Genomic DNA, 141,103 nt, shown 5'->3' with positions numbered 1-141,103 from the left:
TTGCAATATCAAGACAGACGAAGACGATAAAAGATGTTTTTAATCTATTAAAGACTAAACTTGGCATTGTCGAAATTCTCCACTCCAAGTTATTTAGATAAAGCAGATAAAATAAAGTCCGTCAATGTGTTATACTGTATGCACCATTGCTTATTGCTAACAATAATACGTTGTTGTTCTAACAATACAGTTATCTTGTGGACATGCATATCTAAGAAAAATGACAAGATCTGTTTGAACAAAACCATGTAAGTGAAATCACTCGTGGAAGATATAAAATCATTTCATTTGAACAATAACAGTTGTTCAGGTGTCCTTTGTCTTTACTAGCAAATGATTTTGTTTGTCTCGCTTTGTGCAACATGCTGTTCTAAAAAGCTAGAAAGCTTCACAATACTTTAAAGTGGCACAAATAACACATATTCTGCATCCTAAATAACATTATTTTTTATAAGTCACAATATTGTATTACACGTTAATTACACTAAAATTCAGGTATTTAGGATGGATCAAGTTTGCTGTTTTGTCTGATATTTTTTTAGGTTTTTCATTTTCTGATTTTAGGTTTTATTTTCAAGAAGTATGTGTAACAATCTTTGGGCGAGGACCTTGGAGAGTCTGCGAAGTCAATGACATTAGATATTATACGGTGTTTTGATAATGAATCGTACGGGCTATATTTATTACATCTTTAATTACTATAAGCAATTTGACAGCAATTATACATAAAAGCTATTTGGCGGGATCTTACCAATCCCGATGAATTTTGTTAATTACAATGTCCTTTAAGTTTCTTATTACCCCAATACTAAGCCTGAAACACACCAGTCAGTTTTTGTTTGGTCAATGAATCAGTTCTTTTTTGGTTAGACCGAGAAAAGCAATTCCAACCTTTTTTGCCATACACTAGTCTCATGCTTACTTAATATAAGAATGCAAGAAATGCAAGGCGAAATACTTTAAGAAAGAACTGTTACACATGTTTCCTTTTTTGTCTTGTTGCTATTCTGTTTTCAACATTTTCTACAGCCAAATGCTAAAACTCTCTTCAAGTATAAAACAGATTTGAGCAATTAATATGTTTTCATTTCAATCAACAGGCAAACATGTTCACACACAACTTTAAGTGAATATTCCCACAAGAAAACGCAATTACTTATCGATTTGTTGTCTAATCTGCTAATTACTTTGACCATTACTGAGTCCGGGTTTGTTGATTATCGGAAGTGTTACATTGAGAGGCATTTTGTCTCCAATTACTTTTTGAATTACTAGAAAATGAAAGTCTTATTTTTGGATCATGTACCCAGAACATATCTAGACATTATCAAAGAGTAAATAATGTTATTTTAAGTTTGCAGAAATACCAGTTGTTCATAAATCACACTTAATGTTAACTTTTGTTAAACTGTATCTAGACAGCTTCCCTTTAGAATTCTAACAGAGACTGAAAGAAGATCTTAAGTTTGACCTAATTTTGCATACTATAAACATTCACTTTTATAATAATGAAAATGTCGCATATTATAGTAAATGGCCAGCCACCCCTACACAACATTTTGAATTAACAATGTTTATCGCACTTTCAATAACGACCCTGCATACTTCACTAAATATCGAAACAAATTGTTGTTGTCAAGGGTGGTTCAAAAGCAATTAGACACACTATCCCCACCTCAAACTCCACAGAATTAAAAAAAAAAAACATGATTAAGATTCAAACATAACTTTAATAGTCCGTATCGAAAAAACAAAAATAGAGTACTGACAATACCCATTACTCGATTCCGCAAATGTAACTATAGCAAACGTCTTTCATAATTTTATAAATAGTTCACTTACGTTAAATGGTTCTCAGCTTGCCAATAACTTGCACAGATAGCAAGGTAAGCTGATGTACTAAATACATAACAAAAGCTCCACACGTTTTGTTATTATATTTTTTACAAAGAACTTTGTTTTTCTTTTTTTACTTTATAAGTAGTTTATTTCATACACATTAGAGAGAAACCACGAATAACATAATTATCAATGCTTTTATTGATATTAAGATATTTCTCAAATGTTGGTTCATATTTGCCAATTGCCATAATTCTACTATTTGCCTGAATTGTTTTATTCCTTACCGTAGTGTTACTTGTAAACAGACACCTCTTCTTCATTTCATTTGTCCTTCAAGTAGACAGAATTTTTACCAATTAAAACATGCTCATAACTGGTTTGTTACCATTAACGCTAAGTTTTTTTAATATTGCCTAAAAATAATTCATCTTTCTATTTAACGAAAACAGAATCTTTAAATAACGGATCGGCCGTTGCGCAACAGCTTGCGTAATATCTGCTGGAAATATCCTTATCCTTGAATATTACTCAAATATGATGTAATAAATTTACCTACTTGTTTGGCTAGGCAGTCAGTAATAGGAGAAATATGGTAGTGAATGCTATCTGGAAAAAATCATCCCATGGCTTTTGTGAATTATTTACTATTTTTATTTTTATTTATTACATAGGTTATTTTTGTATATCTAAACATACGTGTTGTTTCACGTCATTTAACACCGACGTATGTGAGCAGAGCATAACTGAAATGTCTGGAATTTTGCTTTGAAAATTTGGCAACCGTGATGTCAATTCTGCTCATTTTGACAGCAAAAATAGCGTACCGACGTAATTACAGCAGCATGCTAGACTTGCTAGACTTCGTTAACCGTTCTTTGCAGTTCCTATTTAACAGATTGAAGACTTTTGCAGACGAAAAAATTCAATTTGCTTTACATTACAAGATGTTCAATTGAGCCGAGTGACTGATTGCTTTGTCTGAGCAAAACGTCCCTGGAGATTAATTTGTTCTTCTTTGTTATTCTATATTGCTACGAGTCAGGCGTAACAAGAAAGAAACAAAACAAGAAAGTAAACTCATTACTATGACAGAATTTATTCAAAGAAATATTTCAAAATGTAATATCAAAGTGAAATAAAAACCTGAAACAAAGGTAATAAACTATTTCATATTTAATCTTCTTTGACCCTGGTCATGTAACTTCAATAAAGTTCTACACAGTTTAAGCTACATAACCCACTTGGAATAAGCACTTACGTAATACCAAGGAGCACTGTTGTATTAATTCCAAATCAAATCCTCACTGAACAAATCTTACTTAAATCCAATATAAAATTGTAGATTTAAGCTCAAAAAATGATTTCTATTCAAAATATTTCTGGGCCAGGAAAGATCGTACCCTTGTATATAAATCTAAAACATCTTCAGTCTTTTATAGCAACTTTCATAGACATCCACACTATATATGTGCTGGACATTCCCGTTTGTTTCTTAAAGAGCTATGCATAGGTCGGAATATTCTATTGTATTTAGAAAATAATTATATTTTATATATGGGCCGTTGCATGAGAAACATGTATTAGTTGCAAAAACAATAACGAAATAATCATGAGGAACATTCTTTTACCTTTCAAATCTGAATATTTAAAGTAATTATCTTCACTATTTCAAGAGTTACAATAATTCCAAGCAAATCACCGAAGGCATTTTGAGACGTGACGTTTAGAATGTCATGAAAGACGTAGCCTTTATATAGAATATATTAAATGGGTGTCTTTTCATATTGAATTTATCAAACGAGCTGAATAAAATAATAAAATGCGAGGCTCTACCGAGCATGTTATCAATTTTATTCAAGTCGTTTAATAAAGTCAGTGTGGAAGCTATAAATGTAATATTCTTTTTATCACATGTTAGCATTTCCTGTCGAAACATAAAAAATCTACATTCTTTTACTATATAAATAAGTCAGTTTGACCAACGTATACTATACTATTAACGACGTCGACGTCAAAGCTTAATTACACAAGTGTATTATCATTTTTATTTAACGGCTTCATAACACTCCCGCGACGTCAAACATGTGATAAAAGTCATTTTTATCACATGTTAACTTTTCCTGTCAAAACATAAAAAGCTACTTTCTTTTACTAGTATTAACAAGTAAGTTTGACCAACGTCGATGTCAAAGCTTTATTCTAACATACTTGTCTCTGTTAAAACACTCTTACGCTAGAATGACGTCACGTTAACGTGCGGTGACGTCAACGTTTTTGTTGCGACAAAGAAAGAGCGTTTCTATATTTTATCTACTGTTTTAGATTAAGGGAATATTAGAATCGAAGTAATTTATAGCAAAGCCGTGTTTTAACACTTTTTATACACTCGGGTGGTAACCCGCCGAACAAAAAATTGCACGTGAAATTATTACGCCCGACGTACAAATATTGGTTTAAACTTATGAATAGCTTTAACACCAATTGTATTTTATATGCTGTATATAATAATATGCTTTATAGGTGTGAAAACAATAAAACTTCCTGATTAACAAACGTTAAATTGCTACTACAAGAGACTGGTTTTAATGACATTTGGATATATCATGATTCTGTCATAAATGTTAAAATGTTTTTATCAGTATTTAAGGTACGTCTAAAGGACATTTATATTTCACAATGGAAAGAAAGTGTTCGAGTTTCTAGCTCGCTATCGTTGTTTCGTGAGATCCAACCAAACTTTGAATTATCGGACTACTTAAGTGTTTTAGACAATAGTAAACATAGATACGCCTTATCAAAACTACGTTTGTCGTCGCATAGACTTAATATTGAACTTGGAAGGCACCGAAACATACCACGTGAACAACGGAAATGTGAACTTTGTCAAAAGAACGACATAGAAGACGAATTCCACTTTGTTCTTATATGTGAATCTTATAAAGACGTGAGAAAACAATATATACCTACATATTATACACGAAGACCTAGTATGATTAAATTTATAGAACTATTAAGCAGCAAAAATAGAAAGTTATTGTACCGTTTAGCAAATTACACCATCAAGGCATTACAACTTCGGAACAGTATGATCAATGTTATATCGTGATAAGACTTCTTGGTATTGACGTGAGCTATTGACGTTTCTTTGTATATATATATATATTAGGGTATAAAGACTACCCTCTCAGATATCACCTTTTATTAATATGCAATTCCTGCCATTTGCATGCTTGTGTAATATTGTAATATGTATGTATTATTGATGATAAGCTGTACATGCTTAAATCAAAATAAACCTATGTTCTGTTCTGTAACAGCCCATCGTGCATAAATAGTATTAAAACACTCTTTTGCTATTTTTTTTCTTAATTACACTAGTGTATTATCAAATGTATGTAATGGCTTTATTTCACGCCAGCGACGTCCAACATTTGATAAAAATCTATATTTTTGTGATGCATGGGCTCTTTGGAATTTCAGCCGCCATGACATTTGTAAAATATGGTTGAATTTGATTTCCCTTAATAACTGTATAACAATATACTTGTTTCGAGTTTCTACATGAACATAAGGAAACCAATGATTTTCCCCTTGTCATGCAAAAATTATATCATATCACTATTTCATGTCTTCTCATGGAACGACTCATATATTTAGCTAAATGAAAACTACCCGTAGAGTAGAGAAAACCATTCCACTTTTTCTTAAATATTTAATGAAAGTTGTGTAAGAACAATATACAATTGTATAATTTAAGTCACAAATATAAAATTATATACTTATTGTCCTAGGCATACAGACTTACTTTGTCGAATAATCGCCGTTTTATCAATATACGAGTGTTGCCTTTTGACAAAAAGTATATTTGTGACTTCAAGGGTAGCATTTCGCGACGATAAAATTACAAATATATCCTACATTATTTTGTTAAGTTTCCGGTGAATCCAAACAAGAGCTAAGAAGCAAGTCTTGAAGAAACATGTTCATACCTGAAAGAAGCGCCTTATGTAATTATATCTAATTAGGTTTTTACATAAAATTTTTGTACGCAGCTTTTGGAAAATGACTCTTTTTAATATTGGATCTACGGCCTTAAGTTTGTCGTTGTTTGATCAAACGAAACGTTTTCTCTTTCAAGTTTTATTATATTTCAGTAAGTTGTATTTAGATCTCCTTACTGAAATAATATATAGAGAATTTCTTTTTGTTTTGAGTGAATATGGAATATATCTCACTGAGAAGTGAGAAAATATAAACATTTTCTCGCTTTGAGGTGAGATATTCTACATTCACGAAAAAACAAACAAATGTTATTTTTATTTTATGCTTAATTACGTTGAGATATGCATTTTGCAACAATTTTTAATCTCAGCGCGGGAAACCGACGCGCATAAACGAACATGACGTCAGACGTATTGATACGTTAGACAGACGCACACGACATAAAGCTTTTAAAAAATTCTAATCTCAGCGCGGGAAACAGACGCGCGTTAATCGAGAAATATACTATAAAGGACAAAGCTGTTTTAAGCAAATTATTTCAAATTTATACACAATGTACAAGTAGATCGGCAAAGCTGTATCATTTATAGTGAGTGATATGCAGTGAGTGATATGGATTATATCTCACTGATAAAACACAGTTTTTCATCAGTTACAATAAAATAAAAATTCTGCACAGATTCAAAGTCTATAAATTTAATTTAAAAAAGTCATAGAAACTTTACATGCCACTCAACTCGATAATATGAAAATATTGCAGACTCGGTGTGCTTGAGCCCGTTTATGGACGGTAGTGGAAAGGCATGCTACCGTCCAGGCCTGAGGAAAAATCAACATTTGTAGATGTTAAAAGTTAAAAAAAAAACAAAACCATACACATTCAGTATAAGTTAAAAGTTAAAATATATAATGTAATAATGTCTGGTAAATATTTTAAAAAACAGCAATAAGACTCCTTCAGAACCCTGTTATGAATGGGGGCCTCCGTGGTCGAGTGGTGAAGGTTGCTGTCTTCAAATCACTTGCCCCTCACCGATGTTGGTTCGAGCCTCAATCGGGGCGTTGAATTGTTCATGTGAGGGAGTCATCCAGCTGGCTTACGGAAGGTCGGTGGTTCTACCCACTGAAATAGCACACATATATGTGTCGGGGGAAAGGGGAGGGAAGTCACACCGACACAATGATAGGTCATATTGCGGCTTTCTAGTTCTTCATGATGGAGCGAAACCCTATGTGTTCCTGTGCGCATTATTTCAATACTGGCGGGCACCTGAATAAGGCCACCGACATGTTAGCCAGCTGGATGGCTTCCTCGCAAGAAATATTCTACACCCTAGGTGGCGCTCGAAACCACATCGATAAAAGGCAATTGATTTGAAGTCAGTGACCTTAATCACTCCACCACGGAGGACCTTGAAATGTATCATATTAGGCATACACATTTTAAATTTTTGAACAGACGTCCTCGTTCTCCCTATCATAAGTTAATATGTTTTATTTCTACATGTATATATGTGAGTAAGAGAATGACTACACAGACTCGATTGGTAGACAATTGTTATTTTCTTGCGTCTTCAGTCACGTCTCTTGCAACTGTACACTGTCTTAATGTGTGACGTCCATCTTAGATATGTCTCTGTCGTGAAAGGATTAATCTGGCGTATACCAATTTGTAATGAAAAGAGTGACATAATTATTAATATTTTACTGTTAAGTGCTTACCGCATTTTCAAAAATGACTTTCATGTTCTAAGAGAAAAAAAATACCGCTTATAAGCCAAATAACATTACGAGCAACACACAAACTGTTTTTGCTTTTTCTATCTCATTATTAGCGTATTATTTGAATATGGCTTCTCTTTTCACAGATTTTACAGATTTTATTCTAATTGTACATCATATTGGCAAATCTGATGTTGTCGTTATTAACCCTTAGCTTGCTATATTTCAAAAATGGAATGGTCCAACATTCTGTTTGGACAGTACATTTTATTATTCGAAGGGGTGTTCAATGAAAATTTACTGACTGAATAGCAAACAGTGCAGACTATGATTGCAGACTGCACGGATGTCCAGGCTGATCTTGGTCTGCACTGGTCGCAAAGGCAGAATCAGTTGTCGCCAGCAGGCTAAAGGTTAATCAAGATTGTTATAAGATGTTGGTGTAAGCAAGGCTAAATCAATAGATTGTGTGCTACTATGCAACACAGATTATTTATATTTTTAGTGATGATACATCTCTTAGAATACTAAAGGCTATAACATCTCTTCATGGCAAATACATTTATGTTTTTCTTGCAAACTGTATGCTAGTGTTTGGATTAATCACGTGCGATTATACATTAAATGCATGGATATGCGTTGGTTCTTTATTCCCTGTTATAAACCTATACTTTAATTGAGGTACACATTTAGCTCGCCTTACTATTCATGCGACAAACGAAGTACATGACATTTCTAATGTGAACTGAATATTCAATATATGTAAAGAAAAGTAAAAAAATTCAAATTCTATAATATATAGTTGATCTATCATCCCTTAGACTGAAAATCAAAAGTGTACACATGATCGACGTCTTATAACTATATCCTTCTTGATTCATATCATTTATAAACACGTTGAAATGTTTACAGATACCTTATAATGTTCTGTAATACTAAACTATCAGGTTTTTTATTTTCTATTTTTGACGAAATTAAACTCACTATCAATCTATATGTTCGTGAACAGTTTTATGACCATTGTCAACAAGTAACATAATACCATAGAAAACACAAGTTTTGGGGGAGAAAACGTAAAACAAATCATATATAGGCTAGATGAAACTTGTGAAAGATAAAAATGATAAAGTTAACCGTGTAAATATTCATATCAAATCGGTTATTACCTGATCATCATCAAACATGTTCATAATTGTATCTATTTGTTTGTAAAGAGTATGAAATCTTATAAATTAGTGTTGCATGCTAACAGAAATGTAAACGGTGAAGATGGAAACAAAAACAGAACAAAACAAAGACACTACTGCAACACAAAATATTTACACAAAGTTTCCTCAATACTGACATTTATCCATATACTATGTTTTATGAAAACATGTCTTGTACTCCAAACTTTATCACTGGATTCAATTTAGTGTTTGTGACAGGCTGATGGTTTGTATCAACTTAAAGTAAGTATGTTGTGCATCTTAAAGAAGAAACTGTATCGCGAAAATAGAAGTACCAGGAAACAATGGCATTTGTTAAATTGCCCACATCGCCGGAAACTAAATTGTTACCTGTTATGGTAAAAAATACGTCAATGTTATATTATACTAGATTATTTGGCAAACAAACATGTCGAAAATAAATAGAATGTCATGAAATTGAAATAATGTTCACATCTGATTGAAATGTGACAGTGAAAATAATTAAATGGAAAATACATGTTTCTGTAGAGTATATGAATTGTTTCATTTTGATTTTTTGGAAATCAGCATGATCTGCATCTAACTAATAAATTAAGCTCCCGGTACTTCCGTAAGCAAATGAAAAATATAGTTTAGTGTTGCGCCGTCGGCATATTTATTAATACAACGTCGGGGAAGGAACTTCTAGTCCATAATTCGTATTATTAAAGCCACATGAATGTCATTACTTTGTCTCCAATATAAATCAGAATTTTCAAAATTAAGTTTTAATGCACTGTTCCATTTTCATATTCCTTTTGATCAGAGAAAATTTTATTGAACAAAAGCTATATTTATTCCCTTTTAAAACAGATATGTGGTTTTGCATATTCTAATCTCTTTATCCGATTTAAACAGAGTCAGCAATCGGGACGTGTCATTACCTCTTCATAAGACAGAAATGAAGTGAGCAAACAACTTGAGAAATGCAACAAAACTTTTAAGGTGCAGTCTTTTTAAAGATGTTTTTATTGCATAAACACTGCATGATCGTGGTTTTTTTATATTTATAAATCACACTTTGGTTCAAGCAAAAATTGCAGAAAACATACCGTTGTTTACAATTTGTTTTATAACATCTCATATCTAAGTAATTTCAATGTTTTGAAACATTTGAAGTAAATATAGGTGAAGCCATTTAATTTTTGTCAGCAAAACAGCTTAAAGGTTGCAAAAAACGTTTAAAGAAATTGTGGTGAGTATCTTTTATATATTATTGTATCTAAACATATACATTTTAAAAAGGTCTTCAAAATCGCTAAACACATCCTGAAAATATACCATATGAACAGGATATAGGATTTTACCGATCATCAATTTTTGAATCAGGCTGAATCCGGGGTAGCTCTTTTTACACAAAGTTTTATGATTCTTCAGATAAACCATGATACAGATTTTTGACATTTTTTAACTTCATGATAATTTTCTGTGGAAAAGGGTGTATATCACTCTAAAACTGCAAAAATAATACATAAAATTAATTTGGAGACATATGTCGAGATTCTATGAAACGGTTACATCCACCATAAAATGGAGTATAGTTTTTTAATACACCGTTGTTAATAGAAAAACATATCAAATGGTGAATAACGCAAGCAAACCACAGATCAGCTGATTCGGATTGACTGAGTCTGTTCGTGAGAGGTAATGAAATATGCAACACCCCTTATACCCACTAGCCATGTTCAAAAATAGATGATTAACAATACATTTTATTCCCCCCCCCCCCTCCACCCCACACCCCCACCGAGTGACATGTTTTTTTTGCACTTTCTCTGTTCAATTTTGTTTATCTGTTAAGACGTTTAGAGGACCACTTGAAAACTGCATAGGCTTATCTACTGTCTTCATATTACAAAACTTAAAAACATTCGGAGGATTTAGCAAATGAAATGTAAAAAGTCTGAAAAGAAATACTGACTTTTTCAAGGTATTAGATATATGCCTGTTAAAAAGCCGATGCTGCAAACATCTTCAGAAGTAAACACTTTTGGCATGCAGTTATACAGTATATCTGTATTGTCATAAAATGTGTTCCTTAAGGTTATGGTGTTGGTTTGAAAAATCTACGATCTGTTGGAAATTTTAAATATACTTGAAACGACAAAGACACACGAGACAAATCTTTCTGAATATTATCAAGCATTGAAAATCGTGCACAAACATTACGTGTATTTTAAACATGTGCACTGTATTTGTAAAACAACTAAAACATTGATACCGATTGTTTTCTTATATAAAACTAAGTTTTACATCACCTGTTTTGTTGTGTAGGTACATTTCCGGGTCAGTATTACTTAGATAAACACTACAACGATTTCTGTTCAAACTTGCTTAATTTATCGATTATAAAGAAGAGATGAAACAGAATACAGACATAATATTTATATAAGTTAGCCGCATCAGAACAAATTTGATTTGTAGCTTTGAGTTCAGATGAAGATGCAATCAACGGAAGTACCTATAATAGTATAAACGATAGAATGGCATGCGGCAAGACCAGTTTTGCTTTAATTTATAATAGCCAAATCAGCTTCTATGTCACATTAATTGTACCATTACTCCTCTTACATATAGTAATGTACTTGTAATGACAATCGTCGATTTAAGGGGAGCGGTGGTCTACTGGATAAGGTGTTGGCCGCTCAATCCACCTTTTTCCAGGACGCGGACTCGAGAGTGGTTCCAATAAGCTTGAAGCTTTCATCACAACCGAGCTAAAACAAATTATCAATTTCCGTATGATTATTCGGACGTGAATTTAACTGAATGTGCACACGACTTTCCGTATAAGGCGGAAACTACCGAAATAGTCTATGGAGAATACGTGCGTTGCAGATTATCATCATGGGTCCGCCTACGTTACAATAAAGCATGCAGTAATTCTAAACGTATCTAATTTAATTTTATTTTGATAACATTTTCTTGATATATAATATTCTTCAGTTATTGCAGCTGATTAAATCGTTCAGGTTAAACTGTCTTTACTTGTTTCCGTAATGTTTGCATTGATGAGAAATAGTCTAGAAATGGTCTAGAATTTCTTTTACCCTTCTGTGTATGCCAACTAAATTAAATAGAAATAAAAACCGAAAGTTCTACATACACATTTTCCTTTCTTTAAGCTTCAAACTAATGTTTATGTTTGAAAACTGTCCTATTTGGACTGCTTTTTCTTTTTTGTTAATAAAGAACGATCGATTCGGACAAAAGTTAGTTTGAATTCAGAAACACGTTAAAGTGAATTGTCATTTGTACATGTAATATCATTTACAGATATATAAATACAATGTACATTCGTATAGAAAATGGTTTTCAAAGCAACGCAGACATCTTAATATACTGTATTTGTTTTATTGAACGATAACTCGCTCAACCAAATGACACGAAAAGGTTACTCCGAGCTTGAAGCAAACAAATACAGGGATGACAAATGCCGCTAAAAATCCTTTCCAATAGAACCGAATATTCCAAAAGAGACAGGAATGAGCGTTTGATAACAGTAATTACGGACAACGTCAATATGCGCACTGGACTGGGAAATTAGATCTTGAATAACAAATCAGATCTGACAGTATCAAGTTATTTTTGCCGATTTAAACACACAGAAATGTCATCAACAAGGCTATCGGCGATAACCAAATGCAATAGTCATGTAACTGGATAATAATAACAATTAGAGTTGCTTAAAATGTTTGTTCATCTCAGCGTATTTATTTAAAAACTATAAACGAAATATTTGTTCAAAGGTTTATTTCTGTTGTACGGTGCCCCTAAAGTGACATGTTACACACTTTTTTTCCAATTAGGTAATGTGAGACTTTTTTATTTCGTTTAAACGAAATGATTTCGTTTAAACGAAATGATTTCGTTTAAACGAAATGATTTCGTTTAAACGAAATAAGTTATTTCGTTTAAACGAAATGATTGCGTTTAAACGAAATAGTTATTTCGTTTAAATGAAATAACTTATTTCGTTTAAACGAAATCATTTCGTTTAAACGAAATAATCATTTCGTTTAAACGAAATAAGTTATTTCGTTTAAACGAAATCATTTATAACTTATTTCGTTTAAACGAAATCATTTCGTTTAAACGAAATACAAAAAAAGTCTCACATTACCTAATTGGAAAAAATGTGTGTAACATGTCACTTTAGGGGCACCGTACTGTTGCTATGTAGAGTACTGGTTGCTTTTGTTGCTTAAAAAGCAAATTTGTACGATTTACCACAGTTCAAGGATGCATGTAGTCACTGTGTTTACCATAACTATTTTACAGCTAAAGTATATAACAAGACGCATATATATACCAGACATGTGGGATTGTCTACAGTAACAGTTTCCTTCCATATAGAGTGATTCAGACTAACAATTAAACTAAAACGTCAGAAAATAGTCCAGCCGACCGGGACAGATCGACTGGTAAGCAGGAGTTACCTTCACTAGTCTAAATAGCCGGGGATTTCAAAATCAGAATCGGAAGGCTAATGTACCAGTAGTCATAAATCTACTTGTCTTTCATTTGAAAATCAGTCCCAGATTAAAATATATAAACAGTTTTGTGAACAGTATAGAAAAGTTGCCGTTTCAAACGTTACTTTCAAGTTTGAATTCAAAGTCAACAAATGAGCTCAAATACGATGAGGAAAACATATTAAAAAGGAAAAGAAATTCTGTGCAAAATGTCCATAGTGTATGCACTGACTTCGTTTGTCTTCTTAAATGGAAATTTTTGTATGTATATAAAATGATTGGTAATGTTGTCAATGATGTTAGAGTAAGCAGTAATTTTTCTTTGTAGTAAAACTGACATAAGCAAATATTTGATGTAAACAGCCTTCGTTTAAGGTCAGGAAGGCGTAATCGCGGCAGCGTCATCTAGCGGAACGTCAAACATTACACTTGACGACGCCACGATATTGCGTTCTTAGCGTTGACGGTAAACAGCTTGTACGCTGTTAATACTATGCAAAAGTAAATCACATGACACATTCAAAAAATAGCAGCAGATGATAGTTTTTAATTTTTTGTAAAAGGGTTTAACATTTCAACATTTATATTTTCAAGGCTGTTTAATTAAACGTAATTGTTAGTACAGGCTGTATGGGTAGGTTAATGTGTAGTATTTCTTTTTTCAAATAATTTGTGATAGCACCATTAACCAGGGGGTTTGAACAACTATATGCAGCCCGTCTGGGCGTACCATGTAAGGCTTTTAGCACTGGTATTCGCAACAGAGGTAAAATGACCTCAAGTGAGAGGGTGCGGTCATGGCATTTTGTTTAAATAAGGCTGTTATGATTGTTATTATTATCATTGTCGTTCTTATTGCTGTTATTATTATTATCATTATTATTATTATTATTATTATTAATATGTACAACGCCATTGAACATGTCATTGTATAGAAATAGGCGTTTAATCAAATTGTTCAGTTTCAGTTTCAGTGTTTACGCTAAAGATTTCTTTTCGCATTCAGTTTTTCGTCATATTTAAACAATAAAATATCTACTTGTTGTTCATAAAAGAAGTGGATATAACTATTGCCTACTTTAAATATATTTTCCTATATATTCTTTTCCATCAATGCTAGAATAAACGCCTTGAAGCAAAACAAAAATATTAATTTATGATTAGAGCAAAAACATGGCTAAGATTTTGTCAGCATTTGACCGTATTCATATCTAACACTCAGATAAAAACTTCCACCGTTTATGTTTTTTCAGAATGTGTATTTTTTTTTATCAAATTTGAATGAAGTGAATATTATAGCTGGATATAGCAGCTAAATCTCTGTCATTTTCAACCAACTTTAGCTTGCAACAAAAACGGGTGATATGAAAGAACTAAAGTATAAAGTCCGTTTCCAAACTTTTACGCAAAATGTTAGAACCCGGGTCCCCCGAAACATGACCGCTCAGATTCTGTTTTAAAACGACACGGCGGTTTGCTCAAACAACCTGTCTTTACCCAGCAAAAAATGACTAAATACAAATGTTTAATATATATTTTATTTAATTAAAGATTGGCACAAAATTGTCTTGACTGGATTAAGATTACTAGTAAATATATAGCTTAATAAATGCAGTTGAGTAAAAACTTGAATTGAAATTATTCAATATGAATCGACGTTGTTTCTTGTCCCGTCCACGATCGCAAGAGTTTTATGATATTAAAAACGCTGAAACACAACTTTGTCCCGACACCGGCGACAAATGTTTAAAACAGTCTTTTTGTATTTGTGCTTTGTTCGTCATTAGGATTCAAAGCATCTGGTTGTAAACCCAAATGTTTCAGCTCTCTCCAGTCACGACGATGGGTGATATCCTGCAAATATAAAACAAACACGAGAAAAACGGGCAGGGTTGGGAGGGAAGTTTTTAAACTAAAATTTTTGTTTAAAGTATCAATGACTCTACCTCGTTCAGTGGACTCAGAATCAAAAAGACTGGAATCTGGCGAGACGGGCGTTTATATACCTGACCCAAATCGTACTGAATATACCTGCGTACCTTTGGTCATATCACTGAACGGTTAATTTTAGATGAGTTATGGTGTTAACAAAAGGGAAAAAATGTCAATTTTTGTTTCTCCGCACGTAAGGTTTAGTTTAAACCAAATAAGCGCGAAAAATATCATAAAACGCCTTCAAAAAGTCATGACAATTTTATGCAACATACGTATACTACTGATTGAAAGTTATCGAAAAATAATAATAATAAAAAAAATAAAAATAAAATAAAATAAATAAATAAAAATAACAACCACAACGACAACAACTTAAAAGAAGTTTGGATATTTCCAGTTTCCGGTTAAAAACATTGCAGTCCACGTTAATGTAGCCTTTTTATTAATCAGTAAACAATTATAAATTCCGTGGACAGGGTTAAGCCGTATCATGTCTCATCTGTGTTGGGAAAATTTGTTCACTATTCCGTTGGAACATATAAACATCACCCGAGATAGCGTCAGCCATAATGTCATATCCCAGGAAAAAAATGTCAATCGTCTGATGAAAAATATACAAAATTTTGATTCATATTAACTTTTGCTCGTATTTTGTTTGCTGCAGCATAGTGCGGAATATAACGCAAAGACTTCTCGGTAGAATCTTAGACCAAACAAACAATCCCTAACCACTGAAATAGCATATTTTTAATCATCCATGTTAATTCTGGCGTTGTAATTTTTGGACCTAAGGTCATTTCCCTCACAGTGAATATTCAAAACTTCTAATGTCGGAATAAAAGACGGTATCATATAAGCAACAAATATCCATCGCTTTGACGCTTAACGAAATTTTCTAGACCCATATTTGGTTTGCAGCGCAAAGGGAGGCAAATCATTAATGCTTATTACATCGTGGACAGTTAATTCGAGTGCAAAACTTAAGAGGAAACTATTCTGTTAATCAAAATGAACATGTAAGGATGTTTCAAGGCTATTTAACCTGACAACAGAGTTAAAAAGCATGTATACTATTCTAGGGGACCGACGTATTTAAAAGCCAAAAGGTGTTGCCGGCATTCACCTTACAGCATATGGCAACTGATAACATCACTTTATAATTTTGAAAGTGACGCCCCTTTTTTAATAAACACGGACTGCCTGCCTCCACTTTAAGCTCAGCAGCCCTTTAGCCAAAATTGTATATATCACTTTATTTTTTGTTTATTTGGATTTGAATTTAATTAAATGCAGTTTTGGGCTTTTGGGTGGCTGGATATATATAAATTAGTAAGATAGCCCAAAAATATTTTGTTTATTTATTATATTGATAATCACATTATAAGACAACTTATACATGGCATAACCTTCAAAGCTCAGTTAGCCGTATTATAAAACATAAAACTTTTTTCTATATGGCATAACCTTCAGTAAAGCTCAGTTAGCCGTATTATAAAACATATAACTTTTTTTTCTACATGGCATAACCTTTAGTAAAGCTCAGTTAGCCGTATTATAAAACATATAACTTTTTTTTCTATTATATGGCATAACCTTCAGTAAAGCTCAGTTAGCCGTGTTATAAAACATATAACTTTTTTTTTCTATATGGCATAACCTTCAGTAAAGCTCAGTTAGCCGTATTATAAAACATAATTCAAATGGCATATCCTTCAGTAAAGCTCGGATAGCACACATGTAGGCCTACATTTCAGCTTTGTATGAATAGTGCGAAAATGCGGGAAAATGTTTCATGAACCGGCAAACTAGTAGTAATCTATAGATGGCTCGATTATCTGAGGAATGTGATGTAGGCATTTGACGATAATTGATTTCTGAAACGGGGAATTCAGATTTACACGGAACTGAATTGAACTTCCATAAAAAAGAAATTGACAGAAAGGTGGGACGGATGCTTTATTTCTGTAGTCCAAGTTTGTGGTTCTATGATCATTATATTGGGTATTTTGGGGATAGATTTTAATTGAATACCGCAGCCCCTTTTGCCTGTTTTCGATAATAGGAAATTAAGTCTACGCATTTTGCTTCCCATAACAATATCTTGATGACGTAGGACATATTTTTTGGAGTTTAATTTGGTAATGCGAACTCACAAATACGAAGCAGAGCTGAAAGGGAGAAACATGTTGTAACAACATAACCTTGTATTATGATATGAATGCATACGTCCTAAGGATGTAAATGAGCTTGCTGAGGATTGAGCCTGTCTACAAACCCAGTTCTTGCGCGTCTTATGCAAACCAACCAACAAATCTTTGATTACGACATGTTTTGTGTATTCTGGCAATCCATCGATTTTGTTAACGTAAATTAAATTAATAGTCGAGTGAGAGTACTGATTCAAGGACAGGTAGACCATGCTATGACGTAAAGTTTTAGGTGGAAAATGATGTTCGAGACCCAAGATGTTCGCAAATGCAGTAGAGTTATCTAATTAATGGCTGTAGTTCTTTTTTGTATAATCCGACAAAGATGTTGCTATTAGGGTATCAATTTTGGATTGGAGATCTTCGCGCAAGGATTTTGGCATGGTTCGAGAACGCAGAGATCTCAACATATATAATCAAAAATTCGAAATTAAATGAAGGCATTTATGCACAGGCGATTTTAATTCATTTATTATTTATTTATTTCTAACTTATTTTATTTTATTTTATCATTTGTAAAAACCAGTAACCTCCGTCGGGTTTGATACTCAGTTCAAATTCACCCGACCAACCCTGCTTTAGGCCAAAACCTAGTCTGTGGACCATATTTACTGTATTATGAATATGAGAATAATGGACATTGTTATGTTCTGGACATAGTGAATTCGTACACACCGCTATCAAATAGGACGTGAAAAACTTGTAACAAGTCTTTTCACCGCCAGAATGTTTTGTACAAGCCTACTGGATTTATACGTAAATCTGAGATGGGGGTGGGGTGGGGGGGGGGGGGGGTGGGGAGGAAATGTCCTATAAGTCTATCTAGACATTTTCCCTCAAACAACTTGACTGAAACTACAGATATACAGATTTATGTTGTGGCGCAGAAAACGAATTTTCAGTCATTACTGGTATTCGGCCGCAACAGTGGAGTTTAAATCCTGAACAAAACCCGTCAACAAAAATTTGCATCGTCCCCTTCCGGTGGTAAAAGTGTATTCTTTCTTTTAACTCGAGTGCTTTATTGGGTGTTCTGGCCAAGTTCTAAAGTTCTATGGCCTTGATAACTAGCAAATGAATTTTGGTTGTTTCTTAGACTTTTATGAAAGTAAAGCGGACAGTAGATCTATAAAGCAGTGATCAGTATTCAAGCTCGCGACATAATTAACACTTACAATTCATTTCAGTCTGATATTAAGTCCAAATCAGCCACGTCCGAACACAGGAGAAATCATTAGTGATTAAAATATGAACATAAATAAAAAGCTACACGGTATCAAGAACAAATTAAATATTTTAACTTGCTGTAGATTAAACATTTATCTCGTGAACAGAAACGTGATTTGACATGTTCTGCAGAAAAAAAAAAAACTATAGAAAAACAGTTATCAAATAGATCTATTATGCATGAACGTGTTAGGCCTACAATAATTCAGCAAAGTGTGAAGCCGTACTAAATCTAGCTCATGATTTGATCATCAAATTTTATTCCGATTGTTCTTGAAGAAAAAAGCACGTGAGAATATATATGAATAGATCTCTCCCAATAAACTGCTTTGTTTTCAAATTTTGCTATTTAACTTTAAATCGAAGTAAATATACGAAATAATATTTCACTAAAACATTAAGAATTTACCCGAGACGTTGTGCTCATCCACTACCCATACCTGACTATGAAAATGAATGCACCAATAGTGACGTAATAAAGCTGTGACGTCACCAAATATGAAAAACAAATCGATAATATAGGTCAGTGGGTGACTTTCTTCAAGTACGGAGTGCACACGATATATGTCGTGTTTTTAACAAGACAAAAACAATTCAGAATTATTTTTCTTTCTGCCATTAATTCATCATAAGGCTTGCAATCATGTCTGAAAGACTGGGCCTCGATTACGATGATTTTAGATATTCGTTACTTGTAACTCTGTGGACGGACCGTCAGAGGAGGTAGATCTAACTAGAGTTACGGATTAGGGCTAGGCGATCACAAAGACTCCTTAAACATTTATGGGCCGCGGTACCTGCATAGTCTTTCGTTACAAAACACTTTGTTAAAAAGGAAACGACTGTGTTAAGGCTTTGAATAGTTTGTACGTACAACATCACGATCAACAGACCGAGTTCAATCGTCTCCCATTTTAAGCAAATCCAGTCCAAATTTCCAGACATAAGTTGCCCAGCCAATGTGTTTCTGGATATAAATGCAAATGAAAATAAAGAAAGCGTATGTCTTTCCAGCAATATTTTGGTAAAGCTATTATCAGATGGAAAAGTGATCAATTCGCCGATCAAAACATGGATTCACTTAAAACACCAAAGTCCAACCTGATACTTTTTAAACAAGATTTGCAATTCTACAATTCTTTAGACTAGTTGGTCCATTATTTATTTATTCATTTATTTATTTATTTCTGGACGTGTGTGACAAGCATACAGCCAGAATTACTAAAAATGTTTTCACCTAGTGAATACATGTAGCTCTAACTGTAAAATCGGTTGGCGTCTCATCTTGTTCTGGACCCTTTCATCTCGCGGCGGCACCAACTTGTGTCTCTGAATTGAAAGCTGTGCTTTCGCTCACACTATTATGAAAAAAAAGAAATGTAGATGAGTAGTGCTGGATGACTTAGATTCTTCAAGTTTTGAGTGAACCAGAATATGTGTGGTTTTTTAATATCAAACAAAAACATTGATTTTTTATTTCGCATAAGTTGAGCATTCATACAGGCGTTCAAACGGTGTCTGAATACGACTGGGCCTCGATCGATATTTTAGCAATTTTACTTGTAACACTCTTTGACACTGCACCGTCAGAGTAAGCAATTAATCTAGATTAGATTTATAGATCACAAAGATGTAAACATTATGCCATAAGATATTTATAATAATGAAACACTTTTTTTAATAATTGATCACGATGTATAAGGTCTTAAAGTTTGTAGACAACATCTTATTACAACAGTCACTGGTCACATGTGCTTCCCATTTTTAAAGCAAATCCATCTAAATTTAAAAGAATAAATTTGCCCAGCAACATTGTTATCTATTTTTATGGAAATGAAATATAAGTAAGAAGGTTGTTTTCAAAATAAAGTTTTTGGTTTAAAGTACAATATTATCGATGGAAAATTGGAGACGCTATTCACCGACCAAAACCTGGTCACTTAAATCTACAAAGTCCACCCGTGATACTTTTTTAAACGAATAATTTGCCAGATTCCCTACAAATTACTTCCACTCCGGGTCCATAGTAGTTAATTATTCATTGGAATTGTATTCATTTTATAACAGCTGAAATGGACAAACAATACGCCAAATTACTAAATAATGCAACATAGTGAATACAAGTTGATAACCTAACGTAAATACGGTTGCGCGGTCTATCTTGTTAACTGGTAAAACCCTTTCATCACCGTCATGGAAATAGTGACGTAGTCTAAGCTTTAGTATCCAATTATAAAAATCAAATCGATATTAAGACTTTCGATTCAAGTATGGAGGAGAGATACAGTCTGTTTTAAAAGAAAAACATTTAGAATTATTTTTTTTTGATTTATTCATCATAAGGTTGTCATGTCGTATAGACTGGATATCATGATTTAGATATCTATACTTTAACTTGTGGCACCTGTCTAGTAGGATGTGTATGATTAACTAATGTATGTTTGTTATGGTAGGTGATCACAAAGACTCCTTAAACATTTATGGGCCGCGGTACCTGCATAGTCTTTCGTTACAAAACACTTTGTTAAAAAGGAAACGACTTTATTAAGGCTTTGAATAGTTTGTACGTACAACATCACGATCAACAGACCGAGTTCAATCGTCTCCCATTTTAAGCAAATCCAGTCTAAATTTCCAGACATAAGTTGCCCAGCCAATGTGTTTCTGGATATAAATGCAAATGAAAATAAAGAAAGCGTATGTCTTTCCAGCAATATTTTGGTAAAGCTATTATCAGATGGAAAAGTGATCAATTCGCCGATCAAAACATGGATTCACTTAAAACACCAAAGTCCAACCCTGATACTTTTTTAAACAAGATTTGCAATTCTACAATTACTTTAGACTAGTTGGTCCATTATTTATTTATTCATTTATTTATTCATTTCTGGACGTGTGTGACAAGCATACAGCCAGAATTACTAAAAATGTTTTCACCTAGTGAATACAATGTAGCTCTAACTGTAAAATCGGTTGGCGTCTCATCTTGTTCCTGGACCCTTTCATCTCCGCCAGGCGGCTTGACCAGACCTCTGCTGTCTCTGAACTTGTAGGACTAGTTGCTTGCGCTCAATCATCTTCGGATTTTATCTCAAGCATAAAATAAAAGAAAGTTGTGAGATGAGAGTGTTTCTCGTAAAATGATTAAGAATGAATGCGAAATTAATTATATAAGTTAAATGCCATTGAATATATGTTGCGTTATTTTAAAGGCGTTTACTCAAATAAAGCAGTTTCAGCTTTATTCAGCTTTAAGTTTGAGAACATTCACACAGGCAGAGTTCGAAACCCGGTTGCTCTGACATTTACACGGCCCATCAATTTGTTTACAAATTTATAAGCTTGTAAACACGCTTTACAACTGCACGCGGTCATGACGTCAACAAATTAAATTCTATTATTTATTTATAGATCAAGATCTAGATGTATACATGCATGCAATAAGATATTTATAAATAATTGATAACATTTTTTTTAATCTCAATTAAACCTAGATCTATAAGTGATCGTCTAAAGTTTGACAGACAAGGTTATTAATTTACAATAGTTCACATGTGCTCACCATGTGCTTCCATGTGGTCGTATATAAAACCTGTTTTAAACTCATTTTAGATCTGTAAAAAAATTGCAAATTTGTAACAGCAACATCTAAAATTAATCTATTATTGTTTGGAAAGAGAATATAAGTCCTAAGAAGTTTTTAAACTAAAATTTTTGTTTAAAGTATCAATGACTCTACCTCGTTAAACCATACAGACAATGTGAACTTGGTTGAAAAAACGCGGGAAAATGACGTAACGTTTTAACTGTGCTTAAACTTCCCAATTTTCATAGCACTGTAGCATGAAAATGAGTCCGGTAGTCTAGGACTTTAATAATCCTACTTTTTAAATTATTCAAAATCATTTAAAGAACATTTTCAGAAAAATAAAAAAGTCTATGGAGGAGAGAACGAGCAGTAAAATGTATATATATTTTATATATATATTATTTTTAATTTTTTTTATCTAAGTGTTGTATTCGTATAGCATCTGTGATATTCATGATTAGTCTCTTATAACTCATTAATGAGTGGCATCTGTGTACTATGTTATGTAATGTGTATGTAAATATATACATGTATGTTTTTGTTTTATGTAATGATGTACATGATGATGAGACTGAAATAAATTATCTTCTTCTTCTTCTGTATAATAAGAAGTATCTTTTTTCTTCATTACGTCATGCATTCAGGTGTACAAGTGTGACAAATAACGGAAAATGGCTTATAAAAATTTGAATACGCTTAAAATGAAATTTATGTTGATGTTAACTATTTTTTGATTAACTTCTTTTTCTCTAAAATACAAACAGTCTTTCTGAAATTTTGATGCACAAAATCTGCGCGTGAAAAGATTGGTAGGGAAGTATTTAATACAACACAGCGAAAACGAAGTCGGAGACTCCCGTATTTTTTTTTTAATAAATTTATATGATAATTTTAGGATTTGTTTGTATTTTTTTAATCTATGGGACATTTTAACACACTACTTAGTCATTCCGCTCGTAAACAATAATTACGTAGAACAATTTTGGCATGATTTTAGCATACAGTAAGCATAGTTGGAATATATATTTGAAAATTTCATCACCGTATAGCTTTCAACGGTCCTGTTATATTACATGAAAAATAATTTCTTTTTGAATTGAATGGAGTCCCGAAACTAAATCAAACGGTGTAAAAACGGCTATGTCACAACTATTTAAGGCTGGGCTAAAACGAGATTTTTCGACGCTATTTGAGTAAAAAGTGTGCATTGGACCTTTTTAATAATTGTATATTGGGTGAAAATCAGCTTTTGCTATTATTTAGATGCAACTTGTTTTTGAAAATCACGCTCATTACGCCTTCTTTATCTTAATTGTGCAAAATGTCGAACAAATAGCATAAGAAAATTAAAGTATGAAATATGCTTTATTGTTTCGTTCAGAAAGTTACTTGACGAATCGCTCATACTTAACCGCCTCAATTAGTATTGTGAAAAATACAGTTCACGTGTTTGTACGGGTTAGCATCATAATAAATCCTAATAGTTTTATACTATTATTTCAATATTATGTAATCGATTTCATGCACAAAAGATATTGATCGAACAAGAATTTTTGTACTGTCCAATTGTCTGTCTTATGTATCGTCTAACTTATGAAACATATGGTAATGTTTATCTGATCATAATGTCTCACTTTACTGACCAACGTTGGTTTCATTAGATAAAATGGAAACTATTTGACTATAGTCTAAAAAGTTTTAAGCAAACACATTAATATTGTTGGAAGAAAATATGTCTGAATTTTGAAACTAAGGAAATATTCAAACTCACCTCTCAGTTTGTAATAATTGGCGAGACGCATTTATGTAATGAATTCCTGTCAGAAGTATGGTTTAAGGGTGTCATTTTGATTAAAGTTACCGCCTAACTAACTGAATATAAGTAATCGCAGATTCCGAAATTACAAGATTCCGGAGCGATAGTAGTGTCAATCCCCGGGAGGGGAAATTTTCGTACTATTTATAAAACATGGTCTAGAAATTGGACTCATAACAATAGAGAATTATAGTTAATTGCGAAAGTAAAATAAGTCTGCACATAATCCAACAGACAATGTGAACTGGTTGATAAAATACGCGGGAAAAAACGCGGCTTAAACCCAATAACACTACAAAAAACCAATCTGATTTACTTAACCTTTTTTAATTATTCTCAAATATTTCTTCTGAATAGTATGAGAGAGAACGAGCAGTTGTTTATTCTTTATTGATATTTTATTTTTTAAAGTGTGTATCATGCATGTACATAGAATGCACGAAACTCAAATGAGTGCTGTGTGCTATGTATGTATGTATGTAAAATAGGGTTTAACATATACATGAATAACAAATAATACCATCCTCTTCTCATTACCGAATGAAGTTTTTTTCTCATTTGTACATTGTGACAGTTGACAAATTTACATGGCCTAATAACAATTCGTAATTCGCTTAAATGAAATTTATAGTTTTGGAATTTTTTGAAATTTTTCTCAAATCATAAATTTGCTAAACCATTTGATCACAAAGTGCTGCGGATGATAAAGATTTGGTGGGACAGATTTAATACAGCAACAGGTAACCAAGACCAGATTTGTTTTTAAATCAATATTTGATAATTGTAGGATTGGTAATTATTTAATTTATTAATTAATTACAATTACATTAGTAAAATGTCCCTTAAACAATAATTACATGAAATTTTGGCATGAATTAATTACATACATAAGCATTGGAAATTGAATTGAATAATTTCAATTACATTCAACGGGTGCTTTTAATCACATGAAAATGATCTTTTAATTGTGTGAACTAACAAACGTGTAAAACCTATGTAAACTATTTAAGTGTCTAACATTTTCAATTGATTTAAAAAGTGTCAAGACTTTAATAATTGTGTTTGGGTGAAAATCAGTTTGCTATATTATCACTGTTTGTCACATACTTTATATTTGTGCAAAGAGTCGACAAGTCAGCACTAATTAATAGTTGAATATCATGTTCGTAGCAGAATCGTTACTAACAGATACGATTGTGTAAAATCAGTATTCTTGAGGTCTGGAATATTTCCTGAAGTTTAATTTATATGTTTCAATATATTTCAAATTTAACGTAGTCGAAGATTCTAGTATTTATCAATTTTACTCTATGTTAAACTATGAATTTAAGTTTATCCTGACACTAAAGTTATCCAAAGGACCACAATTGAAAATAATAGTAAATACAATTCATAGTCAAGCCTAAATCACTATGTACATGAAAATTGTAGATACTCATAATGTCTAAATAATAATTAAACTATTTTTATTTTGGTTAGAAAACTTGAAACTGTGTTTGTTATATCATTATACACACTAATATTAGAACAGATTAAATAATGATGTAACTGAATTCATCGAAGGCTATATTCCAATTTTGATTAAAAATTGTCTAGAATATTCGTATCCACATAACATATTAAAACATTAGTATGATCATTTCAAAAACAGAAAGTGACAAACCCAACACATAGATTACAATTGGTTCAATGAAACAAATATCAAACAAAGACTATTCCAAGGGGTTTAACATCCATATATTCTATTGTTGGGTTTTAAGACTATTGACAATGATATTTTCATGTAAGGTGAATATTTGCATGAACACGAAATAATGCTCTGTATGTTCATCAAAGACAGGAATTACTGCATGGCCATCTTAATTGAGAAGTAATTGTACATTTAATTGATGTAATTACTCCACATAGAATTCGTATTCGTAATAATTATATACAATTTGGAATTTTGAAATGCCAAACAATTACATAATATCTACATTCGAAGTAGCTGTAGGAAATGTAATCTAATTTGCAAGTTACATACAAGTTACTTTTTTAAATCCCAGTACTGTGTACTGGCATAGGTGTGGAGGCCGGTCCTAGTCTTCTGACCCTACTAACTTTAATTTCGATAATAACCATGTATTATGCGTGCGTCGGTAACAAAAAGTAAATAAAGAAATAAACAAATAATAGGTGAACAAAGAAACAATACTGACTGAAAGTAAGTTTTAATGAATTTTTGACGATAACTGATGTATAGACTGAAATCCTATCAAAAATATTCAAAGTGTTAGTTACTAGTATATTTTAAGGTAGTGTGAGTAACTTCATACACTGAAGAATACATTTTTAGCGGCTTTGTTTAAACTAGTATAAATATAATTATATAAATATATATCTTCAGAAATATATGTACATTTGCATGCAATACAACCCTTTAAACATGTTTTGGAAAAAGAATAAGGTACTGACTCCAGAAGGCGTATCTGACAGGCATTACAGACAAACTGTTTCAAATGTACACACTAATCTTACTCCCCATTTAGTAATGTTCTTACATAGAAATGTGATAAAGGCTAAGAATTATCAAAGTGAATTATGTCTACTTTCAAAACAAAATATTATTGACAGTTAAAAGACTCATCTGATATCTGGTATTTTCTTTTTGGCCAAAATTTGTTTCGGAAAATGTCGTAATGCTTTATAACAGAACAAACCTTTGAATATACATGTATATCAATCAGGCGAAGTAGCTAGGTCGAATACCTATATCTTTGTGTGTGTGTATTTTCCCTTTTTTGCAAATGGATTTAGCTAAAATTCTTACTAAAAGAAGTTTTTCCCTCCAACTATCATTCGTTCATACATTTTAAAACATTCCAATGTTCTGAATTTATTTTGAACCTGTTCTATTCGTTTCTTTAAAGATTTTTTTGTGTTGTTGTTTTCTTTGTTGGGGTGGGGGGGGGGGTGGGGGGGGGGGGGGGGAGGACACTTAGAGTTGATCCGTCCGAATGTGCATATCTCAAACAGTATATGACGCAGTGATCAAACCTTACATGATTGTTATTCAGCATGTGAAGTTGGGCACCTTGTGTTTTAATTGAGGTCTCACAGAGCCAGACCGGAGTTATGGCCCTTGAGTTAGACAAAAATATGCTTTAAAATGGGCATACTGTTTGTACCGCATGTATTTTAAAAGGTATTTGACGTGGGATTTTATTAGAGATTGATTCAGCAAGAAAAGAGATATGGTTCTTGACTCAAATGTATGCATGAAACGGCATACAAGGTTGAGTCGAACGTATCTTAAACCGGTCTTGAAACATAATACGAATATTATCCACAAACTCTTAAGCACTTTATGTGTATTTTTCACTAAGTCAAGGGCCATAAGTATGGTATAGCTGAGTAAATCCCAAACAGAACACCACGAGTACAATGTCACATGTGAAGTTGTGTAAAAGGGGTTTCATTTGGGATTTCTTTCGGATAGACCCTTGATTAAGTCAAACAAATGCATAAAGTTTATGCAAGTTTGTGTCATATGTATCAAAAAGTATTTGATTTAGAGTCATTAAACATTAGAGGATTGTTATATAGCATGTGACATTGTGCACGTGATGTTCTGTTTTGGATTTACTCAGCTATAACATACCTATGTCCCTTGACATAAAGTGCTTAAAAGTTTCTGTTGCATATATCTAAATATAGTTCACCTTGAGTCATGGAACCATGTAGGATTATAATCCAGCATATGTAGATGTGCATCTTGAGTTTAGTTTTTCAGGGCATAAATGTTTGTGCCCCATCTATTTCAAAATGTACTATAATTATATTCCGTTTGCTCCAATGGTCAGTAATCACTTTTACCCTTACTGTTGCAACAAGATTCATATTTGAGAATATGAATAATAACTTAGTATCTATGTATATCGTAAAAATAAAACTGAAATATTTGTGTGTACAAATAGTACTATACAGTATGTTACGTTTTAAAACAGAACACACCTGATACATGTACAGCTAAATACAGTATAGATGTGTACTACCACTGAATAACTGGAAGATTTTTTAATTCTGCAAAACTGCTGCATATACGGGCTATTTAGAAACTACATCGTATGACCAACTAACTAATACGTACGAGTTTGTAAGTCAAAAGTATAAGATACTAAGTTACTAAACCGTTAGTAAGTTATACGTACTAGTTACTTACTTATTTGTACGACTTACTCATACATACGACATTCTAACTCATACGTATTAGTTAATTAATTACACGCATGACTTATTCGCAATGGAACGATGGATGGACGTATCTTAACACTGGTTTAACCATGGAAATGGTATTACAGCCAAACAAAACACTGCTTTTAACAAAAATCGTCATAAATAACGTAAATACAAAACAGCAAAGAAACAGAATACAATTTCTGTATCTTCTCCTCATTAAACAATGCATCAATATTTCTGCTACAAGTAATGTAATTATTCCGGTGTTGATTTTCTGGAGTATTTATTACTCTGTACAAGCGGATAAATACGCGACCAATAATCACACTTTTATTTGTGTCAATAATTACTTCGACTTCATACCACTGAAGAATTTTGGATGAGATACTGAGTTTCTCTGTATAACACGCAGTAAGAAACTAACTTAAATTGATACAATCCCTTAATCCAGTATTAACAGTTTGTGAGTTTATGGCCATGGTACGCTTTTGGTAATTGAACTTATTGAGAATATATATTTCCGCTGAAAGGATTTTGATAAAGCTGTAACTGCATATTTTTCCAGAAAATTGTAGCAAAATATCACAAAGAAAAATATCACTTTGACAATAATATTTGACAGCATACACCGTTTACTGTGTTAACGATTATATTTGCAGCCTTTCAAAATGAACTTCGTCGAATGCGATAGCCGGATGATTATGTTCTCAGATTGTGTGACACACAAAAAGAAACTCGGCGTTTCTAGCTTAATATGGACTATTTGTCTGGACTGGTCGACGACTAAGCTGTTATGATTTGTTTTTATATGGCAATATTGGAGATCTGACAGTCATAGTTCCACAGAAGAAATTGACTGATTCGAAACCTCAAGGATACCTGAAAGCAGAAGGGAGTGAGAATTGTACCCGTTGTCATACGTTGTGGTTTGATAAACTTCAACTTGTAAATGCGCACTGGACTTGAAAATAAGCTGATATGTTGCAGATCAGAGCAATTTTACCAAATATAGACACGTTAGCAGCTTCTCGGCGAATGCTTTAGAATTGTTGAAAAAGTAATGTTTATTAGATATAACAAGGATGAAAGGGAATACAGATAATGTATTCTACCTCAATTTGACCAAGGCTTCTCCATCCCCTTTGACATTCCAAAATAATTCCAAATTTTAATTAAGCTCTAGTAAATGTATAAAGGTTACTTTTTCTGCTCTTTCAATAACAATATATATATATCTGGTCCAAGTGTATTTAATTCCACTTTATGAAATGAAACATTTATTAATAGTATTTCGGATTCTGTACTATTTTATGGTATGCTTGTCTTTTAATACAATGCCGATAATGATGAAGATGATTTTATCGTTGTTAACGATGATGATAGAAAAAGAATAAGAAAACGTTGTGTGATTATTAGTACTTCATTATTCCAGGTTTTAATGATTACATAATTAACTGAGTTGAACTAACTTGCAAATATTTAAAGTTTAAATTTTTGCAACCCAGTAAAATTATTATTGATCTTACAGCGGGATCGAAGTGTTCGAATATTGGTCAAGATACTTATTCAGCGCAGTAAATTCGTTGAAGACGACTTAAAGTAGATTTAAAACGTTTTTTAGGTCATATTTAAGAACATACTAATCTCCCGGGAAACTTTGCTCAAAATCAAAGAAATCACTCACTCAGCTCAATTGGAGAGTTGGTAATGTTGGCTAAATTGAATTCTGACAAATCTATTTAACGAAATCTGCAGAGAATTGGAAACAAAAACCTGCCTATTGTGATAATTATATTAGGTTTCTAAAAACAGACGCTGTCGGATAAATCACAATTTATATCAACTGACAAAATATTTCTAAGATTTGGATTTTATACATGCACTTACACGTTGCTGCTTTTGTGTGAAGTTTTTTATGGTGTGCAGTTAAATATAGGGTACTTAAATGTGTAACCTTTATTGTCCTTGTTAAACCATAAATAAAACTTCACTAAGCTTAGATCTATACTGGGCGAAAAATGGATTCCAGTCCACGAAAATGATCAATTTACCACTGCCCGGGTAGTCGGATGGGTAATGAAGAGTCGACATACTTATCTGTTGGTATGGCAAACCTCTACAATGTTTTACATTTCCTGCTGACCTATTACAACATCCATTTGAAGCACGTACCAACAATGCAAATTCTATTCTAGAATCTACATTCAATATCAATTGATATAATTTATAACTTTAAAAAGTATTGTAAGACGTGCTTTAATAATTTCGTCTAAAATGAATCATATTAATTTAAGAATGTTTTTTTCCGTTTCGTTTAGTGTATACCACAATGAACAACCGCGGAATAGTCTGCACGTTCCCAGACACATTGCTTCCTTCTTTATCATTCGGAAGTAAAATAAGACTTGGCTTAATAACTTGGACTAGAATGATTAGTATAGCTTTATACGTGAGTCTCCGTTCATGTAAATATCAATGGTCAACCATCTAATGTTATTTATACTTCACGACTCGTTGTCAACTTCTGTAACATTAGATTGTACCATGATACGGAGTCTAATAAGTTAGGCCATATTGACTGGTAATTCTCCTTACCCTAAACACCAGCAATAAATCAACGTAATCTCTCCCTTGTCTCCGCTAAAGCCTAATGTAGAAATGCTTTAGGGCAATTATCTCCACAAATCTTGTTTCCCAGTAAGAATTAGGTAGCTTTAAATCAATATTTCACAGGAAAAATCTCGTAGTACTTTTCAAAACATTACTTTATTCATCAGTGGGAAATGATTGTCTTGTATTTAATTTAAAAGTTAAATCTGATGAAAGAAAAAAATATCTCATAGATACTGCTTGAAGAACACAAAGGACCTCCAAGATTATATATTCTATCTCATTCATCCCAAATATTTTTTTAAATCTTGTGTTTTCCCATCTCTTCCTGACGACATAACATAACTAGTTTATTTTTTAACGTGGCAAGTTTTCCCTATTTTTTGGTAAATAGTTTTCACAAATCCTTTGCATTTGGCTTTATGTTCGGTTTTGTCTATATCATATGGAAATTTGTATCGTTATTTGAAATTCTTGACAAAAAATAAGAACAAATTTTCGTCTTCTTAAAGGTTTGCAGTTTTTGCAAAGAGCATAGAAAGTCAAATGAATTTAATGCATGTTTATAAATTCAAAATTCAAGAAAAGACGACCAAACTATTCTTATTTCAAGTCTTGAGTAATGGGAAATATTCAGTATTTTTAATTATTTGTCTCAGATGTCATCAATTTATTGAATCCAAGATATTAGTAAAATTATATATTAAATTGCACGTCTATGTTTAACAGCACTAAACACGTTTAAGAGAAACGTAATGAACATGTAATATGTATTAATTATCGTGCATTTAACATGTACGATGCATCATCAACATTCCGTCATAATATTAAATTACTGGTAAATCTATTACTACTGCAACTGTTTATGTGTTTATTTCTTGTTTCGATGTCATCGCTTTCTACGATCTATTTTTAAGTTGCAGTATATAATATGCAGCGGTCTTTAAAATTCAGAAGCTCAAATATTATTTAATCCAAATGGATTAGTTTATTTTTAACATCGATCTTTATTGCTGCGAACACCAGTAAACCACGACAATCAACGTTCCTTATCCCATTATATCCTTTCGCCAATCAAAATACATGTATACCATTAACTACGCCATTCTCGTCTTCTCCTGAGAATTTGATATATTTAGATCAAGATTTCAGGCTTAAAGCTATATTACATTTTCTAAATGTTCTAGATCTTACTAATCTCATTTATAATAATTATTTGACCATTCTCCAGCGTGTGTCTTTTCCTAAACGTCCATGCATAGAACTTGAGACGCCTAATGCATTTCAGGTTTAAGTTCTAGGAAATAAAAGTCAGTCGTTGGGAAACGTACCATACATTGTATTAAGGTATTAGCAAGAAAAAGACATAAGGCAGGACGTAGGGAAATAAAGTCTGTGTCTCTAATCATTATCAGAATTGCTTTATGGCTCAGCTGCGTCAATCCAAACAAATATTTCAGTGTCCTCTGACAGTACGGTATTCCCGACTTTGATTAAAGTCAATTCTGACAACCAGCTGCTATCTATACAAGGTATATCCGAATGCGCATATAAACAAAGACACAAACATATAAACAAAATATCCTATATACATTTTATGCCAAAGACCGAAGCGCAAAACTTGATGTTCCACATAGCCATCTATATCAATTTCATAATGTTTCCTGTGACGACAATTTCGCTTGAATTTCTCACCATGTCCGCGACTTGGCAGAGTTATGACATCATTAAAATGGCGTACATTGCAAGATATTTATTGTACCTACTATCTGTAACATGTTTATTGTGTATTTGCAAGTATGAAGGATATTTTAGGTATAACATAGCTTAATATATAGGAAGATAAAGTGATAAACAGTTGTAGCAGTTGTAAACATTTATTTTGTACAAAAAACGTATATAACAAGTAAGATAATTATCAGTTTTATAAAGAATAATACGGGTATATATAGAAATTGCATCTTTGGTATATTTAAACAATGTTAATCATTAAATGTAAGATATTAAACACACATTTTATCGAACACAATCTTCCATATAGATGTCTTTCAACATCATTATGTCAAGTCGGGTAATTTCAGTTAATGGTCTTACCAACGAGTTCATATTATCTTACATTTTGTGTCGATTCACCTTAAAACCCAACTCACTCACTCATATTATCTTAATAATTTGTTATACAGTTCAAAAGAAAATGATGTGACAATCACTCGGGTGTCGCACATAACAACCGTCGAGTTGCTAAATTCCCGAAAATATAACAAGATTATTATAAGGTTTTCCATAATATTCTATTCCTTTTCATTTTTATTGGTTTAAACTCGTTTATAATTTCGAAGATTATTTATGATCCGTTATCATTTTAGATTATAGACATTATCCATTCCGTGCATATACGTCTTATATTTTCAGAAAATTCCTTAGAAGTACCTACAAGCGATTTTCAGAATACTTCTTGTAAATTTATCAGGACTACGAACTAACTATATCGAAGGCATGCTGGATTAGTTATTCTTATTTTGTCATATTGTAATATTTCACAGTCTTTTAATGCGGTCATTCTTCACATGCTAATTTTACTGTTTGCTTTCCAATTTTGGGAACGTCTAGACCTTTATTTTATAACCCAGTATGGATACAAAATTAGAGAATCGTCGGACAGGCGAACTTACTCGCCGCTGTTCCAAAGCATGGGAGTAAGGAATCCTCTTAAAGGATATGGCATTTTTCTGATGTCGCACGTCCCCCTCCAAGGACGGACGGAGTAGGGTTGCGTGCCCCGCTTTCTGCGGTCCGACTTTGGTTTCCTAAAATCTTTTGGTTCTAACGATAATGACAGTTAAAGAGTAGCGAGTATAATTATTTTATGAAAAGAAATTACTAATAGGTTAATTCAAGGTTTGGTTCAAAGATCAAACTAATTTCATTCAGGTGTTTTATAGTATATGAATATGATAAATGCTTTGTTTAGAAATTAACGCGTTTACACAACATGGTTAATCGACGATTTTGACGTTGTGTTCAAAAGCATATTAACATATTAATTTGTCAAGTACTGGGTTTTTATGTCCATCTGTAAATTGCGGAAAGTCTACGGCGTTGTGTTTCATTTATCAATTTATTGTGTTATTTCTCTTAGACTGAACCTTGGATAAGAATTTGATCATTTTGTCTGGGATGGTCAATTATATCATTTACAAAAGAACACAAAGTCTGTCCAAAAAATATCTTCGCAAAATTATGTTAACTTACGGCTAGAGCTTACATTAGATTCAAAGTAGATCCTGTTTTAAAGAAAATGACATTTTCTTCCTTTGAATGGTTGCGATTAATTATGTACTCGTAAAAATACTTGTGATAAACCAATATCAGTGCTGTCAATCGTAAAAAATGTACGTGATGCGAACATTCTTTTGAATTATCTTGACATATATTTACAAATTTACTACATGTAAAGTGTTGTAGAAGTCGGATGCGAACATTCTTTTGAATTATCTTGACATATATGTACAAATTTACTACATGTAAAGTGTTGAAGAAGGCGATGAACGTGTACGCGTCTTCCAATATGGCATTGTAATGAATATATATGTTAATCATCTATAGATATAATCATGCTGTATAGCTCTCGACATATAGTGTTCACATTTGATACAATGATAAAGATTCCTTCTAAAATGGAATGGAATAGAGTCCTGAGAAGGCAGTTGTTTCAAGCTAGTTAGTGTCAGGTGCTTGAAAATGTAGTATATTTACACGATATCCTAAAAATACAATTTGTGTAACCTATTTGCTCCAGCTGTATACTGGGGACCAAGCAAAACACACTGTGCTTTAGTCAGACCTAATTTTTCAGTGAAAACCCAAATATAATGCCTTGATGAAAGCAAACCATCCACTGGACTGCAAAGGTAGCGTTAACAAATCGATACCATTTTCCTCCTTGGATGGATTTTGTTTCTATTACACTCAACTACATTCGGGAATGCAAAATAACCGAAAACAATATATAGCTCCATGTCAAAATGTTATTTTTTTTATAGTTTATGACTATCTGAATTATCAAATAGCTTTGCAATTTCGACACATTTGTATCTGGTGCTATATGAGGATTTATATCAGACATTCCTAAATAAGAATATTTAAAAAATAGTAAGTATTTCCATGCAAGTATAACTATAATACAAAGAAAGATTATCATATTTTTGCAAGTTAAACCATATGTGAGATAGCCTGTAAAGTCCACATATCATTCTATGTCTGAAAGATTTCGTATAGGTTAATAAATGGGAGAGTGTTGCCTTAGAGTGATAATGGCCCTGATAAGGTGATAATAGCCCGAGGAATATTATCTTCTTCCAGGGCCATTATCACTCAAAGGCACCGCTCTTCCATGTGCTTACCTGTTTATTACATGTTTACCTATAATATAGTGAGAAAAGTTTAGTGTGCCATTATTAATGCTAGTAGCAACCAACTAATGGCACAATAATTTTAAGCTTTTTCTGTTATATTTCTATTACATACAATTGTATAAAAATCAAATGTGTTTACTGTTGTACTGTGCTGCTTATAATATAGTCTGGGATTGCAATTAAGTCATTTCGCGAAAAATACGACGTTACTCTTCAGATAAAAAAGGAAAACTGAACTATTAGCTGCTTTTGCCTCTATCAAAGGTTATGACGTCATTTCTGTTTACGGACGTTACTTTCCTGCGCTAACGTCAGGGCCATTATCGATAATGGCCCCGGGGTCAGTTTTGATAATGTGATAATGCATGAAGCAATACGATAACAGGAGGTTTTTTTTGCACAAAATTAATACTATTTACAGGTACCCTTGTAATAATGCATATTTACGTACAATCCCTTTGCTTTGAAAAAATATAAGCACTATTGCTTCGTCTAATGATTGAAAATGTGTAAATGATGAGAGAATATACCCCAGAAATAAAACAAAAACAGTAAGAACGAATCACTGCACTTGTTTTTACAAGAGCGATCAATGCAACAGATAACCCATGAGTGAAAGTTGGTAAATTTGATTTTATCAACGATTCTATTTTTACATACGTTGATTCAGTTTCAGACTGCGTCTGCAAAAATATGTTTCCCTATTAAGGCAAAAATTATTTTTTACAAATGGTTAGTCAGATGAAGTAATGCATTTGTATTAAACTTTGATAACTGATCATTTACAGTTACTTATACTCAGTGTGTACTTAATTGATGTTCGATTTTCACTGGAGGTAGTTTAAAATATTGACTTTCGTATTCTAGTTATGTTTAGCCGAAGTAAATTACACATTTGTAAAATAAATATTACCTCCCTTTACCTATCCTGTTAAATGACATGAATTGATAACTAAGCTTAACTTGCCTTTTGGTTCAGATTATTACATTATCCTGATGTATGTGAAATGGAAATTGATTTATAATCGAAAGAAATACTCCCTTTGTAAATGTGTCCATATTAAAGAGAGGAAATTACAAAATTCGATTGTTAATATACATTTCTATTAGGAATTAAACCATAATGGTCTTTTTGTCCCTTAAATAAATCACTAATAAGATATGCGAAAAGTGAGAAATGTCATAAAATGTTGCTTAAGTGTGATTTGACCAACTTTGAATATACCCTGAATTTACTGAATAACATTGTATGTTCAGTGTACTGTGAAATCATTTATTTTCAAAAGGCGTGAAATTTCCTGATTTTTGCCAGAATGACTTAATAGACACCCAGCTGGATTACGGAAGGTCAACGGTTCTACCCAGGTGTCCGCACGTGATGAAATAATGCACGGAGGGGCATCTGGGGCCAACAAAAACTGGAAAGCCGCCATATGACTTATAATTGTGTCGGTGTGGCATTAAACACAACAAAAAACAAATAAACAAAATACAAGATAAATAAATAAACGAAAAATAGAATAAAATGAGTTCATTACTAAACTGACTACAAAGACAGCAAGCCATCTAGATACTAAAATCAATGGAACCAGTAATATACAGCGCATTTTAATTAAAAATTCAAAATACTATTCTCAAGATTTAGGTATTCCAAGGCACAAACAATCGAACGCAATAAAGACTGCTGTAATTACTACACTGCAAAAAAAAACAAAACAAGGATAAATATCCAACAAGGAAAGCCACGTTTCAAAAACGCAGCCTCCCCAAACGTTAACCCAGCACGCGGATGCCCAAATGACCAACACACACACTCCCACACAAAACAAACATACCAACACACACTCACACAAAGCCAACACACTAGGACAAAACGAACACAGTGGAGCACAGCCGGCAACGCCACAACTAGGGAGCTTAAACCATTTTATGGGGCACCTAACCTCACTCTTACCCCCACAAACGTCCAAGGGAAACATAGCTACAGTATTGATGTTAAATACTTGATAATCTCATTTCCAAAACAAAATTGTGAACTACGTGTATTATTTTAGAGTTAGCTGATATATGCACTGAAACAGTTTAACTATTTTGTGAGACAGAATTCAGACATTTTATAAATAAGGACATTTTAGAATTGTTAAAGAGACTTATGAATTATAGAAGTATCTACAAATGATTTAAGAGGTTTTTTATCATTTTAACTTTGATCTACGAATTGTGACTGGCAACTATATCTTAAAAGCATCACGATCAATAGACATGTATGCCTGTTCAGTTCAGTTTGAAAGGGAAACATTGTTATTAAAATCGAGACTGGTTCCTAGACTGATAAGAATAACGGAAATTCAAAATCAAACAGACAAACACGTCTTCTTTAAATCGGTTGCTCTCCTTTGTGATCATTTTGCATCTAGATTGCATCATTTCGGCTTTTTGTGTAATGAAACAATTTCTTGTTGCATGAGAGAGACTGAATCATCATATTACCAGTATTGTTTAGCTGTACTCCAGTTTTCCTTAGTATGCACAGTGAATACATTTTGATATTAGAATACGCCAACTTCAATATAATGCCATATATGCTACGTATAAATTATTCTTATTTTGTAGGTTAGCTTTTCTATTTTTAAGAAATAAAGTATGAACACGCGCATATGGAATTGTTTTAATTACAGTTATTGCAATTTTGTATCAAAGCGGTTTTACATGTTTAATTAGAAGTGTCGACACCTCGGTGCTTTGTATATTTCTAAGTTTCGTCTAAGATACCTTTGCTTGAACCTTACTGTTTGATAAGCGGATTTATAAAGTTTCTGGTAATTTCAGCAACTGGACAATTATAGCGTTTTATGACATGAATACCTATAAATAGTTACACATTTGTGCTGAAAATTCTCCTGTTATCGCACTGCGTCATGCATTATCACATTATCATATTAAGCCCCGGGGCCATTATCAATAATTGCCCTGACGTTAGCGCGGGAAATTAACATCCGTAAACAGAAATGACGTCATCACGTTTCATGGAGGTAAAACAGCGAATGTTTCAGTTTTAGTTTTATTATCTTGAGCGTAACGTCGTATATTCTTCGTGACATAACTTATTTTCAACCCTAAATTATGCTAATTGCTACATAGTACAACTATCAAGGCAATTGCTTTTATACAGTATATAGTGTCTTATACATATAAATACAGAAACTGAAAAGCTGTAAATTAGTATGCCAGTAGATGGCAGTACCCATAAAAATGACACACTAAACGTTTCTTACTATATTATAGGTAAACATATAAGAAATAGGTAAATACATGGGAAAGCGGTGCCTTTGAGTGATAATGGCCCTGGAAGAAGATAATAGCCACCTTGCCAGGGCTATATCACTCAAAGGCACCGCTCTCCCATATATTAACCTATACGTAATACATTCAGCTTGCCATTAATGTAATATTCATGTACATAAAATAATGCTATTTCTTTTTAATGATTCGTCGACTGAATAACATGTATAATTTGTAATTCTGAACATTATTTAGCATGTCAGTGTCTCTGTTTTCTGAAAATAAGCCAGTTAACATTTGATTTTGTTCTTATTGTATCCTGAGATCTAAGAATATAAGATACTTAAGGTAAACATTTCCAGAAAACTACATTTTTACAAATCAGATAAGTGTGTTGTGAAATATATGGCTTGAAATGCTAAGTATGATTTTCTTAATTGATTTTATGTAACTTTCGCCTCAAAGGAGAGGTTTTTAAGACTGGTTCTATGTCTAATAAGATACGTGGTATATACATCTCTTCTTTGGGAATATATTGAAATAGGAATACATAAATTTCTCCATATTATGAGATGATGCATTTTCTCGTGGGAGCTGAAAACGTATAACGCATCTTAATATGCGTGTTTTTAAAGTAATTTGTAGTTCTCATGCCACATGTATGTACTAGTTATGTCTTTAAGCATAGATGAATCCTCCCGGTTAGTTTAGGGATGGTGAATATCTACAATCGCGGGATCGTGAGTCCATTCCCCAGGAGAGGCGTATGTTCTTCGTGACGATTGATAAAAGACAGTATGTCAATTTACCTCTGCTTTATGCGGGGAAGTTGACAGTTACTTGCAGGTTGGTACTGGTACAGAATCCAGAATAACTGGTGACGTTACAAAACGGAAATACTGGTAAAAAAAAGGCTATTAAACCCAAAGCTAAATGCAATGAAGAAAATGCTTAATTTTGCTATATTTATTTCCTTTTACAAAGCTGACGAGGCGGCACATTAATTTTATAGATCACTTATCTTCAAACATGAAGAAAATTCAGAAATCTAAACGCAGCATCTTGAGCGGATATATATTTACATTTATACAATGTTTTGTTGTTAATGTGCGTACGTGCGTGCATGCGTTTAGAGTCGTATTGACACACGTCTAGCATTTTATAATGCAGGAAGTCCATATGTGCACCTCAGACATGGGCGTGCACCTGGTTACAACAAGGGAACTTCTTCAGCAAGTCAGCTGTATGCATGTTCACATGGAAGAGAGGTTTCGAATCTGCATCAATTAGAGGCAAGTGTTTTGAAGACAGTTACCACTCAGCCGCGTAAGGAATATATTGAATCCAGGTACATACTTTGGCTTTTCATGCAATAGGAGTTGTCCTCTGTGGATAAGAGAGTCTCGTATGTAACAATGTTTAAAATGTATTGACTAAATGCTCATTAAAGAAGAAAATTCTTAGTGTTGTAACCTAAATTTCTATTTTGTATTTTCCACGTTCTGACAATAAGCATGGTAAGGTTGATAAAATTGCAAACTGAGGCATTTTGACTGGTGAAATTAACAGCTCTAATCGGGTTTCAACACATATCATGTATCCCATGTCAAAAAATGAATTTGTTGCTAGAATAACAAAAGCTGGTATGAATAATTTTATAAGAAAATGGAAAAATATTGTTAATTCACCTACCGGAGTTAGTAAACGATGAGGCAATAAATTACGGACCTATAAATAGTTTAAAGCAGAATATGAACCAGAAAATTATTGTAAAACTATACTGTCCCGATTACATAGATCTGCTTTAGCTAAATTTAGGTGTGGTGTGGCACCGTTACGTATTGAGACAGGAAGGTATGAAAGATTACCGGTTAATGAAAGATTATGTCCCTTCTGTAAGGATCAAATAGAAAATGAAAAACATGTTATTATGAAATGCGAGTTATATAGTGACATTCGAGATAATTTGTATAGAAAAGCTAAAGATATAAATGAGAATTTTTTGGATATGTCAGAAAATGATCAGTTCATATTTATTTTTACCAGTAGAGAAATGACATATTTTACGGCCAAAACCTGCTTTTTTATTCTGAGAAGAAGGAATGAATTTATATATAAATAATGACTTGTGTATTTTATGTAATGTAACATTTTTTAAAGGTTAGAAAATATCTTAGGTAAATGCATAAAAACAATGATAATCAGATCTTCTCATATCTGATATGAGATGATAAGTGTTTTAAGCCATATATTTAATAATTATAACAGCCTTTGCTTAGATTTTCATGATCCGGTCTTACACTCCTTGTTTTAACTAGTTTTTAACAGACAGTATTTGCTGTTTTCTTCAGAATATGTAACAATTACTCTCTGTAAGATTAACATTGTTATTATGTTCTTAAGTGTTAGTATGTAAATACTTAACAAAAGTAATTATAATGTACTAGAAAGGAATGACACAATGACCTTTTATTGTATCTTAAGAACGTATATGCACAATGCTATATTCTGTTAGAAGTTATTTGCATAGAGGATACTATAGAAATTAATAAATATAAAATATAATCACGCGGTCACTTACTCAACATTTATACAGGTATTATATACTTACTCGGTCAGTTACTCTACATTGGTACACTCGTGTACTCGCTTGGTCACTTAACATCCGTACACTCGTGTACTCTTTTAGTCACTTAAAATTGTTGAAAAAGACTTTTAACCCGAATACACACACACATACAAACTCTTACTCAACATTCGTACATATATTTATGTACCCACTTCGGCACTCATTCAGCATCTGTACATTCATGTACTTACTTGGTCAGGTACTCAACATTAGTGCATTCACGTACTCACTCAACATCCACACACTCGTGTAGTCATTCGGTCACCTACTCAACATCTGTACATGTACTCATATACCCACTCGGTCACCTACCTTAACATCCGTATATTTATGTACTCACTTGGTCAGTTACTCAGCATATGTGCATTCATGTACTCGCGCAACATCTGTACTTTCATGTACTCACTTGATCAGTTACTCAGCATTTGTGCATTCATGTACTCACTCAACCTCCTTACACTCATGTACTCATTTGGTCATCTATTCATCATCTTCACATGTATTTATGTACCCACTCGGCTACTTACCTCAACATCCGTACATTCATGTACTCACTCGGTCAGTTACTCAACATTCATGCACTCGTGTACTCATACAACATCCATAGATGTATTCATGTAGTCACCTGGTCATTGTCAACATTTATTCAGTGTCATACCAGAGGAATTTTATTCATAAATGATATTGAATATAGTACACATGATTTTATATTTTAATTCTTAATTAAGTTAATATGAATTTGTAAGTTATATGGTATGTTTTTAAATGTGAGTATGTATATTGTCTCTTATAGTTCTATTTAGAACGGTCATTTACAATTGTTTTAGTCTGTATGTAATTTTATGTGTTTGTAAATGAATGAGACATAAATAAAATAAAATATCAAATATTATTATCCCAGCTAGAATTTTTATGTAAAATAATTAAGACCTGGAAATACATATTTGTGTGAAGTAACAAAAAGATGTTTTCATGATATTTCAACTGATATTAAACAACTTCATTTTTTTTTAATAACAAGTAAATTTATGTTCTCTTATTATATAATTAAAATACTTTTAATTTTGGTGGGTATTGTCTTGCTTAACATAACGCCTCGCTGCTTATCCACATCTGTATTTGTATTTATAACCGTATCACTTTAAATAGACATTTGCGAATTAATCCGCTGCCGAATCCGAATCTGACATCGGGTATATTTTAGGGACTTTCTCAAAACATTTAGTGGTTCAAATGATAAAAATGGTTGTTGGCTGACATTTTTACGTTGAGCTGTTTTTTGTCGATTTTGCTAAACTGACTACAATACTTACCAAGTAGTCTTCCGAATAAATGCGAACTTTATTCTTTTTAAGTTTATCGTTCCGTAGCTCACAAATATGATATCTATACATTTTATATAGGTATACATCTATTCTTAAAGTGTTGTTCAATGCATATGGAACTCAAGCTGTCAGAATATTTATTTCAAAATACATGGTAAACACACTTTAGTTGCCATGATAACAAACATGTTGCTGATTTTGGTTAGACCCATCTACCATTATATAAATAGAAAAATTCCATTGCAATGAAAACTATGGACTTTAATACGAATTCCATTGGTAATTTTGCTGTCTTTGTAGGTTTAGTTTGACGTGATGAATTCATTCATACCAAACTATTCATTTTTGAAGTAATTGATTGAAAAGAACAGATATCGTCCAATATAGTTAGCAATATTCTGACGAAAGAATGGTTGCGATCTGTTAAATGTTTTCAGTGTGATCTGCCGAGCTCATAACTTATAATGGCTGCTTACTGTACTAACATGTTTTCTTAGTATGGCTGAATCATTTTCCCATATCGCATATATGTTCTCTTCATTTCTTATCTTGTACGGTACCTAGAAGGAAATGTATGACAAGATTTAGTACTCTTTTTCATACTTTTGTTTCTTAAAATTATATATTAAATAATAATTTATAAAATAAAATGCCTTCTGAATTCTTTCGAACTTAACGTACTTGTATAAAAATATATACTCATGAAAATCGCCAAAACTCCACATTTTCCATAGCCCAAACAAGTAAAAAATTTGGAAGAGACATATTTCTGCCAAACAACTTTGAAAACTGGACAGTAGACGCAGAGTAGAAGATTTATGCCGTTCTGCTTATGACAAAGAAGACCTCAAAATTTTACGCTCTCGCTTATGAGGAAACCTTGCTTCGCTCCCTGGCAGTCACATTCTTTAGTGTGCCAAATGATCTGAATGAATCTGGCAGGGGCTCACCAAAGAAACATTTCCGTGTAATCATATTTAAATCAGCTTAGCAGTCTTGAAAAAGGCGATTCTCAAAAGTTCCGTTATAGTTATAGACTATATGGAAACCTTCTTTGCCCCTCGAGGCCATGTTTAACATAGCGAATGATCTGACGGCCACCCAATAAAAATTTATGCACAACAGCCTAAGAAAATCTGAAAGATTCGACCATTCTATACAAGTAACATGCGGTCAGGACTTAATGATATTTTGTTGAAGGTAAGATTTCTGTGAAATAGTGTTGAAAAAGGAGTCAGTAAGGAGAAAAATTCTTAATTTCGTTTGCTACCGCAACCGGAACTCTGCATGGATGACCCCATATTTTCATTATCGAAAAGAGCATCTACAAGAAATGTTCCTGTTATGTTTGGACAAAAAAGATGCTCATTACAATAAGTACGGGGGCTGATAACGGACGTTCGACGGACATCTCATGATCATAGATACACCACGAGTACGGCATGATAGGTGAACTTAATATGCTCAGAATTATCTCTGAAAGAAATTAGAAAATTAACTATAACATGTTTTCGTGTCTTGCAAAATTCTTCACTGAACCTTTTAAGAAAATTAAATCTTAATTATTTAATGACGTAAAAATCCGTAAGAATTACAAAAGAAACATCTCTTATTTGCCCCAGAAAACAACTAAGGTATTAGGATAATATGCAGCCCTTTGTTCAAGCTTTACAAGGAACTAACTGGATAACGTACGACATGATGCCAGAAATAGGAAGGAAGATGTCTACTGTCCGCCCTTTGTGTTTCCTCAGATAATAGGTCATAGCGTCTGAGACAGAATCTCTGTCTTGTGTGGCATTTCTTAACACTTAACAGAATAGTGTTAACTAAATTCCATTGTTGTATAAAACAGTAATGACCAAACATTATGAGGCAAAGAAAAATTGTGTTCCCGCTATCCCGACCTACCCTAAATTTTTGGCCCGACTCTAAATGTTTCATGGCCTTGGAGAATTTTTTTCAACTTTTTCTGTTTAACAAAAAGTTGCAAAACTGCACTTTTTATGCTTTAAACATGGTCAGTAATGTTAGAAATCAACTTACTGATGCTCTAAAGGCATAACGCACTTATTTGTATTCATGTTTTTGACACAAAAATAATTTCCGAAAGGTCCCAACTCAATAAAAAAAATCTAAAACATAAAAAATTATCGACCTACCTACCCTTTTTTTTAGCATGTTACCGGAAAACAAACAATTGTTTGTTAGGCCTGATGTAGTTATTGAATTAAATAGACCAATACTTTGCGGATATTTCCGATGCACATAAATGTTTTGAGATTATCCCTTAAAATACAGTATGAACATCGGATTACAATCTCGGATTCGGTATCGGATTAATTCGCAAATGTCTAATACTAGTCTGACAAGTTTTAATTCCACGGGTTTTTCATGGGCGAAATTAGTGCAGTGACAAGTACATTCTTTATCTGAAATCCGTAGAGGACAGATCGTTTACAAAAATTTATAGGAGAAGAATACGGCGGAAAACTGCAGTGCTACTGGTTTGAGATGAGTATACATTATATATTTTCTTTAGATGCTGCGCTTATAATTTTGATTGATGAACCTTCTGTTTATACGGCATTTGAATATGTCCTCTGGAAAGTAATGGAGACACGTGTTTTGTCGTACAATCAGCAAGATATTAGTTATTTGGTTTTATTCAATCACTGACTGAATCAGTTTGAAGTGAATTTTAGTTAAAAAAAAAATAAAATAAACAAGCATAGTGAGCTGACAAACACTCACAGGTAAAACATAGGTGTGGTCGAGTGTTTTTTGTTTGCATGTACATGCGCAAAAATGCAATACGTTAGTTCCTATACGTTATTCTCGGTCATTATTATTTATGGACTTAAATCATATGTACAATATGCAAATACTGGTTTCACCCGAGGTGTATTGAGGTTTATGCATTTCTAACGTACATTGTTTAGAATACTCGTGTTGCGGAAATATTTTGTAACATGATTTAGTAACGTTGGGATGAATCAAAGAATTTTGCTTTGTAGCCTAATATAATTTAAACAAGAAATATCTTTAAAAATGATGGTCGGCGAATTGTAATAAGGAAAGAAGTTTATGAATTTTTCATCTAACATTCATCTTTCATCTAACTTTTTGCAAAACTAAACACCGCACTTTAACAATTTAAATGGCTCTCTTTTAATTTTTCGCAAAGGTTTCGTAGGGTTGCAATTTTGTTTCGTTTATCCTTAGACGAATAATTACAGCAGTAGTTTGATGAAGATTCATGAAGCGGTTCATGAGAAGTGGTCATTAAACGTGTTTATATTTCTAGCTAAATTGGTCCCAATCCCCATTTGTAACAAAATAGCAAGAGACCTTACGATATTGTTACAGATCGAGTTTGATAAAAATCCATTACATTTTAGTGGCTAATGCGAAGAAAGGAATATCTACTTTTAGCTATAGTGGTCCCTAATAGGGCCCAAGTTCCTATATAAATAAATTTGGAAGAGGATTTTATAATGATGCTCCAGACCAAGTATGACAAAGATCCACCAAGCTGTTCATGAGACGCTGTATAAAGGTATTTCTAGTTTTAGCTCTAGCAGCCCCTAAAAGGGGTTAAATGCCCCAGCTGAACAAAGTTGGCTGCGGGCCTAATAAAGATGCTACAAATCAAGTTTGATTAGAATACATGAGAAAAAATCAATTAAAGGATTTTTTTATTTATTATTTTTATCTATTTCTAAAATAGGCCAACTGATCCCGCTTTAAAATGCATATTCGCTATTCATGAATGTTTGGACAATGACGTCACACCTATAAAAAGTGAAGGTCAAGCAAAACATACAATTGTAATTATTTCAATATTTCTGTTTCATAAGCAAAGTTTGACTGTAGTCATATCACATAGATAAACTGTATGCAGCGTACCTTCATTTCAGTGTAATGAGATTCAGTCATTATATAGCATATATATAATAAAACAGATTTCAACTGAGTTCAATATTTGCATACCATACTAAAGAAAGATATTCATATATAATAAATCAGTTAAATCATTTATAACAAATATATCAAAGCAAACAAGTACTCATTTTAATATGCAATCTGAATAAGTCACAAAAGCAAGAAACCTTTTCATATACAGACGACAATTATAACAAGGAAAATCTTTTAAAAAGCATTCTCTACATAAAAGTCTCTTATCACACCCTTATTCATGTGATACGCAGACCGTATTCAGCTCTTTCTTTAATTTGATATATGTTGGTATTTGAACAAGTTTTTATCATATTTATTAAACTTACTTATCATTTTGAGATATATCAATATTCTTGCTAAATATACTGAGCAAAAGTTAGCTTTAAAACTGTGAACAGCGTCGTTTAGGATAAACGCTTTGTCTACATTTCACTCAGCGTAGCACAGTCAACAGAGTAAAAGAAATTGACACTCTCGTCCAATCAGGCAGGGTGTTGCATACATCATCTATTTTGATAAATTATCTATAATGCGTTATCAAGTAGTTTGATTTGCTAACTGAAGTCACGTGGCATAGGTAACGAAAACGAATTTAGACGGCGTCGCCGAAAAATTTACAAACTATTACGTCATTAAATCGAATAGAAATATACATGTGGTTGTTTCTTGCCAATTGTCAAAATTATACTTTAAATATCTTGCTTCAGATGATAAAAAGAATGCTGCATATTCTAGTTACATATTAGAATTAATTACAATTAATTGGTTCTATGCCGTTTTCAACAGTATTTCAGTTATGCAATGGCGGTCAGATGGTTGAAGTGTTTGTAGAGACTGCTGATAGGAAAATTGGTATGTAATAAGCTATAGTAAGCTTACGCCTTTTACGTGTCCAGGAACGAGATTGGCTATATTAACTTGATTAGCTATATTAGCAAGAGAGCGATCCAGTTGGGTTCGTACCATGGCATGAAACATTAACAGCTGACAAGAAAGATACGTGTATATTGGATGTTTTCATAATGTAACATCTTGGTTAGCTGCTGTTTGTTAGATTCCGAAAGAAATGGAAGATATATTTTCATTTCATACATCAGCAGTGTAACCTAGATCTCAACTGTTGTAATGTATAACAGTAAATGATAAGTGATGCTTATGAAAATTAATAACATACTGTCACAATTCTAAGTCGTAGAAATATTTCTTAAAGCACGAAAGCGTCGTATTTAAATCAAATAATTCACGGATTTATACATATATTATTAATTCATTGTAATGAAATTACAAAGCTCTTTCAGAAATGTAAAAAATATAATGCGGACATGTTCGAAGTAAGGTAAGATGTGCTTTTCATACTTAAGTCTGGTTACTGTTTCTGAGAGTATTTTACATATTAAGAATAAAATCCAGCAAAACAACGAAACTTATGGAGAACGGTGCTATAGAAATACAAGAGGGCCATGATGGCCCTATATCGCTCACCTGTTATCATTGCACTTAAGGACAAGTCTTCAAGGTCAAAAGATCATAATAGAAATCAATCAAAAGAATTATGAGAAAATATAGTTGAAATTTTCTTTAAGTAACTTTAAAAACAAGATTTGAAAACTTTTTGTAGAGGTCCACTAGGCAATGCTACATGTCAAATATCTAAGCTCTTCTGGTTTATTTTTAGAAATTTGAAGATTTTTCTATGTACAATCAAGTAACCCATGGGGCAGGGTCAATTTGACCCCAGGGGTCATGATTTGAATAAACTTTGTAAAAGTCTAATAGGCAATGCTACATGTCAAATATCTAAGATCTAGGCCTTCTGGTTTATTTTTAGAATTTTTTTTTAAGATTTTCCTATGTAAAATCAAGTGACCCTAGGGCGGAGTCAATTTTGACCCCGGGGGACAAGGTTTGAACAAATTTTGTAGAGGTCCACTAGGCAATGCTACATGTCAAATATCTAGTCTCTACGCCTTCTAGTTTATTTTTAGAAAATTTTGAAGATTTTCCTATGTAAAATCAAGTGACCTCTGGGGCGGGGTCAATTTTGACCCAGGGGGTCATGATATGAACAAATTTTGTAGAGGTCCACTAGGTAATGCTACATGTGAAATATCTAAGCTCTAGGCCTTCTGGTTTGTTTTTAGAAAACTTTTGAAGATTTTCCGTTGTAAAGTCAAGTGACCCTAGGGCGGGGTCAATTTTGACCCCGGGTCATAATTTGAACAACTTTAGTAGAGGTCAACTAGGCAATGCTACATGTCAAATATCTAAGCTCTAGGGCTTCTGGTTTTTGAGAAGAAGATTTTTTAAATATTTTCTTATGTAAAATCAAGTGACCCCTGGGGCGGGGTCAATTTTGACCCCGGGGGCCATGATTTGAACAAATTTTGTAGAGGTCCACTAGGCAATGCTACATGTGAAATATCTAAGCTTTAGGCCTTCTGGTTTATTTTTAGAAATTTTTTGAAGATTTTCCTATGTAAAATCAAGTGCCCCCTGGGGCAGAGTCAATTTTGACCCGGGGTCATGATTTGAACAATTTTAGTAGAGGTCCACTAGGCAATGCTACATGTCAATATCTAAGCTCTAAGGCTTCTGGTTTTTGAGAAGAAGATTTTTTAAGATTTTCTTATGTAAAATCAAGTGACCCTGGGGCGGGGTCAATTTTGACCCCGGGGTCATGATTTGAACAAACTTGGTAGAGGTCCACTAGGCAATGCTTCACACCAAATATCTAAGCTCTAGGTCTTCTGGTTTTTGAGAAGAAGATTTTTAAAGTTTTTCCTTTCGGTTGCCATGGCAACCAGTGTTCTGCATAGAATTCAATTCTTTGAACAATTTTGAAAGGGGGCCATCCAAGGAACATCCCTGTGAAGTTTCATCAAAATTGGCCTGTTGGTTTAGGAGGAGATGTTGTTTAAAGGAAAGTGTGGACGGACGACGGACGGACGGACGGACGGACGCCGGACGGTGAGCGATCACAATACCTCACCCTGAGCACTTTGTGCTCAGGTGAGCTAAAAAACACAAACATTCTGAGCTAAATGGAATAAGCCCAACTACTTGGGGATGTGACGAGTGATTTCCCATGAACCAAGTTAATCGAACCGAATCTGCTAATACTTTGCATGGTTGCGTTCTGCAAAAGATTATCATATACAAGGGCTGATATAAATTAATACAGATTATTGTTATAATGTTATAATATTAAACTATATTCAGCTATAAATGTATTTCTTAATGACTAAAATATGGATTTGGGTTATCAATTTGTTACACGCTAATGAAACGCATACACATTAATTTTAGATGCAGTTCTAGCCTGTACGCTTTGATGTGGATAATCCATTACGTCAACAACTGCAACACCAGCATTAACACCACAACAGCGATCAATCTCTTTTATAAGAGGCTGCAGAAAACTAATGTCGTCAACCGCGGCTATTCTCCTAATGACTTCAAACAGTTTAGCTATAAAAGAGGCGTGACATGGCTGGGATCGGCAGCTACTGCGGCACCTTGTGTTGAAAGGTAACTGCTGGCATGTAAAAGAATAAGTTATAAAATGCATTGATATAGAAAACGAAATATCATGAAATATCGGAAAATAGGTGTAAAACAGATTTAAATCAATTATGAGAATAATGATAATAATAATCATTATAATAACAATAATGATATGAATAATTTCGATAATATGAATACAAAGACGTTACAGGAAATTGTTTAAACATATTCTGTTTATGACGTAACAAGTCAGTGGCAGTAAGACTCTTCTAGTTGAAAGTCTTTAGGCTATTGGTATTCTATTCGTCCGTCCGTCCGTCTGATGTTCGTTCAAAATAAATAGATAATACATTTTAACTGAAACCTCTGAAGGTATGTTAACAAAACTCTGAAGGTATGTTAACAAAACTTGGCATGTTAATATGGAACTTAAAGAAATTATGGATGCCGTTCCATAACTACGTCAAAACGTTACTGTGCAGTCGTTCCTTTGGTAATTTAAACTGATTTCATTTCATAAAACTTGGTACATCGATGGATGTTATCGATGAATCATGAACATAATTTCATTTTCTCTGCAATTGGCCGTTCGTGCGTCCGTCATTTTCATGATATCTATTTTAATAATGGACATTTAGGAGAAGATAAAAGTTATTTAAATATATCTAATTGAATGTTGTTGTTTTTTGTCCGTCTGTTCGCGTATATAACGGTCAAGTTCAACAGACGGGTATAGTTATAATCTTCCTAAGTAAAACAAAATATTTTTCATTCTACCTAGCACATACTTAAGGGCTCTATAAAAATTATTCCACTGCTTCCTTTGTCTGTCCTTGTGTACGTACATCTGTCCTAACATCATCAGTTATGTAACAACTTTAAGGTCAAATGGTTTCGTGATGACCCTGACTTATAGTAATCGAACTATTGGATAATATGTATATATGTACATGTACCTGAATGACATTGTAACGTTAAAAGATATACAATATGTAAAATATGCAGCGAGTTTCATAGATTTTCATACATCTTAAAAAAATTAGGTACTGTAGCAAAAAGTGTTTTCTAGCTCTAGACTGTTTCTCAATGATCTGCTGTACCTATTAAGTAATGTGTACTTAGAATTCACTGCATATCTCGTTTTGGCGAATTTTATTTTCATAAAATGTTGTGTGGCCCTCAATACACGTAATGTGCATTTCGGTATTGCATATTGTAAATCTTACTAGTATTAAAACCTAAAAGGCATTACATTCGTTGAAATATATAGATTTCATCTCATGTCATAGAGATCTCTGAGAGCATCTTTGCCTCGTTTCTCATTAATGCGATTTACTAGAACCTACAATTTCCTATTAGGTCTGGTATATTCTGCGCTTATTTTCATAGTTTTCTGCACCTTCGCGCTACTATGTTGCTTCCATGCATTTTAGCTGGAGCTTTGTCCTTCATATTTCCTGATCATTTTCGTATATACCATGCTATGTATTTACAATATGCCATAGTTTTCATTTAAAAATTTATAATAAAGTCACGGCCTTATCCCAAATAATTTTGCTTTGTTTTTTGTTACATTACTTGGAAATTTACTCTTGTCTTAAGAAGCGGTGAACTCCCTTATGCAGTCAGACCCGTACTGTAGACAACCTTCAAACACATATAACCTGCTTACTAAAGTCACACTTTACCTGTCTTGAAAAATTCAAGTTTTCACAAATACCAGCATTTTCAGTCCCCAAGGGAGGTTTTGACTATATATATATATCAATACCCTAAAACCCACCAATAAATTAAAGGTAAATAAAAAAGAAGGTATTGACTAAGTAATAGGTATCTCCTTTTCAGCCTACGCACATAGGCGTCAATTTAAAAACTAAAATATAAATCAAATAATATATATTTAGTATTTTCTTGTATTGCCTTTCAGACCTCATTAGACGTAATTTTAGAGGTGACTTAACTTCTTCACAGATAAATTTGCCTTACCAACGTCTACTATAGAAATCATTGTTGGATAAATGTTAATTTAAAAGGAAATTACTTTGGTAATGTGATATTATCAGTGTATTAAATTTGTACATAATATGGGTATTAAAGCTAAACGTGGGTGTTTTTCTCTGAGGAAGTCTTCAAGCAACAACCTGTTAGAAAGAAATATTAAAACAGTGTTTAACGTTAGAGTTGTTCTTTATTATGTAGGTTTTATCAACCAAAAGGCTAAGCAGAAAGGGAAAACTACATTTGGTGTTAGTTTATTGCAAATGACTACGAAGACAACATATACATTTTCTTGCTTGACATGAGAAACTTGCATAATCTTATATGATTATTCCCACGTTTCATAAATCTTTATTGAAATGTATCAGCTTTTTAAGAAAATATGGTACAAAAATATCACAAACCAGCAAGAGAGTAATAATGATGTCTGGAAACCAAAACGAAAGTAATTGGTTTAATCTTAATACCAATGGTAGCGTTTATGTACAACAATTTGACCTGACATATGAAAATACTACACAAGCATTGATAAGAAGTGTTACTCTTAATATTAGTATATTTTTGTCATATGCGTTTTTTATATCTCATGATTCTTTTAGAATAGCTAATTGAAAAATATGATTCGTTTTTTTTTTTCTTGTCTTGTTTTTCTCTTATTTGAAGTGATTTTATAACTATTTTTGTAATTCTGTTCCACTATCTAAACAAACATATTTAATATGAAAAGTAACATGATATGTTTATCCTTAACGATCGTTGAATGTCTGCCGTCCGTCCGTACATCTCCACAATTCCTTGAAAGAACATATCCCCCTTATAAAATCTTTAAGAATATCCCTTGGACGCAAAGAACGCAACCACGCAAATAATAATACTCCATTTGATTGAATTGCTTTATGAGAGGATATGAAATGTGCAGGACCCCTCATGTTCACTAGCAATGGCTTCAGCGGAACTGTTTTGTCCATGATAATTGAATTGACACCATGAACTTAAAGGAACAGAAAATTTAACAAAACCACTGAGCAAAGTTCAGTTATACTTAATAGGAATAATCCTTTGATGGGTACCTGTTATAGTCCTTCTAATCAGTATAATTTATTAAGAACTCTGGTTGTCATGGCAACCAAAACAATACACTCAAAATATTCTTCTCATAAACCGCCAGACTTATTTCAGATAATATCACTTCATTGTTTTCCTGGGTGATTGTCTACTAAATCTGTTTCAAACTATGTTGATTTATATAAAACACTGTAGCAAGTGGGCAGTCAATGTCTATATAGAAAAATGTAAAAATGATATTCTACTCTAAAAACACTAGCTCGATTTCAGAATAATTTCACAATATTTCTTGCGTAATCCTTTACTAAATTTCTTCATCTTAACATGGCCGCCAGGGAGTGGGATTAAGTTTCTCTACATGAGTTTATGTCCCGTTATCGTATAACTAGATCCGTACATACCAGACCCACATGAGCCCAGTATAGTGTTGCATTTATACATATTTTAGATTATAGTAACCTAAACTACATGTGGGAAATATTAAAGTCATTTGATTAAATGTAAACGTTAAAACTGCCAAGAGTCTAACTAATCCACACTGGTCCCGTGGGGACATCCGTGGCCGTGATGAAATGATGCACGGAGGGGCATCTTGGGTTTTCCTCCGCCATCAAAGCTGGAAAGCCACCATACGACCTATAATTGTGAAGGTGCGACGTTAAGCCTAGCAAAAATGAGAGAGAAAAACATTGGTCTCATATGCCATTCTAGTAGGTGCCTTTTTTTCTTATTTTTTAACCTTTATATATGAACAGTCCTTTTTTTTGGCATGCACAATTTCGCTTATTTGATATCTGCAATAAGGAAGAAATCAAATTGTTGTGAATGAGAAATTTGTGCTAAATTTCACCGAATTCAACCAATTATGTATGAATATGTATGAGATACTGTCTATTTAAGACTTTTTCTTGCGCCCGTTGTCAAGATTTATGTAGCGGTTTCCATTAGCTGTAATCTCAGAGTTCGCTTAACTATTTCAAGTGATTTATCAGCGCTTTTGAACGTTTATTTTATGGATGAAAAGAGCGGTATAAAAATCTGGTAAATAATAATAATAATTAACATCCCCTGCCATTTGGCTTAAAAGAAATAGTCTCTAGAAGTAGCGGTTGTGTTTCAAACTCTCAATAAATAGTCATCATCAAAAACTGTATGAAAAAAGTTATTTGAGATTCAACTAACAAAAAGTATTGATACAAAGAAATTAATTCATGCAATGTTAATTTAATACCAATATCGTGAGTAATCAGGTAGATAACGTGTAATTTTTGTGCATAAATGCTTAGAAATCATTTTGTTCCATAAATCACATATTTAAAACAAAATAAATAATGCAGCGGGGAAACACGTAATAATGCTTATCAGCTTTATACACGGAAATGGTCAACTAAATAGTTAACCGTTTTCTTCTATCTAAATCTTAATTATCAAGATTTTCTTTTTATGTCATATGTAAACTTACTTAATACATTCCGGTGATTTTTTATCATGCTCTGCCATTTGTCCTTGTGAGGGCAGATATCTTATGTCTGCATTGGATCTTAAAGACAGCGGATTGCAGTATTAGGAGGCACACCGTTCAAATCAAGTAAAATATTTTAATATAGATAGTGTTATATTTAATTCAGTTGCATGACAACCTTCTAGAGGGACCCTTTTTATCTATAAAAAGACGGCTAATGTATAAGTAATTGTAAATGATGAGCAAAACAAAAGGGATTCAGTGAGTACAAGTCAAACTTGCTTATCTCACAATTCCGACTATTCAAGTCCCGTCCCAAGAACACGTGCACGAAATTGCATTTGAAGTAGAATTTCGGTTATCTTGAAGTAAAACGCTCGGTCCGTTGAAATTTAAGATACCGAGATTCAACTGTATAAAGTAACTACTACAGTGCAAACTTCAGGTGAGAACTATTTTCTTTAAATGTATGTGTATTTAACTGCATCAAAGTGCCCAATCGGTAAAAAATAATTTTAGGTTTATATTCTATGTAGAAAGACTGATTTAAGGATGTACGAGCGAATTTTTTCTAGCGTTAAGAAATTTTTCTTACCCTGTGAGCTTGAAGAACATTAGTTTCTAAGACAAACAAGAGCAGAAAAAACATAGGTCACCGAACTCGTTTTAATTTTATAGGGTATTTTCTACACCCACTGTTTACGCATTTCTGAAATTTTGTAAAATTGAAAACATGTTGGTACTTTATAAAACATATAATATCCGATTTAATCTTACAGGTTAATATGAATATAATAATTATGGTGATGTCAGTATTATATAAGCATAAATGTCACTAACAAATCTCTTTAATTTTTACATGTTGACATAATTACCCCACCCACTTCATTTTCAATGGAGAAAACGTATTTAGATCTACAAAAAAAATCTGAAATTAAGATTTTCAAAATATTTTGCAGCATTAATGACACACAAAAATGCTTCAAAATGGAAAGAAAAAAGTTGGGGTCACCGTGCATCTAAGAGATTTATTAAGAAAAAACTGTTAAAAAGAGGTGAATTTTGATATTTTTTGTTCTTTTTGATTTATTTTATATTTTCTAGATAAAATAAAGTGCTATCTTGAAAACTTTAATTTTCTTTATAGCTTAACATTATATGTATCAGTCAGAAAAATATCACAACCAAACCTGATCTTCTTTAATAGATATTTGAAATTACCTACCCCTACCCCATTGTAAATCTTACGTCAATTTTCGGTAAATGCCAGCCAAAAATAAGGGTGAAAAAAAATTTCCGCAAAAATCATAATATATTTGGTTAAATGGTACATTATTAGCCATATTTTAATTATTTAGCATTAATTTTTGGCAAAACTTTTGTTAGAAAGCAATATTCGAAGAAACATTTTTCAAAAAGGTCGGATATCCTGAATAAAACGCTCGTACATCCTTATAGACTGCATTTTAGAAACGTGGTTTTCCCTGTTGAATATTCATCCTTCAGTTACCGCTTCTTTTTGTTGTGGGCTACTTTGCGATACATGGCTCTATGGCTGTGTTTGGGTGCTCTGTGCTTCAAGGAAATCAACTCTTACCTTTTATCTTTTATCAAAGCCAAAAAAAAGTGATTCTGGGTGAAAAATGAAGACAACCGCCAACATTTTTATAGGCAAGTTGGTACCTTTTATCTCCTAAAGGCCATGCACGTTTGACATGCATTATTTGTACATATACATTTTAGTGAAATCGTTAATTGGAGTTTACCTATTAGAAAAGTGTGTAAAGATCAAGAAATGCCATGTTTTCTGAGCTGAATTTCAGACATAACCTGTTCGGCCATCTTGCCTAAAGAAGGCTTATTTGGAGGATCAACATCGTGCCGATACAGTTATTGATCACATTGCGACTTTCAAGCATTTTATGGTGAAGGAAGATCCCAGGTGCCCCTCCGAGCATTATTTCCATCGACCTTCCGCAAGCAAGCAGAATGGCTTCTTCACATGTAAGAATTCTACAGCCAAAGCAAGGTTTCGAGCCTCCAGTGGTGATGGGCAAATTATTTCAGCGACCTTAGCCACTCAGCCACGGAGCCCCAAAAGAAGGTGTAAAGTTATAAAGTAAGTTTCTATAATATACAATTAGTATTACTGTTTAGTACTAATTCGAAAGATTAAAGAAAGATTCAATTTCACCCGCATCCTTTGCAGTAACTTTCTATGAATTCATTGATACAATAAGCGTAAATTGACAAAACTAATATGTAAACTCTATGTAAAAATGTTGACTTTTTACATAGATGCGTTACAACATTCGCTGACGAATATTGATTTTGAAGATTCATTTTGAGATATATCCTCTTCAGTAAATGTAAAAACTGCAAGAATTAGCTTTCTTCTAGACAATACAAAATTTGAAAGTCTTGCGTGGGATGTAATGGGAAATTCATGGATGTCATTGGTAATTCGACCTTGTTTTGTTACGGTATTTGCGTACTTTTCTCGACATTAGGTAAGTTGACCTTGTTTTGTTACGGTATTTGCGTATTTTTCTCGACATTAGGAATAAGAGCATTACTGGATTTCACTTGTTTTGATAGGAGATACCTATGTGTGTGCGTTAATGTTTGTTTATGAGATTGTGAAATCAATGTATAACTTTAAACGAATATATTTTTGAAACCTTCAAATTATTTTGAATGATAAATAGCACCACAAAAGAAGTGGATTGCATCTTCTTACAATCTGAAAATTTTATGGAAACACACATAATTTTGCTGTCGATGAAAAAATCTTTTACAGGAATCTGAGTTGCAAAATGACTACACACTGTCAAACAATACTGTTGGCTTAACAAGATTTTTAGTAAACTGCTACCGATTCACAAAGTCTGGGCCGGGGTGCTTTTTGTGAACGAAGATATAATGTTATTGTTAAATGACATAGTTTGATATTTAGAATTTCTTCGTTATCAACACGTGTTTGTTAAAAGCATGACATATTGCTTTTCTAAACACTATCACGAAACCGTAACAAATCAATAATGATCACAAAATATCTATAGTGACTATCTCTTATCAGAATACTAATACGAAAATAAAGATTTCAAGCCTATCAACGTCTAAAAAAATGTATACGGGATACTGTTTTTATTATGTTGTTTGTTCGATGTATAACACATATGGGCCAATAAATAGTGACACTAATAATTAGTGACAGATGCAGTTTTTGACTGGTGGCACGACCACCTCACCTTCACTGTAAGCAGGAAATATATTTAAAGATATATATTCGGTGTTGGTGGGGATTTAATGTGTTGATGTTGGATTGCAGTGAAATAGATAAACAACGGTCTCCCGTGCATTGTTTACAAAAGAAATGCAATACACCTTGACAAAATTCTGACGCTTTACAAAAGAGTTAAAATATTCCTGTGCAGTTTTGAATCAACACTGCATTTCTGACAATTTTCGGTAGATATACCAGTAAATAGACAGCATTTTGTGATTCAAAGTCATATCAAATACTTGTGTGTATTACTATTACATTAATCAACCGGTGGGAATATATCAGCATGTACATTACAGTGTTTTCGGAGAAAGCTGAGCTCACCACGACCGTCAAATATACTATTATACATAAAATAGTTACACAAATTTGGAGTTCTAAGATTCGTGTACTAAAATCCAATTATCATTCAGGTAATACTCCAATAATACGTGCATAAATACCTCATGTCTATAGTAATTTTTGGGGTTCTTCGATAAAAGTCATTAGAGACAGTATCTAATTCAACTTCCTGTTTTTCCTTTTAACCTGGCCTGTAAAATAGTTATTTTACTCTATCTTTGTGATACACATAACTTCTGTGTATTTTACTATTTTTAACAGCTATCCACGACAACGCGCCTGCTAGTCATAATCCTTAACGATTGTTAAGCAATAGAACATAGACATAGTTGAAATCTAAAGAAACTTTTTGTGAAACAATATACCAATTTCGGCCAATTATAAGTATGCATGTATTCACCTCTGGTCAGTCCTGGTGTTTTTATTGGTTGAAGAATTATAAATTTACAATTTTTGTAGGTCAAACGTTGGCTTAAACAGATAAAACTGCAACTAAATGTACCCTAGAAGACTTGACTTCGTTCTTATATTATTCAGTCAATGATGGACTGTTAAGTATGTATTAACATTGGTTATTTTAAACATGTTAAAGTTAATAACTACTGTATTTATTTTACTGTTCTGTCTTTGGACTTCAGTGTCATTATACTTATAGTTCTTTGGGGTCATGAGTCCATTCAATTTATGTATAAAAGGATCTTCGATTAAGCCGACTTAGAGGCGTGCTGAATGGCAATTTCTCCTTTTTGGTGATAGTATTTCTGTTTTTATTATCTCTCTGTTGTCATTTTGCTTGGTTTAATTCTTGAGAATTTTCTAATAAATTGTATTATTAACTGTCTTAATGTGCCGTGGTGTGATCGTGATATGTCAGACTGGACTCGGACGCTGTGTTATTTTTCTAGTCTTTACGAATAATGGTGCATTTAATAGAAATACCATTAAGCTGAACTAGATGCGTAGGTGGTTAGTTCATAGTTCATATAAATGTACATGCATGACATGAATCCATACAATATCTTTACGAAACCGGCAATGCAGTGCTACTTTTACAACGATGCAGAAATTAAGATACGTATAACAAGTGAATTTGATTGCTTCATTATTTCTTCCGATTAACTTTTTGTCGGATTGGTTTTAACACTAGCCTCTGACTACCTGACTATCAGCGAGGGTGTTATATACATTTTTATCTGTACCAGAAAATATATTGAGTCCATCAGAAAAACAAAAGAGTTTAAAACGTGCAAAATTACCATAAGGACCAGTGGCGAAATAATTACTCCTAAACCATACCATGTTTTAGAGTAACACGACGATATAGGCAAAAGATACACCAGATAAAGTACTAACACAGGTTATGGAAACAAACAGCAGCATCATGTTGACCAAAGAAATGTTCGTAGAAATATAAAAATAAGAAGGAAAAACGTACGACCTCAATACACCGTATTCAATGCATTTTGCAAAAAGCAGAGAAACAAGGGAAACGCTGTAAAGGGACCAATGAAAAACAGAAAACAGAGTCGTGTAGTCGATGTTTTCTCCAGTATCGTTGATTGCTCTTATCTATAGTTTCTGGCTTACTTACAATGTGGTCAAAATAAATAAATAAATCTTACTTTATCTTACTAATTGATGTTATAGACATATCATGTAAAGAGGTCTGGATGTTATGCACAACGAGACATGAATAATGTATCCTTCAAATTATATCTGTTTTCGTTCAGTCTTAATGGAGCTCGCCAGACTGTGGATTTTAAAGATCTTTAGGAACAGAGATATTTAAATGCGTATTTCAGAATGATGCTTTAACTCTTGTCATTTACTGTTACCATACTTCTTCTAAATTTCAAATGTGTCAATTTTGAAAAGGAAACTTTTGAAAGTAGTCATGATTTTATGATGTTAATGATGTACACAAGCAATTACTTGACATCTTTTAACACGGAAATACACAGAACGGATGACTGCTGCTTTGCATAATACGTCAATACTCTAAGGTGACGCAAATAGGTCAGGTGACAGTATTGCACAACGGAATACGTGCTACTACTTTTTCACCCGTAATTGTAATGGCCGTTAGTAGCCATGACATTTCTACTTTAAAAAGTCATCTCTGAAAGTTACCAGTGTCATTCCAAAGAAAAAACAGAAAAGATGTGAAGGATGATTCTGCGTTTTCAGTGAATAATCAAGAGAGCCGTTTTCTTATATTATATGAGATCCAGTATCTTCACATGTTTTATCACAGTTATAGACTTTTCAACACATGTGAAATAGGGAGAGAGATCATCCAACATTGTATTTTCTTTGTGTAGGATGAAGCAGCTATCAAAGTTTAAAACAAGATTGTGAAGATTTGTTCATATATAATAAAACTGCAACATAGATAACTCTCCTATAAGGTTCCATAGTTATAGGATTTCTTTGTTTGTTTGAGATGCTCTATGATAACATGATGCTAATAACTCTATACCTGTCCACCAGCCTTTATTATGAAAAAGTTGCGGACGTCTTTCAGAGTTGTAGATAATTCATTCGAAGTTTAATACGCTGATAACATAATATATCTATATGATTACTTTCATCAAATATTTGTCCCAGTAAATGTATACCAAATAAAACATAGATTGAAATAGTGTAACATATAGATAACAAGAACAACAGAACATATAAAGAAACAGTGGGGCACCTTGGAACGGTAAATGGCAAAAACACCACTTTGAGACTAAAATTACGCTCTCATCAATAGTCATTGATCTCTATTACTCTGTCACTGATCCAAACCGAAATATGGAATATGTGACTAATGGTTTCTCTTTTCTTTTTTTCTTCTGTTATTTTTGTTATTGTTGTTGTTGTTGTTGTTTTGTAGAGTTGAATACCGCGCATTGAGCGATGTCCTGTTTAGTCTAATATTAAATGGGACATATTGATTTTAGGTATCTATTTAAAGAAAACATCCTGTGTGAAAACGGAGAAATAGATTCTATGTTCAGATCATGGTTTGAAAATAGGACATACCAAGGCGTTTATAGCAAATGTATTTGTTAAGAATGCTTTCGCAGCGTTCAGGACAATTATCTCCTGTATTTATCATTTTTCCTAAAAGTTTATAAATGATATTAGACGTAGAATTGAAAATACAAAGTTATTTTTTCTTCTCTTTAGAACTAAGCTGTTTAGAACTTAATGAGTGTAAACAAAACTGTTTGTAGAAATTAATATAACCGCATTTCATTAAACTTTGTAAACTGCTATCCTTCCTAAGTTATTTTTTCAGTTTGTAAGTTTTTAATCCATATACATACTAGTATACATTGCAAAAGAACACGTCATATATTCATGACACAGTTAAAGGTGGTCAATCATATCTGAGCAACATTTTATGTCATATATTCTGTTACAGATTTATTTAAGGAACAAAAAGATTCATTACATAAAGTAAGATCTCTATTGGATATGATTTTTTTTTGTAATTCTGTAACTAACTCCCTTTAATACGAAAGTATTTTAAAAAAGTGGTCTATTTTTTTCGATTTCAATATAATTTCTAGTTTTACATTTGCATTTGATAAAAACTGGGATATTTCAAATACCTGAAACAAAAGGCAAGTTTTAAAACAGCATACAGTTTCAGAATGCATCTATTTTCAATCTGTCTTGGTTGCACAACCGAAATAGACAAAGGGATGTAATATTAATTTTGTAAACTTGCTTTTCTAATTGATTTTGGCAAAAAATGTACTTGTCAATGCAAACTTTGACAACTTTAATACAATGGTGCTTATATTCATGTAAGCCCTTAGGCAAATTATGTTTATTCAATTTATACTTATGTTAAAATGTTAAAATAACGTTACCTTGTTGGGCAAATCAAATTTAAAAAATACTTCTAATGAAAATCCAATGTGTATTAAGAACTCAGGGAACACAAATAAGTGTAAATGATCAGTACGTTATGTTTTGAACAAATCCATTAGTTGACCAAAATCTGATCAACCGCCTTTAAAACAACTTAAAATAATGTATAAGGTCATTCACTTTAGAATTATAAGAATCATGTTAGACTGGTTCCAGACCGGAGAGCAATAGGTACAATACATATTAAACCCTACCCTTAGATTTACTATTAGAACCATGGTCATAAACGGTAAACTATACTTTTTCAATTTAAATCGTACATTTCTCACCTAAAACGCGCACGTCGGTAGATGGATACTTTGCACATTGAACAAGTGGTAATTTATCTTCCATCGTGCACCAATTGCATTGCCTAGATATTTCTTATCACAGAGACACTCCGAGCAGATATGTTTTCGTGGACGTTACAGATTTTTTTTTATTTCATTACTGGTACATGTGCACGCTGATAACGGTATACGTGGGAGTTTTCAGTTCAGTGTACTCTTTAATAAAGCATAGTTTTAATTTATCTCGATCCCTTATTAGTTGATTATAATGTCAGTTTCTGTCGACCTGTAATTATTCCTTTGCCATTTTGTCTTCGGGAGATGAAGTTTCTGGTACTTGTTTCCATTTGTTGCGTTTATTGGCTTCCTGAATTAAGAGAAAGGAATGCCTTTGTACGCAAGATTAAGAAAATGAAAAAGTTTTAAAGGTCAACATAACTTTTTGCATGTTCATAAAAGAACAAGAAAGCATTAATCTAGTTTATGGTAGTAGTTACAGCCCTGAATAGTAAACGTGAAAAGTGTCTTCTAGCAAACCCTTCTTAAATTACCAAGCGAGTCGCTAAGAAAAGCGTGTACTGCAGTGCTGTCTCCAAATGTCCACTGAAAAGTCCATATTCGGCCCAGTTCAACTATCTTCAAATCCCAACTAAAAAGGCCACATTTGTAGCAGTTAACATATTTCCAAACCTCCGTTAAAGCCACATTTGGACCAGTTTGCACTGTTTACTTCTTTTTGCCTTTCATGTATTTTTGTTTTAAATCGCAAAAATGTAAAAAAAAAAAAAACTAGAAAATTGTAAACATTATCTCATTATACCTCAATCACAGATTTTATTGTTTATTTTTTTGAATACTGTTTTTTTTTAAAAGTGGAGTATTTCAAAGAGTTAGATTTACACTAGGCTGCAGAAAACTGTGCATGAAATAAAACTTTCATTTTTCAAAACACTTGGACTTTAATCAATCATAAACAATTGAACTAGTTATTGTTTAAATAACACGACTTGTTAGATTTGTTTCATTGAACACGAAATCAACAGTTACAGGTTCAATGCGATATTATTTACTTGTATTTTTATTTTCCTGTTCTAAGTCATCATTTTTCTTGTAATTAATTTCTTGTCCATTAGCAAAAGCTTTAATCTCTAAAACTTCTTTTGATCTAAAATAAAATCCGATTGAAACATACCGTTTTCCAACAAATATATGTGACTTGACTGGCAGGGCTATTTGACACCAAGATATTACAGAAAACCCAAAATATTATACATGTTTGTCTTATATTTAAGGTATGACCAAAGTAATAGTGTACGTCTTTTTGAAGGGTATTCAATTCATACTATAAACCTAATTTGACTTAAATGTTTCAGGGGCATGGGTTCAAGCCCCACTTGGACCTCCTTTTCCCCTTATAGTCTTTACTTTTTTCAAGACTTATTATTGATTTATTTTACAAAAGTGATTTTTTTATTTGATAAGACTTTTAGTGATTTCTAGTTGTTCAAAGTCAATTTACCTCTGAAACAGAAGGGGTCAGAGATAAACATCTTTACAAATACTGAGTTACATGCGGTACAAGTTCTCTTTTGCCTTTATTCTTTAGATAACATATTGTGAAAGAAATGTAAGTAGGTTTTTGAACGAATTTAAAAGTCCCACAGGACTCGACCTTAATTTTTTAATGTTGGATTCTGTCTCATTAAATTCTGTTACTTGAAGCACCCTAGAAAAAATGATATTCAGTTTTATTTTGTATTTTATAATTGTTTACCAATATTAGATGTTTCTTTTATCAAAATTAATGGTATAATAAATTCTCTGCAAACGTTTTGGACAGAGGCCATCACTTTGAAATTTGTCTCTACATGAGCTTGAGGAAATATCATGAATTATACAAAATTTATAAAAAAAAAACAAAAAAAAAACAGCACGGTAAAAGTTGTTTAAATTTTGCTTACAAGTCTCTCTATATTGCTATAACATTAATATTGTTTTGAACATTTGAAATATTCGCCGTTAGGTGGGTCATACCTTTAGCTGATATCTTAATTAAAACCGAACATGATATATTACAATTTCGATATAAACATGGAAAACAAGATAAATTGATATTTCAAATGTTGTATTTCCCTATAAAAACTATGTAAATATTAACTTAACAAAAAACACACATTAGGTATGTCTATGCGTGATATTTATTAGAACACTTCTACTCATGTGCACTTAGCCTATGGGAGTCCATCATCAAATATAAAGTTTGATATTTATAATGATACTGATGCTGAAGATTATGACGATGATGATAATGATGATGATGACTGCGGCGCTAACGCATGTACATTTTGTGTTATAACATCTGCAGAATCCCGAGGGATTTATTAGTTGCTGGAATACATCTACATATATAAAGATCGATTCATATATTGCGTGTCAGATTATGAGGAATTAAGTTGAATAGAATATAAAATAAATACTTGCTTTAGTCTTGACAGCACTGCAATTCATATTTGGGAAATTACTCGGAAATGTATCAAAGTGCACTTATTCAGCGTATATTCCTAAAAATTAATATAAAACAAAAAATTCCTTCTTCTGTTGGAAACCACATTAATATCCTGGGGAAATTTGCCCAAGATAAAGTAATCAGTCATTCAACTCAATGCAACGGCTTCTAATTTAGAGCAAATTGAATTATTTCGTCTACCAAATCAAAAGAGACAGATTTGTGTAACAGATTCTGCAAATGCAACCGTCTATAAATCTTTTACTGTGATGTTCCAGTTTCTAGGAATATGCCTTTAGATGATTCGAAATTATCGTTTAAAGAATTGGAAGGCGAGGGGTGGGGAGAGGCAGGAGTAGTAACGTCACACAGATAAAACAATAGGTCGTGTGGCGACTTGAAATAAAAGATTAACTATGTTCTGACGGTACCCTTAGGCAAGTAGTTGATGCTTTTGAATTTATTATCGTGTTCATTGTCAATTATACCCGAGAAATATAATTTTGACTATTCTTGAGAAACCATCTCTCGTTTTCATTTACATTTTAAGACCTGGTCCAGCATACATTATAACACTAACAGACATGTTCCTATAATTATGAATCCTCAATGCTGAAGCTTATAATTACCTGATATTCCACTATTCTTCTCAGCAACAAATAAGTTATATTCTTAACAACATCAGTTTATTCCTAACAACATATTCTTATTTGAAAAGATGGATACCTCTCCTAGCAATAAACCCTAAATCTTTTTACATATAAATGTTATCATTATGAAGCATGAACAAATAATAAGTAGACAATGTAGACAAATACAGTAACAGAGCTTGAAACTGGAAACCAAGATCAAAGCAGCTTAGTCTCCAGGGATGTCTACAGCCTGTATACTTCTACAGTGTATTAAATCCACTTGATCGCACCACTAGCTATTCTGAAAATTCGACGGGCATGATTATGACTCGGAATTCTTATACAGATATTTATATTTCTCACCAAAATGTCAACCAATACATCTGATTACGTCTTGCATATTTCTGCAAATAAGCAGTTATTGCCCGTTTGATTGTCTGACATTTTCCTGGATCACATTACAGCTTAATCACAATATTACTTCCTAAACAAAGAGCAGAGCAGCCATTTGTCTCTAAGAGATATTTTGTGTCTTGATTCAGTTAATCAATCTATCGACACGGAAATGCGACAAAGCGAATTTTATCTGATAATTATATGCACGAGTTCTGTAGCAGTGATTTAAGAGCTAAGAGCGCAATACAACTCCGCGGTATAGGAAGTGTTTATCTCTATATAGGGCTGTTAATTACAATTCTAATATGGCTTATAATTCTTTAATCATCACAACGATGTTATGTTGACGTCACGTCGACGTGATATTTAGCGCCATGTACGCATCAAGAAATAGCGCTTTCGAATTTCATGAAATACTTTACTTAATAACATGTTTTAAACGAAATGTCACATTACACAAATGTTTTGATTAATTTATACACATACTGAATTAGTTATTTGCTTTGCTGAATAATTCGCAATAATTTTCGCTTGAACTGAATTCTTCCACAAGGCGTATTACCGTTTCCGGTCCTGGCGTGTTTTAACAAATACCTACTATTGGCGCCATGCTTGCGCGAAGAAACAATTCCATCATATTTGATATAAATTTTACAATAAAGAACATATAAGAATCAAAATAATTTTTAGCAAAACAGTGCTTTATCACTATTTATACACTCGGGCGGTTATACGTCGTCCGAAATAATTTCACTCGGGCTACGCCCTAGTGAAATTATTACGCCCGACGTATAACCACCCATCGTGTATAAATAGTGATAAAGCACTGTTTTGCTATAAAGTATTTCTTAAATGTTACGCTAATAAATTACTTATATTTGTTCATGAGCAAAAAAATTGTACTTTGGAAACGCACGTGTGAGTGAAATTTTAAAGCCAACAGCATAATTATATGAAATGACGTCACAAATGATGATAACCACTATAAACTTAACCAATAAACGTAAAAGTCATGACGTTTAAAGATTAAATGTGAGTCAACGATGCATAAAATGAGCACAACGTACAGAATAATAGGAGTCTGTTTAAACCCGTTGCACGTGAATGCACGGTTTTATGAATTATGTCAAAACTTGATTTTTCTAGTGTTTTATGACAGTATATGTCTAAATTTTGTTAAGAATTAAATTATTTAATTTTTGACATCAAGGGCGCTTACTGGCACACATAATAACAGAAATCCTGCACGGACGGCTGCAACACGCAAGTAGACATTATTGATAGTCGTAATCACTAACATGGCTGAATGCGAAAGAAGTTAAATACACACAAATTTAGAAGCACTTAGGACTTCTTTCTCATTCTCCCCTCGAGATATAGGTATTTAAGCATAGACAATTACGAACAACTTGTTAATTGAATTAATGTGTTTAGTTTAGATTTTTGTATTTGCAGAGCAACTTTGTAAACGACTATAATGACAAACTACTTTTATTTAGTATATTTAGACTTTTAGCCTTTTACTGAAAACACAATATATTGACAAATACTTCAAGACACCTGCTCTATATTTGTGCATAATGTTCTGTCAAGTGTTTTTCAACAGGTCCTTTATACTTATATAAAGATATACTTTTTCATTAAAAAGTTCTTATAACAAAAGATTCCTCATATAAAGCTTTCTCTATGACATGAATGGTTTTTGTGGATGACTGACATAAATGTAGTCGCTTGTCAGAATAATTTGTATATTTGATATATTGATAACGTAACACATAAGCACAGACAGTGCTTTACTCCCCTTTCATGCTATTATTATCGTTGAATTGTTGTTAATAATAGGATTTGGGTCATTTTTGGACGATCTGGGTGAATTACAGTGTTAGCTGGATCCCAGTATCACACATTATGTTATATACAATCGTTAAAGGGAACCAATTATCTGTTAAAACATGTACCCGTTGTAAAATACTATGTACTAATTTGGACCAATCAGAAACAAGTTCAACAAATAGCACCAATCAAAGCTCACTTCTGCTAAGGTATAAATAGGTAGATGGATGACAGAATTCATTCTGTATCCAGCGATCGAAGACGACACATCGAGGTTTGAACTAATAATTTATCCCAGTACCTTGATAAGGAAGTTATTGCAACTACACTGTCAGGGCTGATAAATTATCAAAAAGAAGTTTGAAGTTCATAGACTAAAGAAGAGTTGCAGTATTTCAACAAAGGTTTGAGCTATAGGGCCAGCGCATAGGAGTTTTACCTTAAGGGTAGTTGAATGCTATAGACGATAGCACATATAGGCTGAGCATCGGAAAGCTGAGACAGAGACCCAGAGTTTGGTAATCTACTGAGATAGTATATAGCTATAGGAGAGTACCAGCTTATAGATGAGGTTCAGCGTTGTTGGTGAAGTACAGCCAAGGCATCGGGGTTATATCTATAAATGCTACATATGATAGCATATAAGCGCTGAGCATCCAGGAGTCGAGGCAAACATATATAGAGTTGCAGCTTTAATGAGGACATAGGGTGAGCATCTATGCGATAAGACTAGTATGTTGTTGATTCAAAGACATTGTCTGAAGGGAACTTCGACAAAAAGACCATTCAAGTATAGTATCTCCAGTCTATAGGAGTTTGAGCTGATTTCATTAGTTGAAGGTTGATGGAAACATTGAATGATTTTTGACTGATCCCTGAAATTATCTAGCTCATAATTGAAATCATTTATGAATCATTGGTACACGAATCATTTAGGCAAGGTAGCCTAAGGAAAATTTTATATACGAGATATTTGGTCTCACCAGCTAAACGTTTTAACAAAGGACATTCTACATCGTTTGTCAGCTAGTCTAAGACATGGTAACCTTACCGATTGGACCCATTTCATTGTTCAAGATACTAAAGGCGTAGGCACTTCCCTGGGTCATATAACTCGTATCCTGACATCGCTCCCTAAACTTTCCGCATAGTAGTGAGTGTTTTTATTATTGACTGTTATATTTTCATTAGAAATGAGCAAAATATGTCAAAACAGCGTTCATTGTGAAGGGTTTAAATGTAGTCATCGTCTTGTTTGTTGTTTGACGGGATTCCTAAGATTTGCCTCTCCCAAACACTCCCTCATATCCCTCCCCGAGGATAAAAAACTACCGTCATGGCTTGTTTTAATAAAAAGAATACTATGAGGGACAATAAAATGTTGTAGGTGTGGTTGTTGGACAAAAATTGTTTCCTATAATTACAGAGGAAACAAATCATGTTTACAGTTACATTCCTGGAATACAACAGGTAACCTTTCAGGCATTATTTCAGACGCGGGGAGAAAGATGGATGGGTAGGACTACAATCCTTCCGTGAGCCAGCTAGGGATGGATAGGACTATACACCTTCCGTGAGCCAACTGGAAGGCTTCAGGTAATGAAAGAATTCCACACGGCAAATTAACTACTCGGCCAAGGATTTCTTTGAACGGTTTAGTTAAGTGTCGTAATTCGGATTTCGCTGAAGTAAGTTAATAACCAATCGTCTAAAAGTTCATTCAAACACAATATGATATGCATTGAGCGTTTGTATACAAATGAGCTAAATGCATGTGTAGGAATTATCTGACGCTAACCAAAGTTATAAGAAAGTTTGACATAGTAAACATGCAATTATTATTTTAAGTTGAATTTGCATATTTCGATATGCTCGCAATGCAACGATCCGTGAAGATAGAGAAATGACCCAAAAATACTTTAGTTTTGAGACAGGCTCCGGTCAAGCTACTGTTAACAACATACATAATCAAACTAAAATATTTCTGGAGAAACAACTTGGCGGGAAAATATAACATTGTTGGTGTGTTTCATCTTGTCCATTTATTTTCATGGTTCTTAATATTTAATTGTCTTACCATTCCCATTCTAAGGAAGATAATAAAAAGAACATTTCAAGGACAAGAATACATATGGCATAAATATTGAAACGTTGAAACAACTTATAATAATCTACAGAGTAATAGAAAATAAAAGGTAAGAGTAGATTTCCCGAAGCACAGAACACCCCATAGACCATAAATATATAAATATATATATATGATCTTTAAGAATGCTATTCTACCAGATTATTTACTTACAAGTATTTTTAAATATTTTTACATTTCAAATTTAGACACATATTGTTTGCACTAAAATTCAGTCCATGCCTTTAAGTATTGTGGTACAATTACTGCAAATGAAGTCATACTGTCATGTTAAATGTCTGACAATTCCTGGGGTCACATTGCAACTTAATTAAGATGTTACTTTCACTACAAATAACAATGCAATCAATTGTCTTACAGACTTATTTGTGTCTTGGTGTAGCTAATAAGCTATTAGAATCACAGACTTACACAAAACTAAATTACAGTATACTTGCCTGATTTGTTTAAAATTAATACCAGGCATGCTAGTTGTCATGTCAAACGTATTTCAAAATTTAGACAACTGAAACGCGTGAGTGCAGTTAACTTGGAACTTTCATGTAACTTTCAGAAACATAATTCTGGCTTAAAGGTTCTTGGCATTTGCAGTTTTTTTTCTTTTTGCAAAGGTGAGACTGGGCTTACTTGGCCGTTTTGTTCAATATATGTATTTCACCCCAATTCTCTAGCTTTATGGCTTTATTGCAGGTAACTGTACCATGCGTTTGTGAATAGGTGGTCCGCAACATTCAAAGGGTAACTTGGTGTCATTTGATAAATTCTGGATCGCTGTAACTAATAAACAGGAAAAATCAACAACACGTGTAACGTTTCATAAATAATTATTAACTTCCAACGTTTCGGCGTTGAACCTTCATCAGGGAAGAATAACGATATAAACCTGTATTTTGCACGGGTATACCATCAGAAAATTTTGTGTGGGTTGTTAGAAGGAAAAAAGGCTGATCAGTAAACAAATCACTCCTATAACGTAGAAAGAGCGGTCCCTAAATTAAGACAAAGTTTCGGAGTTCTTTTTCCAGTATGCTCTCTCATTACTATATGTTTTATACCACTTACTACCACCTAGTTTCTAGTAATTGTATTTGTCAAGCATTAATGCTCTGCTGATTCCATTCACTTTTACTTATAAAGCTGGATCAATTATCAGGATGAGGATGCTCTAAAGCCTCGCTTTCTATTATTGTCTGTCCCTTAGATGTTGTTTGTATAAAATGCAAACAAATAAAAACGAAGAAACGCTGCAAATAATGTACCCAATCTACCGGTATTGTCACAAAGCTTTAATTGGTTGGTCTGGTTTTATATTAAGCTGATGATAATTACCAGCTAATGTTTCCTCATTTAGCTTTTTAAGTCCTAATGTAAAATTACTATATATGGATATTGAAAACCGACTTGAAAGTTGACACAGAATTTTATCGTCTTTGGCAACCCGTGTGTTTTGCAGATTTAGTTAGAATGACGCATAGATCTAAAAGTAATTTCAATCTTAAAACTTGAGATCACCAATTAGATACATATATCGACATGTCTTAATTGAGAATATCTAAACCTTTAAGCATGTTAGCAATGTAAAACTGCAGATTAATTTATCGTTTTTCGGCGAATGCCGTACTAAGAACGAATTCGTGACCTGAACCAACCCATGCCATGTGACTTAAGTTTGCAAAACAGACTACTTGATAACGCTTTTTAGATAATATATCAAAATGGCAACCAAGATTCATTGAATTGAGGTATGATCTGTATACAGAAACGCAATGACTCCTTCAGTACATGTTAATGTAGCAGCCTTAAACGCTGTAATTGAACAACTCTACAGATTTGTTTAAAGCAAAAGAAAGACATAAACGCTTGTTATTATAAAAATGTATTTTATATAGTTACTAACAAAACTAAATGAAAGTCAACACATTTCTAATAAGGAACTGATTTTTTAAATTGTGCTTGTTTATGAAATCTCTAATACAATGTTTAAAACTATGAACGTGTAAAATTTTGATCAAATGCAAGTGACCAGCTTTAAAGTTAGTAAAGAGAAGAGAATCCTTTTATTTAGACCACATCGACTAAATCCACTTTACTGACAATTTCCCTATGTATAAACCAGTCAGGCTACTTAAGCCTTCAATTACTTCTACAAATTAAAATCCAAATATGGGAACGGTATTGTTCCAATAACTCACAAGTTTCGTTTGCTGATTCTGGATTCATTGGAAAACATCTCTTAGATATTTCTCAGTGTCACTATTTTCATCGGTGGCCTTAATTCCACTAATTATGACCAAGATTCTGTGAATTTTTGCATGAACTGACGCTAATGCTGTTGTCGTTTAGTGTTACGGTCGAGGAAAATAAAGCCAATCATTAGGCAACTTATCTTACACTATAACACGGAATAAGCAAGACAAAGACAAACCACAGGGTGCATGAAAAATTAAGTTAATATGCCTAACACTTATCCGAGTTGCTCTAGGGCTTAGTGACCTCATTCATAAAATATGTGTTCGTCATTTGTTATTAGCTATTACGATAGCTATTTTGTTTTCATCGCTAGTATGAAACATGTACAACAGAGGTCAATACACACAAGTGTATCTTTCTTGTGGAAGAGATAACCTATTCATTCTGTGTAGTACAAAATATGCTGTTGCTGGAGTACCAAATACAGCGTCATGGTGAAAGTTGAAACTTGGGCCTGGGGCACTGAACATTAATATCTGTGGAGTTTTTGTTTCAAGACCTATGGCTAACAATATGAGAACAAATGCAATCCTCTTTGTATCATCGCATTCTATTCCTACTTAAGCTAAATCAATATTAAGTGTTCAGTTAAATTTATGCAGAAATATTATGATAAGGTATCTCTAAAATACCATTAAATGTCATATCTAAGAGAATGACCTTGAATGAGATTATCATTTAAACACAGACGAAATCTTGCTTTAAAACGAATATGTATCCCATATCTTACTGAAATTAGTAATCAAAAGATCAAAAAGTTTCATTCTCAAAAGTGCGTCAAAACAACTCAAGACGATTAAATCAAGACGTCAAATAGCTTATTCCAATCGGTGTATACTTAGAATCCAGGAGCTCTCAAAAGTGGCTGCCAAATACCAACAATGCCCTTGCCAAACTGTGTTATACACCTCAAAACAAACCTACATGTTCAAGTCAGAGTATTCTTGTACCCTAAAAACAAAATGTACGATTTTGAAAAGCCTTTTTATTCTTCAAAGCCGATTTGTAGATACACAAATGTATATCAATGCCTTTGTTTTCTTTTCTTCTTGTTTGCGTCTTTGTATGATAAATATGATGTCTTCCATTATTCGGCCAGTGTATTAGGCAGTAGATACTCTTACATTCTCTTATTATAGTTTCTGCCACGTGCGATCGTGTCATTTGCACCATGATAAATATAACGTATTACACTTCTTTGCGCTAATTTATGTAAAACAGCACGAACTTGCAGTCTTGGTATGTATTATTCTGGACAGTAGAATAAGTCACCTTGAGACTACAACATTCTGTTCTTATATTTCAGGTACTTGGGATCATAGAATCCATTAAATTTCTCCCCCCCCCCCCCCCCCCCCCCCCCCCCCCCCTCCCCAACTTAAGCACATAGTGCCACATATGAGATGGCTTCCGTGTCACTTTGGAAGAATTATCAGCTCTATTCAATTATAATTTGCAATTATACTTCAGCAGGTTAATTTAGATCGGAGTCATCCATATAATGCATTTGAAAATTTAAAGCGATTAACCCACACATTGTGAATTGTGATTTTTAAAATAATTTATCACCGAAAGGCAAAATGACGCCACTATTTCATATATCTACATCACACTTAATGGTTGATAAGTTTCTAGTTTCCAGATTTACGGGAACATTCGAGTTTTCGCAGTTTTTCTCACGCATTTTTTAAACCGTTACAACGCTTTATTTTGTAAACATTGATATAAATATAGAACGAGACGCGACAGTATTTTATGACACTTTCTTCACGTGGGCAACAAACCATATACTGTACATGCGTTTCAATAATAATACTGATAATAGAGCGGATAAGTATCTATAGGTATCGCACAGTATTGTGTCGTTTTTTTATTTTAGAAAAAATCAATAAGTAGCACTCTTGTTTAAAGTAAAGATATACCACGGCCTGTAAACACTGGCTCGTCCTCTTTGAGGAGATGAATTGAAAAAAGAGCCAATGATACTTCCGAGGAGGCGCTAATGACCGGAACTTTATGCAGAATGTAAACAAAGAAGAAGGGTGAGATGATTGTTTCCTTTCTCAGATAAATTTAAGGCCCTATTTAAAAAAAAGCCAATGTAGTTCCACTCAGAAATGATTATACTTTTTATATATGCAGGCCATTTTGCAAGGTAAATGCATTCCTTGACGTGAGAACTTTTAAAAGTTGGAAAATGGGGCAAGTTCGGACCAAAAGTGGAGATTTACCCATATATTTCACCCTAATTTACACAAATAAGAGTAAACATACATTGTACCAATTTTTCCCATAATGGTATGTTAAATCTGAATTATCTATGTGTTTTAACGGCGGGTTTTACCCCTCTATGTTCAATTTTGGCTAAGAGGAGGAGCCAAAGCCTTGGAGGAGGCGCAAATGTCCAGAGTCGGAGCCACTGACCAGTTCTTTTCCTGGTTGATAAACACTCGTATAAAGCGTTTTCGTTCTCGCTATTTCGTTTTATTGTTTGTAATTTGATGCTTGATATTGTATTATACTACCCAAATGCACATACTCTACCTAAAATAACAAGAGCTGTCAATAAGACAGCGCACTCGACTTTTCTCAGTGCTTGACTCTGAATTAGAGCTTTGCCAGTAAAAACTTTATAAAACTTAAAAATTCTAAGTTAAAAATGGGCATAACTCTGTCAAAATTCAAATAAATTGGAGTTATAGGGATTGTTTCTCCTGGTGTAGACTTTGATAGTGGATAACTGTTTTAAGTTTCAAGTCAATAGTTCCATTCACTACTAAATTCGACCAACAAAGATGAGTTTATAAATGTGTGTAAATGTATCAAAGAGGCAATCAAAAAAAAAAAAAGAAATTTGGTTATTATTAATACATTATAAAGAATTCCATGTCATTGTATTCTCACTTCCTTTGTTAATTGCATTATTTTTGATTATATATTATATGTCTAGGTATTGTTTTCTCTTTTCTAGTTAACAACATGTTTGTTACTTTCTTTAAAATTGTATGAACGTGACTATGTATATTGTAATGTTGGTGTTTAGACGATGTACGATGTACAAGTCTGAATAAAATTCTGTTCTGTTCTGTTCTGTTTGATAGTAACAATGATATTTGATGCTATCAAAAGGGTTAACCAAAAGGGTTAACCAAAAATTCTCTGTTAAAAAGGGGCATAACTCCATCAAAATTCAAATCAGTTATAGGGATTGTTTGTCCTGGTGTAGACTTTGATAGTAAATAACTATTTTAAATTTAAAGTCAATAGATTTGATAGTAACAGAGATATTTGACTTTATAAAAAAAGACCAACGGCGACGCCGACTCCGGCGGCGGTGCGAGTGCAATAGCTCTACATTTTCTTCGAAAAATCGAGCTAAAAATATATGTGTATGTATCAATGCAACGGCTACATAGTTTAATGTTAAATGGTCAATTTTATTTTAAATGTTTGAAAGGAATCGCAAAGAAAGGATGCCCAATTCTGTATGATATTATTACTTTTGTTCGTTCCAGATGAGTCTGTTTAAAAGTAACAACATCATACTGAGAAATTTTCCTCACTTATCAGGGGAAGGAAGTGTGCAAATACTACGATTAAGTCAGTTTCGCTGTTAGCGTTTTCTCCCCTTAGCGCTTTGATAACTCTTATCTCAAACAGTGATCAAGTAACAAGACATCATCTCTTACATGCTTGATTGTCTATATACTTTCAATTAATATAAATGAATAGCATTCTTTATTCGGAATGTGAATGTTGTGACTGATGTTTTTCTTTAAACAAAATATTTTAGCAATTTATTTTCTGTGCTTTGCACGAAACAATGGATACTTTTTCGCACCTAATACGCAAGTGTTTCATTAGAAATTTATTCGTTTTAATAATATCATGTATTGGTATTCAAACAATTCAAAGTATACATGTGTATGATGTATGGATGAATACCCTGTTTTAAATGTACGCATGCAGCTATGATAAAACATAGAGTTCTTATGAAATTTGATAATATTGAATTAGGTACATTATATACAATATCTGCACATCTGTTTATAATATATCATCTCCAACACCATTCCCCTTATTTTCAGACTCCTTATCTTTGCATCATATTAACACACACTTATCAATAAGCATCAGTAGCTTTGCGGAGTAACTTTTGTAGTGATTCCTAGTAATTTCAGTCTTCTTTTAAGTTCTTCTGTGGTCCTTTCACTGGCGGGTTTTTCATTTTCTTTTTCAAATTGCTTTAAAACTTAATTACTGACAATTTTTATGTTATGGACACACATTAGAATTTGCTGTTTTTAATGCTTTTTACGATGAAATATAAAATATTATTCCTTGTGCTTGTATTTGTATCTATAGTTATATTATTTTATTAATGTTTGCCCGGTCCTGAAGATTTTAAACGACATTTTGTAGAACGGTTTTAAGTACGTAGAAGAATGGTCACCATAGAGTTTTTCGTTGATAAATCATGATAAGTGTGACACGTTTTCCGTCTTTTACAGAAAATATATATATAAAAACAATTGTCAGACAGATGACTCGAACCCACTTCCCTGCGGTTAGTGGCAAAACGCTTTGTCCGCATGATACATGATGGTATATAATTAGCATTTCAATAGTTATATCGTTGTTTAGGTTCGGACACTGAAAATTTATTTACGAAAACATACGGAATATTCATGAGTGCCAGGTCAATACTTACGGACAATACGTAATTATATTATATAGTTTGATTTGAGAATTATTTTCTTTCCTTGTTACTTATTATTTTTAATAAAGGGTAAACATGAAAAAAATAATAAAACCTAAAATGTTGGCCCAAATGAACACAGGTGGTAATTATTAGTTGTCGATTCTCCATTCATTATGAAACACATGTGCATCTGTCCACTGTTAATTACATCTAATTAAGAGATAAACATCTTTTTTGGCGTAAAACGGCACGCACTAGAAAACTGCTATCAATTTTGTAATCTCACATTAATTCTTTGAAAGGCATTTAAGTTTAGTACTACATTGTCAAAAAATTATAGCCATTTAGATTTCGAAAAATGTAGGAACATTTCAACTTTCTTTGCGAAATTTTTTTACAATTGGTTATTCCATTTAATTATTGGAACATTTTACTAGGTGCGTATAAAAAACCCCTACAAATCATAGCCAATATCTTGTCAATTTTCTTTTAATTCTAATTCATATCAATACAATCCGCTACTTTGACATAAATCACGCATTTAAATTCAAATACTTATGTCGTACATCGGCACGTGTCACGATGTTATACCTTTCAATCATACATGCCGTGATTCGGATGGCAACATACGTGTCCCTTTAGAATATAATTAACATAATTTAATTTCTGCGTACACTGATTTAAGGCATATGACCATAAAATTTATAATGCTAATATTTTGTCAATACAATACGCTGTCCCGTGCCACGATGATATACATGTATACAAGAAACAGGATGCTACCTGACCAAAATGACACTTTAAATTTAATAAATAAATTAATTAAATAAAGTTTAAATAAACTAATTTACTGAAACACCCAGTCATTTTGTCAAAATAAGTCATAATAAATATATTGTATTATTATTTTGGTTATAACTGTAATGCAACTACAGAGCTGCTTTCACTTTTATTTTCGAATTTTTAAAAACATATCTCAGTATTTTCAAAGGAAAATGCCACGAAAACTTTAAAAAGAAAAAAAACTTTTAAAAGAACATTTGTTAGACGGAACGCACCTAAAAATCATGCTAAACTCTGTTAAATAATTATACAATCATGTATTCCTATTCCGGCACGGCTCTATCTTATCGTAAAACTTAGCACGTTTTTGTCAATATACAGAAAGCGTTGCAACTCTGTTTTTAAACTAATTTAGAAGCAAGAAAGAAATAACTTATTTTATAATAAAATATATGTCTAGAATGTGCATGGCGGGAACTTTCTAAATATATCAGGGATGGAAATTTAACTTTAATATTTCCATCAAAAATAATCAGTAAAAACAGGGTTATCGTGTAATTCTGCCAAATATATATAGGGAGTATATTGAATTTGAGAGACTTTTTTCAAACGAATTTAGAAGCAACCAAATATTGACTTATTTTGAAGAAAAATATACCATCGTAAAGGTATTGAATTGATTTTTAAGGAAATATCAGGGATGGTATAATAGAATAAATAGAAATATGTAATTTATGACATTTTCTATGGTAAATGTATCATTTTCCTATATAAATCAATGTAAGTTTAGGAATAGGATTTATCAGTTGCGCTGTCTGGTGGCTTATCAGAATATGTGCCGTAGATGTACTGATAAGATCGCCAAAGAGGAGAATTGTTCAACATGTACATGTTTCCTTACAAACGTTATTTAAGTAAAATTAAAAAATTGTATTTATAATTCTGTAACTGTAAGCTTAATAACGGTCAGTACACATTCTGACTACGTAGCATTAATTAAAAACAAAGTCTGACGTCAAATATTGCCTCAACAGATGGCACCCTATTTACAAACTCCCAGTACTAAATAATAACTTAATATGACTTTGACTGCAGAACGACTGACAAACGGACAAGGATAAGACAAACCTATATGCGGTTCGACCGGGGAATAAACATCTAACGTTTTCAGTTTCATTGTTATCGTTAGAACATCTGGGAGAGTATTTTGAGTGTTAGCATTTTCTCATATATGTAATCGAATTAAGCAATTTACAAGTAAACAAATATATTTATTTAGCATTTGTAAGTACCTAGTGAAGCACATATTGCAATTGCATTTGAAGACTACCACAAAGTTAACACTAACTATTAAAAAATCCAAAATGCGTTGGACACGAAAACCGTTGTGCATTAGGAAATATCCCTTACATAGAAAATATCATAATTATACAACTTATAACGCCATGATAGCCCATCATTAGACAAGTGCAAAAGAAAAGAGAAGTGTAAATATCTCGTAATACATTTTAAATGAATAGGATGTTGTTACAATATCATCCATCAGATGTTTGTCACAATCCAAGGGAATCATGATATAGCTCTGGTATATGAGAATTGATGATACATTAAAAATCTCAATTTCAAAGTGCTTTGGCTCCCACTCCGGTTCTTAGCGCCTCCTCTGCGGCGATGGCTCCTCCACACGGTGTTAAATGCACATGTACGGGATAAACACGCTAGTAAACCACATAAGTCATGCAGCAGTAAGATATGCTTTTCAGCAAGATTGATGCAGGGACTATTAAATCTTAAATTTGTGTAAATTAGGGCGAAATATATGGGAAAATGTCTACTTTTGGTTTGGACTTGCTCTGTTTTCCGACTTTCAAAAGTTCTCACGTCAAGGAATGCTTTTACCTTGCAAAATGGCCTTCATATATAAAAAGTATAATCATTTCTGAATGGAACTACATTCGCTATTATTTGAAATAGGGCCTTAAATTTATCTGAGAAAGGAAACAATCAACTCACCCTTCTTCTTTGTTTACATTCTGCATTAAGTTCCGGTCATTAGCGCCTCCTCGGAAGTATCATTGGCTCTTTTTTCAACTCATCTCCTCAAAGAGGACGAGCCAGTGTTTACAGGCCGTGTATACGCTGGATATCAATAGATGGCTTGACGGCACATAGTACGAATTCGTTTTATAGTGATAGTTTTGACGGTTCGAACCTTGCATTCGACCGACATTTTTTTATTTTTTTTTTTATTTTTTTGCATTACATACTTTGTGTAAAATTGTTTTTCCCTGGTTTCGAATTCATTGTTTTGTTTCCTATTTTCGTATAACATTTTTAGTTTCTTTAACTCAGTCGATACTGAAATTATGGCCATAAAGTGCTTTTAATAAATTGAAGTGTAGGCTTGTTGTAATTTCTTTGAAACTAACTTGTACAGGTTAAAAAATATCAGGAAAGCTTGAAAACGTAAAACCAGATTAAAGGCGGGGTGTATTTAAACATAATTAAGTGCCAATAGTAATATATATATATATATAAGTTACTGAACAAGTTAGAACTAGATTAACTAACTCGTTTTGTTTTTGTTGAATCGTATTTAAGAAAAAAAATACAGTTTTAAAAATAAAATTTTAATGGGTCTGGGAATCGAAATCCAAACGAAAAATTATACTACGAATACCGTAACCGCTTGGCCAACGAGAAATTCTGACCGCATCGTAAACGTATTGTCTGCAAGTATTGACCTGACACTCATTAATCTCCGCCAATAGTTTCGGAGATTTTCGTTTTGTATCCTGAAAATATCTATACTACTGAAAAAACCTATATAAATAACCAATGACACGATGGCGTGGTGGTAAGGTGACTGACTTCCATGCATGTTACCACGAGTTCAAAAACATCTCGGACCACTTTCTTTAAATATTTTATTGTAGTTTTATGTTATCGATATTGCTTTTATACTTACAGTATTTACATAACATATTTCACAAATTCTATCTGTTATTTCTTGTATTATTGATTTTCTTGAAACGTTGTTGACAAGTACTATTTCTTTTTTATCTGAGAAACTTTTACAGATTTTTTATCCATTTTGTTCCACAACGGTTAACGAGACTACATGTGTAGATTCTATTTCTTTCAAGAAATAGACCATAAAGTTTAATCAGATAAGTGTGGCAATTTTTGTACTTGTAAAGTTTGCAGATAAAATTTGAAAAAAAATAGGTCAAATACAGTACTCGAACAATCAACACCGAGATTGGCAGGTAAACAATTTGTCCTCGCAGCTACTTGCACATGCAATATTAGTTAAATTATAAAGAAATTTATCATGCAACTACTAAGCAAAGTGCCTGATATCACTTGCCTGATATTTTATTTTGATATCAGGTCATTGACCTGATATCAAAAGTAAGCTCCTCCCATATTGATGGACTAGTTTTTACATCAGTTTCCTTCCACATCGAATTTTACTACAGAATCCAGTTTTGATGTTGCACGACTTTTTTCTAAACAGATTCTCTAATCTTAGCTCATTTCCTTAAATATGCTTGTCTCCACATCACACAGACAATATAATTTAGTGACGTCACTGTCTCTGGAACTGGAAGTGAAATTTTCAGCGCTTTGGACATGTAGTTGTCTGAGTCAAAGGTTTAATAATATGGAAATAAAGCATGTTTTGATTTATTCAAGAGGATGATTTTTTATTACGCAGATAAGAATTTATTCCATTGTTAGTTTTATACGAATATCAGAAAGTCATTAAACATTGTCGAAATTGAAATCAATATGGCTGCCGTATTGTTTCGTTCAAGTGTTTCAGGGGCGGATGAATTTTCAAATCCGTACAATATGAATTTATTAATTTTTGCTTCAGAAGTCAACTTTTACGAAACAGAAGATGAGGACATATGTTGTTCTGGGTAGGTTGTATGAGTTTCATGACAAATAGAATAACAGACAACTGTCTTTTGATATCAATGCTATCAGGCTCCCTCATCCCTTCCAGCCCATATTAACCTCGACCTAATAACATTGGTATCAAAAGACAGTAGACTGTTATTTTCTATTCATATGCAATAGTTATATCGCTACATCACTATTAAAGGTGGATAATCAGATTTTGGCCATGTAACGGATTTGTTCGAAACTTTAGCATCTGATCATTTACACTCATTTATGTTCACCTAACACTTAATACAAATTAGATTTTCACTGGAGGTATTTTTAAAATTTCAGTTTCCTATCCTGGTTGCCCAACCAAGATAGAGTTATTTTATCATAAATATAAATTTGATTAACATACTTTGCCTAAGGAAATGTATAAATATTAGACATATTGTAATATATTTGTAAAATATTTGCATTGAAAATATGTATTTAGATGGAATTCATTAGAAACGCAAGTTTGAAAAATTATTATTACCTCCCTTCGCCTATCTTGGTTGCGCAACCAAGATAGATTGGAAATAAATGAATTCAGAAGCTACATACAGCTTTAAAACTTGCATTTTGGTTCAGATTGTTCAATAGTTGATATGTCTATCAAATGCAAATGTAAAACTAGACATTATATCGAAATAAAAAGAAATACCCAGCTTTTTATATACTTTCATATTAAAGGGGAGTAATTACAAAATTTCATAAAAATAATAAAATATACATTTCAAATAAGAACCTAACTCTATGTAATCGGTCTTTTTGTTCCTTAAATAATTCTCTACCAGAATATACAAAAAGTAAAAAATGTCATAAAATGTTGTTTAAATGTGATTGACCACCTTTAAGCAATTATTTACGCAATAATACGGAATGTTCATAAGTGCAAGGTCAATACTTAAGGGCAATAGTGTGCTGACTTCATTTTATATTATTATTTAGTTACATTTTCAAAACGCCATTACGCTACGCGATACGTAATAGTTATTGTTCGAGGAATAGGTCTGCATTGTGTTTATAGACCTGTGAGGGATTTGTGAACCGAGCGAGCGTAGCGAGCGAGGTTTCAAATCACCTCAAAGGTCTTTAAACACTATGCAGACCTATTCCGAGAATGATAACTGACTTACCTACATGCTTCTTTGTTTTACATAGTCCAGATTGGTTTCGGATTTGAAGAACGTTTGTAACGTGTATGTATGATTACAAACAAATATTTAGAAGAAGGAACAAGACAATATGTGCTACAATTTATCGGATACTATTAATATAACAAAGGTCCAACTTGCTACTCACCTGTAAGTATATTTGTCAGCAACTAGGACATGACATTTTGCTTTGCATGAAAAATCCGTGCACATTTGGGAAATATTCGGACGATTATAGTCTCTTTCTGAGATCATCAATGTGTGTCTAGTCAATTAGTCAGAATTTGACGCGAATGGTATATTATAAGTTTTTTATGCCCGCAAGATGTGCATATAAAATTGCATTGTCCGTCCTTCAGTACGTGTGTCCGTGTGTGCGTCCGGTAAATGCTTGTCCGGGATGTATGTCTTCCATTCAGACAGGGATTTTGAAATAACTTGGCATAAATGTTTACAATAATGAGACGACGTGTCATGCGCAAGACCCAGACCTCTAGCTCCAAGGTCAAGGTCACACTTTTTATTATTACATCATCACAAGAAATGCTATCATAATATACCGTGATCAGGTACACGCAAAGAAGACACAACGAAATGTGCTAAAAAACTGCGCGCACACCATCGAGAAGATATTAAAACCTTCAGTCTTCTTGACAATGAAAGTAACGAGTACAACTAATTAAGAGGCTTGTAGTTCGAGGCCTCAGTTTGTATTGACATGGCAACGATTTGAATAGACATTATATAGTTTAAAGTCGTTCTGGTCCTCCACATCTTAAGTGGTCTATAAGGTGTTTATAGACCTCATCGGAACAAAGAAGCCGGTAGGTAACTATACTTATACGCTCTATTGATCATGTCATCACTGTCACCTGATGTTTGCAAGGTGCTCGCTGAAGGCCGGGGATTCCGTTTTATTATAAACCGGAAAACCCTTATCAGAAATGGTAGACGAATGTTTTTATTTTAGATTTATTAGGAATACAACGACTTTGGACAGAATTCGATGAAAAATACATTGTTAGAACATTAAATATGCCACATAAAGGTGAATATAGGTAAACGTTTGATTTTATAAATTCTCACACCACGTGTGGGTTAGTCGCTTTAAAAAATAAAATCAACATTGTGGCGGCAAATGGGTCAAATTTATACAGTAGTACTGAAACAAACAAGAATGCACGCAATGGTTCATATAACCCAGTCAGATAAGTTTAGGCTATTACATTTTGAGGTATGATATCTTTAAAATGCTGCCTAGCTTTCATATTTTAACTCGTAGGAATAAAACATAAAAAGATAGACTTGTAAGTTAAAAAGAGTCACAAACCCATCTCATCGTGAAAACACAAGTCCGATTTCTATGCAGCAGTCTTTCATTTAGCTACAAAGATGTTGAAACATTCTTATCCCAACTTGCCCATATCCGAAATAAGAAGACTGCCACATACTCTTTAAGTCATTTTAAGTGCATGTCTTACGTCTTTTCCTTAAGATGTCCAAACTAAATGTCAATTCATCTCAGCTATAACAACGCAATAAAAGTCTTGTATGCATAAACAGCTTGGCTTAGCGACAATAAAATACAGAATTGTTTCTTCAAAAACATGCAGATTCAACAGAGTCTTCGTTTTATAGCTCTCCATTTGTAAATGTTTTTTTAAACTTAAAGCTTTTCGTATGTTTTGTCAGAGTATTTTCAAGGTTTGCATTAATTATCTAAGTCTTTGCCAATGTTAAAGATTTAAGGCGTCAAATAGCAACACACTTTGATAACTCCAGAGAATTCCAAATACACAAAGAACGCCGATTAAATTGGTCGTCATATTGTTACACCGGTGGCGAATGATATTAAGTATTCCGAATTGTAAAGCTATTTTAAATTCAGGAGCGAGCTAGGATGACTTAATTGTACAATTTAAATCTAGTTTATAAAGATATGCTTTTAATGTTAGTTTAGGTTCTTAAGAATGATCTGATGTATGAGGGCTAAAGTCAGGTATTGAAATATTTCTCAAGGTTTTTAGTGGTTACAACCATTCCTCCGACCATTCTGTAGTACATGTTATGACAGCTTATCATGTTCATGTGTATTTGTTATTAACGTACCTAAAACATCCAAAACTCCAAACCCAGTTGTAAGGTAAATACGACTGTTCAACGTATGAAACCAAGTCAAGTATCTTCGTTTGTATTCCTTTGGCGGCTTCTATCATGAGTATAATGATAATAATATTATATATATAATTAGGGTAAAAAGCTTATCAATTTGCTACCTACGTATGTGTTCTTGTATACAAACTTAACTATACTGGGTTATACAAGTTGCACAATTTTAAACAGTGAAAAGAAATGAATCTATATTAGAATGTTGTTTACCTAAGAGTTAAGTTTATTGTGTCGCCCCTTTTGAAATGATTATCCAAATCAGATAATGAACCAATTTTGCCCTGTACACAGTTTCACATATATTGTGTGTATTTGTTTGTTTTGGGTTTAACGCCGTTTTTCAACAGTGTTTTGGATATGTAACGGCGGGCAGTTAACCTAACCAGTGTTCCTGGATTCTGTACCAGTACAAACCTGTTATCCGCAAGTTATTGCCAACTTCCCCACTTGAATCAGAGCTGGAGGACGAATGATATCAGACATAATAGAGTCTTTACGGAGAACATACGCCTCGCCCGGAAATTGAACTCACGGCCCAGCGATCCGTAGATCTGCGCTCTCCCATAGTGTGCGTATTAATTAGGGATAAAGACATATACTTATGAGTAGAGAACGTAAGTACTTGCATGTGTAAGTCATAAGACAACTTCCCAGCTTAAATTGTCGGAGAAATGCCTAAGTACCCCTTAGGGAATTCGAAGGCAGCAGCTTAACTTCACTTAAACATTCGGCAGCGGAAGCCATCTTTTATAGTTATTCTTATTTTAAAGAGAAACTGTTAATAACACGTTTATAGCGCTTGACTATTAACCTCCCTTCAGGTAATGTTAGTGCCGCATGTTTCTAAAGGTTGCAGAAAGGCAAAATTATTCCAGAATGTGAAATTGTTAATTCTTTTGCAAGGTACAGTTTTAACCCAGAACAATGCTATATAAAGGAAACATTTGTGTTTTATCTATATTGACGAAAATACGAAAAAACGTAAATTAATAACCTTTAATAAGATTTCAAATTCATTTAAGCAGATATCAGGCATTTGACGTTAAATATAAAAATCTTCAAGGAACTTTCAAGACCGTTACTATGAAATTGTTTAACATAAATTACAGTTTCCTACGCTATTTATGCACATGTATATCCAAGAAACGTTCTATTTACTGAATGTAGACTTAAGCAGTCAACTTGCTTATATTTGTACGATATTGCTTTAAGCATTTCCAAGTGGTAGGCGTGCGTCTGGTTACCGGGCAAATCGATTTAAATCTTCTGCAGACCGTTCCAAGTTAGCATATCTCTCAGGATGATCGTTTCGCTGATATTAATTGTTCTGTCCTGTTGCATCTTATAAGTTCTATGTTGGTCTTTAAGTGTTCTTTGGAAGCGTACTGCACAACAAGCAAAAAGGATTTTAACTGTTGATTTTACTTATTCTTCAAGATATTTGCAAATTGAATGTCATGTTTGTCTTTTGTAAAAAGTAGAAACAAAACACAGAGAATGTCTTGTCATTTTAAATGATATAGTCAGGTCTTTTCTTCAATTTATCCGAATTAAATGACATTTCAGTTTAACAAAAACACTTAAATAAAAGTGTGATTTGCATAGAAGGCTATGGTAAACAATAAAAACTGAAACATTTCTGTATTCTTATTATTATGTAGAAATTCGGATGCTTAATTGAGTTGCTATTTCTTTCATATTTATGACGACTTTTGCGCCGTATCTGTGTTTATGTCAAATTGCAGAAAAGAAACTTATAATTTCTAACAACTTCTAAAAAGACAAACATTTGAAACACTACCCTAATTTAGTAAACGTCCGGTTTTACTTGTTTATGGGCCAATGAGTCGTGGGTTCAATTCACTGGCGAGGCGTATGTACTCCATGACGATTTGAAAAAAGACACTGTGACTGAATTCATTTGTCCTCCACCTCTGACTCATATGGAGAACTTTACAGTTACTTGCAGAGACAGGTAGAGAATCCAGTAATACTGGATAGGTTGACTGCCCGCAGGTAAAAGAACTGAGATACTGTTAAAAACGATACTGAACCCAAAACAAACAAACAGACATAAAAAAGTTTCACATGTCTCTTGATACTGGTAACATTTCTCTTTTTAGTAAACTCATAATATTTCTTCTTGTCATTTCAAGGACGCACATTTTGGGTGGTCTTTACAAGAAACGTAAAACAGACTATGTACAATTTTGTTGAGATATTTTGTCTCCAAAATCTACCTTTCGTTAACTCATAAAATCCACCTCAAAGACGAAGAATAAATCACATCAGTGTATGACAGACATTATGAAACGAGAGATAATTGGCTTTCTGCACGCAATATTTCTTTTTGTTGCGGTAAATGTTCTATAATTATAATTTTAGGACAGCTAGCAGTCTTTCCTGCTAAGGAAAAGATAATGACTTGAACTGAGCGTTCTAATTGTGTTTTATTGAACGCATCTTTGAACGGCTGCAGGCGAGATAAGAGCTAGCTGTACTTAAATAATGTTTGCATAACCTAGATATATGTATAGTTGGGTATTCCATACTTGGAATTCTTTCAGCTAGTTTCAAAAAGAATGAAGAATATAAAGAAATTATTCAAACGCGTTACAAATCGAGAGAATATGTGTTAAGCCTTGTGCAAAATCATTTTCTGACAAGAAAATAGACAAATACTGAACCTTATTATTGAAATCGCAAATCAGATAATAATGGTTGATGATTTTGTTTCCGTTTCTTTATTCATTCTTGATTTCTTCTTCTAAGTAAATTACAAGATACAACAACGTCCAAAATAGTTCAATACTTTCCCATCAGGTTCTCCAGGGCCATTTATCAAGGTTTTTTACTTTGTTGTGCAATTTTTATGCTACTTAAAACAGGACACTATGTAGGTGGCTGGCATTGGGTTGGCGGAAGGAGTTTCCAGAGTAGATTATAAATTTCTTTTGTCTACGTAGTTTTATTTCACAACAATGTCGAAAAGAATTAGTATTACTCCATTTCTTCTTACAAATAAAGTATATTTCTGCTTATGACAAATGTGGAACGTTCCTCCATTTTTGCAAAACTCGAGAATTAGAGTACATTTGTTTCACAGCCACGCGGTATACCTTCTTTCAGCAAAACATGCTCTCACAATAAGACTAAAATAGTGTAAATGAAAGTGGTTGAACATTCTTCCCTTTTGCATAACTTGATACCTCATGTCTAATAGTTTTCATGTCATACCAATTTCAGAAGGGGGGACAGTTCCCCCTTTTCTTCTTTCAAAAAATGTGTACGTCTGCTAGAGAAAAAGGTGGAACATTCCTCCCTTTTTTCGAAACTTGAAAATACATTTTATTTCACAGCAACTTAATATTCTTCCTTTCAGCAAAACACAAAAAATCTTAAATAGGGTAACACTTTCTTCCTCTTTGCGAAACTTGATATCTCATGTCTGAGTATTTTGTACTACACAGCTATTTCCAGATAGGGGATGTGGTGTGGAGGTGGCGGAATATTCCTTCCTTTCAATGATACAGGTTTTTCGGCGACGCCGTCTAAATTCGTTTTCGTTACCTATGCCACGTGACTTCAGTTTGCAAATCAAACTACTTGATAACGCATTATAGATAATTTATCAAAATGGAAGATTTATGCAACACTCTTCCTGATTGGACGAGAGTGTCAATTTCTTTCACTCTGTTGATTGTGCTACGCTGAGTGAAATGTAGACAAAGCGTTTATCCTAAACGACGCTGTTCACAGTTTTAAAGCTAACTTTGGCTCAGTATATTTAGCAAGAATATTGATATATCTCAAAATGATAAGTAAGTTTAATAAATATGATAAAAACCAGTTCAAATACCAACATATATCAAATTAAAGAAAGAGCTGAATACGGTCTGCGTATCACATGAATAAGGGTGTGATAAGAGTCTTTTATGTAGAGAAGTGCTTTTTAAAAGATTTTCCTTATTGCAATTGTCGTCTGTATATGAAAAGGTTTCTTGCTTTTGTGACTTATTCAGATTGCATATTAAAATGAGTACTTGTTTGCTTTGATATATTAGTTATAAATTATTTAACTGATTTATTATATATGAATATTTTTCTTTAGTATGGTATGCAAATACTGAACTCAGTTGAAATCTGTTTTATTATATATATGCTATATAATGACTGAATCTCATTACGCTGAAATGAAGGTACGCTGCATACAGTTTATCTATGTGATATGACTACGGTCAAACTTTGTTTATGAAACAGAAATATTGAAATAATTGCAATTGTATGTTTTGCTTGACCTTCACTTTTTATAGGTGTGACGTCATTGTCCAAACATTCATGAATAGCGAATATGCATTTGTTAAGCGGGATCAGATGGCCTATTTTAGAAATAAAAAATAATAATAAATAAAAAAATCCTTTGATTTTTTCTCATGTATTCTAATCAAACTTGATTTGTAGCATCTTTATTAGGCCCGCAACCAACCTTGTTCAGCTGGGACATTTGACCCCTCTTAGGGGCTGCTAGAGCTAAAACTAGAAATGCCTTTATACAGCGTCTCATGAACAGCTTGGTGGATCTTTGTCATACTTGGTCTGGAGCATCATTATAAAGTCCTCTTCCAAATTTTATATAGGAACTTGGGCCCTATTAGGGACCACTATAGCTAAAAGTAGATATGCCTTTCTTCGCATTAACCACTAAAATGTAGTGGATTTTTATCAAACTCGATGTGTAACAATATCGTAAGGTCTCCTGCTATTTTGTTACAAATGGGGATAGGGACCAATTTAGCTAAAAATATAAACACGTTTAATGACCTCTTCTCATGAACCGCTTCATGAATCTTCATCAAACTACTGCTGTAATTATTTGTCTAAGGATAAACGAAACAAAATTGCAACCCTACGAAACCTTTGCGAAAAATTAAAAGAGAACCATTTAAATTGTTAAAGTGCGGTGTTTAGTTTTGCAGTTTGAAAAATGTTAGATGAAAGATGAATGTTAGATGAAAAATTCATAAATTTCTTTCCTTATTACAATTCGCCGACCATCATTTTTAAAGATATTTCTTGTTACGAATAAGGCTGATAAAAAGAATTGAACATCCCTCTCTTTTGCAAAACTCAAAAATGCATGGCAATTCTACCTATATATAAGCATAGAAAAAGCATGTCTGACATTCTGTTGTACGTATCGTTGCAAATAAATTATAATTCTACCAATGCATTGGGTGGAAAGATCTTTTATAAGACTTGAGAGATCACGTCTCTTTCTCAATATTTCTGAGTGTTTACGTCTAAGTTGTTCTTATTTCACAATTTGAGCCGCACCATGAGAAAACCAACATAGTGGGTTTGCGACCAGTATGGATCCAGACCAGCCTGCGCACCCGCGCAGTCTGGTCAGGCTCCATGCTGTTCGCTTTTAAAGCCTATTGGAATTGGAGAAACTGTTCTGGATCCATGCTGGTCGCAAACCCACTATGTTGGTTTTCTCAAGGCACGGCTCATTTCATTTTTGTATTTCGAGAGGAAAGAATATTCCTCTCTTTCAACACTAGGTGTGTACAAAAAGGGCACATTTACTGTTAAGGAAAATGTTCCTCCCATTCGGAAAACTTGAGATTTCAAGTCTCTCCTTTGACACGTCTAACTAGTATAATCAATATGCAGTACAGCAACGTCATAGAATCATTTTAATATTCTGTTAAGGAGGCACGCCTTCGGATTTGTGCCAAATGTTTAGAAATTAGAAAATACACAGTTCGTTCATTTGGTAGTAAATAAAAGATAAAAATAAATTATAAACTGTTCGTCTGGAGGCATAGATATCTAATGACTTGATGTACATTGAACTTTTAGAACAAATCGTAATGAACAAGTTTAAAAAGTATTTTCAAGTCATTAAAGTAACAGCAAATATTACATATCCTAGATATACTAGTAATATCCCGACTGGTATATAATTACCCTAATAGAAACAAGTATTCACCACTTGCAGACAGAATTAGCTATACGCTATATTACATCTCCTTGGTAACGATTGACCGAAGATTTATGTGTACAGTTACAAACGAGGTCATATTATTCAACTTGTCTTCAAGCAATTCTGGGACAACGTATTATCCGGAATAATTAGAATCTGGCTAGCTATGCGCAGTACCGAAAACAATTGCGTTGATATTAGTTTCAATAGTGGACCATTAATCAAAAGTTTTCCAGAACAGTAAACATTCGATATTAGTTGTGATGGAAATGTTGAACGTAAGCTGTCATCGTCAGAGGGCATTTCAAAAGACGGGTAAGCTTGAATAAACGACCAAAGCATGGGTAAGCCTGAATAAAAGACCATCTTTGAATTAAAACCACAATGGTAATACCTGCCTTGAAAGGTCTACAACTAATATTACTTTAACGTTTATTTGTGCCAGTTGTTACAAATTACCATTCTATTCATTTCCGGCAGTACTCTTTATAGTACTATACTCTGTAAATATCAGCTGTTTTATTGGTGAAATCATAGCCTCTAGCTGTAAAAGCAAAATAATTACCAACATGTTTATTTTTTAACGAAACCTCTAACGTAATAAATGCTTTCATACGTTCATTTGTAATATTATGTCAGCCCAACCATTAGATTACATTGAAAGTGTAGACAATGTTCCATTTCCCATCCTCAAGCGTACATGTATTTGGGCAAAAGAAGTACACCAATCTGTTGAGAATTGTTTTCCTATATAGAAAGTCTGAAAATATATTCATTATGGGTAGATATGTAAACAACTATATGAAATAGGGAAGTACTATTTCATGGCGCATGCATGATGCCAAATATAGTACGTTGAAGTGTCGTCAATGCGTAACTGTGTTTTAACAGTGTTAAAATACGGGAAGTAACACATCCCGCGGAATAACACGGGAGTGCGTAAACGTCTGATAAGTTATTTGTTTGCGCCTAAAAACTATTCAGTGTGTACGAATTAAGTGTAACACTTTTCCGTTTTGTCATTGCTATTCTGAAACGTCTTTTATATAAGATAGTAGATGAAATATAGTAGCATTCTTTCTTGGCGGACGTAGCTTCAAATTTTTAAAGGTAATGTGCATGAAAATCATATTAGAATACGCAACATTGGAGGCCACAAGAAGAGGGGAAGGGTGGCTATTGGAATATGCCCGACCGAAATATGGTTACAATTTCTTACAGTTATAATTTCTTACATGGTGTGACGTTGTAGATTTTGTGTAAGGTTTGACCTTGCGAAATATTAGAAATAAATGAAATATATAAAATGTTTCCATGGAACAACTGTTACAGAACATATTGTATAAAAGAAGGTTTTCTTAAATTAGGCCAATTTAAAGAAGAAAATAAATATTATTTAAACAAAGTGGTGCTAATGTATAATACCTTCTCACCCTTAATCATCACAGGCCGACTAGAATCTCTAGAAATCGATATGGTGCTTATGCATAATACTAATAATTAATCCCTCAAATCACACGACGTGTAGAATATCCAAAACTGTTTGATGAACCTTTTTCTGTTTGGAATACAGTTGTCTCACATGTTTAATTGCTTTATGTTTCCTTTCATTCTTGTCGAGAATAGTTGAAAGGCATAAAATAAGCGAAAACTTCCTAATAATTAAGGTTCATGGTTACCGTTCCTAATTGGCTTTAAGAGGCTTCTTGTAAGCAATCAGGTACTTGTAATCTATTCGCAAGATTTTATGGCAGTGTTGTACTGAAGAGCTCCAGAACTGACAACACAATATAAAACAAGAGTTATCAGCAAACTGTTGTATACTCTCTGACTATAACAAAGCACTCAGGAAGGTAAATATAAGATATATTAGTAAATAAGAGGGAGTGTGATTATTAGGTGAAATAATGAAATGCAAATGGAATCGAACACGGATCGCTGACGTTGTAGTCCAACCTGATAAACACTGCACCATTCTCTCATAAACACTGCATTTATTTCTGTTTGGTCAGGCTATGTCTCTTGAAAGTTGTTACAGGTGAAATCCGTATAAAAATACAGTATTATGAAAAGTTGTGAAGTGCTAGAACATCTGACAGGACAATAACTTCTGACAGGACAATATATACATATCGACATTTTCCCTCTAAGTCAGACCGCTGCAGTACAACAAAAAATATTGTCAACTGGAGTGCAACTCATTTTTCAAAGCAGCTATGATTTATTTTTTCTTGTATGATTCTTTCTTTGACGTTATTCACAAATTAATCCAGAGCTGTTAGCACTTCTTTAGAGCAGATTTCAATGTCTAATTTCTTTATTTATTTTAGGGACAATTTTCACTGCTAATAGTTTGCTTGTTGTACATTCTGTCTACTAAAAGATCATCTTATGGATTATATCAAAATCTTTAAGTGTCCTTTGGTGGTCGAAAAAGAAAGTCTCCTTGCAACTAGACTCAATCTATATTGTATTTTTGGATCATGGAGTCATTTCAATGTTCATCTATAAGAGTATTATGGTTAAACAGATACTAGGGCACACGAAGGATGTTGCACTCTTCAATACCTCTAGTGAACAGACTCAATCGAACAACCCTTCGATTAATAAATGGAACTGCCCAAACTAAATGATGGACTAGTCCATTTTATGAATTTAGCAGGGTAAATGTTAAACAAATAAAGCCTACATGAAAATAACCAAATCTACACCAGTGAGCTTCTCGTTATGTTTGCTTATCTAAACAAAGTAGACAAGATTTACCCTGCTAAGTTTCAAAAAAAGGCTAGTCCATCATTCAATTTGTGCATACCATTTACTATTCGAAGGGTTGTTCAATGAAAATTTACTGACTGATTAGTGAACAGTGCAGACCATGATCAGCCTGCACGAATGTGCAATTTGATTTTTGTCCGCACTGGTCACAAAGATAATATATAAAATCACTTGCCGTCAGCGGGCTAAAGGTTAAACTGCAGATAAATTTTGTGATTGGTAATGACAGCACTTTTAGTTTTCTGACCTTAAGTACAAAGAATATGTCACGTGCGTGGTATTACATTTAGCACGGAATGTTAATATATATGCACGAAGTCTGTAATTCATGTAAATTAAGCTTTGTAATCGCATAATGCTGAAAGCATCTCTTTAACACTGCAGAAAAATCTATAGAACACCTAGCGGTCTTTTAGAAAGACTTCTAAGAAAGAGTATATTGAAATGTAAAAAGCAGTACATTTGATACACCAGAAGGAATGAACTGTACAACTGAAACAAATATGTTAATATGGTGTGGTTATATGCAAAATGCTATGCTAATATTTGGTTTGTTGCATTTTGTGCATAAATAAACCTGTTTATATTTATGGGCCCCTGTTTCAGTTAGGAGGTTGCGACGAAAACTGTATCTTAGTATTTAGTGGCGCGCTAGTTGTTCCCCTTTGCATTTTCAGCGCGTTTTTTAACGAAAAAGCGTGTATTTCGTTTTTGAATTTGACACGTTTGCTTTCCCATTTCAATCCTGGTCAGCAATGGAATCAACGAATTTATCCCACCCTCCCATCTCATATTTGCTGATATTCTTGATACAGATATCTTTGCTGTTTCTGTTCATCTCTTTTTCAGGCTCCTGCTTCAGCCCACAGCATACCCCATAACGGAACAGGACAATAGCAGTATGTTGTACTCCCACAATCAACACTGAAGGCTGTGTAGTGACTTAACAGTAATTTTGTTGTGTAATAAGGTCTACGATCATTCTTTAGAAGTACAAATAATCAAAATAATGACGGATTCTGTGAGATAATTGCTGATAAGAAGTACTTAAAAATGAAATGAAATACCTACAGGGTCAGACATTTTAGTGTAAGCGCTGTTAGTAAATGTTCTGTTGAATTCCAACAACTCAAACTGGCAGGTATATAATTATTAACTTTAATTTTTGTCAAGGCTTTATGACCTTTTCATAAAATAATAATTCTAATTTGAAAATGCACTGTGGGAGTAAAACAGTATCAAAGCCATATGAGCCATGCCATGGGAAAACCAACATAGTGGGTTTGCGACCAGCATGGATCCAGACCAGCCTGCGCATCCGCGCAGTCTGGTCAGGATCCATGCTGTTCGCTTTCAAAGCCTATTGGAATTAGAGAAACTGTTAGCGAACAGCATGGATCCTGACCAGACTGCGCGGATGCGCAGGCTGGTCTGGATCCATGCTGGTCGCAAACCCACTACGTTGGTTTTCCCATGGCACGGCTCATATGTATTAAAGTAAACGTTTTACTCGACATTATATTTTGATTCAGAATGGTATCAAGTAAATTGTTTACGTTACTGCTCTGTGTAGTGAATAGTCTACAATCCTTGGTTGATGGTTCACCCCTTTTCAGCTGTCGGCCATCGGCCATGCTTTATATTTGGGGGATGTCAAGAGCCCTTAACGCAGTAGATGCTTTGACATAGCATATTAGTCTAAATTGCGGGCCTGCACTTGTGTTTCGTGGATGTTTACAAGCTCTCGGTCGGAATTTACTAGAAGCCAATAAAACATTCGGTCGAGGATTGAGAGTCAAGACAGTCGTTGTATGAAATAACTTTTAACTTTGTAAATATATTCTTTTAACAAAATTAAGAATGTCAGTTTATTTGTAGAATACTGTTTAAATATGAGTTCATTATAATCGATTAAAAACAAAATGGCATTCCAACATAGTTGGGTGTGATTTCTAAGTCATGTTTTGTGTCATAAACTGACGCCGAAGGTTGACCTCAATTTGTGTCATTAGATGGCGTCATAGTTGAAGGCATTGCCAAGTTGTAGGACTCTGTAGTGTGGATACCCAACTTGATATCAGTTTTCAGTTACTTTGATCAGTGTATGGTCTGTTCTAGACGTCTGGGTCGCAAGTTGGTACGTGCATTTCTCATTTTCCTGTACATGCGTTCGTTTCACAGTTCAGACCTATCTTCGGGAACTTTGTTAGGTAAATGACCATTGATAGGAGTAAAGTGTACCGGTATTTCATTATGTCACTGTCCCCCACACCTTACCTGCTTACTACGCATTTGTTTACGATGAGTAGTGTTATTTCAACTAAAATCATGAACACTTTGTTGTATGAAGTGTACATGTTTACATGTATTTTGTAGCTCTTCTGCTCCCACATTTTGCAAAGTTAGGCATGGAAATCATGCGAAATAGTTAAAAAGAAATTATTGTAATAGAATATTGTTAAATATTTAAGCATGCTTGAATTCGTTCCGTTTTTCAGTATTTCAAGGAATAGTCTAAGCATTTGAATGTGTAATACTTTGGCTACGAAAACATGTTTCCCCCTGTCCGAGTTTAAAGTGGCTCGTATTTTGTTTGCAAAATATACAAACGAGTTTATTCTTCGTAACAAACTGTAGGAACCTGAACTGTGATGTTTAATATAGAGACTCCATTGTGGTATGCATCTTAATAGATATGACGGCATCTCGTATAATATGATGCCGTATGTTTGCTTTTCTATCATCAGAATGTTAATTTGTTGATTATTGCTTTATCTTATTAGTAAGGTACTTTTTTACTCTCTAATAACTTATGTGTATCGTTGGCAAGTTTTTCCCTTTGCAGCCATCACTGGGGATAATTGTTCTTTCGCTGGATTCAAATTTTGTCTTATGTATTTAATGTATTTTGTTTGTTCCTTTGAAGGTTTTGCTGGGGCAAATAAAATTAGGTTATTTTCACTATACATGTTTAGCTGTTTGTATAATATGTGCATTTTAAACATTATCTCACCTTGTCTATTGTCATGGGAAATCTTTAAATAAAGTGGCGGCCTTGTTACGTTCACAACAGTGTCACCGGTTACTTTCAGTTTCTGTTTAGCAATGTTTTTCAGTAAAAACATGTTCAGAGCAGTGGTATTTTGCCATTCATTAGTTTTGATAGGACCAAACCAATACGCCAGGGTAATTTTGGACTGCGACAAATGGTGCCGAACGTGGGACTTGGGCAGCCAAGGTGGTACGAGGTCGATGAAATTTGAGGACGGCCTGGAGTGGTATATAATCATTTATCTATATTTTGCCATTCCTCGGTTTTATTCATTTAAAATTGAATAGATTCTTCATTGTTTAGGCCTATTGTTACCAAAATTTAATCCAGAAGCTTCATTTTACACTATGTTTACGTTCATGTGTTTTTTTTTATACTTATGACTTGGGGAATTCCCTTTGTAAAACTGTACGGTGACGTCACTCGGATAATACCACTCCTGGTCGTCCTCAAATTTCGTCGATCTCATACCACCTTGGCTGCCTAAGCCCAAGGTTGGGCGCCATTTGTCGCAGTCCAAAATTACACTGGCTTATTGGTTTGGTCCTACTCATATGAGTTCGAGACTCGGGTCACGGGATTACGGGTCTGAAAATACACAAATATGAGCCTATATAATATTTTATTTGTCAGCGGCAAAAAACTGTGGCCTTCGCCATCAATATTTCTTTCTAAGTGCGCATGCGTTGTGCAAATTAGCCTGAAAATTGAAAATTAGAAGAGAGGCCCTTCCATGTGGTTAGTTATTGTAGTGAGTGAATTATGAAGAAGTGATACAGGTAAAGACTGGACTATTAGATATGGTTTATATGAGGTGAAGAATAATGCCAAAACAGCTAGACTACGGAAGACCAATTACAATAATACGACTACGGAGGACAATACGGGACAAACATAACATAAACATACAAGAAAACATAAACTACGGGCAGTGTATACTTGACCCTGAAACATGCATATGCATATCACCATTGTTAGTGACTGGCCGCGCATTTATGCGTGCAATGACGAATACTGTCAATACTATTCCACTGGTCACAAAGCGGTTCTGGGCTATCATATGACCCAGAATGATTAGAATCCGGCCAGTTGTGTACAATACCGCAAGGAATTACGTTAATATTGCTTTCAAAAGTGTACAATAAATCCAGACCAAACATTCCATGTTGGTTGTTCCGGAAATATTATAGTCAAGACGGTACTAGCATAGGACAGTTCCCTCACCCCTTCCAGCCCATATCAACCTCGACCTGATAACATTGATATCAAAAGACGGTATCCTGTTATTCTCTATTAAAATTGCATCTTTTTTCTTTCCGTTTTGCTTAAAAAAAAACATAATTAGATAAGTTATTGCATCCCGCGTGTAAAACTTTCTTTTCATTTCCCCTTCGTGTTCTTTATATACATGGCCAGCTGTGTTACATTATGTAATTAATATATGTAGCCCCCTAACGTTATTATTGTACCAGATTTATACAGCACCAGTTCCATGATAAACACGTTCAAAGGTGTTTTATAGTGTTTGATACAGTCAAAACTACCTTAAGCAGACAGCCAAGAGAATGACAAAATATAACGCGGCGTTAACCTTTTCGTCCGCATGGAAACAAAAAAAAACTATTCATTTCTCTTTTTAATGCTTTAATCAAATGAACGCTGAGAAAAAAATGGAATGATTAATTATTATGCATTATTATAACATTTAAATAGCAGCTGTTCGCAAAGGGACCAAGAGTCTAACCCCTTCCTTTGAAACAGCTACCATGGCTTTAACAGACATTATAATATTTCTAACAATAAAGAAGTAAAACAATCAACATATAATATACATTGTCACACTATATAATAGTTTTAACAGCTCGAACAATGACAAAACAGAAACTGTTTGATTCATGATATCCATGAAATATCTTTCAGCATAAGGAACACGATATAGTCCATAACCGGCGTTAGTGTGGTTATCATCTGAACACTTTCTGTTAATTGGAATCAAAACAGAAAAAAAAATATCACTAGATGTTGAAAGTTCTTTTCTGAGACATTATATTATACAGATAAAACTTGATATTTTGAATTCCAAAGGATCAAGCGTTTGAGTTTGAGATAACCGAAATTCGACTTAAAATAATATTTTGTGGATGTTTTTTCCGAACGGGACTTGAAAATGTATTCGAGAAAGACGGAATTTTAAGATTAGCGAGCTCGAAATATTGAGTTTCAATTATATTTAAGAGACTTTTTTAGAATACTGACATGATATTCATTTAAAACATATGAATCAAACAGTATCTTATTAACAATATTATATATCTATGGTTTAGCTACTACAAATCAAAGTAGTTTAGTTCCATAATTTTACATCGATGTTACAGCTAAAACAAAAATTAGGAAAGAATATATATAAAAATTACACAATACGATTTCAATGCTTTAGGTCCCGCTCTACCGTGTAGTCAGGTATTTTTGAGAGACTCAAAATTCGCTATTATATTGCAATTGGAATGGGTCCATAAGGTGAAATGTTCACGATAGTATGAAAATCTTGAAATAACAGAAGTATTTAAAACAATAATATCGGTACTTTCACAAACATTTATTTTCCCGAAAACGCACAGTTAATGAATATAGTGAAAATAAACCCTTCGCGAAAACTTGTGATTTTATAACAGGAACGCTTGCCTTATTTCTTCTATCGGTACATTATGTATATTTGACTTTTGTTCCAATTAACTACCCCAGCAAAAGATCAATAATTTCTTTCATAACAATTTTTCAAATTTGTGAATCGAATGTCAAGTTCCACGATTCGTTTTATTTGTCAAGCGCACATGAACCGTTTCGTTTAAAATTAAAAACGCCCTAAAGTATTAAGGGTGTATTTGTATCCAATTGTTTATGTTTTGTCAATGATAGTCCATCAAACGCCCAAGGTTTGTTACGAATGGCATCATGATAAAGGTACTTTCAATTCTTGACTACTTAATAAACTTTATGATGAAATTAAAAACCATTCCCCTTTTAAACATGGCTGCGAAGAAACGCGATATTGATGCAAAGAGGTTGCCATGGAAACACATTTGCCAGCGAGATTTATGTCGTAGTTTATACGGATATAACGACACTCAGTAATTGTTCGTCCTTTGAATCCTAGAAAATACTTAAGAATATAAAATCAGCTTAAGTTTCACTGTATCTAATTAGCTTCAATTCCCTTCTTGCAAATAATCACACACTTTGATTACATTTGCTTAGTGTTATTGTTTTACCACTTTCCTGCTGTTGTCGGCCCTAAATTTCAAGAATACACTGGATTTATCTTTCATAGAGACGATATTTTACTTTTATCATTCATTTTAAATTGACAATAAGGTAGACACAAAATATTTCTGGCATTTGAGGTACTCTCATACAACAAAGGTTCGGCATAATTCCTAGCGAACCAACACATAGAATAAAGGCTTATTTTTCGGAAGTATAGTAATGTATTGTCTGTCTTTACTTGCTCATATTGGTCTTATGACCAGTAATTATCTTAAAATTTCCGTCAATATATTTATATATGCAGTTGAAGGATGTCAAGCGGTGTAAAACTGTTAATAAAAGATACATTCAAATCTGCGATATAGTCCAATTCATTACAATCAAGACTATGACGAAGCTTACGGAAACTGAATGGTAAACGTATTTCGAGCATATTCAAAAAATGTCAATGAATCACCAGCAAGTCATGATCCCCGCGAGATTGTTGTTACAACTCATCCCGACCTTATCCTTTTGCATTCCAAAGAAAATACAAATACGCGTACAATTTTGAAAGTAGAATTTGACATTGCCTTATACATGTACCTTCGACATTGGGACATTTGAGAAACAGGATTCGTACCAATAAAGAAACGGAATGAATTAGATTTCGAACAAAAGTGGCCAGAGAGTTGAAATATGACTGTGTTCTCGATATACTTTTCTTACTAAAGTTTCTCTATAGATACAAGGTGAAAATGTGTTCTCATTTGTAATCAGCAGTTTTCGGTGGCGTAATTTATCATCATTAATGGGAACAAGTGAATTTCCCGTATAATTCTTTCTCCTAATAAACACAATCGATTTTGCTTTACGTCCGAGTTCTGACTGAGAATTACTGTTTTTAAACAGTTGTTTAGGCTACCTTATTAGATGTACGTGTGAGCATGCATCTGTCGAATTCATCTTTTATTGCATTATTTTCTATGGCAATAATTATCTTTCTATGAAAAACATTGAGCTTTGAAAGTTTATAGTTCTCACACTAAGTGTCCCGTATTTCAGTGTTATTTCGCCCCACTGGGACATCTTAAATCTGATTAAAATAATTATGTTGTATAATGTCCTTATTTTGCGATAAAACTTGGAAAGTAAACTATGTAATTGTTAGGATGTTTTTTCAAGTCTCTAATCAATTCCTCAGAAAGTTGGTTGACATTTCCTTCTTCCATTCGAATATCATTCGCCACCTTCAGGGGTTGATGACACCTTATATGATCACAGCAGTATGAAATCCTGAAAATAAACCGGTCTTAGTTTAATTGTGTCTACCAATATTTTTGTACTTAATGCAAAAGTGTTGTTCGTATGAATTTTATTAGAGAAATACTTCAATGAGTGACTGAAAAATATAACATAGCATTTTAATGTTAAAGTCTAACTCACAACTTCTAATGGTTTCACAATTTTGCTAATGCTTGGCCGCCTGTAATATCTAGCAAAATCTGTAAGAATATTCTTTGGAAGCATAGTACGCAACCAAGCAATAAACACTTGTAACAGGGTTGGTTTGAATGAAATGTACAACACCCCTCATGTCCCCTTGCACCAGCTTAAGCCGAATGCTATTGTATAGTTATATTGAATGCTATTGTATAGTTATATCCAATAGACTCCATGAGTACAAGTACGTGGACATTTTTACGCCCATCACAAGACAACTGAAGACTGCTGATAATCTTTTTTGCCGGTTATTTTTCAAGCAGTGATATGTGCAATATTGGACATTAATCATCTACAAAAATGTCTTTTGACAATTTATTGATTTTATGTGTAATTATTATGTTTACTACACACTAGATCGAATTTGGCAATGGTTGCAGTTGTTCTGAAAATGCTTGAGCATTTTGTCATCGCTTGTTGTTGTTCTGGCATTTCTTTCTATTAGTTTGCCTTTACTTTTAAGTTATATAACATTGTCAATGCATTAGCTGCAGTTACTTTTGTAAAAGTATGGCCGAGATTCATCTATTTACTTACATTCATGACTAGACGGTACCAAACTTTTCAAACTGCCACATACTCTTTTCATACTTGAAATCACCTAAAACTTTCACGAAAGTTCTAATTTGTAACAACCACATAACTTTAGGATCTTAACAATTATTTCTAAACAGGAACATAAAAAGATCAACACAACAGTATTGTGTGGCGTCTTGAATCAAATTTTGTGGTAGCGAAAAAATCTAAATAATGCGTATGTGAACTTAAGAATCGGGTGTTACATGGTTTTGAAAAAAACGCATGCTATATGTATATTGTATGCAATTTCTCCCGTTTGTTAAATATGTTCTGGTCAGTGTTTTACTCGAAAATAAATACAACACACAATATAATTTATTATCTACTTACACAGATATATTAATCAGCTGAACTGTTCAGAGTGAAGATTCAGACTTCTGAAAAAAAAAGACAGAAGAAAACATAATGGTAAATGCAAATATTGTTTTTGAAAAAAAAAATAGAAGAAATATGATTGTTAATGCAGATATTATGTGAATTTCATGTAGGTTAAGGGCGATGGCTTCATATCCCTTACCCCTTACCGATGTGGGTTCAAGCCTCGCTCTTCCATCCAGGTTGGTGGTTTTACCCAAATGCCCACCCGTAATGAAATAAGGGTTGGTTTGAAGTGGTTTGAAGGGACACCTTGAGTTTTCCGCTAGCATTATAAAATCAAAAGTTGCCATCTGACATATACTATTACTGTGTCGGTTTTGAAGTTAACCACCCCTTCCCCATCACCAAAAACATGTGGGAAATGGATTTCATTTAAACAAACGAGACATTGTTTTAACTCTTGCGGAGTGTAGACTACTGTTTAAAAGGAACTACACTGAGATGCAGAGCATCGAAGTATAATGTATATTACATTGTAAAAATTTAGCAATTAGCAAACGTTGCGAAACAATTCTTTAGAAATCTCCTAAGAGCTCTATTACTGGAATCATTTCTATAGTTTAATAAATCTGAATCAAAATTGATTGCTTCCATTTTGTTCAGCATTTAGAATCATTATGTGCAGCATTTACGTGCCTTAAGCTGCATATGTAGCCTTTGGGTGCAATTATCTATGTAACTGCTCAAAATAGGTTATTAAATACAGACACTTGGGATAGCTATTCAAAATCAGAGTCTGCAATACTGCAATTCTCAAAATAAGATCGCCCACGTTCCAAATCTCGAAATATAATTGAGTGACATAATGGATTCCTATATTTTTTTGGTATTGGATTTTAGACAAACTTTGAACAAATGCCACTCGGGGACTTTCAGTCTCTTTGTAAGAAGTAAATTTCATACTTTGCAGGGAGCACAGTAACAAATCTTGGGAAAGTACTGTCAATTGTTTTGCTTATGAAATAATCCAACCCTTATAATAACTTTTTACAAATATGCTACCTAATCCAAAGGCACACGTAGTACATCATATTTATTCATGAGAGGGACTGGAACAGTAATGTTATATATGTGTAATAGTAATAATTAGATAACATATATATTATATAATTGCTTTTGGAGAATGTAAAAAATAACAATAACATAGAAAAATAAAACTCTAGTATGAATTTGCAGGTGCAATTTGACATCAGCTGAAAAAATGATAGAAATAGGTACATACTATCCACGTCTTGGAGAGTGTCGAAAGATCGCCGACGTCTACCTAGCCCGGGCCTTCCTCTGTCACCCCTTCCACCACCCTAATATAGAAAAAATCATAATCAGATTTTTACAATTTACTATATTCAAGTTGGTGGTAGGAAACTTGTATGAGAACGGACATTAAACGAACGTACAAAGGTCCTTATAAATGCTTGTCTTCAATTTAAAATGAACCAAAACATGAAAAAAAAAACTTTTATATAACGCAAGCAGGCTTTGTATAACAGAACTTTGTATATTTAACGCATCGTATATTGAGCAGCCGATTTGTAAACCCATGTTTGCTTTTTCTTCATATTGGAAACAGTGTGTCGTTGACCAGGATGTATCTACTCCTAGGTGGATGATCTTGCCTTGACGAATTCTATGTAGTACTAAATCGGCAGTGGCAGGGAGAATCACTACTGTTATAATAATTGTGTATTTATAGATCTGTAGACATTTTAGTTCGACTTTATTTCAGGTTACATGCTTATTTCTTATTACTAAATTTCTTACAATTTGTTTATCGGCTGTCACTGATCTAGGGGAGACGCTGTTTGCTCTGCTATGTTTTGGTGGGAGAACGGTCGGCTGAGGTATATCTAGCCCTTTCACATCTTCATGTCCACAGAGCGGATACCAGTGAGGCATATTGTCCAAAAATGATTCTTCTAAAATTGAATGAAAATTCAAACATTGGTTTTCTGAATTAAAAATTACAATATCTATAATTAATATTAGCTTTTACCAGACACCTAAAATACAAGTCCAAGTTCTAGCATAAGATTTTCGTCAACTATATTTTTTTTCCTTTTTAGCATTTAAGTTATACTTAACGCTTAACTGAAGTCATATGGTACAATTTGATCTCAAAAGAGGTAGAATACATTAGCAGGCTTATCGTGTCTTATTCAGGTTTGGTAGAACATGGGTAGGATCATTAAATCTAAGAAGGATACTGAGGGACAACGTGTAGAAACAATTCCATACTTATGCGTAAGGTACATTTTGTTGTTGGATTAAGAGCCACAGATTAGGTCAACTGGCAACGTTTCAGCTTTTGGTGATGGAGAAAGAACCCGGCTGTTTCTTCGGGCATTGTTTCAGGTATAAGTGGTCACTTGGTCAGAACCATCGATCTTCTGTAAGCCAACTGAATGGCTTCCTCATTGGAGAATTCTATACCACAAGCAAGGTTTCGTACCAACACCGGGGATAGTCGTGTGATGCCAGTAACTTTAAACCACTCGGGAACAGAGTACAGTCTGATTACGTCAGATGAGTTCTGGTATCTATTCATTTTATCTAAGATCAGAAGCTATCATAGATCTTACGTAGTTGCTTCTGAAAATTAAGCACTTTCAAATATTTGCTGCCAAAAATCTTATAAATAACTAACTAAATTGATAAGCATTCTATAGTTAATGTTTAAACCTTCTAGAATATATTGTTGATCTGTTACATTTTACTTTCTGTTATTTCTTTTTTGCAAATCTTACCTGAAAAGTCTATAACAACTTCTCCAAGGAAATCATTAGCTTTGAATCTATCATAATCCCACACTGTAACTTCTAGAGTTTTGTTTCGTAGCTCTTCAATATGTACATCAGGGAAAACAACAGTTTCATTCCATTCTGGGTTCAGTGTTCGGGCAATATGCTTTGTCCTTCTTTTATTGTCGGCACTAAAATGAACAAAGTACAAAACTTAACTTTCAAAGAATATTGCAGCCTATTGCATCTTCAAACATTTACAAGTCTGGTACATTGTATGGCGAATGTATATTACATATCGCTTCACAATTTCACCATCTGTCCCAGCTGTTCTTTAGATTACACGCCAAATTTATTTCATAGTTTTAAAATAGATTCTTATAACGCTCAACAATTCATTTATCACTTATTATAAGTATAATACCTAGTTTAATTTCGAAGTTGCAACGAGGAAGAAATTACTTAAGACTAGTTCAGTAAGGCTTTTAAATGTTTCATTATGCACTACTTCATACTCTATCATATAAAGGTATTTGACCCGCAATGAGACTCGGCAATTATCGGCAAATTACATATCCTCAGTTTGCGATTTCGGCATTTTCCGTTTTGTTTTTTCCTTTCACGGAAAGTTATGTTCGCGTTTTTCTACTTGACCTCAAAAGACTGCCGAATTTTGCTTTACGAGAATACATAAGCACACGGAAACTGCCGAATGTCATTGTGGGTCAATTATACGAAATTCTTACTTGTAATAAGAGAGATTTTTTTTCACAATCTACAGACTGTGATGTTTAAAAGCGTTGTGTGAAGTATACGTCGTCCAATGCTAGTACATGTAATGTATGCAAAATACGTACAAAAGGAACATGGCAGTAGGCAGTTAAAGGTAAGGAAGAAATGCAGCAAATTCGGTTTACGACTTGTAGGGTTCTTTTACAAGATGTGAGAGACGCAAAGAATTACAAAGCAGAATACAGTGTCAGACACCAATAACATTCTTTACGATTGTAGTCTATATTTAGATCGGAGGTTTGGAGAATGGCGTACATTTGTAAGATTACACAGCATAAGCTTTGCATGGTTGATAATAATTACAGAGTGTGTGCATTCCCATATTCTTACCATACAGCTCCTTTGCTGCGTTTTTTATGATAAAAGGGAGGTTACTCAAACATGTTTATAAACAAAAAGGGGAGCAACTTAAAATTTACACCTGCGGATGTCAAATACTTGCAAAATACTCGTGTAAATTATGATGTTGTTCGTAAGTATTGACCTGGTACTCATAAATCTTCGCCAATATTTCCGGGCGTTTTCGTTAATTCACGCAATATTTGTATCCTGAAATTATCTATGTTACTAAAGTAACCAATACAGTTAACAGATGACACGGTGGTGTAGTGGTAAGGTGTCGGACTTCAATGCACGTTGTCACGGGTTTGAAATCACTTAGATCATTTTTTAATGTGATATAATGTTACTGATACTGTATATATTCTAACATTATTTTTATGTATCACATTTTATGAATTTTAATCGTTTTTCTCTTGAAGTATTTATCTTTTAGAAACGCTAGTGACAAGTATTTTGTCCTTTTATCTAAGATACATTTAAAACAATTCTTATTTGACTTTTTCTACAACGGTTGAATTGGATAACTTTCAATAAATGAACCATAAAAATCGCGATAAGTGGTAAGTTTGCATATATAAATTTTGGTAAAAAGAAGATATGACCAGACGTATGATTCGAACCCACGATCCTGAGATTGGCAGCTAATGCTTTGTCTGCACAGCTACTTGCACATGCGACTTTTTTCAGTTATATATACAATAGTTATATCGCTAGTTAGGTTCAGACACCGAAAATTAATTTAAAGAAATATACGGAATATTCAATACTTACGAACAATATACGCAATATTCGTACTGTTTGTATGTTATTCGATTATCATAAAGTGTGTTAGTAAGTAGCAAGAGCTGTCATTAATATGCATGACGACGGTTTATAGATAAACAATATTGTGTATAATCGGTCAGTGAAGATGGCCATGCTTATGATAATCAGAGGTGTATCTTTGTAGTATACTAAATGAAAGACAACTTATGAACATTCTAACAGATATGACATTCAGCAAAGTTGGGCCAATTTCGAACTGAAAAAAAAAAACAGTTAAAAGGGCTTCTATCTCAAAGAGAATTGCCAAAAACAGTCGTTGGTTTCAGTATCATGGAAGCGATATTCAAAACTATATATTATATATATACCATGTCCTTAAAAGACAATCATAAAGCTGTTCAGGTCAAAAAGAAGCTACCAAAAATGATCGTCCAGAAACTTCTTTAATCGGAGTTGCAATTTATCTTGGACATAAATGAAAGCTCGAAGATTGTCAGATAATATTTTAATAAATACAGTAGAAAAGATATATGAGCCGTGCCATGAGAAAACCAACATAGTGGGTTTGCGACCTGCATGGATCCAGACCAGCCTGCGCATCCGCGCAGTCTGGTCAGGATCCATGCTGTTCGCTAACGGTTTCTCTTATTGCAGTAGGCTTTAAAAGCGAACAGCATGGAGCCTGACCAGACTGCGCGGATGCGCAGGCTGGTCTGGATCCATGCTGGTCGCAAACCCACTATGTTGGTTTTCTCATTGCACGGCTCATATAAACATTCCTAATGAAAACCATATTCTATCGAAACGCAGAATTAGAATTAAAGGACTACAAACACTCGGTGTAAATGCTTCGAAAGAGGCCAAGTGTGACATTACATTTAGATATTTATTTTTATTTTATCTCTAAAAAATATCTAACGATAACTGTTTGGTACCGAGGAAATGTTTGTGTGAGTCTGCATATATTCGAAGTTAGGTTTTAGTGGTCGCAAGTTTCTTATAAATTAGTACAGCTAAATAATGGCTCGCGACCGTAAACTAATCCTTTCTGATACAGTTAACGACGGTGGCTGAATTCAGCTATTTCGTTATTTCTTTCTGTCCTAGCGACAATGACAAACGTTGTTATGGCGCCCCGCCTAACGCCGCCCAGACGAATATCGCCCCACAAAACGTCGCCCCTCTTCGTCCTTTAGTGGCTGCGACAGAATGAAATAACGAAATAAGGTAATGTTGTTTATGCTACTACAAGAGCTTATACTGAATATTACAAATGGTTTGAATAGTCATAAAAATTGTAAAGCGGGCTCAAATATAATATTATTATTATTAAATATATTAAACAATATGTATGTAATAAAAAGATTTAAATCTTGGTATCGGGAAATATGCACTCGTTCTTTAGCGGAAGAATATTGTGCTCCTAAGTCGCGCAATATTTCTGCTGTAGAACTCGTGCATATTTCCCGATAAAAAGCTAATAAATAACCAATAAATATCGACCTTTCTGTCTATTTCAATATGAAATGTTACTCAGGACACATGTCATAAAAGACAAGGTTGGTATGTAGGGCTAAATTTACACTTTTTTGTTTCAGTAATTTGGACGATGGTAATGTTCATGTGTGAGTGTGTGTGTTTGTAAGTGTGTCATATCATTTATGTTTACGTCGTGCATGCGTGGGTGCGTGCGTGTGTAAAAATGATTATGTATATCTCCATATAAGTGACTGCAAATATTTTTTAACCCTTATCATGCTGGATATGATTGATTTTGCCTTTGCGACCAGTGTAGATCTTGATCAGCCTGCCCATCCATGCAGTCGGATCAAGATCTGCACTGTTCGACATTCAGTGAGTATCTTTTTGGTAAGCACCCCTTTTAACAGTTAATGGTACTGCCCAAACTGAAAGATGGACAAGTTCATTATAGAAATTTAGCAGAGTAAGGGTTAACGCAGAAGAACCGTACAACAATCGGCAATTTTCGTACAACTACGAATTATAACAATTATGCCGTTTTCAGCATACTTCTGCTTTTAATGTAGCTCATGTTAGATTACTGATTTTCCATACTAGCCGTGGGATGCCCGAAAGTGCATACCGGAAACACGTGATCGAACGGAAACTGCCGATTGTCGGAACGTGTCCGCCACCTTAATTGCCATAGATAATTTATACCTACCAGCGGCCAGGTAAGAGGTAGAGTTTCACAAAGGGATCGGAAAGCCCATTAAGGTCCATTGGCAGCAGATTTCTGGCCTGAATTACGCGACATTTGAATTCGCTTGTGTCTTCATCATGATTCAGCTTTAACTAAAAAAGGAATTGGAGTTATAGAATATCAGTGCCGTTTATATCAATACACAATATTTATCCTGAAAATTGTTCAAATTATGACTACATCTACGACTATTTCTTTCGTAAATTATCAAGTTAAGTCCTTAATGTAATGAGTAAAAACATGAATCTGAACATTAGGCACGACAACGTTACAAATTTGAACTCAACAGCCAATCAAATTTTGTCTTACACACATAAATGCTTAAAAATCAGTGAACAATGCATTTTGAGCTGATATCAAATTATTTATAATCTTTTTATCTGAAATTCTATACATAAACCTCTAGAATACCTCGTATATATAAAATAAATATATTAATAAGTAAGATTAAAAGTATCATAATGAACACCTAAAACGTACATTATCATTTATATTTCTGTCTTGCCCTGGCATTATAAACAAATATACTTCAAGTATAATATAATACCTGAATATCGCCCATCTGCCTGTTTCCCCGGCTGGATCCTTTTGGCGACTACAAAATGAATATACATTTTAATAAATAAAACAATCGTGTGAATAAACTGTAAATGGTATGTCAAAAGTATTAATTGTACACATGTTTACTGTTCAGTTTCTGTTATGTAAAATGTTATACAATGTTCAATTTTGATATCCCAACCTAGTACATAAAACATTTTACTTCAACATTCAGTCAGTACTAGCGGTATTTCATAATGCGGTATTTCTGATATAGCCTTGGAAAAGAAGGGAGCTAAATGGTCCAAACTAATTTCCCGTCTTATTAAGTTTGCCTACTGTTACTTCCCTTTATCTATATATATATGACATGCTAACCGTCTTACGGAAAAACTATCGTAATTTTTCTGTCTTTCTTTTTTTCTGCCCGACAGTTAGATTGCAAAAAAAGTTTTCCTTCGGGAAATTTAAAATAGGCAAAATGTTACGGTCTTCATTAAATCAGTTTTTTCCATTTCAATTTATCAATATAACTATTCAAGATTTATTGTTAAATATTAGTTAACACCTATATTCCGTAATATCAATCCATATAAAAATAAATAACAAATGTTTTGATTTATGCTATAATAGCAGTAATGCATTTTTTTATGTTAAAACATAAGCAGAAAGGTTAAGCAAGTGCACTGCTTCGTTCATCCAACAGGTTGATATTTCATATTTTTTGTATTGCATATTTCAAATGCAAATGTGTACAATCATAACACCAACACCATAAAGACTTCTAGTGTACATGTTTACAATCCCCTACTTTTAAATATGTATATGCATACATGTTGCATGACACTCGATTGAAATAATTGAACAGTTTTAGAATACGCTTACAAAGCAATGTGGTTTTGTCCATTTGTTTTCATCAACCTTTTATAACTTCTACTTTGCTCAAGATCAAACGTATTAAAGACTATCATTTATTAAATGCTAAAAGGAAAAATAAGTAAGAGATTTTATCTTACTTTCTTTATTTCATCTTCCGACTGTCTTCGTGCAAGTTCGCTTGCCGAGGAAGACAGACCCCGTTTAGATGGCCGTTTTGATGGCGACATTTGTCTTTCATCAACCCCTGCATGCTGGGACATCCGGATAAAGTCATCAAAGGAGTTGGATTGTTGGTTAAGTTCCTTTTTCTTTTGTTCCTGCTTTTCACTTTGTTGTTTGTCCAGTTTTGGAGGCGATCTTGGTTGGTTTGAAGTGCGGTAAGATGGCGGTTCTAAAGATATCGTCGGCTTACTTCGAGGTTGTGGTTGTGGTTTAGGCGGTGTTGAGGATTCATTAGTTTTGTACATGTACTCTGAGGAAGAATGAGAAGTTTTCAATGACTGATCTGGCGGGGCAGTCTGCAAATGGCCTTGGCTTCCATATCGAGTGCGGTTATTAGAAGATTTTGTAACGGCCTTCCTTTGAAGATGTGTTGGTGACGCTACAGAAGCTGTTGCTGTGGCAATAACTCTTTTATTACGTTTCTGGTCGGAAGACGTTGACGTTGGCTCAGACATGGGTGAGCTGCATCCTGATGAAGCGCTGGCAGTGTTGGACTCGTGTTGAGAAGAAGAATGGGACAGACAAGGGGACTCGTCTTCTTCAATTTCTTCTAAGGTGGCAGCCAGTTGTTTGGGATCGACGCCTTGTTGTTGAGCAGGTCTCCGTTTTATTTCTGTAAAATGTTTTGAACAGAGATTGCCATTAGGCCAGACTTGAATTATGACTATTATGTTCATATAAGCTTAACTAACTGAACGGCAAACTGATATAGCCTTTCTTTACATGTTGAACAGATTTGTTTTAAACAAACTAGGCTTTTATCACATTTTGCATTAATTTTGATTGTAACAGTTTTAACTTTTACAACGTTATAAGACAGGAGTTAGATTTAGAAGTTCGGACTTTTAGAGCGGCTCTTACAGATATTAAATATATACATGTTCGATGATTTGATTTCATTGAGAAAAATCTGTTCTTAATAACGTTGTACCACTGAAACTTAACTGTAAAAGTAGAATCATTGGACTTAAGTATATCATATATAACTGAAAACTTGTTTCATTATTTGTACTCACCGCTTTCCTCATCGCTTTCCAAATTGTCATACGACGAATGGCAACTTGGCGCCTGCGCAGTTGTGTCCCCCATAACCTTCTTGGTAATAAGTGAACTGTAAAAAAAGTGATAATTGTAAACAATTATTGTGAACTAAAAAGAATAAATATCAATTCTGAAATGTAAAAACAATATAAACGAAGTACAAAGGTTGAGAAATAATTCATTGAGGAGGCAGCTGATGACTGTGGACGATTCTTCTTGTTATCATTATGTCCTGCTACTTAATCTTTTTCGTTGTTGTTGTTGTTGTTTTGTTTTTGTTTATCTTAACGTCACGCCGACACATTTATAGGTTATTCGGCGATTCCAACTTTTGATACTGGAGGAAGACCAAAGGCGCCTCTCCATGTATTATTTAATCATGGACGAGCATCTAGGTAGAACCACCGACCTTCCGTTAGCCATCTGGATGGCTTCCTCGTATGAATAATTCAACGGCCAAAGTGAAGCTCAAACCCATATCGGTGAGGAGGTAATCTTTTTCGGATGTGGTATGATATATCTGTCTAAAATTAAAAGTAAGGGTAGCAAAACACTTTCGCAACAACTTTCTTCATGAATATTATCATACAATATTGACCGATTTAACAGCTACGTAACATACTGTTTAATTCATTTTACTCTACATATAGAAAGTGGGCATTTCATACGTTCATACTAACATTTTGTTTATAATTTACCGCACATGAGAATGAACTGTAAAGAGGTGAATAATGAACCCATCCGAAAACTAAAAATGTGAAAATTGTGTCACGTACGGTTTGATCACCAATTCTACTTCGCCGTTAGGAGCTTGTGAAATAATTTGTTGGACCTCCTCGTATGACTTCCCAGTAAGTTCTATTCCATTCCATTCTAATATCTGGTCACCTACAAGTAAAATGTGTACATCCATTTAGCTAAGAAAGAGAATTATACACACATCGCAAGCTGCACGTGCACAGGTGACATATAACTGTAAGATGATGATATGTTTTACCATGAACTATAACAACATAGCTTTAATAAAATCATGTCATGTCTACAATAAAAACATGTTTAAAGTAAAGACATTACTTGTTTATTTAAAGAAATAATATGCTCATTATAAAGTTACGATATGTTTATACTAAAAACGCAGTGCGTTTAAGTCAGACATGTCAAACCCAGAAACACATTACAATCTTATTCTTGCAGAGTGCTACTGAATACACTATCAAAATAGCATTATCATAAATCTTATTTTCTTAGTTGATTATCCTGCGTGTTATCCAATTTTTCCGAGATATAATGCCCCAAAACATTATGATCAAGTTTGGATAAATATTTCTCAAGTTAGAGAGCAAACACTGACAATATTTGCAAATCTCGTGTTATTCTAGGGCCGTGACTCTATAGTCACAGGCCGGAGACAATGGCTATTGAACATTTTATGCACATTTGAGGACGCCACGAGCCTTCTTGTTCCTCGGATGTATAAAAACGAAATTTCTCGACGTAATGTTTCAAGTCGCCATTTCAGCACAATATTATCTAGACATTTAATACCAAACGTGATGTGACATACACCTGTCTCAAACAAATACAGCAAGTGGAAGACGATATATTCGCCCACGTCTATCATGTACTACTAAACTTTCTAAATTGAAAAAGTGTCGGCATACAAGGATGTGTAGGCTGAAGTTTAAATGTTATTCTGTGATAAATATCCTAATAAATACCAGAATTCAATTACTGTATCATCATAAACCACAATTTTGAGCCCTCGCTTTTAAACGAAGACAATTTCTACTGAATAATATTTATGTCTTTTTATATATGTTCTTCATTTAAATGTAATTGTAGACATTTTAAGATATACTAGTTTCAAGGGTTTTTTTTTCATGGGTTTTATGTTGTCCGACACATTTCCGGTCATATAGCACCTTTCCAACAAAACACCATGTGCCCATCCGGGTAATATCTAGGACACGGGTGGACACCTGGTAGAACCTGCAGATTTCTACAAGACGGATACACAGTTTCCTCATAACACGGCCGGATTCTGCATGTGACTTGAAGTCAACAGCGTTGTTATTCGTTATGTAATGGCGGACAATTAACCTTACCAGTGTTCCTCGATTCTGTACCAGTGCTAACCTGTTCTCCACATGTAACTGCCAACTTCACCATATGGATTAGAGGTGGAGGACGAAAGATTTCAGACACAACGTCTTTCATCAATTGACAGAGAACATACATCTCGCCCGGGGATCGAATTCTCAACCCCGCGATCCGTAGATCTGCGCCCTCCCTATTGAGCTTGGCGGGCGGGCTATAATTGTCATTATCTTGACTGGGCTTGTCATAAAATCATGAAAGTTTAAAACGAATCCTTTTAAACGTAAGAAACTAAACGCTATTTGTAACTGTTAGAAACACTTACCTTCGTTCACTTCTCCATGTAACTGGTCTGCAACACCTCCTTTGAAAATTGTGGCTACAAATGCTCCTACTCTCTCTGTGCCTGGAATGTTTTTGCCTCCGACAATTTTCATGCCTACCCCATTTCCTGGCCGACCTTTAAGCAAATAAAGTTCTTCTAACGAAAGGATGTTAAAGCTACTGTAGATGTGGTTGTATCCAAATTGAAAATTCTTGAGATCAAAATAAGAAATATAACTTGGAAACAGTGTTTTTACATTCTAGTCCTTAAGGATCATGAAGTCCATTTAGCACATGTTGAACAGAATATTGCTGAAGTCAAAGCTTGGGAGATAGGGTGTGGCAGGCATGGAGGCGTTGCATATTTCATTGTTTCTCTTGAATAGCCTTGATCTAACCGAGTTTTGCGCAATAGTTTGTTGTTTTCGTTGTTTTTTTTTTTTGTTTTTTTTTTTTTTTTTTTGTTTTTTGGGTTTTTTTTTTCATTCTGTGTTTCCAAGGAATCTTCTTAAAACAGATTTGATTAAGAGTTTGTTAAGGTTCACCATCCTAAAGATCTCAAATTTGTTTTACTGATAATTTCATTGTGTAAGGCATGGCTTTATCATTAGTAGATTTACTTTTGGAACAATCGAAATCGTTGAATTTATATCTCCTAACGAATAATGTGACCGATATTCATTTTGAATATAGGGAAGTAAATATAACTACCTGTTCGTATATAAATCTCAAGGGGAAGTAATTCTGATAATAAAATCTACTGTGACTTAAATTATACTCTAACATTACTTTAAGAAAAAACAAAAATTCCCACATCGATGACTGAACCGCAACCCTTCAGATTTCCTAGGTTCAAAATATGCCTTAGACAACTCGGCCATGGCGAAATTTTGAGATAGATGGGAAAGTATACCTCAGGATTTAGAGATGGTGATCTCGACTCAAAAGACACTACATATTTTTATAAACGTTTCTTTTCTATAGTCTACCTTTAAGCCATAATATTATTTGATCGTTAACTCTGACCATGACCTTTGGCAAACACAACTAGAACGTAAGTTCTGCATGTTGCCTTGTTGAGATAACTATTCAGTCCAAATTTTATAAATGTTTTTCAAGGACTATATAGAGAAGATAAGGAACGTACACGAAAACGAACAACTTGAACAATTGTGCCCCTACAGCTTGAACAAGTATGACCCTACAACTTGAACAATTATGCCCCTACAGCTTGAACAATTATGCCCCTACAACTTTAACAATTATGCCCCTACAGCTTGAACAATTATGCCCCTACAACTTGAACAATTATGCGCCTATAACTTGAACAATTATGCCCCTACAACTTTAACAATTATGCCCCTACAGCTTGAACAATTATGCCCCTACAACTTTAACAATTATGCCCCTACAGCTTGAACAATTATGCCCCTACAGCTTTAACAATTATGCCCCTGAAGCCTGAACAATTATGTCCCTACAACTTGAACAATTATGCCCCTACAGCTTGAACAATTATGCCCCTACAACTTTAACAATTATGCCCCTGAAGCTTGAACAATTATGCCCCTACAACTTGAATAAGTATGCCCTACAACTGAACAATGCCGTACAGCTTGAACAATTATGCCCCTAACAACTTTGAACAATATGCCCCTACAGCTTGAACAATTAATGCCCCTACAACTTGAATAAGTATGCCCCTACAACTTGAACAATGCCCGTACAGCTTGAACAATTATGCCCCTACAACTTTAACAATTATGCCCCTACAGCTTGAACAATTATGCCCCTACAACTTGAATAATTATGCCCCTACAACTTGAACAATGCCCCTACAGCTTGAACAATTATGCCCCTACAACTTTAACAATTATGCCCCTATAGCTTGAACAAATATGCCAATACAACTTAAATAATTATGACCCTACAACTTGAACAATGCCCCTACAGCTTGAACAATTATGTCCCTACAACTTGAACAATTATGCCCCTACAGCTTGAACAATTATGCCCCTGCAACTTGAACAATTATGCCTACAGTACATTATGCCCCTGAACAATTAGCGCCTACAACTTGAACAATGTATGCCCCTACAAGCTTGAACAATTATCCGTACAGCTAAATATGCCCTAAACTGAACTATGCCCCTCACTGAACATTATGCGCCTACACTTGAACATTATGCCCTACAGTGAACAATTTGTATAGAACATTTATCAGCTAAGCAATTTGCCCTACGCTGGAACATTATGCCTCAATAGAAATTTGATACAGCTGAACATTATGCCTGCAATAGACATGTACGCAATTATGCCCACAGCTGCATTATGTACACTATGAATATGCCGATAGAACATTATTCAGTAAATTTTTTAAGATTGTATCAGCAATGCAATGCTTTGCCAGTAGTATGGAGTTGTATCAGTAATTTTAAGGCTGTATCAGTAATGCAATGCTTTGTGAGTAGTAAAGAGTTGTATCAGTACTTTTAAAGCTGTATCAGCAATTCAAGGCTTGGTCAGTAGTATGGAGCTGTATCAGTAATTTTTAAGGTTGTATCAGCAATGTAATGCTTGGTCAGTAGTATGGAGCTGTATCAGTAATTTTTAAGGTTGTATCAGCAATGTTATGCTTGGTCAGTAGTATGGAGCTGTATCAGTATTTGTAAGGTTGTATCAGCAATGTAATGCCTGGTCAGTAGTATGGAGCTGTATCAGTTATTTTTAAGGTTGTATCAGCAACGTTATGCTTTGTCAGTAGTATGGAGTTGTATAAGTAATTTTAAGGCTGTATCAGTAACGCAATGCTTTGTCAGTAGTAAAAAGTTGTATCAGTATTTTTAAGGCTGTATCAGCAATGCAATGCTTTGTCAGTAGTAAAAAGTTGTATCAGTAATTTTAAGGCTGTATCAGTAACGCTATGCTTTGTCAGTAGTTAAAAGTTGTATCAGTATTTTTAAGGCTGTATCAGAAATGCAATGCTTTGTCAGTAGTAAAAAGTTGTATCAGTAATTTTTAAGGCTGTATCAGCAATTCAAGGCTTGGTCAGTAGTATGGAGCTATATCAGTAATTTGTAAGGATGTATCAGCAATGTAATGCTTGGTCAGTAGTATGGAGCTGTATCAGTAATTTGTAAGGTTGTATCAGCAATGTAATGCTTGGTCAGTAGTATGGAGCTGTATCAGTAATTTGTAAGGTTGTATCAGCAATATAATGCTTGGTCAATAGTATGGAGCTGTATCAGCAATTTGTAAGTTTGTAACAGCAATGTAATGCTTGGTCAGTAGTATGGAGCTGTATCAGTAATTCTTAAGGCTGTATCAGCAATGCAATGCTTTGTCAGTAGTATAGAGTTTTATCAGTAATTTTTAAGGCTGTATCATCAATGCAAGGCTTTGTCAGTAGTATAGAACTGTATCAGTAATTTTTAAGGCTGTATCAGCAATGCAATGCTTTGTCAGTAGTATGGAGTTGTATCAGTAATTTTAAGGCTGTATCATCAACGCAAGGCTTTGTCAGTAGTATAGTTTTGTATCAGTAATTTTAAAGGCTGTATCAGCAATGCAATGCTTTGCCAGCAGTATGGAGTTTTATCAGTAATTTATAGGCTGTATCATCAATGCCAGGCTTTGTCAGTAGTATAGAGTTGTATCAGTAATCTTTAAGGCTGTATCAGCAATGCATTGCTTTGTCAGTAGTATGGAGTTGTATCAGTAATTTTAAGGCTGTATCATCAATGCAAGGCTTTGTCAGTAGTATAGAGTTGTATCAGTAATGTTTAAGGCTGTATCAGCAATGCAATGCTTTATCAGTAGTATGGAGTTGTATAAGTAATTTTAAGGCTGTATCATCAATGCAAGCTTTGTCAGTAGTATAGAGTTGTATCAGTAATTTTTAGGGCTGTATCAGCTATGAAAGGCTTTGTCAGTAGTATAGAGTTGTATCAGTAATTTTTAGGGCTGTATCAGCAATGCAATGCTTTGTCAGTAGTACAGCCTAAACACATGACAGTGTCATAAAGATGTTGGGCCGCTTTTGAGTTAGTACTGTTGCCTAGGAGACGATAAATAAATATTGTAAATGTTCTGAAATCTGTAATTTAAATATTCGCATTTAATATGTTCATATTTGTCACATTTTCATATGTAAGCAAAATGGGACCGGAAATAAAGATATTAGAGCATTTTTCCGAGTATTTGTAAAACATCGAACTGACGACCCAGTGATCCGTAGATCTTCGCTCTCCCTTTTAAGGGCGGGCTGTGTGGACCTCTGATGTCAATCGGCAATTTCAGTACCATTGCGTTTTCGGACGAAATGTAGCTCAACGAGAACATTTCTTTCCGTAAAACCCGGAGAATGCCGAAACCTCACACGTACAATAAGTAATATAACGGAAATTGCCACCTGTCATTACGGGTCCACTACCTTAAGTTTAAAAAGAAGTCGGGATTAAATCCTAGAACGGAAAAGGCGGCGATTAGAAGATCTTTTATCAAAAGAAACTTACCTTTTCCGTATTTCTCTTTTGGATCCGTTGTAAGAAGAATCCTTTTCACAGAATTGTCATATTTCTTTGGCGCTGAAGGCGGTGGCTGTAACAGTAAAATACATTCGCATTCATAGTATTTATGTTATAAAATATGGAAAATATTTAAGAAATTATTTATAGCAAAAGAGTGCTTTAACACTAATTATGCACGATGGGCGGTTATGCGTCGGGCGTAATAATTTCACGAGGGCGCAGCCCGAGTAAAATTATTTGTACGACGTGTAACCGCCCGAGAATATAAATAGTGTTAAAGCACGGTTTTGCTATAAATTATTTCGATTCTAATATGCCCTTAATCTAAAACAGTAGATAAAATATAGTAGCGCTCTTTCTTGGTCGCAACAAAAAACACTGACGTCACCGCACGTTAACGTGACGTCATTCAAGCGTAAGAGTGTTTTAACAGAGAAAACATATTAGAATTAGTGGTATTTGATCGATATCTATATATTAATTTTTATTTAGGTTTTATGGTGGACGTTTAAGGTTATATGGACAAACACAATTACAACGTTTATAACCATGTAGACTGTTTAAACCTTACGGCTCTGACTTTAAATAAGTGCATTTCGTAAGATTATTTGTATCAATTTTCATTAATTATTAGCTATATTTATAACAGGAAAGTTGTTTTACAAAGTGCCGCTGTGTGCTGGCGGGGGAGGGTGTGGAGCGGGGGCAAACGGATATGTTCACTTCTACGTGATTTTGTTTCCACTTTCAATAATTACAAATATGCTAAATGTTATTAAAAACTTAATTATGTCAATATTTTTGATGTACGCGCATTATTGTCACGTGATATACCTGTTTCTTTCTTTCTAGTTGTTTGAGAATGGTCACGCCCCCTTCCATCAGGTGCTTCATGATTGGTTCGTCAGCATCCACACTGTTGTCACTCTCTACACGATACATGCCGTTCATTAGATCTAGCAAATCACATATAGGTATAAGAAAAAATAGAGGTTACTGTTAAAGATGGAAAATCAGATTTTGATCAAGTAATGGATTTGTTCGAATGTTTATCAACTGATCATTTATACTTATATGTGTTCATTGAGTGCTTATTTTAATGTCAGGTTTTCACACTGGGGTACTTTTTAGATTTAATGTTTGCTCTTATTCGTCATAGATCTACAAATGCAAATGTTAAACAAGAAATTACACTAAAATAAAAAAAAACCAATGGTCCACCTTTTTATACTTTTATATTAAAGGGAAGTAATTACAAAATTTTAATGAAACAAATGATAAATCATACATTTCTAATTAGATCTAACTCCATGTCATAGGTTCTTTTGCTCATTAAATAAATCTCTAAAAGAATATACCAAAAAATGAAAATGCTTATGACTGACCACCTTTAATATATAGATAGTTATATTTAAAAAGTAATTATATGTTGGACGTGACATGAACACGCTACATCAAACCTTTTTGTAAAGTCAATAAGCAAATGTTAGATTCCCCTCAATAAATATTTTAATTAATAATTCGTTTGAGATGCAATGCTGATATACTGACACATTCTTGGCATAGGAAATTTAGTTAATTTGAAGAAAATACAATTTATTTTAATACACCAAATTCACATTAGGACATTTGTTATAAAAATAAACAAACATCCCTTTATTAATTTATTTTTGTTAGATCTTTAATGAATTTATGTCTAATAAAATCTCAACTAATATAGTGCAACACAAATAAATAACTCTAAATATATACTGCACTCATTTGTTTAAGTAAGTTTACAAGTAGCCTGTTCCCGAAAAAGTTAGTGAAAATGCCATTTCCTAAAACATTGAGAGAAAAGGGACAACATTAAGTCGAATATCATATATTCGTCGGATCTTGTGCAGCAAAACCCCATTTTATGATCAAAGTAGTCTTTCGGTGAATAGTGTTGACTTTCCTGTCTTTGACATCCAAGTACAATAAAAAAAAAACAAGTTATATGTTTAACCGGAACGGACATTCTTTACTCCCTTAACATAAACTAAATCAAACCTTTTGAACAAATGTCTTTAAACGTCTCTCTAAATATGCAGTACATGAATTTTATGTTACATGTGTTTTTAGTATTGATTGTTTTCTTTATCTAAAAATAACTGCCACTTGGTCTAAATGGTAAGAATGACTTTTGCAGTATTTGCGTATGTGCAAAATTATTTATACTCACATGTATTTCTATGCTTTGAGTTTAGACTGGACTTTGTGAAGAAATTCAACTGAACAGGGGCTTCTTTCGCTACATAATTATACCTTGCTTGATAGTTCTTTATTCTTAAAGGAGAGAAGCCAACACCTCTTTAAAACGACATACACATTATTAATGAGTGCTGCGTAAAAATTGTAACATGTATTTTTTTCTTAATTATTCCCTTAATCATTCCTTTCACATTTTTGCATGACCATCTTACAGATATAAAATAATACACACCTTCTACTCCAAGATTAAACTCGGCAGATACAGGTCTACTGCCTGTTCCTATTTCATGAATGATTTTTCTGGATCTGGCTTTAACATCCGACAGCAGAGGCATGGCTGGAGTAGGAACATGAGGTGGACTGGACTCTGTATCCGAAACGGGACGATTGTTATTTTCTAAATCGGCTTTAGAAATAGGCATATTTGGTAAAGTTGCACTACTACATATACCTATGTCCCTACTAACGTTCACATTACCCGTAGAATAGGAGTAGGAATCTAAGTTACTTCTTGCTGGTTGGGGAACAAAAGCACTTTTTTCACCAAATTCAGCACTATATAAATACGGAGATGAGAATGAGGTTAGTCCTTCCAATCTTTGTCGCATGATCTCTTCTTGTTTATGAGCTAAATATTCCGTTGAGCTATAACTTGTCTGATTTTGAAAATTAGCTTTAGTTTGTATATTATCATCTTCATCGTCAATAGGTTTAATAATACCAGTCGGAATAGGCCGAGGATGAATACACGATGGAATGTTTATCCTTGTTGAAATTTCGTCACAGCTTTGAGCTAATTGCTTACTTGTAGCACCTATACTTGAACGAGCTTCTTTTAATTTAGCTTCCCTTTCCGCTAATTGTTTTCTACGTTTTTCTATTTCAAATTGTAACTCTCGTCGTTTCTCTTCTCGTTGTCGCGTTTCTTCATCCTCCTCAGCATTGACAGGTAAGTGTCCGTCGGAATGACTAGAAATTAACTGAGGAGATGGTTGCTTTGCTTTTCTAACCGATGTATCCAGTGTTTCTGATGATTGAGCATGAAGGGTGTAAAACATTTTGGCATAGTCTGTAGGTTTAATTTTCTTACAATTTGCAACGTTTCCGATAATAGGTTCAGAACGTGCACTGTCTGTATCACTTATTCCAGATTGCGAACTATCATCAGCAGTTCTACAACTTCTACTGTCATCTAACGCAACTATTTGAATTTCTGATTCAATGTCTTTATCTTCTTTAATTGGAGAAAACTTTGCTACCATAGGATCTGACGACTGCCTTTTGTGCCTTGCTCGTCTGTTTATCATTTGTGGTGAAGTTCTTGAGTTTGATGTAGTTCTTTTCTTACCATTACTTCCCGACGACGACAAGTTTGATTTATTTGACGCACCGATTCTTAGTTCTCCTAACTGAAATTTAAGTACGCGAAGTTCTTCAATTTCATCGATTTTTCTTCGCCTACCTTCTGTAACCCGTCTGAGCTCATCTTGTAGTCGTCTTTTCAACCCTTTCATTGCTTGTGTTATAGGTGCACCATATATATTTATTAAAGAATCTATTATTGCATCCGTTTCGTGATGATAACTGTCTGAAATAGTGTCATCTTTTATTTTCATAGTCAACATTTCTAAATCCGGTGGAATATTTATTTCAACGTAATCCTCGGGTCTCTTGATATCTGGTGCATTTGAACTTTTAAGATAGTTTCCATTTCGCTTATCAATGGATGGTTTGTCTAGGTTGTTAATTTGCTTCTTTCTAGTAATACTCGCCACTTCTTTGTCATCTTCATTCATTGATGAATCATCACTTGTCGATGATGCTGATGATTTGTTCTTTAGTATTCTATTGTCTGCCCGAGGTGGAGGTTTTCTAGGAGGAACAGGACGTTGCTTAGGCTTTGCGCTTTGATTAAGTTCCTCCTCGGCCGGGATAGGCGGAAGCTTACGCCGAACTTTCTTCATTTCCTTCTGTTTATGATCCTTGGATTGTGGAGAATGTTGTTTGTTCTTTGAATGGTGTGAATGCTGATCCTGAAATTATTTATAATTCATTTATTAGTACAACAGTTAAATTTACAAGGCGTACTTATAAACTTTGTAATTGTTTGTTTGTTTGGTATGGGATTAGCATCATGTCCCAACAATATTTTATACGAAAAAAAAGCGAGGAGGTTCCTCGGTTACAGAGTGATTAAAGACGTTATCTTAGACTCACATGTCCCTCACAGCTGTGGATTCGAAACCTCGCCTGCAGTGTAGAATTCTTCCTGCCGGCACTGAGAAGGTCGGTGGTTCTATCAGACACGAGCGGGCATCTGCGGTCTAACTCAACCATGAAAAACTTGAAAGTCTTCATGTGACCTACAGTTGTGTCAGTCTGACGTAAAATTCAGCAAAAGAATGTACGAAGAGGCGATCCGATAGCATTTAACCCTTATTATGCTGGACACGTTTGATTCTGCCTTTGCGACCAGTGCAGATCAAGATCAGCCTGCACATCCGTGCTGTCTGATCATGACCTGGACTGTTCGTCATTCAGTAACGTTTTGGTATGCACCCCTTATAACAGTTAATGGTACTGTCCAAATTGAAAGATGGACATGTTCATTATAGAAATTTAGCTGGGTAAGGGTTAAACAATAGTGCTCCTAGACAGCATAACCAGTTTACCAAGTACTCCTTTGTCCACTGTAAATAACTGATGACTCCCCAAATTGAATGACAAAGATGCTTTTGAACGACTTCTGGCATAATGTTATTGTCTTCAGTGAAAACGGATGTTAAATGATGGTATTTTATCATACAGCTGCCCTATTCCTACTCATTCTGAATCAATATCTGCCAGATATATATCAATTATAGTTCATACTGTTTAGCCATATGTATGAACTAAGTAAATATTTACATTGCCATTGAGTCTTTGTCTATTTGTAACAATCTTTTAATCAATGTTATAGTGTTATTGATATTTCTTTGTTTTCAGATATATGTTGTAACCCTATGTTATAAATCTACCAGTGTGATTTATGTATTACTGATCACATGCACGTTTATCACGTATACATTTCTATAGGTCTTTACTATTTACGTATGTGTTTATAGCATCCCTAAATTTCTCACTATTTACATACGTGTTTACTACAGTTCTATAATTCTTTACTATCTACGTATGTATTTTATTACATTCCTACATTTCTTTACTATTTACATTCACGTTATTACATTTTTTATAAATCTTTGCTATGCATGTATGTGTTTGTAGCATCCCTACATTTCTCACTATTTACATATATGTTTAGTACATTTCTAAAGTGCTAACAGATCAATTTAGATTTGTTTTTTTTTTTTTTGCATCGAAGTCATGCAGACATCGTTTTAGGTCATATGATGACTTTTCCAGCTTTTGATGGATAGGGGCCCACTTAAATTGCGCTTTAATTTGGGCACAGATTTATACACGGGAAGAAACATCAACCGTCCCTATGCCGACTGGATGGGTTCCTCACAGCGAGTAGTCTACACAATAAGCGCGGTTCCGAACACAAAGAAATGAGGGGCAAGTGATTCGAAGTCAGCGATTACCTTGGAGCCCACAATTGCATTTTCATCCCCTTTCTCGCTCGATGTATTTGGAAATAGTTATCATGCCATTTAAATGATTTGGTATTCAAATAAGTTATCAGCTATTCGACGAACTTGTGTTTGAATTATGCCTGGATAAATATCATGTATCATGCAATTGTGATTGCTTAAGATATGACTGTGAAAAGATCAAACACGCGTGTATAGAAGCACTGTCTTAAATGGATCCATTCACATTAAGTAACTATTGATGATCAGTGATAATTACACTGACACGATCTATTGAAACAAATGATGTCACAAGATCATGCAATCGTGCAAGATTCTTAAGAAGAATGGGGTTAATCAAACCGTTACTTTAGCTTTAACAAATATTATAGATTGTGACTTTAATACGTGATTATTTGGACGTTCGCAACAATTAATAGTTTTTTAAAATGTAAGGTCGCTAAATAATACATGGCATAATACACGTTGTTTACATATCTTTTATCCTATTCAACCTCTCTTATCTTTTGTCCTGGTTCTAGTTTATGCATATTTAATCACATGTAATATAAATCATTTTAGTGGTTCTACAAGCACTCAATATGCATGTATAAAACTGAACAGTGTCCAGTAATGAGAAACAGCCAAAAATAAACTTAGTTATGTATAAAACTGGTAAAAACGCGACATATATACTTCTCTCGGTAAAAATAAAACTTCCTTCTATTAAGACTGTAATCCTACAAGTTTTACGTCAAACCATTTTTTCTGCTTTAAAAGTTGTCAGCAAATCCATAGAAATCTTGATTGTGAGAATCCTGTCGTTTTGTAGACACAGCCGAGTTTCACGAAAAAAAAAAACAGATTGAAACGTAAAACTTACTGATAAACAATCCAAGAGTACTTCCGGTGAGTCAGGCATTAATCCATTTATAGCTACAATACTCTTCTAAAAGGAGTCCAGAAGAGTATTTATCGCATTGGTAAACTCAATAAAACAGCCTAAAATACTTTTATACGTTGGTGATATCACATCATTAGTGCATATTTCATAGAATTGGAAAACCACCTGTATGGAACAATCAATATCATGGTATAAATATATCGCAGGAATATACTACAGCGCGGAGAAATGTATTGGAAACCGTCATGAAAACAAACATGGATTCCATTTTCCATTTAGATGTTTTAACAAAAAAGAAGCACGCGCGGAATCGATAATCAATATGCCGCGTTACTTCGTTTGCTCGTATAAGAGCATCATGAGTGGGTTGGTAGATGGAGTTGGAAAATGTGTTAATATGGTCGATACTGGGAAACAATATTTAATGGAAGAGTATTTATTGGTATTGGTGTTATTATGCGACTGTCAGAAGATGGGTTTTTTTTGACGAAGGAGTTCGGTATTATTTTTTTTTGTCATTGCGTTTCTTTATTAAAAGTCTTATAAGATCTTTTATGTCGTTGTTAAATGATATGAAAAATATAAATCATATAATTTTTCGGTGGCAAACTGATGTTAAGCTTCGCGTCGAAAAGATATACATTTACAGTTTTCCCTTTTTTGAAATGACACCAAATACCCATTTAAAGTAAAATTATTTGAAATTTCTCTTTCAAATCACATCATAAACCATATACTATGAATTCAGCACTTTAAAGTTTTTGTCATTTTCTCCTCAATACGATTCAGAATAAATTCTACAGACGTGTTATCGACTCAAATGCACCTAATTAGACTACTTACTAGATATTTCTATTCCCCCCCCCCCCCCACACACACACACACCTTTTTTCGTCTCTTTCCATTTCATAGAGACAAAAGCCAGTCTTTTCTAGAGATTTTCGTAGCGGAATGATGTTAAACTTATGATATCGGACATAGGATATAGACTGGCTCAGTTCACTACATTAGAAAAAGATAATTATATCATAGTCTAGGAGCTAGTCTAGAATCTTATCGGCATAAATTAAAGCACTGTTTTATTAGTTTAAATATACTATAAACATGTACATGTACACGTGATTATATGTAATTTATCTCCTGCCTCTTTTATGTCAAGTAATATTTGTATTAATGACATAAAATTGCAGTCTCTTTTACAGTCTCGTTTATGTCTTTTTTTTCAAATCTTGGTTTGTTACATTAGACTTAATCAATTATAAAAGAAAGGACAAGGTTCACTTAAGCCTTATATGGCCTACGCAATAAGGAAACTTTTCAAATTAGTAATAAATGAAAAAAAAAACAAAACAATGTTTGCTACCATTCAGTTTATCATCTATAGTTTAGCTTCTCTGAAACACATTTATCATTTTGTTCTTTTGTTCAACACATGTCACTGAATATTGCTGAACTCCAGTAGAAAATGGGCATTTTGCCATATTTAGGTAACATAGGAATGTTTTTAGTAGTGAGCACTGTCAAAGACCACAGGTCCAGCTTTTTTTTTTCACAGAATTCATGGTCGTATTTTGGTCGTGGTCAACAGCTGTTCCAATATTGAAAATTCCTGATTTGTTTAAAATTTCGGTTAAAAACTGAAGTTTTCCATACCCGTAATGTTAAAAGTATTTAAATTTACTTCAGATATTTTCTTCGATAATGAATAAATTGTAAAATATTGCATGCAGGTTGAAGAAAAACTTCTTGGTGAAAGAAAACTTTGAATTTATTCCATATATAGAGACTTTTAATTTTTATATCATTTTAGGCAAAAGTGAACCTTCTCCTTTATAAAACAGTCAATTCTTTAGTATAAAATGTACAGAAAACTGTCTAATGGTCTGTGTTAGTGAAACAAATTTGAAGCAAAATATAATGAATAAAGATGTTTATACTATATTAAATATCGGTTATATTAAGAATTTATGAGTTATTTACGATTTTAATATCTGTCATTTTGTGATGCAGACCCGGAGGCGTGCCCCTTAAAATGAAGAAAACAAGATAAAATAATTAACCATTAAATCATCTAAGTACTGAACGAAAATGTCAGTTAATGACAGATATTTTGTCTAAGAAACGACGGAGTTGTTACCGGATATTAAAAATATGTGGTACAGTGGGGTTCAAAGTGACCTTTTTGTCAAAAGGTGTACATTGTATTGCGCATAGAATAAGTGTATTTAATAACTGTATAGACGGTGTGTACTGCATGAACTTAAAGGGTTAACAGCTATATTGATATACACAAATAAGCATAATAATGCATTTTATTTAAGCACAAAAATTGGTTAAAAGAAACGCTTTATTTCACGACTCCTTAGATAAATTGCCGGTCCTTAGTAATCAAAACTTGAGGAATGAGCTTTGACTTTTTTGTGATGTCATGTAATAAAACACTTATTGGATGACTTGCTGGTCAATAATCACAACTATAAGCAAAACAGTTTTACTATTGACCAGCAGAGCTATTCAATATGTATCATTAACAAGTAAATCGTACAATAAGAGAAACATATACAAGGTTTTCTTGGTTAATTTTCATTATTGATCGCGTTGATGTTAAGAATGCATTTCAATATACTAACTATATCTTTTGAATAGGCATTTTGCACACCTATATAATGATGTCCAACAATAACACAGATGTTGATATTTCTTGCAATTACGGGTACATATATGATCTCATTATTGTTTCAGTTATTGTCTAGGGTGTCATCTTTGTAATTCTCGTTAACTTTAAGTCATTCAGTTAAAAAAAAAAAACGTCTTAAACGGAAATTGGAAGTTTTTGTTCTTTCTGTAGACACTTGTATTACTGTTTTAGTATTCAACTATAAAATACACGTATTGAACAGGATAATAGATAAATTAAACAAATGATACGAAGCTGATTAAGTTAATACCAAACTGAGAAAATCAGAGCTAAGACGAAAATAAAACAGAGGCAATATGGGATTCAAGCATTTTGATTGGTTCTAACGAGACGTCCAACATACGGAGAAGTTACTTGCGTCAGATTTTAAAATTTGGTTTGCATAAAATATACAGTTAAAATAGTTTCCATAATTTTCATAAAAAGACAACTAATAGATTCACGTTCTGAGCAGACGTAAGATGTCGTTGTACAATTTTGCAGACGACAGTGATACTTTCGACAGTGCAGTTCCTGCAGTACGAATTATTGTCATATATTATGATATTTTGGTTTTTGGACAATACTGAGAAAATTACGAAATTCAGATTAATCAAAAGTATGGGACTTAAACAGATATTTTGATAGTTTGAATTATTTGTGAAATTACATCAGCGATTCACTTGCTAGAAAAAGGATGATAATTGGAAATATACGTCAAGAAGTGAAAAAACTCAACTGCAAACAATTTCGGTAGGGAGTTAAACGAGGTATAGGGTGTATAATATGAGCTTGGTCGGTTGTATTATGTTGATCAACAAATATGTTTACTATTTTGTGTCCCGTTACATGTAGTCTTCAAACAAGTGTCATTCAAATCGCGCCATCGTGCAACATCACTAGAGAAAATAGATATGGTAAGTTCTCGTTATTGCTGATTTTATCGAGACATCGCAATATCTCCAAACATTTTTCACGTACATACACACAAACTTATCTTCTTCACTGGTTGAAATGAAGATTCTTTCGGAAATCCGGATTTAATTACTATTACTAACATAATTTGATCTGAATGTGCATAATTGGTGTAAAAAGCTCATCTTATGGATCTCTAGCCAGTACTTGAAAGTTGAATACTATAAATTATCGTTATTAATCAAGTGATTTCATATTGGCCTATCTATAGGTCCATGAACCGTCTTATTGTCTCGGTCTTCTCCCTTAGACCAATACAACAACTCTTAAGACAAATACCAAGTCCAATATGAAAGTACTTGACAGATAACAATAGAATAGGAATCTTACACTTTCGGTTATACAGATACAATGGTAATGTTTAAAATGTTTTATCATGTATTGAATAATTAAACTCCGTATTACAATCTCAGTTTAGCAAATCAATGAAAACTCTGCCACAATTATCTTTTCAAATAAGCATTTCGATGGGTCAGTGCAACACGGTCGTAACTCATTTTTTGAAAACTTTACAGGAGAAGCAAAAAACATTTTTGTATTCAAATGATGTAATGAAAAACAATACAATCTATATTATTTTTATCAAATAACAATAATAACTACAATACTATGGGAAAAAATGTCAAAAAAATGTTCACTGAGGAGTTATTTGAAAGTTTTTCAGTTACGACCATGTTGCGCTGAAATGTGTGGAAATATTGTCAAAAACTTAGTGCAACAAGGTCGTAACTAAATGATAACAAATAATTTATTGGAGATAATTCATAACAGAGATGTTTATTCAAAAGTCTATTAATTCAATATTTTTAAGCATATCCATTTATCTTTTTCTGTACTTTCATTGACTTGTTTTACTCGCAAAAATGTCAAAAAAAAATCATATAATATGTAGAAATAAAAATGTACTACTACAAAAACACATTTTAAATTATTAAAAGTATTTTACAGTAAAAAGACAATAAGAGCTTGACTTGGTCCAAGATATTTGCATATTTTACTGAATGTAGGCTCTGAGAGTTTTAATATTCAAAGTTATTTCAGTATTTTACAGTAAATGGACATAATATAAGAGCTTGACTGATCAAAGGTACTTGAATGTTTTACTGAATATAGGCACTGGGAGCCTTTATGGTCAAACTTATTTCATTATTTTACAGTAAATGGACAATAGAAGCTTGACTGGTCCAAAATATTTACATTTTTAATGAATATAGGCTCTGAGAGCTTTTATGGTCAAAGTTATTTCAGTATTTTACAGTAAATGGACAAAAAGTGCTTGACTGGTCCAAGGTACTTGAATATTTTACAGTATGTAGACACTGAGTGTCTTTAAAGTACAAGATATTTGCATATTTTACAGAATATAGGCATTATGAGCCTTTAAGGTCTAAGGTATTTGAATATGTCTGTGTTTAGTTATTAGATTTTCAACAAGAAATATGCACCGGTTCTGCAGCATGAATAATGCATGCCCCAGGAGCAAAATACTATTCTGCAAATAAACATGTGCATGCTTCTTGATACAAGTCTAAATGTCTTTTTATTACATAAAAATCTACACTTAAACAATTATCAATGGTATAAATTTGTTCTTTAGCTTGAGTAAAACTGAAAATGTTATAATTAAAGAACATGATAAACACAACAACACAGTCACATGAAACTAACATCAAAAATGATGCCATACACCTGATGTAAAATTTGAAAGTCAGTATGGTCTGTTCCTGGAAAATTTTGTAATATATGTATGAAGTGGCAGCCTCTGATGCATATTTTTTGTCTAAATTTTCAGGTATTAAGAGGGTCCCCTCTTCCTATTAGGTTGGTCAGCGGGGTCTCCCTCTGGAATATAGGTATAAAATAGAAGCCTCTAGTGCCTTTTTGGGTCACAACTTTGAGGTACATGATGGGATACCTCCCTCCTGTTAAGGGGGTCAGGTGGTTCTCTCCCTGGATTTTCTTTTTTAACATAGGTATGAAATGGTGGCCTCAGGTGCAATTGGGTTTAAATGTAAAGGTATAGAAGGGGTTCAGAGGGTTTCCCCCCTAGAAATATTTTAAACATAGTTATGAAATACTGGCTTCTTGTGCATTTTTGGGTCTGAATTTTGAGGTACAAGAGGTTAGCCCTTCCTACTGTTAGTAAGACTAAAGTGAGGAGAGAGGGGAAGGGCTCTCCCCTGGAAATTTCTGTAATTTAGGTATGAAATGGTTGCCTCTTGTGCATTTCTGGGCCTAAATTTCGAAGTACAGGAGGGGATAACGCCTTCCTGTTTGGTATAATACCTCCTTCCTATTTGGGGAGGGGGAATGTGTCTCCTCTGGAAGTTTTTGAAAATTAGGTATGAAACTAGAGCTGCTTTTGAGAAAAGCACATGTCTCCCACAGCTGCCAAGTCATCAGAATAGTAGTATGAGATCGGACGAGAAATGTTCAAGCGTAAACCTTTCTCCCTATATATTCTTAATTCCCAATCAGACTTCCAGTTCTTTGATTATCAAAAACACCCCAATCAAGACTTTCAGAGCTTTGATACAACCTAATCAGACTTCCAGAACTTTGATTATCAAATACAATGCAATCAGACTTTCAGTGCTTTGTTTATCAAAAACCAATGTTTCAAGGGCCATACTTCCAAAGTGCCTGGGTTGATTTGGCTTGTTATCAAACTTGGATGAGGACTTATTGGCAAACACATTTTTTCAAGTTTGGGGAAAATTGGATGAGAACTGTTCGACTTAAAGAGTGTGGACAAGATCTGTGATAGACGGATGGATGGACAGACAGGAGTTAATCAATATGTCTCCCACCACACAGTGGTGTGGGAGACATAATAATGGCCTCTAGTGCATTTGCATCGGTCTATATGTTTAGGTATAGAGGGGATACTTCCCTCCTGTTATGGGCTCGGGAGCATCTCCCCTCCTGGAAATTTTGAAATGCAGGCATGAAATGGTGGCCTCTGGTGCAGTTTTGGGTCTATATATTGAAAAAATATTATTTTGTTTGCATGCAACTTTGATGAGTTTAAGTCAGTGTGGGGTGGGGGATATAGGGGGAGCATGGGCTCTCTTGGCCATGGCCCTTGATCAGCCAGGCCTTTATGTTGGTGTTTTGCAACATAAAAATCAAGTAAATCATTCATTAAATTTAAATGTAAAATTATTAATGCTGATCATTTATGTTTTAGTGGTTTAACAACTTATACAAATATTCGATATACCTAACAAAATCTTCTGTATATCCAAATAAAACTTATCGGAATACGAGCTTTACAAGCAGAAGTCATGCTTCACTTATAGCACAGAAAAATTTCCACCTTTAATAATACCATTTTGTATTTTGCACAATTCATGGAAATATGCATACAAAAGGAAAAATGTTCATTGTTATCCTTTCACAGTTTTACATGAAACTTGCATAAAGGAAAGTTTATTTAAAAATTACAAGTATAAAAAGCATAGCTGTCAAGGCTCCACAAAGGCCACGAGTGTGATCGGGGTTCAAAGGAAAGGTTTTCCCTCATGGGGTCTAGAGGGCGATAATCCCTAAAAGCCGGAAAACGCCCTCACACGGAAAATATAGATTTTTAACACAAAATATATCTAGTTTTGAATAGTCTCCCTCCGTGTTTACTTTTTGTGACGTTTATTCATGAGGTAGAAATAACACGTTGCACTGGTGAATGTAAAAGCTGTATTATACGGTATGGAAACACCGTGTCAATGTCTCCTCGCATGTTTGATTCAGTATTATTATAAATTTTCTACGAAAAAAAAAACAATTGATTTCTTTATTTCTTTAAAATGTGTGTGACCTTGAATAGAAGGCATGTGAGCGTGATCTAGGGCCGAAATGCGTGTGTCTTGACAGGTTTGAAAAAGGTGCATTTTTTCCTCTTAAAATTAAGTCAAGACATTATGAATAGGGCTTCTGATGCTAAAAACTACTGAATTTGGAAGAGGTTTTGCTGAGAAATAGTTAACAGAGTATTTTTTTAACAGAGCAAGACTTTTAATGTTTTGGTAAAATCCTAAACATGTTGGTCAATAAATTCTTAACACCACTTTGCATTGATAAAATATGAAATATGGTAATAATATTAATTTTGTAGTATAAATACCATTTCTAAGTTGTTGAAAAACTAAAATCATCCTTATTTATCATTTAACTATTGTAATATGTTACTCTTTGTGAGTTACAACCATGTTGCACAGAAATTTCAAAGTGAAATAGCATACTAACTCTGTGCAACAAAGACGTATGTTGAGTTACGACCATGTTGCACTGACTGAAAGTGTCTTCCTGAGATACAACCTTTTGACAATTTTACTTTTTTCACTTTAATTTTAAGAATGTGATTTAGATATTTTAACAAGTGATGTATTTCTGTTAAATAAGGCAAATTATGTAAAAAAGTGTATTTGGTAAAAAAATCAAGTTACGACCATGTTGCACTGACCCATCGATTTGTTTAAAATCAATGCCTTCCAGTAAACTTATTACTTCATGTAAAAAATTTTTTCAAAAAATTACTGAAATATAGCGGAGAATTATATTTTGTAATTTCTCAGTGAAAACTATATAATACATTTTCACAGGTAAGTAACTGCAAAGTGGACACAATTTGGTTTTAACTATTGAGACAATAAAACAAAAAGAAAAATTGTCTGTTTACATCTTTCACTCCTGGACACTTGTTTTTTAATTCTTACCATTGTCGGTGCCACTTGTAAAAATATTGCACGTGATGCACGTTCGGATCTTACTTTGAAACAAGAAACATTCCTTAATATATTACAACTACGGCGGTATGTTGCCGACATGCATTTATTTTTTATAATATTAAAGTATCTCGTGCGCACGACTTCTTATCTCGTGGTCATGATATTTTATTTCTAGTGCACGACATCTTATCTCTTGTGCACGACATCATATCTATATTTTGTCAGGATCCTTTGTGTGTATTGAGGTGCATGATAAGTAAAACCATACGGACGAGTAGAAAATTAGGGTCCCGTCTATTCAGATGTTATTTAAACTTCCCCTAAAGCACAAGTTTATCACATCGTTTGAGAGAGCAGTGCACATACTTGGTCACCCTACCTTCATATGCTTATTGCATATAAGAAGAGCAACCAATCGCAGTTCGACTGATGGTATCAATTTGCTCATTGTCAGAAAAGTTATAAAAAATTGCATGAAACAGAAAAATTCTTTGATATATAGGCGCTACATCCTTAATCTTTATATTGTCAAGAACTTTAATTTATTTATTTGCGTCCTCACTGAAGTTTTGCTGCATTTTTTATCAGTTTGTGTGTTTCACTTAATAACCTGCAAAAGGTATTGGAATTTTCGTACCCGTGTAACGGTTATAAGTACTATCATTATTATTATTATTATTATTATACCAGATTTATATAACGTCCTTTTCGTCTTGGGTATAAAGTATAAACAGAACAATAAAAAAAACGGCGGGACATTTGAATTAGTATCACACGGGACATGATTTCGAGCACTCGAGATAAGATGTCGTGCGCTCGAGATAACATGTTGTGCGCACGAGATAAGCTGTCCTGCTCCCGAGATAAAATGTCGTGCGCTCGAGATAAGATATCGTGCGCACTAGATAAGACTATTTACGCACAAGATAACATGTCATGCTCTCGAGATAAAATTTCATGCGCACGAGATAAGATGTCGAGCGCACGAGATAATATGTCATGCGCACGGGATAAGATGTCGCGCGCCTGAGATAAGATGTCGTGCGCTCAAGATAACATGTCGTGCGCGCGAGATAAGATATCATACGCACGAGATAAGATGTCGTGCACACGAGATAATTTCATCTTTGAAAAAAAATAAATGCATGTTCTAATCATACCACCGTAAACAACTGCTACTTACCTGAAAGTAAGAAATATTTGCAGATTCTTCTTTGCAAAGAAACCCCTTGTTTGCTTTGCCAATATGTGCCTTTTTGTAAGAAAAAAACTCAGACTTACTAACTTTCCTATCTAAAATTTACCTTTTCGTGGCTTTTAGGTTTTTCGTGATTGTCCCTGTCATGACTGTGTTTGGCGCCTTGTCGTCTTTCTGATGGAACCGATGCATTTCGGACCTTCTCCTTCGGCTTCAAGTATGCGCTGTCATCACAAACTAGAATAAATTCATCTTCAAAATCTGTTCCCGATGAGGGTGAATGCGGTTTAGGTGGTGACGAATCTGAATCTGGGGGTGTTACTGGCGATGGGTAGAGAAAAGATTCTCTGTCAGGGGAAGACGAAGGAGAGACTGACGTGCTATCTGAATACTCTCGACGAATGGCAGATTTGTTTTCCGGGCTCGGAGGAGATTCTAATACTTTATACTGAGGCGAGGCTGATGCATCTTCCTGTTCTAAATGGCTCATAATCAGTGGATCAGGTTTAGCTTTCATGTCTTTGGCTTTTCTGCGGCGTTCCTCTGAGCTTTGCTTTTGAACGGGTTTTTCTTGACTTTTGCTTTGTTGTTTACTTGCAAAAACAGACTGATGAAGAATGGGTGGATTTCGAGTTGGTTCTTGTGGTTCGGTTTTCGCCATCCTTGCTGGCTTTGGCGGAGGTGGTTCTGCGACTTTATCCTTTCGCCGCGGTTTTGGAACTGGTGCTTTTTGTGTTGCAATTATTTCGGCGTTTGGTTCAGGTAACTTACGTCGCGATTTTCCCTTGGATGGTGTTGTAGTGGCTGAATCTGAAATATTTGCATTGGTAAATTGCGTGACTTCATCCTTTGGTGCAACTGGTTTTATCTTTTTAGATGTGTCAGTATGCCCAGGATTTGTAGGACTTTCATTACTTCTTGAACATTTTGGCTCATGGTGATGCAATTTAGCAACCATTTTATCACTAGCGGAATGCGAGATAATACTCGAAAACTGAGTAGGCTGCGTTGGCATTTTTGCATCAAATGCAGCTACATCTTTACAGCTTTTATGTTCGTTTTGATTCATATTACCATTGCTCTGTTCACTACTTTCATTTGATGCAATAGACATAGGCGAGCATCCATTATTTTGTTTTACAAGTTCACTTATATCTTCAACAACTTCATATCTTTTTAAACCATAGTACTGATAGTCTGGTTCATTATCAGGATCGCCTATAGCAATGAAAGTATTCGCTGGTGAATATGCATCATCTTCTCTTGATGCTTGACGTTGTCGCTCAGCTTGCTGCTCGGCTAGCATTTCTGCTTGTTCAGCTTCTTCTAAAGATGGTGACACATCTAAAATTGGCGACAAATCTATCACAGGGGACCAGTCCGTAGTTGGTGGCCTTGCTTTTTGTCTCTTGCTTCCTTGGTAATCGATAGACTTTTGTGAAGGATCAGCAAGCTCTATATCTTCTTCTGATTCTTCGTCCGGCTGATGTTCATCTTTGTAAGGAACATTATCGTAATACGGCGATACTGGCGACGAACTGCCAATACTTTCTGGTGATTCATGACCATGTTTGACATCTATAATATTTGTTGGTGAGACGGACATAGATGTTAAATTTGCAGTATTGCTGGCTACTGTTGCAGCATATGTTGCTAAATCCATTATCGTTGTGGTATCGGTCGTATCATTTGCAGCATCTTCTAATGAATAAAAAGGTTTACTTTTCTTCAAACTAGACGTCGGTCTGTCGAAAGACATGACCTCTCCGGAATTGCTATAGAAAGAGTCTTTCATTTCGTCAGGACTTTTTGGCGAAGGGCGTTGAGCAAATGGTACAAGAGATGGGTCATTATTTGTTGAATGAGCCTCTTTGTCATACAATTCTTCTAGTGACAACTGCCGCGAAGGTGGGGAAATATCGGTATAAGTAAACCTTTTATCTTTTGGCGACACTGGTGAGGAACCTCTCCGTTTACCCGGATAGCTGTCTCTTCTCCGCGGTGAAAATGGTGGACTTTCAAGACCTTCCCTCCAACTTGGACTTACCGGAGCTGAAGGACTACATCGTACTTTATCAACATGAGCAGATATTTCAGCTATTTCATCATCTGTTTCCGCTTCAACTCCTCGCATTTCTTCAACAAAAGCACTTGCGGCAAGGGCAATTCTCAGCTCATGTGGATCCGGCGGATGTAGGCCAGCATATTTTGATTCAACGTCTGTACTTATCGCACTATCCGACGTCTCGTCTTCCGACGATGTGCCGCTAACCGAACGAGACAGATTTAAAGATTTGGGTCTATGTTTTCGGCGCATGTGTATACTAGCGTTGTCATCACTACTGCCAATGCTCATGAAGGAGTAATCATCACTGCCATCATCGGGACTAATGCCATCTGTTCCTGATCTTATCATAGAAGCATCTTCCATATCTACATCCGATACACCATCGGAGTATTCAGACTCGCTTCGGGAACTAGGTTGCCCCATTGCTGAAAATATATACAAAATAATAATAACCCTCTTCTAACAATTAAACCTTGATTTACAAAAGCAATGTTAACCATAGAACTGTGTAAAATGGGCTCATCGTATTGGTTATATTAGTTTTTCACTTATCTATCAAAAGTATTTAAAACTGCTTTTTTCTCTCCCTTATTTTGTAAATACAGCAAACTGTTTCAAAGCAAACGCTAAAAGCGATTAAACATTGAATACCCATTTCACTTAAAATTCATTTCAGCTTTATCTTTTCTGCTAAACTGATTTATAAAGTACCACTACGCAATGCATACAAACGACCATATAAATTAATACATACAAATTCACTAGATATGAAATAAAATACTTAACGTTCTAAGAAATACAGAAAGGTTCTACATTATTCTAGATATCTGAAAAATACAACAAATTTGACAAATATTGATGTAAGTGCGGAGCAGACACCTGCGTTAATATAGCTTTTTTAAATAAAATAATTGCAAAGCTTCAACTAGGCATTTAGTAAAGGAAATAAAGCAAAATTAATAACAGCGTAATTCCATCCGCAAAAAAAAAAGTTACTCATATAAAAACATAAAAAATATTACACAGATGATAAAAGTTTTAGCGGTATTTGTGCAGCTGTTTAGACAATTCCACAAATTCGTTGTTTTCCCCCGAAATATGAGTACACCCTGGACGTGAAAAGGAATACTATGGAAAGCCGGGTCTGTCTTCTGTGTTCTTTATTTTCAATATCGAATTCGGTTAAACCCTGATTTTTCAAAACTTCAGAATAGATACTAAGCAAATACAGCAAATAAATAAGATAGGGTCGTTTGCTTGATTTTTTGCTAGACTGATTTGAAAACTTTGGATCTCAGACTAGTTCTCATAATGGGAAACTATGGGAAAGTCACAATTTTGATAACATTTTCGCGAATAGAATACTTTCCACTATGTGGATTTTAATGAAACTTTTAACAGTCGTAAATGAACATCTTAGCTATAATTAAAGCCGAGTCCAGGCTTTATTCTACGTTATCAGGAAACGATGTTGCTCACTACAGACCTGGAGCGGTCTTCTGCCCAAGTCAAGAAGTGTTTATCAATCGGAGCGCATGTTAAAAATACGCGAATTATTTCGTGTCCGCCCACTTTTAGTGTATAATATGTATAACATACTGACTTAAGTTTAGGGTCAGGATTACCATGGTTATAAAATATATACATTAAAAATACATATCATTCAAATCGCTTGAATCCGGTATATACCGGAGTCGGTAATTTATCACAGGCGCTCTTTTTAGTCACACTCAGCAGGAAGAATGAAGTTCGGTGTATGAAATGTGCAGAACTACATTATTTGCTGTGTAGTGTTATTATACCTGTAGATTTACTGTGATATGGTATATTAGATAGGCTTATCGATGTATGTTATATTATCTTTATATGTCATTACGTTTAGAGTTTGTTTTTCGGCGACGCCGTCTAAATTCGTTTTCGTTACCTATGCCACGTGACTTCAGTTTGCAAATCAAACTACTTGATAACGCATTATAGATAATTTATCAAAATGGAAGATTTATGCAACACTCTGCCTGATTGGACGAGAGTGTCAATTTCTTTCACTCTGTTGATTGTGCTACGCTGAGTGAAATGTAGACAAAGCGTTTATCCTAAACAACGCTGTTCACAGTTTTAAAGCTAACTTTGGCTCAGTATATTTAGCAAAAATATTGATATATCTCAAAATGATAAGTAAGTTTAATAAATATGATAAAAACCTGTTCAATACCAACATATATCAAATTAAAGAAAGAGCTGAATACGGTCTGCGTATCACATGAGTAAGGGTGTGGTAAGAGTGTAGAGAAGTGCTTTTTAAAAGATTTTCCTTGTTACAATTGTCGTCTGTATATGAAAAGGTTTCTTGCTTTTGTGACTTATTCAGGTTGCATATTAAAATGACTACTTGTTTGCTTTGATATATTTGTTATAAATTATTTAACTGATTTATTATACATGTATATGATATTTTTCTTTAGTATGGTATGCAAATATTGAACTCAGTTGAAATCTGTTTTATTATATATATGCTATATAATGACTGAATCTCGTTACACTGAAATGAAGGTACGCTGCATACAGTTTATCTATGTGATATGACTATGGTAATACTTTGCTTATAAAACAGAAATATTGAAATAATTACAACTGTATGTTTTGCTTGACCTTCAGTTTTTATAGGTGTGACGTCATTGTCCAAAGATTCATGAATAGCGAGTATGCTATTTGTTATAGCGGGATCAGTTGGCCTATTTTAGAAATAAATAAAAATGATAAATAAAAAAAATCCTTTAATTGATTTTTTCTCATGTATTCTAATCAAACTTGATTTATAGCATCTTTATTAGGCCCGCAGCCAACTTTGTTCAGCTGGGACATTTGACCCCTTTTAGGGGCTGCTAGAGCTAAAACTAGAAATGCCTTTATACAGCGTCTCATGAACAGCTTGGTGGATCTTTGTCATACTTGGTCTGGAGCATCAATATAAGGTCCTCTTCCAAATTTATTTATATAGGAACTTGGGCCCTATTAGGGCCAACTATAGCTAAAAGTAGATATGCCTTTCTTCGCATTAACCACTAAAATGTAATGGATTTTTATCAAACTCGATGTGTAACAATATCGTAATGTCTCCTACTATTTTGTTACAAATGGGGATAGGGACCAATTTAGCTAAAAATATAAACACGTTTAATGACCTCTTCTCATGAACCGCTTCATGAATTTTCATCAAACTTCTGCTGTAATTATTCGTCTAAGAATAAACGAAACAAAATTGCAACCCTACGAAACCTTTGCGAAAAATTAAGAGAGAACCATTTAAATTGTTAAAGTGCGGTGTTTAGTTTTGCAATTTGAAAAATGTTAGATGAAAGATGAATGTTAGATGAAAGATTCATAAACTTCTTTCCTTTTTACAATTCGCTGACCATCATTTTTAAAGATATTTCTTGTTCATTATATGATGCGGATAAGCTGCTTTTAATTATATTATTATGATTATTATGCATTTATCATTGTATGATGTACATTCTTTATTGCAATATATACCTAAATTAGGAAATTCTATTCTTGACTGTTTCTGGTTTATTAAACCCTATCAGGACGTAGGGGCTGCTACAGAGATATTGAATGTTACCGTGAGGGAAAATCCTAAATTCCAGTTCCCTTTATATAAATATTACATTTAATGGGCAAGATAATTTGCTGGGTACTATAATAGTAGATGGCGCAAAAAGCTCCTTTAATTTAAATCTCTCTTCATTAAATATTTAAATATGCATATTGTACTCTGGTACGAAATATTTTTAGTGGAACATGTATATCGTCCTAATAAGCAGTAATTTATCTTGTTATTCAAATTTAGATAAATACAAAACAAAAATCCGACAGAAACAGGACTTCT

General features: G+C 33.7%; 1 protein-coding gene across 1 annotated transcript; it reads right to left on the bottom strand.

Annotated features, from left to right (window-relative positions):
• Positions 1-98,289: 98,289 nt before the first annotated feature.
• On the bottom strand, positions 98,290-137,424 carry LOC123529489 (uncharacterized). The gene is made up of 16 exons (XM_053521297.1): positions 135,253-137,424; positions 121,326-123,126; positions 119,693-119,787; positions 118,844-118,928; positions 114,331-114,465; positions 112,685-112,796; positions 111,884-111,978; positions 110,783-111,480; positions 109,774-109,821; positions 109,188-109,318; positions 106,226-106,240; positions 105,110-105,294; positions 104,127-104,281; positions 103,588-103,666; positions 102,318-102,364; positions 98,290-101,201 (listed from the first exon to the last, which is right to left on the bottom strand). Exons 1-15 carry the CDS (start codon positions 137,278-137,280, stop codon positions 102,357-102,359), a joined length of 5,670 nt encoding a protein of 1,889 aa, XP_053377272.1. The 5' UTR covers positions 137,281-137,424; the 3' UTR covers positions 98,290-101,201; positions 102,318-102,356.
• Between the last annotated feature and the right edge of the window lie 3,679 nt (positions 137,425-141,103).

Source organism: Mercenaria mercenaria, chromosome 13 (assembly GCF_021730395.1).
Source record: "Mercenaria mercenaria strain notata chromosome 13, MADL_Memer_1, whole genome shotgun sequence".
Classification (NCBI taxonomy): Eukaryota; Metazoa; Mollusca; class Bivalvia; order Venerida; family Veneridae; genus Mercenaria; species Mercenaria mercenaria.
This window is presented reverse-complemented; position numbering and strand designations above follow the sequence as displayed.

Bases quoted from the DNA above. Each gene is read 5' to 3' on its own strand.
- LOC123529489 (XM_053521297.1), bottom strand. From the start codon at position 137,280: ATGCGAGGAGTTGAAGCGGAAACAGATGATGAAATAGCTGAAATATCT. The intron at 123,127-135,252 runs GTAAATTTTAGA...AAATAATTTCAG, and splicing joins AACCTAAAAGCCACGAAAAG to GATCAGCATTCACACCATTC. The intron at 119,788-121,325 runs GTGTGTATTATT...TGTATCGTGTAG, and splicing joins GTTTAATCTTGGAGTAGAAG to AGAGTGACAACAGTGTGGAT.